This window comes from Leptinotarsa decemlineata, unplaced genomic scaffold (assembly GCF_025532065.1).
Source record: "Leptinotarsa decemlineata unplaced genomic scaffold, Ldec_3_MD MMD2_tig00026282_RagTag_RagTag, whole genome shotgun sequence".
NCBI lineage: Eukaryota > Metazoa > Arthropoda > Insecta > Coleoptera > Chrysomelidae > Leptinotarsa > Leptinotarsa decemlineata.
Window position 1 is genome coordinate 19814253 of NW_027412668.1, and position 130545 is coordinate 19944797.

General features: G+C 33.2%; 6 protein-coding genes and 2 long non-coding RNA genes across 12 annotated transcripts; 3 read left to right on the plus strand and 5 right to left on the minus strand.

Moving 5' to 3' along the window:
- Nucleotides 1–3963: 3963 nt before the first annotated feature.
- LOC141484720 (uncharacterized) lies at nucleotides 3964–13186 on the minus strand. Its single transcript, XR_012466758.1, has 3 exons — nucleotides 12741–13186; nucleotides 12482–12649; nucleotides 3964–4278 (listed from the first exon to the last, which is right to left on the minus strand). It is a non-coding gene; the product is annotated as an uncharacterized lncRNA (long non-coding RNA).
- Nucleotides 13187–13594: 408 nt separating this feature from the next.
- Nucleotides 13595–39189, plus strand: LOC111502295 (SWI/SNF-related, matrix-associated actin-dependent regulator of chromatin, subfamily a, containing DEAD/H box 1). Its single transcript, XM_023156351.2, has 15 exons — nucleotides 13595–14021; nucleotides 14074–14408; nucleotides 14462–14693; nucleotides 14755–14830; nucleotides 15502–15673; nucleotides 23156–23337; nucleotides 24433–24626; nucleotides 25477–25615; nucleotides 25700–25835; nucleotides 30391–30528; nucleotides 30578–30790; nucleotides 30848–31072; nucleotides 31129–31340; nucleotides 38552–38838; nucleotides 38897–39189. The coding sequence occupies exons 1-15, from the start codon at nucleotides 13919–13921 to the stop codon at nucleotides 39004–39006; spliced, it is 2754 nt and encodes a 917-aa protein (XP_023012119.1). The 5' UTR covers nucleotides 13595–13918; the 3' UTR covers nucleotides 39007–39189.
- On the minus strand, nucleotides 34711–35508 carry LOC141484719 (uncharacterized). The gene is made up of 2 exons (XM_074179998.1): nucleotides 35365–35508; nucleotides 34711–35308 (listed from the first exon to the last, which is right to left on the minus strand). Exon 2 carries the CDS (start codon nucleotides 35135–35137, stop codon nucleotides 34805–34807), a length of 333 nt encoding a protein of 110 aa, XP_074036099.1. The 5' UTR covers nucleotides 35138–35308; nucleotides 35365–35508; the 3' UTR covers nucleotides 34711–34804.
- Nucleotides 39190–41020: 1831 nt separating the features above from the next.
- On the minus strand, nucleotides 41021–68794 carry LOC111502294 (SPRY domain-containing SOCS box protein 3). The gene is made up of 4 exons (XM_023156348.2): nucleotides 68305–68794; nucleotides 51959–52187; nucleotides 43775–44002; nucleotides 41021–41434 (listed from the first exon to the last, which is right to left on the minus strand). The coding sequence occupies exons 1-4, from the start codon at nucleotides 68623–68625 to the stop codon at nucleotides 41286–41288; spliced, it is 927 nt and encodes a 308-aa protein (XP_023012116.2). The 5' UTR covers nucleotides 68626–68794; the 3' UTR covers nucleotides 41021–41285.
- On the minus strand, nucleotides 67133–68298 carry LOC141484721 (uncharacterized). The gene is made up of 2 exons (XR_012466759.1): nucleotides 67845–68298; nucleotides 67133–67787 (listed from the first exon to the last, which is right to left on the minus strand). It is a non-coding gene; the product is annotated as an uncharacterized lncRNA (long non-coding RNA).
- Nucleotides 68795–72935: 4141 nt separating the features above from the next.
- Nucleotides 72936–91016, plus strand: LOC111502293 (protein HID1). Its single transcript, XM_023156347.2, has 14 exons — nucleotides 72936–73094; nucleotides 73200–73413; nucleotides 73970–74121; nucleotides 75918–75971; nucleotides 76027–76226; nucleotides 76435–76648; nucleotides 81046–81243; nucleotides 81304–81394; nucleotides 81444–81674; nucleotides 81735–82276; nucleotides 85979–86059; nucleotides 86115–86275; nucleotides 88925–89083; nucleotides 89138–91016. The coding sequence occupies exons 1-14, from the start codon at nucleotides 73029–73031 to the stop codon at nucleotides 89199–89201; spliced, it is 2427 nt and encodes an 808-aa protein (XP_023012115.1). The 5' UTR covers nucleotides 72936–73028; the 3' UTR covers nucleotides 89202–91016.
- Nucleotides 91017–94466: 3450 nt separating this feature from the next.
- Nucleotides 94467–111218, minus strand: LOC111502291 (glycoprotein-N-acetylgalactosamine 3-beta-galactosyltransferase 1). 3 transcript variants are annotated; one of them, XM_023156344.2, is made up of 7 exons: nucleotides 111086–111218; nucleotides 109154–109503; nucleotides 107031–107169; nucleotides 102382–102541; nucleotides 100820–101041; nucleotides 97671–97861; nucleotides 94467–96636 (listed from the first exon to the last, which is right to left on the minus strand). In XM_023156344.2, the coding sequence occupies exons 2-6, from the start codon at nucleotides 109425–109427 to the stop codon at nucleotides 97673–97675; spliced, it is 984 nt and encodes a 327-aa protein (XP_023012112.2). In that variant the 5' UTR covers nucleotides 109428–109503; nucleotides 111086–111218; the 3' UTR covers nucleotides 94467–96636; nucleotides 97671–97672. The 3 variants fall into 3 exon arrangements, with proteins under 3 accessions (XP_023012112.2, XP_023012108.2, XP_023012109.2); XM_023156340.2 differs by lacking the exon at nucleotides 111086–111218 and adding an exon at nucleotides 110704–110928; XM_023156341.2 differs by lacking the exon at nucleotides 111086–111218 and adding an exon at nucleotides 110510–110529.
- A 148-nt stretch (nucleotides 111219–111366) lies between these two features.
- Nucleotides 111367–128380, plus strand: LOC111502292 (uncharacterized). Of its 3 annotated transcripts, none has more exons than XM_023156345.2 (5): nucleotides 111367–111757; nucleotides 112688–112865; nucleotides 119527–119707; nucleotides 125174–125323; nucleotides 125564–128380. In XM_023156345.2, exons 1-5 carry the CDS (start codon nucleotides 111682–111684, stop codon nucleotides 125741–125743), a joined length of 765 nt encoding a protein of 254 aa, XP_023012113.2. In that variant the 5' UTR covers nucleotides 111367–111681; the 3' UTR covers nucleotides 125744–128380. The 3 variants fall into 3 exon arrangements, with proteins under 3 accessions (XP_023012113.2, XP_074036100.1, XP_023012114.2); XM_074179999.1 differs by having other exon boundaries at nucleotides 111386–111546; XM_023156346.2 differs by having other exon boundaries at nucleotides 111387–111553.
- Nucleotides 128381–130545: the final 2165 nt, after the last annotated feature.

Consider the following 130545-nt stretch of genomic DNA (forward strand, 5'->3'; position numbering starts at 1 on the left):
TATTCATAGAAACCGCAGATTTAACATTCAATGCAAAAACATTTTCTGCAAATCACTGATATTCCCTTTCTCCAAATGAGCAGATTATCTTCATAGATCTAATTTGACCATTATTACAAAGTTTTTTTAAGAGAACTTATATAATCACATGATTATTATGACACAATGTAAAATAAAATTCAAAAAGTTCAGAACTGCTGCCTCAGATTAATATTTAGTGTTTGTCGAGAAGACGAAGGATATCTCATAAACTTTTGCTAATCTGATGGCTCAATATGAACAACAGGAGAAAATTCCATTTCATGAAATTATCACTAAAAAATTTCTCCACACGAAAATCAAGTATCAAATGGATATACATAAATTAAATATTAGGCAAATAGGCTTGTTATCATTACCCTCTTTCAAAACGGAATCATTCAGAAGGTCATACAGTTTTAAAATTGACTATCTGCATAACCAGATGCCTCAGAATAATAACACTTTTTCAAATATTTGATAATTCTGAATTAAAATTATTTATAGTTCGAGTGTTACATTTGTAAGTGAACGAACGCCTTCAATTATAACACATAAATTTCATGTAAAAATTGATACTACTTCTTAGTTTTATTAAATTAAAAACTACCTTTTTGAAAAGTATTTTAATTTTACTCATTTCTCTTTTGATTCATTTTCGCCATTAACGGAAATGTTAACGTTATTTTCAAAGCTTTCACATTTTGCATGCACATTCACTTATCATACAAATGATATTTTCAAACATATCGCCTGTTCCTATTCGATATAAAAACGTTATCTGATTTGTGAGAATCACCTTGGCATACTATCAATTCATTCAAAGAGACTTCACTTATTTGACAATACTCATTTTTGGGCACATGTCAAATGAATCCGTAAGATGGGTGGCCTGTCAAATTTTCAATTTTTTTGAAATTTACAAAAAAGTTGACGCCGTTTTCATGTTGGAGATCAAACTTTATTCAGATGAATATAATTTCCATTTTGCTCTGACGGTTAAGACTGTACAAGCCAAGTCACATAACAATTTTTTGAAAGGCTTTTTTGGAATTATTAATAGAAGTTGTTGCTTGAAATTTGCCCTGGAACTATGGCCACAACTATTTTAACTGCACATGTAAGTGTTCTTACAAATTGTCAGGCAAATCAGATTGATTTGTCGTAACGGATTCCTATACTAACACTTTGGGAACGCAAAAAAAACAGACAAAAATCATTTATCCGATCAAAGGAACTTTAGGAAGTTCGATCGAAATTATATGAGGTGCTTCTTCCGAATAAATTACTATAAAACCTTTGTAAGGGTTTTTCAATAAGGACGGGTAGATGTAGAAATGGAATAAAACAAGCTGTGTGTGAGGTATTACCAAAATTATTTTTTTATTTGAAAGGCGCATGTATGCCATCAAGTGTGGAATATGACATCATTCAAATGCCCGCCTCGGCTTCTTACTGTGGCACGGATCCAAGTGGTCCAATTTTCAATGACTCTCCCGCATAGATCCGGCTGAATTTGAGCGATGGCCTCTGTTATGTTCACCTTTAGGGCATCGGTCGATTGTGGTTCATTTGCATAGACCTGCGACTTCAAGAAACCTCACATGAAAAAGTCTAGCGGGGTTAAATCGCATGACCTTGGTGGCCAATTCACATCACCCCTGCGAGAGATAACCTTACCCTCAAGTCGTTCATGCAAAATGTCAATCGTGGCGTTTGCTGTGTGGCACGTAGCGCCGTCCTGCTGGAATCACATATCGTCTAGGTCCATATGGTTCAATTTGGGCCATAAGAGGATGCATTATCACCTGGTGAACCTCGCGTGGTTTGGTGTCGGCCCATATACGGCAATTTTGCTTGTTAACACAGCCATTCATCAAAAAATGCGCCTAGTCACTAAAGATGATTTTTCGGCCAAAATTGGGGTCCTCTTCCAAACGATTCGAAGCCCAGTCAGCGAACAAACCGGCGTTGTCTATGGTCATAAACTTTGAGCTCCTGGGTCAGTTGGATCTTGTACGGGTGTAGGCCCAAGTCCCGACGCAAAATTCGCCAAGTTGAAGTCTGCGAAAGGCCGAGTTCTTGTGCACGGCGAGGAATAGACTGCCTCGGGTTCTGCTGTACACTTTCACGGACCGCGGCGATGATAGATAGATAGATAGATATCCTTTATTAGTTCTTTGTGATAATGTTCTCGGCCGATCTTGCGTTCCTTGAACGTACGGGTGTTGGCTGATTGTTTACTGAACCGGTCGTCTCAAATTTGGCCACCACGTCTACCGTAAAATGGGCGCAATGCGCGCAACGTTTGCGTTAAGGAACACTCATTTTAATAATAAATTTTTATCATTTGAACATACTGTTCAATCGTGTAACTTGCCACTTGCCATGATGATTTGGCATAAGCAACTGAATAATAAACAAAAGATTTGACAGATGTCACCAAAACAAAATGGCCGCCACGGGGCGCCAAAATCTACCTGAGCCAATTGAAAAACCCTTGACTACCTATATACTACCGACCAAGCGTCCAAGCGTGTTCACTCGGATCTTCCAATCGAGGTACCAGCGCTCGAGGTCGTCCAATGCACGTTGCATATGGACGACGCCGAACTCTCGACCCATGGAAGACGAGAGGAGAGCCGTGTTATCGGCGTATAGGGATATCTTCACACGCTCGGGCCTCGGAAGGTCACTGGTGTAAAGTGAATACAACGTCGGAGAGAGCACGGCCCTCTGTGGCACTCCAGCGAGGATCTCTCTGTTGTTAGACAGAGAGCCCTCTACTCTAACCTGAAATATTCTGTCTTTCAGGAAAGACCTAATCTACCGGATCAGGCCCCGAGGCAGGTCGAACGCGATTAACTTGTGCAGAAGGCCTTAGTGCCATACACGGTCGAAGGCCTTCGAGATGTCCAACAGTACAGAGTGCACTTTTTTATTAGTGTTCAACTCGTGGATGGTGTTTTCAACCAGCCTTAGAGCCTGTAACTCAGTGGAGTGTTCTCTCCTGAAGCCAAATTGTTCATCAGGCAGAACATTTCGGTCCTCAACTTCTTCGTTGAGCCTTTGGAGAACGACTCTTTCAGCCAGCTTAGCCGCCGACGAGAGTTGGCTGATTAGGCGATAGTTCTGTGGGAACAGCGGGTTCTGACCCTATTTTGGGATCATGACGACGATCGCATGCTTCCACTTTCCAGCTTCTGGGGAAGTGTCAGAGGACCAACAAACTGTTTATGATGTTCACAAGGTTCTCAACGCAGTTGGACTATATACAAAGATAAAACTGTCCATTATATAGTACCGCTTTCGGTGCTAGATGGCGACAAGTGTTCCAAAAGTAACTACTAACATTGTCTATTAACTACCTACCTACCGACGCTGTTGACGAGCATCACAGAGTTTTAAGATTACCAGTGGAAAAATAAAGGGAAGGGAGATTTGAAATCAATCTGATCTGAAATATAATAAATAATTATTAATTTCTTTATTCTGTGGGTGGAAATTAATGTATTCAAATGAAGCTCCTCATTTGATTTGAAAGGGTCATATTTTTAGGAGCGATTAATTTTTTGAGAAAGAAAGTTTTTGGCTTTCTACTTTGCATGATCTACACATCCATGTATAGAGTTACTTATTTTCAAATTGATTAATCCTTCCTTTCTTTGGAAGATTCTCTCATCCATTTTTTTGTATCAGATGGAGTAGTAGAAAGCCAAAAACTTTCTTTCCCAAAAAAAGCTCCTCATATAATTTCGATAAAACTTCCTAGAGTTCGTTTGATCGATAAGTTATATTTAGGCGCTTCATTCTTCATAGATTACTGTAAAACTATCCACTATGTAGTTGTTCAAAATTTTATATTGTTTTCGCTGAAATAATGAAAGACTTTGGACAAAAAAAAATGCATTTCATTCGTTATGCTATAAATTTTAGTCACAAATAAAGTGTTTTTCTTTACAGTAAAAAAAAATTATAGTATAAATTGAAATACATATGTTGGGGTGCAAATTTTCACCTCTTATTGATTAAAATGTTTGGCAATTCATCCATTTACTTCAACATGGGTCTATTGTTGAACCCGAAAAAGGTATTAGAGTTTATTGTCCAGTATGCAGTTTTACGACTCATATTTAACGGTAGATCTTTTTTGGAATGCTGTGGATGTTGAAGCATGTTTAGTCCGATAAAATCTCTGTATCTATGCCGGCTCTAATCAGTGAACTTCTGACTCACTTGCTCAAAGTCTGGCTTGAAACCCTGTCGAAAGGGAGAGTATTATATACAAATATAATCATTATCTGGTGTTTCGTAGATCTGCTTTGTTGATATACTCTAGTAAGGTTAAAACTAAACAGAAGTTCGGATTTTCTGTAAACGATTCAATTGATTGTAGACACGGTTGCGTCTTATTTGGGCCAGATATTTCAATCTGATCTGGGATAAAAATCAGCGCCCTCCCCTCATTTGTGAAAATTATATTTTTCACTCTAATTAGACTAAATGTCTGAAACTATTAGACAGCAATTATTGTCAAAAGGTGTCATCAGGAAAAAGCTTAATTATTAGGGTAATTGAGTGTGTGTGCCCCAGAATCCTTCAATTAGGGAATGTTTGCCTAATTTATCGGGCAATATTAGGGTCAAAGCAGAGCGAATACTGTTGAAGGACCCATATTTGAGTTGTTTCCTTCAACAAATATTGAAAAAAACACGATTACCTGAATGTGCATTGCATTAAAAAAACATACGTATCTATAACATTTCATATTGATAACAGAAACGAATAAATCAATGGGTGGTTTCCCAAAAGTTTTAACAATTAGTTGAAAGGCAGAATTACATAATTTCCATTTGGCATCTGTACTTGTTATACGAGAGCTTTTATTAGCCAAACTATAATTAGCACGAATCTAGATATGCCTTTGTTCACACCATTTCCAAATCTGGGTTATTCTATTTAATAATCGACTTTTTATATTACTTTGACATTGTCAATTCTAAAAGTAAAACATTACAAAATCTTGTATTAGAAGCAAAACAGACCATATAATAAACTGCAAGTAGCTCTAAGAAGTTGATATGATTCTTTTTCTCATTTTTTCTCAATCACCGTGTCTCTTTTCCTCCACAGAGAGCTCCCCTATCAGAGTTTGAGGAATTAGTATAAATTTCTATAGAATAGGTGTCTCCTCTAATATTTTGCATAGCACTAGGAATATGGTCAGCCACCAATTAAGATCCTCAGAAATAACATTAAGATTAATTTTCATACGTCAATTGTAATCTAGATTTGCTCTTTTAAATGCAATTTTTTTTCTCTTCCTAGGTTTTTTGGATATAACATACCATATTTCAAGGTTGGAAGAGTAGAGACTAATGAGCCAATTAAATGAGCAAAATTACTAAATTACATTACTGTGAACTTCATGAATTTTCTAAGTTTTACTATTTTTTTTGTCTTTTATCTTCAGGTCACTCTATAGAATGTGTGTCTGAATCAAGCACAAAACCTAATAAACGACATCTTGTTTTGTGGTGTTAAACAGGTTTTTTCCATAATTTATCAGGAAACCTAAATACTTTAATAATTTTTAACATTTTTGTGAATCATACTTCATTTTTTCTTTTTTTTCATACAGAATCAATGAATCATCAAAATAAAGTACACAGAAAATATTCTGTTTTGTAGATTTGATATAACAGGTTTCATAATTTTTGGAAATATGTAAGGGGCACTTGACATTCCAAAGGGTTGGCAGTTAAACTGAAAAATGTTTTTATTAAATTGAAATCTTAAATATTTTGTTTCAGTAATATGTATGTACCATATAGAAGTAAACTTCTATAAGGTGACAACAGTGATATTATTTTAGATATTATCTCAGAGTAATAATATGACATAGAGTTGCCATTTCTATACCAATACAATACACGTGTTTTGAAACGGTTATCGTACTATCCTTTTCTGTACAACTTATGGTCGAGGGGGGGTGGCGGATAATGAGGGGTTATACAAGCTGACTAATTTTCGTTGTGCTAATTTCGAAGTGTAGCATCTATCTTTCGAGATAGAACAAGTTATAGAAACGATTTTCAATTTTACGAAAGTTCGTAAAAAGCCAAAAGAAGCAAGTCTGGCTATAATATCAACTATTATAGAATACTATGAAATAAGTAGTACCGAACTAGTGGAAGCATATAAATTCTTTGCAAAGAGAATGCACTTGAATTTGAGAAACAAAAAATCTATAATTCATCGTCTTATCGACTCCGACTCTGACATCAGCGATCTGGACAGCGACGATATTATATCGGGCGAAGAAAGCCAATCGGCAAAGGTCCCAAAAAAGAGGAAAAAAAGAGCCAGAAACGGCTCAACAAATCAAACAGTTAAAACCCGGTTTTTTCCAGACTAAATGGACCAATAAGCCAAAATCAAATAAAACCACACCAGCCTTATCACAAAAGCCGGACGTGGCACTGAAAGATCAAATTCAAAAGCCCACTCAGAAAACTGAGTCGGCAAATACGGAGGAAACAGAAGTCCCGCCACCTGACTCAATGGAAGTAGACGACGAAGAACTATAAGTAACAGACACCCCGAAAAATGACCGGGCAGAAACACACAAAAAAGCTGATAAGCCTCCACCTATAACCATACGCGTAAAAAAAAAGTGGAAAGCTTTCAACAAGATTGCTGCTGCGCAAAACATCTCCATATTGCGGGCGGTGAACACAACAGATGGAATTAAAGTCCATCTTAAAAATACAGATGATTATAGGAGAATTACTCGGATCCTCGATCAAGAGAAAATACCCTACCACACCTCTGCAATGAAAAGCGAAAAACCACTCAGAGTAGTTTTTCGCGGAGTCCCGGAGTCCATAGAGTGTGACGACATCATGACCGAACTCCAGGGCAAAGGATTTGAGATCCTTTCCGTAGTCCGCCTGAGTAAAGCTAACAAGGTACCGATACTGTTCGTGCTTGTTTTGGTCCCAAGGAGCCAAAACAAAATATATGAGATCACCGAAATTCAAAACGTGCGTGTAAGCGCCGAAACACAGAAGCCGAGAAACCGAACACGGCAATGTTACAGATGCCAAAAGTTCGGTCACACGCAACGCAACTGTGAAGCAGTTCCAGCCTGCGTAAGATGTGCCGGACGGCACATGACCAAGTAATGTAAAAGACATAAAAACTCGCCCTTGCGATGCTTTAACTGCAAGGGAGAACACCCAGCGAGCTTCCATGGGTGCCCAGAACGCCCTGAAAATAAAAGGGCTTCAGATAGGCCGAACGAAAACAGACAGACCACAATCCCAAGGCCTGTCGGAAGAAACACAATCAGGAGCGACGTCTCGTACGCGAGGGCCGTCTCATCGTCAGAGAACGCCTGCAGCTCTCCCGAAGGTCTCCCAACGGCCTTAGGGCAGCTGCAGGCGCTTCTGGTGAAGTTTCCGGTACTGCAATCCATGCTTGCCGGAAAATGAAACAAGAAACAGTGCCTAAACGGCCGCAAAGCCAAAGAAGTACGCTGCGACTTCCATACACAGGACCAAAAGCCAAAAGAAGCCGACCGAGAACCATGCAATCCCTTGCCGCCTCGCCACAGGAACCCAAGAGAAACTCAAACACCCGAAAGGATGAGGGGCCATAAGCCCACAAATCTGACTGAAATAAGATAACGAGTATATATGAGGGGTTATGGAGAGATTGTTTACATTTGAACTAAGTTGGACCATAAAACAGTGGCGGTTGGTTTAGTTGATAATCGGAGGGATATTATACCGGGTGTCAACGAATCTATTAGACAAGTCATAACTTCTAGACTATTAGGTGTATCAAAACGAGATTTGGTACAGATAAATGGTATGTGGAGAGGAGATTTTTCACATATTTTTCACTTTCCGGTCACTTCCGGTTTCAGCGGAAATGGCTCCGGTTCTGAATTTTTAAATGGAACACCCTGTATATTGTAACATTTTTGGATTTCTGAGACAATTCTGGATTAGAAACTGACATTTCCGGAAGTTTTTCAGCCTACTTGATTTTTTCAGAGTCACTTTTAAAATTGCATCTAGGTGGCCATGATCGGACGTAAATTAATCTATGGACCTCAGGTGATATCAGAAAATTGCAATAGCGGAGTTTTAGTGACTAGTGTGTTGAATATGAATGAGACAAGTTTACCAAATAACATTTTCGTGTCTAACTATTATTTTTCAAATGGCGACCATTTTTTGACAAGCACTTTCCGAAAAAAGGATTTTTTGACAAATCTAACGATACTAATTTATTTGCGATTGGATTACAAATATTAAATATTACTGAGGAAAATACTCGATACAAATTCATTTACTTTTGTCAAGGGTGCCATGGATAGGAATGATGCATAATATTTTGCGGTTATTTCCATCAAGTCCACTTTGGAGAACTAAACGCTCACCTAGGTTATGACAGTGACATAAGCTTTATGAGCAGAAAGTAGAAGTTTCTCTTGATTTTCGTTAATTTTAGTTTAATTTTTCGTCGAAATAATGGGTGAAAAAGTGGATATGTTGTTATTGTTTGGAGAATGCCACAGAAATTCAAGGAAAGCTGCTGAGTTGTATGCTCAGAGATATCCCAATCGGCAACACCCATCTCATCAGTATTTTCCCTATGTTGAGAGTCGTTTTAGGCAAGAGGGAAATCGAGACGCAGAACAGAGGTTTGTCATAAATGAGGAGACTGAGATTAACGTTCTTGCTATGGTAGAAGTTGACAAAACGGTTTCTTTAAGAGAAATTAGTAGAGAAATGCAGATAAGTCACGAATCAGCAAGAAAAATACTGAAAAAGCACGGATATCAAGCATTTAAATATCAGTTACATCAACATTTGTATGCTGACGACGGCAATAGAAGAGTAGTATTTTGTGATTGGTTGCTTCAAAATCATAGAGTTAACCCAAATTTTATCAACTTCATTCTATTTTCCGACGAATCACGGTTTACAAATAATGGCATGTTTAATAAGCAGAATTGTCGGTACTGGGCCCAACAAAATCAACATGCAATGAGAAAGGGCAATTTTCAAGAAAGGTTTGGCGTCAATGTCTGGGCTGGTATCGTTGGAAACAGAATAATTGGTCCAATATTGTTTCAAGGTCAGTTAACAGGGGTTAGATACTTGGGTTTTCTTCAAAATGAAATCGAGGATCATCTTAATGATATGCCTTTAGAAGTTTTACGGCAAATTTACTTCCAGCAAGATGGAGCACCACCCCATAATAGCAGAGACGTACTTGATTTTTTAATAGAGCATTTTAATAATAGAGTTATTGCAACCAACGGTCCAGTACGGTGGCCTGCCCGCTCACCGGATCTGACTGTGTTAGATTTCTTCATTTGGGGATATGTAAAAGGAAGGGTCTACTATGCAACAGCCCCAGCCACTCTCGAAATCTTAGAAGAAAGGATTCAACAGGCATTTAGAAGTATATCGCCTCAAATGTTACAAAACGTGTTGAGAGAAACAATTGAAAGAGCTGAAATGTGTCTTGAACAAGGAGGGATGCACTTTGAAAATTTTGCAAAAAATCTAAGTGCATCGCTGAAATCATCAGTTAAATTTGTTAAATTTGTTGATCCAATCGCAAATAAATTAGTAACGTTAGATTTGTCAAAAAATCCTTTTTTCGGAAAGTGCTTGTCAAAAAATGGTCGCCATTTGAAAAATAATAGTTAGACACGAAAATGTTATTTGGTAAACTTGTCTCATTCATATTCAACACACTAGTCACTAAAACTCCGCTATTGCAATTTTCTGATATCACCTGAGGTCCATAGATTAGTTTACGTCCGATCATGGCCACCTAGATGCAATTTTAAAAGTGACTCTGAAAAAATCAAGTAGGCTGAAAAACTTCCGTAAATGTCAGTTTCTGATCCAGAATTGTCTCAGAAATCCAAAAATGTTACAATATACAGGGTGTTCCATTTAAAAATTCAGAACCGGAGCCATTTCCGCTGAAACCGGAAGTGACCGGAAAGTGAAAAATATGTGAAAACATTCCTCTCTACATACCATTCAACTATACCAAATCTCATTTCAATTCTCCTAATAGTCTAGAAATCATGACTTGTCTAATAGATTCGTTGACACCCGGTATATTTATAAATACATTTAAATAGAAATACATTTCAGCTGAAAATGTATTTCTATTTAAATAGTTCTTACAGAAAATCTGATTTATTATTAATGATTATGGAAATGAGGCCAATTTTTCTACCATCTACTAGATGTTTATTCATGTATGGCTTTATAATAGAGCGAGTGGCTTACTGGGTTAAAATTAAATTATTGCAAATGAACTAATTCATAACAATGATAAATGTTAATTTTAAAAGTAATGAACTTTGCTTCATTAAATCAGATGAAGAAATTTGTGATTTATTCTCTGATTTGATGAACAAGCGGTACGGTTTGTGAAGTCCGATATAAAGAATTTTCGATTAGAAATCATGAATATTTATAATTACGATTGAGGTTTGATATTTTTATGTGATTTCATTCAAAATTGGTATCTAGGAGTCTCTATGGACCAACACTATGTTTTTTTTCAATAATTCATGCTGACGAATTCTATAATGACGAAAAATCATTAATGTTAATGAAAAAAAACTGTATTCAAAAATGAAATATATATTTTTCATATGTGTGCCATAGGTCATATTCATTCCGTGATCAACAAATTAAAAAGCTTTCTGCTCAATATTCAGTTTGTATACTAAATAGTTATTCTTGTGCAACCGGTGTCAAATCTGTTATTGCTCACTCAACAACTAACTTACATCACACAAAGAATATGATTTCCGTTTTGGTTTTTCTTTCTTCGCACGAGGCTCTTGCGTTGCATACAGATAATATTCAATAGGAAATGACGGTTGTCATTGTTTTAACCTTTTTTTGGTTGGGATATGTCAAATAATGTAATAATATAAACCTAGTTTCAAAAACTTCATTTATAAGAATAAGATCAAAAAATGATCATTAAAAACATCAAAAATATCCCCTTTCATAATTTCGGTCCACAAAGACCCCTAGATACCAATTTTGAATGAAATCATGATTTCTAATCGAACATTCTTTATATCGGACCTCACAAACCGTATCACTTGTTTATCAAATCTGAGAATAAATCACAAATGTCTTCATCTGATTTTATGAAGCAAAGTTCATTACTTTTGAAATTAACATTTATCATTGTTATGAATGAGTTCATATGAAATAATTTAATTTTAACCCAGTAAACCAAGCGCTTTATTATAAAGCCATGCATAAATAAAAATCTAGTAGGTGGTAGAAAAACTGGCCTCATTTCCATAATCATTAATAATAAACCAGATTTTCTGTAGGAATTATTTAAACAGATTACATTTTTACCTGAAATAATTTATTTTATAAATATATACTATCCCACTGATTATCAACTAAACCAACCGCCACTGTTTTATGGTCCAACTTACTTCCCGTAAACAAACAAAGTTATGCTGCCTTCAATGTAAGGATGGAAAAGGCCTCTCTACTGTCTTTTGTTACTCTGAGGATATTATTTAGGAATTTTCTACTTCTTCACTTATTTATGACAAAAGCTTATTGCGCATGCCCAGTTTCATATTCCTATCATCCACAGACATGGTTACCACTTTTATTTATTTCGTAATACCCTTACTAGTTGATATTTTTATTTTGTTATTATGTTGAAGCACGATCTATTACTTTTTCATATTTGGATCATTCTGATTATTTTGTTATCATTCATCGTTGAGAGTGGTACAAATAGAACTTGGGACTCTGAGCAGACACTACTTGAGATGTACATTTTCCTGGAGTAGAGAGGTTTCAGCCATCGATGATGACATCGAACATCGATGTAGCATGCAACATTGTAAAGCATTTTGTTCCATCAAGATCTGTTCATGGTAATCACAATTGGAAATTCTAAAATCTTCAAGAACTTGATGAGTATCAAAACCGGTGCATCAATTAATTTTTATAAACAATAAAGTGTCGTGGCTACATTTAGAATTAAGCATTTTACAAAATATCTCATGCGGTAGGTTCGAATCATAAATTATTACTGGAAAGTGAGTTGGTAAATTATTAACCACAAAACAAACATGAAATATTATATCATTTCATATTTTTAGTGATTAGTTTTCGATTGTTCATTTCGATCATGATTTTTGAAATCAGTTTCCTAATATCACAGGCACAATACGGTCTTGCGTGACAAATTGTGAAATCGTTATTTTTCGTAAATCAAGTGATAGTCTTGCAGACTGTTTTTCCGTAATCAGCTGTCGCCCCTATACGAACGACAACTCTCAGAAGTTGAGAAACTTGTGCGAGCTAAGGACTAATGAAGTCCTACCTTTTAACGTGTGGTTCCTAAACAAATAACAAGCACTTACCTTTTATGCTTTGGCATCATTTTGAGAATTTATATAATTTTGTATAGTTGCATTCATCTGTACTAGATGAATAAGTTTGTGGAGCACTATTGCGACGCATCAACAAATATTCAGTAGCCGTAAAGGACATTTTCATTACATTCAAACTTAATTTATTCGAACACTTTACTGAAATCATATACAAAAAATTAAATTATACTTATTTTCAAATATAAATAATGTTAGCTTGCAATTATTGAAACTTATTGTTAAGGCTTACCTAACCTACCTAAAACTTCTACTTTATTTTTTCAACCTCCTCATTTGTAATGTTTACATGACCACCCAAAACGCTCCATAATCCATTCCACTTGAGTTTACGACAGTTGCGCTCGCAAGCAAGTGGAACGGGAAAATAGTGGATAGTTTTGCAATAATCTATAAAGAATGAAGCGTCAAAATATAATTAACAATGAATAAAATTCGAATTTTTGAATTTATCGATGGATCCACCGATTCATCCGATAGATTCATCTATTTTTCTCTTGATTGAAACATTCCATCAAAAATCTTCTGTCGAATTTGAGAACTCGTCTGAACAAATGCATGACGTTATTGGAGGAACACGGATTTCCCTTTACCACAGGTACCTCCTGTCAAAAATCGGAACTATTTCGTAATCCTCTCTATATACGAACCATGATATAGGTACACCAAAGAAATGCTTCGAAAGAAATATTTCAATTTTTAGTTTTGAAGCTCTCATTTCTCACTAACTCAGCATCATTAATCGTAAAAATTGATCACCCAATATTAGAAACCGCATAATTCAATATCACATATTGAAATTGTTAAACTATTTGGAATCCAGGATTCCTGTCACGAAATATTTTTTGACATAACTTCACCTTCTTTTGTCTGTTTAGAAAATATTGACATTGTCTCTTCATTGTGATACAAAGTTTTTTACCTGGTTTTGATAGTTCTTAGACAAACTCTCGGAAAAAACCGTAAGAATCAAATTTCGTTCTTAATGTACTTTTATCACAATCCAAAAAAGTTTTATTTCCGTTAATATTTGTATGGAACTTTTTTAAACACATGTTATTTTTGATAATGTGAATATTTTTTGAAAAACTTACATTGCAGAAGATAGTTGTAGAGAAAAAGCAAATTATTATTTACATAAAACACATTTATGTAAGCGAGCATTGCCGATTTGTGACGTTTCTTGCTGGAATTATTTCTCAATGTTGGCCATACACCAATGATACAGTATTACCAAGACTAAAAAAAATCCCTAAAGAGGATACTCCATAACCGTATACCGTATTGTATGTATATTATTAAGTGTAAATTGTATTTTCGATCCGAGAGTTAATAAGTGTGGTTTGTGGTTCTTCATCTAGTTGGGAATCTTAATAATCGTTAATGTTCATTTTCCTTTGATGCTTTATAATGGCAGAAGAAGATAGTCCTAATTTGCAAAAACTTCGTGGTTTCAGATATCAGAAGAAATCTCAAATTTCACATCAGGATTCCAGTGATGTTCTCAGCTCTTGTAAGTTATTGAACTAATTTTAGGGTATTTTTATATCTTTTCTGCATTTTAGCTGGAGAAGATATAAAGAGTAGAGAAGTTGTCAGAAAAAGAATAATTGTCATTCCTTCAGACAGTGATTCAGAACTAGAGACAGTTGCAACAGAACAGAAATCATCAAAGTTAATAGCAGCAAAGAATAGTGACGTTCAAACTCAAGAACAATCCTCACAGGAAGTAGTAGGAAATAATAGTAAATCTGAAATACAGGGTGTAGTAGTAAATCATAGTTCATTCAATAGTAAATATAACGGCTTCAGCCAGAGAGCCATGAAAAACCCTTCTATACTCGAAAAAGAGAAGCAAATGAAATTCCTCTTGGAAATATTTCCAAATTTGGAAGCAATGGTAAAATAAAGTTTTATTTTTTTGATAAATATTAATACAACTTGGTATTTTAGAAAATACATGATTGCTTATCGAAGCATAGTTTTAATACAGATGCAGCAGCTGCTGAGTTATCAAGATCTTATAATAAACAATCAGATTATACTGGTTATGATGAATGGAAACAGGATTATGATAGAAAATTTGAGGAGTCTAAACAATTACAACTGACTACTAATGGATTATTTGACAGAACGCAAAGTTTTAAAAGACAGGCAACAGAAGAACCTACAAAAAAGAAAAAAGGTAAACATAAAAAGTATTTATTGAAAATATATGATAACCATGAAAACTCCTTTTGTTGCAGCAAAAAGAAGAAAATCATATGATAGTGATGACAGTACTGGTAGTAATAATTACAAAGATAAACGAGTATTTGATAGGTCAGTATTATAAAATAGCTATAGATCGTCTAAGATATTTCATCATCTTATTAAGCTTTGATACTAAGTTTACATATTGAGTGCTACGAGACTTGGTTGCAGACATTTAAAGTAAAAACATAAACAATAACAAATGAAACTTTTTTTTATTAGAAACATTTACCTCTTCCTCTAACATATGTCTGCCGGAAATTAACTATTTTCATAGCTAATATGATTGACAATGAATTATAGTATGTCAGACATTTGTGGAAGTATCCTCACAAAGGATAGTTTTCACTATTATATTGTAGTGAGCTTCACTTAACATTTGCTGTTTGATATATTTCGGCTTAGAAATACAAAAATTATGTAATTTATAGAATAAATCACACATTAAAAGGTAAGACTTCGTTTATTCTTAGCTTGCACGCTTGGACTTCTGAGGGTTGTCGTTCGTAGGGGTGTGACAGCTGGTTAACGAAAAAAACAGATTTTAAAAAGATTTTTTTTAACAGAATATCTGTTGAGAAATAATTGATGTTTCCTTAATTTCAAAGTCATCATTAATTTAAATTATTCCTAAATATGGAACTAAAAATCTGTTAGTTGATTTAAATTTGTTTACATCCCCTTCATTTGTGAAAGTTTTTGTAGCCATTAATAACATCTGATACTATTTCATATTTCAGTGATGAAGATTCTGATGTGGAAATCAGTAATGAGCTAACTGGTGATAAGAAAAGAGTATTAGAATTTTTTGAAACAGCAACAGTCAATGAATTGCAGCTGATGAACTCTTGTTCGAAAAAGAAAGCAGAAGCTATTATAGAATCTCGTCCATTTGTAGGATGGATAGATTTGGTAAGTACATTTTGTTCAAAAGTATATTTAAAATTGAACTATCAGCAGTTTTAGTTGGTACAGTTTAATTTAACTCATAATCTTAAGAATGACTCTAAATGTAAACAATTAATTATTGCCAAATTTCATATGTTTTGAATTGTACTATAAACTTTACAAAAACTGTTTTCCACAAATATAATAGTGTGAAAATATTAAGTTTCCTTTCAAATATATCAGCTACAAAGTCATAAAGTCACCAAATCAAGAAATATAACAGAATAATGAGGAAACTAACTGATCATTTGACTGCAATATTTTTTAAACTCTGACAGAAAAGACAGTATTCACATTTTTGTTCATCTTCTCTGTACTTAAAATTTTTTTCTTCAGAGTTTGGGATATTCACACATCTTGTTTTGAGGTACTTACTATCTATATCTGTTAATTTCCTGTTTAGTCACATTTTTATCTTTTCACTGGTTGCCTGTAGGTGTAGGTAAATTCGTAGACTTTTTCCAGTTCCTCAAACTGTATGAGTAATCTGTTTTAATTACACTTGAACGAGTACAACTAACTGCTACATTTGTTGATATCATCAGTTAGGAGAATATTTAAGGATATCTACTGAAACTTTTTTGAAGGTGAGATTTTCCTCGCCTATGTTCAATAACTGCAAACTCCATTTTTGAGCTAGCTTTGAACCAACTTTACATCAGTACCTTTTTTCTTACTTCATGTCATCAGTTGGATCCTCCATCTCACAGTTGTGACAGCACATATTGATTTTTTGCTAGTAGTATACCTCTGTTGGTGGCCTCTCAATAGGTAATTGTAGAAATATTCTGAAGATTTCATTATTTTTGAAAGCTTCTTTCTGATGTTACAATTTGTTTTTTGGTTTTAGTTCTTTAGTATCTTACTTCTGGGATAGGAAAGATTCCAATTCTTTATCGGGATGCGTTGCAGTCAGGAATGAAGTCTGCTGTCTCTTGTGGATATTCCAGAATAGAGGTTGGTGATATTCAGGAATCTTGTTAAACTGAATGGTTATTTCTGTCAAAGGAGTTTCTTCTGCAAATTTTTTACGAATTTCCATGGTACTTGCACAATCCAAGAAAGCTTCTGACATCCTCTTTATCTCTTGGTCTAGACCATTTCTTCACTTACCTCGACTTTTGCTGGGATACTCTATATTGCTTACTTACACTTCTTTGTGAATGCCTGTTCATAATTCTTAAGGTGGTCATCAAATATCTCTCCTGCAAGTCGTCCACAAGAGCCTTCTCAGAATCAGTTCCATCAATATCCTGAAAGCGGTCAGGATGGACTTCAATTTGTCAGTAACGGGGGTAATAAACCATTTTCACCTGGAAAGCGAAGTAAGGGTGTTGGCAATTCTAGCCAATGGCTAAAAACTACGAAAAACCAGATTGAAGTTACTGGATTTTTCCATTTCCATCCTTTCTTGAATAACCTTCAAAAATTCCATTCCATCAATTAAATCAAATCAAATCAAAATATACTTTATTGGTCGAAGATTTGCATCTTATTGACAAAGTCCAAGAAATACAATGTTAATATAGAAAAAGTACTAAAAAAGTATAAATGTAGATATAAAAAAGTTTCAAAAATGTATAAATGTAAATATAAAAAAGTTCTAAAAATGTATAGATAAAATACTACCATGTATAAAGTGATAGTACAAAGAGTAAATTGCTGATATATTGTTAAAAGGATTCGGTAAAATACTCTTCCAAAATATAATAGGGTCTATCAACAAGTAGGTTCTTCACCGCCTTTTTGAAATGAATGTTGCTTAAATTTGCAGATCTTATTTCTAATGGTAAATGATTGAACAATTCACCACCATTATAGTATATGGAATCCTTGATTAAATTCGAAGTTGGGATGGGAAGTCTAAAGGTATAATTGCTATTACGAGTAGCAGGAAAATTGAACTTCGATTTATGTTTATAAATAAGGCAGACCGTCTCTAAGGTAAAAAGTGCGATGACTGTTAACATTTTGTTGGCAGTGAACAAATTCCTGCACGATTCTCTGGGTTTGACTTTACAGAGACATCTTAGTGCCCTCTTCTGTAATATCAATACAGAAGAGAGAAGGGATGAGTTGCATGCTCCCCAAGAAGGTATTCCATAACGTAGTCGAGATTCAACAAGTAAGCGAACATTTGAATTATATTATATTCATTTTGGATGCATTGAGAGAGAGTAAATTTGCATCGCACCAGCTCTTCACCTTCTTCAAGCTCCATTGAGTTTTTTCTTTCCACAATAATGTAGTATCATCTGCGAATAGAGTGAAACTACCAGATATATTAATCATAGATGTCATTCATATATAGCAGAAACTGAATAGGGCCTAACACAGAACCCTGTGGTATACCAGATTCGATGGCCCTGTTCTCCGAGAGTTCTGTTGTACTCACCATTTGACTCCGACCTGAAAGGTATTAATCAGTGTCACTATTTTTCGGGTTTGAAGGCAGTCGATTTTTGGAATTTCTTCCAAAAATGGACGGCCGCAAACCCAAAAAATAATGACACTGAAAACAAATTGATGGATGTAGCCGTTACTACGTGGTAGGAGATCATAATGAAAAGAGAAATGAAAATGTCTATTTTTTTACATGTTTTCTATGTTTTATTGTATTAGTTTCAGAATGTCCATATAGGACGAAACTGCAGTAACGTTAGTTACAATTAAAAGTGGTAAAAAACATAGAAATTTTCATTTCTCTTTTCATGACACTGAAAACCTTGACTGCAAAAGCCTTAACCGTATTCTAATAATATCTAGAAACGCAATGGGTAAACAAGCTTCTCATTTTCTATTATAGTTTAAAAATGTAAGTTTTATATGGAATCAAGTTTTGTAGTCATAGTACAGGGGTCTGCAACCTACGAAACGCGTGCCAGACTTGGCACTCCTGGCAGTTCAAAATGGCACGCATAACTTTGTGAAGAAGCAATAAAATAAAGATTTAATTTTGAGAATACTTATTGTTAATTCAAAATAATCTACGAAACGGTACATGGCAACGTATCTTGACCAAACTAAGTGACGGCAGGCCAGACTAGAACGATGCGATAGCGACGGGATGCTTTTAGAAAAGAGAAGACGGTTATACGGGAAACTTCTAGGAGGCGGATTTACTATTATATAAGCGTGTATTCAGTTGAGAGTAGTTTAGTTTAGTAAAGCTATTATAAATATAAGTTCCGAAATAAGTTTAGTGGCAAAAGTTGTACCAGGTGTTGTTATTGGACGGACCTAGGATAGTTAATCGACGATTAAAGTTAGTGTTATGGCGGCTGAAAAGTAGAAATTAGACGTTCAGCCTTTCAAAGTTTTTGGACAAGTAATTATGTTTTTGTCAGCAAAGACCCATATGTGCATTATGTCGGGAAAGTGTAGTATTCTGGACATCTAGTTTTCAACGAAATATTTAAACAAGACATGAATCGGGGTTCAAGGCAAATGCTGATAGAACGGAGACAATACAAAGAGCAGTTGCTCAAAGCAGGCAACATTCTTTACAAAAATTAGTCAAGGGAAAGATCAAGCAACCGAATGCAGTTTTAAAATTGCACAATCTTTGGCAGAAAAGGGAAATCCTTCACTGATGAGGAATTTATGAAACAAACGTTTCTGAGAAGGGCGGACGTATTGTTTGATGATTTTCCTAATAAACAAGCAATACCAGTCCGGATTGAAGATATTCCAGCATCAGCGCGGACTATTGAGAGGCGAGTTACTGAAATGGAAAAAATGTATGGAAACAACAGATCGACGCCATTGAACAGAATATCGTATTTGGTATTTCGTTGGATGAAAGTGTCATCGTTAATGAAATTTCCCGTTTGGCAATCGTTGCGCGGTACTTTGACAATAACTGTGTGTATGAAGAACTAATATGTCTGCTTCCATTGGAAGGAACGACAAGAGGCGAAGATATATTATCAGAATTCGTTAAACATTTTCAGAAACCCGGACTAGACTTACTAAGATTTTTTGCGTTACTACAGATGGAGCACCCGCTATGATCGAGACACATAAGGAATTTGTATCTCATCTTGCTACTCGCATTGGTCGACCACTTTTGAAATTTCAATGCATCATTCATCAAGAAAGTTTATGCGCGCAGATCTCTAGCTTAAAATCCGTGATGGATATCGCTGTTGAAGTTGTCAATTACATTGCTGGTCGTTTTCCATCAACTCACAGAGAATTCAAGTCATTTTCACAAGAAATGGAAAGTGCATATTCAGATATTCCATAGATATTCAGAAAGCATTTTACCGCGGCTTAGCCGCGGTAAAATGCTTTCTAGAATTGTGGAATGTTTGGGAGAAATTCGGTCATTTTTGCTGCAAAAAAGTCAAGTTCATAGTCTTTCCCGGACTAGATGATAAGGAACGGATTTGTAAGTTAATGTTTCTAACTGATATTGCATCTCGGCGAACTAAACTTCAAGTTGCAGGGATCGGGTCAAACTGTTCTAGATTTGTATGATTCCTGGAAGCCTTTTAAAATGAAAATAGATGTATTAATTCGTGACATTACCTCTAATACATATAAATATTCTCCAAATCTAAAAACATACTTACCCAACATTAATAATCATGATAATGCTGCATTTAATGAGGAAATGTTAAACTACATGACTTCGCTTGAAGGAGAATTTGCTGAAAGAGGTCAAGATTTAAATAAACATGGTCCTTCTTGATAAAACCAGACTTAATGGATTTTACTAGCACTCCTTTTAATGATTATCTTTTCGCATGGATGGAAATTCAAGATTTTGAGCTATAGAATATTGAATTTAGGAACTCCGAGGTATGAAAGACAAAATTTGTTTTAGAAGGTCATCCTCAGAATAAATCAAACGAAATACTAAATTGTTGGGCTAGTTTCAAGGCCGTAGCCAGAAAACAATTTCGGGGGGGTTTGGTTTGGTGGAACAGTATAAAAACATGAAATATAAAAATAACGAAATAAAGAAAATTGTCTTTCATGATCATATACATTTATTAGAAAGCCATTACAGAAATATTAACATCTTTTTACAAAGTCAAATTTAGTTTTCTAGTTTTCTTTGCAGCAAACAAATCAATTACCTCCTCGGTGTCGATGTCAATTCCACGGTGGATTGACATTAACGCCAAACCGTTTAGTCGTTCCTGGCTTGTGGAGTTTTGAGGCGTTTCAGAGAAGAGAAAGTCCTTTCAGGGGAACATGTGGGAACAGGTAGTGTCGCCAAGATACTTGAAAGTTTGTACGCACATTGCCGTAAGGTTTTTCCATTGTGTTTCGGGGAAGTTTTTTTCAATATTCTTTTTCAAACACTTGGTTCGTGTTGCCAAGGACTTGATAGAATTTCTAACGGATTTTTCAATTCCAATAGTATCAGTATCCGTAGAGTGGGGAGGGTGAGCACTTAGGCCACATGCGACCCATTATACATCCTCCCAAGGAGTTGTCTTCCTAGGTCATCGTCGATCCTGTCTTTTCCAGGAAGGTGGACAGGTCACTAGGAGACATCTCCTTTATATCGGCAGAAGTAGGCCAAGACTCGCCGAACACACACTCTCTTATTGACGATAACTCCTGACACTCGCATAGGACATGCCTGACGGTTTCATCTTCCTGTTCACACATCCTGCATAGAGGGGTGTCCACTAGCCCCATATTATGGAGGTGTTTTCTTAGTTGACAGTGGCCAGTCAGAAATCCTACTGTTAAGCATTAAGCTTCACGGGGTCGCCCAAGGTGATCCTGGCAAGATTTCATCGCATCTCTTTAGGGCTTGAGCATGGCTATAACATTTGGCTAGTTCCACAATTGTCTAAGTCATCAGGCCGTAGGTGCCACTGGGTCCTAAAATTCTTAGTCTAGCCACTTCCTTAGCTAAAGAGTCGGCAATGCGATTACCTTTACTCCTGTCGTGCCCTTTAATCCACGCCAGAATAATGTTATTATCTACCGAGGCTTTGGCTAAATCTTGGTGGCACTCTAGTACTAGGCCTGAGGTAACACGTCTGTTCTAGGCTAATAGGGCTTGTCTGCTATTAGTACGGATTGTTATTTTTTGTCAGAAATTCTTTTCCTGGTTATTTCTTTTGTGGCAATTGAGATACCAGCCAGTTCTGTTTGAACCACGCTGGTATTTTTTCCCATTGCCCACTTAATCCTTAGGCTTAGTGATTAGGAGTACACTCCATATCCTGAACCTTCTTTCGTTTTTGAGCCATCTGTATATATGCGTATAGCATTTGTAGCATCTGACTCTGTGTTCTGTTTTATTTGTATTTTGTAGGATTTATTAAACACAAACCTGGGTACAATTGCATCACTGGTTGCCTGCAGCAAAGGTTGCGCAGTAAGCGCTTCTCGCCATATGCTCAGCCTCAATTGACCCACCCATTCCTACTTCAAGGTTTACACCAGCCGTGTGCTATCGTAACATGGCCATTAACGCAACCTCCTTAACGTACAGGTCCAGAGGAGACAGACCAGTAATTAATTCCATTGCCTCGGTTGGTGTTATTCTCATGGCTCCTGTAATGTTCAAACAAGCCAATCGTTGTATTTGATATAATTTTTAGATGGCCGTTACTTGTAGAACTTTCGGGGGGATAAATCCCCCTTGATCTCCCCCCTGGCTACGGCCTTGGCTAGTTTGCCAGATAAGCTTATTTGCCTCATAGAAGTGGCATTTGCAATGCTTTTAGCATTCGGATCATCCTAAATGTGTAAGCAAATTTTTTCCCATATGAAAATCATTTTGAATCTATATCGAAGCTGGCTAACAGCAGAAAATTCAGGGGCGTGTGTAATATTGAAAGTAACTAGACATGAATCAGAAATACAAAAGTTTTTGCGAGAAACACAAGGAAACAGATCACACTGAAAACGTTTCATGTGCTGTTTCCTTTTTGATTAAAATTTTTGGAAGGATTGTTGATAATTTTTTTATTTTATTAGTTAACTTCCTCATTACTTTAAATAATTTTTTATAAAAATCATACAGTTTTTTATAGTGACACTTTGACTTTGTTGAAAATTGGACATGAGCACCTCGTTGTTAAAAGGTTGCCGACCCCTGTCATAGTACTTATAAGAAAGCAGAAAGATCTGTTTCAAGACTTTTATAGCTCTCCTTCCAAATCGCTATTGATGATTGCATTCTGGATAACTTTTTGATTAGCCAACTCATCAATAAAACCATATCGATGCCTAGAATATTGAACACATTTTTATGTTGAATTATTGATTACTTTGTTTAAATATTCCATTTCATTGAAAATACAAATATGTTGAATGTTTTCTGATTGATTCGACCTTTACTTGATGATCCATAATAATTTCAAAAACTACATCTTACAATTCGTCATGATATTTTTTTTAAATAAAGTTTGTGGAGATCAAATCGTAAGGTGTAGTTTATGAAATGTTGAATGTTTTAATAATTTCCAGGTTGAAAAACTGCAAACCAATAAATTGAGTACAGACTTGTTGAATGCTGCACAACAAGTGCTTACTACTAGAAATAACATTAAACATTTGATGAAGAAGTGTACCAATTTAGCCCAACAGTTGGAAAGAGCAGTTGCTGCTGGTGCAGGAGTTAAAGAACAACCTCGCACTTTGTCATCTTCGTAAGTATATGTGAAATGCATAACGAAAGTATTTTTTTTAATAGACAACATATTTTTTTCCTATTTTCTTCAAGATAGAATTACCCAAGTTTGCTGCTTGATTACTCATCGATTTTTCAGTATGTAACTTACCATACAAATATTATGTAGTTACAATAAAAAAATGAATTGAAATAAACACGGAATCAACAATTTATATTTCCGGCTTGATTTGTTTGTGTAATAAACACAGTGGCGTTTCTTCTAGTACGTATTTGCATATTTTGTTTTGTAATACAAAAAATTTATTGAGTCAAGTAGAATATCTGTTCATCAAGTCATAAGCTATATTTCAGCGTACCGGAAAAACCTATTACCCCTCACAGGCATTCTTTATTATGAAATTTTTTCCTATATTCATAGAAAAATGTAATTCTCAAAAAAATTGTGACATTCATAACTATTCAGAGAGACAAACCAAACAATTGATACTGAAAAAATCAGACCACTTACAAAAAGTCTTTCAATTATATGGAAGTATAAATTCACGCTTTATCTGTGAAAATAAAAGATACTTCAAAATTGACCAGATTCATCAGCAAATTGAAATCGTTTTTAATTTCAAATGTATTCTATAATGTTGATGAGTTTCTTACGTAGTGTTAGATCAACACATCGATTTTTAGATGTGATGAATTATAAATTGATCTTAATGATAAAAAATTATCTATATATCTATGATTACATAGACAGTATCAAAGTTTTGAACAGTGATATTTATGTTCAACTCTAGTTGAGTAAATGATTGTTTAGAAATATGTGATGGAATTGTTCAGTGAAAATCTCACAAAAAAAATGTTACTTGAACTGTTTAGAAATTTTATAGTATATATGTATTTGAAATGTTTTTCTCAGGTTCAGGGTATTATCAGGAACATATCTTAAAAATTTAATTCCATCAAGTTTATTTTAATGTATTTTTTAGCATATATTCATGATACCAATAAACCAAGTTACAGTTTGAACAGAATCTGATCTTAGTCAACCTGTCATTCATAAGAAAAACTTCACTTTCATTAAACGAATTAAACAATGCAGATGATAAATGATTTTCAGCTTGAAACTAACGGGTTACCAAATGGTTGGCCTGAATTGGTTAGTGGTTTTATATTCTCAAGGAGTGAATGGTATTTTGGCTGACGAAATGGGTCTCGGAAAAACTGTACAAATAATATCTTTTCTTGCCCATTTGAAAGAAATCGGAGCAGCCTCAAGCACTCATCTTGTCATTGTGCCTTCTTCAACCCTTGGTAAGATTTTTTGTATTAGATGTTGACATTAGGGCGGTCCGATAAGTATTTAGGCTATAAAAAAAACAAAAATTTTGGAAAACTGGCGATTCATTTCTCAACACAGTCTCCTTTTATACTTGACCCAGCGATGCTCTAACTTCTTTGACTCGTCTGAAAAATACGTATCCTGGAGGTCAGAAAAGTACCAGTGACCTTTTCAAGTTTCGAAACAAAAAGAAGTCGTACAGGGCCAAATCTGGAGAATACGGTTGATGGGGCAGCAGTTGGTAGACCAATTTTGCCGTGGCGGCGGCGGAAAAGCACTTTTTTCTTCGCCAAATGCGGCCGTATTTTCTGCGTTTCGGTATAGTAGAGCCCTCTGACCGTTTTGCCCTTCTCCAGGTAGTCGATGTAGATCACATCTTGTCAATCCCAGAAAACTGTGGCCATCACCTTTCCAGCGGTTAGGGCAATCTTTGTCTTCTTTGGAGTTCGTTCGTCGGGTGAAGTCCACTGTTTCGACTGTTCCTTGGTGTGTACCAGTAGATATATGTTTCGTAGACAGTCACGAAACGACGCAGCAACTCTTATTGGATTGCACTTAAACAGCGTTAAACACTGCTCTGAAGTTGTTCAACTATGGCGCCAATATAAGATCTTGGTTTTTTGTCACGTTTTTCTCCATTGTAGCCGTTTTCAGAGCGACTGGACGTGGCTCAACAAAAGCCGACATGCGACCACAATGAAACTCGGCTAAGTACTTATTGAACTGCCCTCGTATATTATCTTCAAAATCCAAATAGTTTATAATAAATTGAATTCATTTGTTGTGGTTTATCATTATTAATGAAAATTTATTTATTTACAGACAATTGGAAAAATGAATTTGCTCGTTGGTGTCCTGAACTGAGAATTTTCATGTATTACGGAAGTACAGAGGAAAGACGACAATTCCGAATTGATTTGGCAAAAGGAATGCTTTCTGAATTTGATGTTATTTTGACAACGTAATAATTTTTTTTTATATTCAAATAATTCCATGTAAATCATGGATGACTTTGAAAGCTAACTCACTTCATTATTTTCAACAGATATACAATGGTAGGCAACAGCCCAGAAGAGAGAAAAATGTTTAGAGTCACCAGGATGCATTACGTTATATTTGATGAAGCCCACATGTTGAAGAATATGAACACTCAGCGATATGAAAATTTGATTAGGATAAATGTGAGTACAAACAAAATATTTCCCATAATTGTAGAAAAGTCTGTGTATCATATGAGTGTAATTAGTGTACAAGAGGTATACTTATGATGCACTGTTTGGAACCTTTGGTGGAGTAATAAATATTACTGGAGTTCTTTCCCAACAGCAAATCGTTATTTTTAACACCTCGACACGTGTTTCGATCACCAAGTGATCATCTTCAAGAGGGAGATTAAACGGTTTAATCTTCCTCTTGAAGATGATCACTTGGTGATCGAAACACTTGTCGAGGTGTTAAAAATAACGATTTGGTGTTGGGAAAAAACCTCAGTGATATTCATGCAAAAGGTATGTTTTATCAATATTAGTAATGACTATAATTTACATTACCGGTCTTTGAATGGATGCAGTGTGGTGTGTGTGATATAATAATAATAATACTTCATTTATACTTCAATATTAAATTTTGTATGACTGTCTATACAATAAAATAGATATAATAAAAATAATCAAAATTTGAACTGATTAAGGCAATAGTAAAAGAAGCACAGACCTAAGAATTGTGAAAAAAATCTGCCAGTATATAAAAACAACTTCCTAACAGATATGCTTTCAGTATGTTTTGAAATTACACAAGTGCTTTGAAGCCTTCATGTATGTAAATATGTAAATTTTTGGACCAATGTCTTCTTGAGCATAATGTCTACTTGAGAACCTAATATGGAGCCCTGTAGTACACCCATTGTTCCTAAATTCAGAGTTGAATTTAAAAGTACTATTATTTTTCATCACATGCAATGACATTTGATTCCGGTTCTAGAGAAAATGATTTATCCAACTGAGTGAAACACCTGATATACCATAATATTCCAATTTTGAAGTCAGTAAAAGTAAAGTGAATTGACTATAGTAAAACCAATGATGATTGAGAGTAAAGCGCGTTGTCATATCTAAATTTTACGTTACCAGTTTATAGCAGAATCAAAATATAGTAAGCAGTAGAGTTGTAGGTTGTGGCAAATTATAGATAATACACAATACTAGTACGATTAAAAGGTATTATTTATGACAAAAATCAGTAATGAGCTTGTAATGAATAATACTTATACATTTCCTGATTACTGATCAGTTAAAATTCATTATTTTCTGTATAGGTTTAGATAATTATTACAACTAGTGGCAACGATATTTCTGTCTTTGTCACTTTAACCGTAACTTCCATCTCATCGTTGCAGTCCTCATTAATGTACTTGCAGCCATGAGCGTATCATTGGTTTGTGAATTATACAGCGTGAATTGTACGTTTTACAGTTAAGTTAGTCAGCAATCGACATGTTGTGATAACAATTGGTGAAAATAATAGTGCTAATAAGTGTTTAAGCGTTACATAATTATATTTCTACACCGTTCTCAAACTACTCAAAAAATGGGAGACATGGTCGGGCCTTCCACGTCGAAAAAGGTAAAACGGTCGGAGTCTCGGTCAGTAAGAGAAAAACAAATTGAACTGCGAGTATTTCACTGTCTTGAAAGAGATCATCAGCCACCAAAAGATGACTTTGTGTATATGTGCTGTAATTCTACGTGTGTACCTCCGAATAACCAACCGGGCATTTCTACATCATTAAGTTACACAATTACAAAAGATAAATTAGTTGATATGTGCTCTGATTATACCTGTGTACCAAAATCATCGATTTACAAAATACTAAGAAGCAGAAATTCATGGGGACGTACAGACGCCAAAAACTAGTAGCGAACGGAAAAAAATCACAGTTGATGAAGAAGCCAAAACCAGTATACGCAGAACTATTCACAGTTTCTTTTTCAGAAATGAAGTGCCCACACTACAAACAGTTCTGGAGGCACTTAGCGATCATGAATTGGTCCCAAAAATGGGTAAAGAAACTTTTAGGAAACTTGTACAGGAAATGAAATTTACGTACGGAAAAGTTGACAGGAAAAGCATTCTCATTGAACGTCAAGAAATAATAGCATGGAGAAGAAACTATCTAAGAAAAATTGACGAATTTTGGAACCTCAAAAAAAAATTGTACTTCATGGACGAGACATGGGTTAACCAAGGACATACGGTCAAAAAAGTATGGCAGGATGGTAATATAACAAGTACACGACAAGCCTTTATTGAAGGTTTGTCACTTGGGTTAAAACAGCCATCTGGAAAAGGTAGTCGTCTGATAGTTACGCATATAGGAAGCGACAGTGGATTTTCACCAAATGGTGAATTATTATTTAAATCTAAGAAAACAGGCGACCATCATGAAGAGATGAATACGGAAGTGTTTGAAAAATGGTTTGAAGGCATCATTCAACTTGTGGAACCTAGGTCTGTCATCGTCATGGACAATGCCCCATACCATAGTCGACATTTAGAACCATTACCGAAACAATCATGGAAAAAAGCAGCAATTCAAGAATGGTTAATTAATAAGAACATCCAATATAACAAAGATAGTTTAAAGGCAGAACTACTTCAGCTAACAAAATTACACACAGACAAATATAAAAAATTCGCAGTGGATGAAATGGCGTTAAGTCGTGAAATTACAGTTTTAAGGTTACCACCATACCACTGCGAATTAAACCCAATAGAATTAATCTGGGCGCAAGTAAAAGGATATGTGGCACGAGAAAACAGAACATTTAAATTAGTGGACGTGCAACATCACCTACAAGAAGCTATTCGAACTGTTTCTGCAGAAGACTGGAAGAAATGCATGCAGCATGTTTTAAAAGAGGAGCAAAAAATGTGGGACGTAGACAACCATATTGAACACAATATTGAACCAATCATAATTCACTTTGATGATAGCGGTAGCAACAGTGACGAATCTGAGGTTGAAGAGTAGACGAAAACTTGTACATTTACATTTATATTATATTCTATTATCAAAAATTTGTAATTTGTATTTTCTAGTACCCCTGACGATGAGTTTAAGTTACTCGAAAGCTTGAGAATAGTTATAAGGAGTTCACTTATTAATTGCTGCAACCCAATAGTGAATATATATATATATATATATATATATATATATATATATATATATATATATATATATATATATATATATATATATATATATATATATTGTGTTTTTTATTAATATTGTTAATTTATTTGGTACCTACTATAATTACCACGATTATTACTCTGTTTTCATAAGGCCCACCTAATGACTACAACGATTAGGTAAATTACGATATTGCAAAGTTGCAAATGTGTATGAATATTTTAACTAATTGTACTAAGAATTTTTCTTTCATTCTTAACCCTCTCAAAAATTAAGAAGCACGCCCCCGATTTGCTGTCAACTGGGCTTACTTCTACTCTCAATCATTATTGGTTTTAGTATAAGTAACATACATGTTTGTAGCAAGTCATTTACAATAAAAATGAGTCATAAATATTGGACAACACAAACATAAATAATCACAAAACACACAGAAGCACTGCCAGTCATTCACCTTCATCAATATGTGTGATTATTTGATTTATTGATGAAAACATTGCTGTATTAGTAGATTTTTGTTGACAAAATCCATGTTGCTTTTGGATTAAAATGGGATGTTGATTTAAAGATGATTGAATTCCACCCAGAAAGGCATGTTTAAATAATTTAGAAAGGCCATATAGAACTATAAGACGATAATCTTCATCAAAATCTTGTCCCGTTTTTTTGAATATCGAAATTACTTTTCTGGTTTTTAATTGGTGAGGAAAAACTACTGATGAGAACAACATGTTCATCAAATGTGCTATTGGTTGTATTAATGAAGGAAGACCTCTTTTTAGCATAAAAGTTGGAATCTCATCTCTACCTGACAATTTTTAATTTTTAGTTTGTTATTCAATAAATAGGGTAGTCAACTTTCTGTGAAAAGATTTCGCTTAATATATCAATCAGGTGTTGAGTGAAAAACATTGAGTTTAGATATGATTGGGTTTGGGTCTTCAATTATATGATCATCTATCTTTAGTGTAATATCCCATCACTTTTTTTTGTGATCTCAAATACAACTTTCAATAAAGAGCTACTTGTACTCGGTGAGTTGAATATTATGTTTTGATAATAGGTTTCATTTTTTTTTTCTTCAATTACAATTACAAATCAATACATTTGCCGTGATTTGTAAGCCACTATTCAAGGAACTTGAATGGAGTGAAGGTTAGGTTATGAATCAACGCTTGCAATATAATTGATATGCAAAAGCCAGAAATATTACAGTAAACGTATAAACTTAATACTACTTGAAACTAACCTGAATCAATACAATTGCCGATAGCAAACCTTCATCTACCTCTGTACAATAACATCGATGTTAACAGCTCGAAGTCTTGTTAGATACTGACTCTCGCGCACGAGTCGACAGGCAGCGACAAAGCCAAGCTTGATAACCTACAAGCTTACATATATATGTTTCAGTTCCAATTTTCTCTGGTAGTGTTTTTGTAGGCAATTGATGAATTTACCACAACTTTCTATTCATACTGTTAAGTCACCCTTGATGGATCTGCACTCTCTGTCAGGTTATTGAGCGATTGATTATTTTGTAGGCTAAACATAGAATTCTCTTAACTGGAACACCGCTTCAAAATAATCTTCTGGAACTCATGTCTTTACTGATCTTTGTGATGCCGAAGATCTTTGCAGAGAAAACAGACGATTTGAAAAGCCTTTTCCAGAAAAATTCTGTAAGTATAATTTTTTATTTTAGACAGTCTTTATTCATAATAATTTCAGAAAAAAGATCAAGATGATTCCCTACCGACGTTTGAGAGAGAACAAATTGAGCAAGCAAAAAGGATAATGAAACCGTTTGTACTTCGTAGACTAAAATGTGATGTTCTCAAAGATTTGCCAAAAAAAACGGACTTTATAGTGACGGTTCCGATGGTACCTTCACAAAAGGAGAATTATGAACATCTTGTGGCATCTTATAAAAACATTGATGAGGTTTGTTGTTTTTATTATTCGAAATTTTCTATTTTTAATTAACTATGTCTGCAATAGAATGGAAAAAATACCTACAGTGGCATGAGTATTATGTCGGATTTGAGGAAATTGTGCAATCACCCTTTGTTAATGAGGTATCACTATGATTTGAAACAACTGCAAGACATGGCTAGGTTACTAGCAGCTGATCCCGGATATAAAGATACTGTCGTGCAGTATATTGTGGATGACCTAACCTGGATGTCAGATTTTGAACTTCACACATTGTCGAAAGATTTTCGGGTGAGTAATTGGATCAAAGAATGAAATACATTGATATCATTGAAATATTTTTTTAGTGTTTAAATCGGTTCAAACTTCCTGACACAATGATGTTAACATCGGGGAAATTCTCACAGCTTGACAAAATGCTGCCAGAATTGAAAGAAAACGGTCATAGAGTCTTAATTTTTAGTCAATACGTTATTATGTTGAACATAGTAGAAGAATATTTGAGGATAAGAAATCACAAGTTTTTGAGATTAGACGGCAGTACAGCTGTTCAAATTAGGTAAGTAACATTTACAGTATATATCTTGACAATTTTTGTAAGGTTCATCATAAAAGGATAGTTTTATTGCATAAAGTACCCATTTCTTCGTCTCCCAAAGTTATCCAAAAAAGGTGGTTATGTGGAGATGAAAACATATGGAAACAAGTGGCTTTCTGTAACTCAATATTTATATCCTTGAAAACAGTTGTTTGCGATGGCCTTTTTCCTCAGCTTTTATCTGAAAGAAACTTTTCTTCATGATATATACAACTTCTTAAAGAGTTTTCATTGTAGTATCACTCATGGAATGGTGTTCCTTGAACTACTAATCATCAAATATCCAGCAATGCAAATTTGTAACTGTTCAAAAATCTGTCAGATATACATGCTTTCTTGCAAAATAATGTCGAACACATTTTAATGTTTGTACCCTGCAAAATTCAGAAACCTTCTCTGCTTTCAAAAAGGGTAAAGCATACTCCAACAGTTGTGATATATTACATACAAATTTCAATAAGAATATTTGGTGGTCACTCCATCATGATTTCTTTTCCTACTACTTGTCCACCCATCAAATTTTTCGTTGCCTGCCATACCTGAGAGACCTGGTTCCCAGACCAGTCTGATGTAACTTTTAAATTCATCAATGCTCAAATTATTGTTTCTTGTTACAAATTTGCATACACTTCAGCCAGAAAGATTGATGTGTACCGAAGTAGCACCCAGTAAAAGGTGTGCTGCTAACTCTAGGTATGTAGTCTTATTACAAAACCCATCTAGTCTAAACAAGTTTTCAAGTGTGCCTTATAGGCATCCCAGTTTGTTGATGAGTTGCTTCAAGAGTCTTTCTTTCGTTTGTAGTTATGGTCTATGAAATTCCCATGAGTTTGGTAGAAAGGGTTGTCCACATCCATGGAATCCCCTGTATGGATGTAAGGCTAATCATTCTGAGAGGTCGCCTGGTATCTCAGAGGCTTCATTTGTACTACAGGTGTGTACAGGTGCTGTTCATCCTTCGTTCACGGGTAGCATAACACCAGGGGCAGATTACCAAATACTTATTCTTAACTTCCCGTTGCCGCATGGGGAGGTACTTTTATCCTTTGATGTAATAGTAATCTTTATTATAGGATACATCCTAATCTTACAAGACATAATAACTAATTAACAATTTAAATTTCCACAGTGCCAAAAATATTAATAAAATTCAAATCTATATATAGATTATAACAATAATGAAGGTAAACTAAATAAAAAGATAATAATAAAAAATATACAATTTATAAGACCCAATGTTGAAAACCAATATTGATATAGTAATATACATATAATATACATATTTTCCAACTAACTAACGCTCTAGGTATTCCAATAATTTACTTTTACCCTCTTACAGTATTTTCCTCTTTAATGGCATTTAGTAAATTGTTAAATTCCCGTAGTCCCTCGAAGAATAAGTTTTTTGTTCCGCCACCAGTGTGAGTTCTATATATATGAAAATCATTATAAGATCTTGTCTCATGTTCACGTATTTGATTATTGAAAACCAAAAATTCATTAAAATATGTTGATTGAAGACTGTTGGTTATTTTAAATATAAAAACCATTGTTAAAAAGAATAATCGATTTGAAATCGAGAGCCATTGTAGTATATTTAACATGTGATCAATGGAAGTATAACGACTGCATCTTAAGAGGAATGAACACCTGCACTCGGGTTGTGAAAATGCATTAACCTCAAAATTTCGAGCGGATCGGTGGGCGTGTTCCAAAATATGCAAGTGAGATGATCAAAGACAACTTTTCAAATGGCACATCTCCCAATTTACTGACGATTTCACTACGGAAACGGGCGAGCACGTCGTCGCGCAATCTCCGCCTTTATGTTGCATATTACAATAAACGCACATAGTCGGAGGTCAGGGTTTTATCTAGGTACTTGCCTTATTCACGGATAAATACCTAGGTAACCATATTTCTATCGATAAATACATGTTCGATTGTTTGGAAACTGTATTGTTATGGCAGACAGTCGAGAAGTAGATATGCTGTTTTTTGTCTAAAGACGAAAAAAATTGAAAGCAATTTGAAATGTATTTATTTAGGTATCAAAAATATGATGTCGAATGTATTTTGTGAGAATTAATACGCAGCTAACGTTTTTTCTCATTAGTATGTCTTATTGAACGAAATTCATTTCTGTATGTTTACTGTCTTGGTGGATTGCTAATTTCCAATTTCCTCAGGTATCTAGGATCTATCAGTTCGGGCAAGAGGCAAGCCATGTAAAAAATCTCTAATTTTGGTTTCATATCATTCGTCCAAAATAAATCGTCCTTAACAATAAAAAAAAATGCCTAATAATTTTGTTATTTTTTATGCAGCATGAAATAAAAATTATTCACAATTTGCTTAACCTAAAACTTCAATATTCATGATCACAAAGTTTTTTAAAAAATAAGGTTAAATTGTTGAAGGCAGATAAAATATGAATAAAAACCAATTTTTTCGTTTCGATATCACATATTGTGAGATTGTTGAGATCAGTAGGTAAATCTGGATCAGGATTAGCATCCGGGCCATAATCCTCATCTGGTAGAGCATGCTCCTTCTTAGTTCTGGAAAGTTTTTATTCTTGCGTCTCCTGATTTTCTGAAGTTCACGTCTCCTTTTGATCTTTTCTACATATCTTTCAGTATAAAACAGATCTTTGCGTTTTCCAAGAACATTATAATAGTTCCCGGTAGAATTGAATGATATAGCAGCAGCTTTACAACATATCGCATAGGATCTTCTATGGGAATAGTCAATTCCTTTTCCTCCAACAAATTTGCAGATGATGCCATTGTATTGTTCAGCGATATTGGTATCCAGATCCGCTATCAATGGTTGCATTTAAAACTAAGCGGTTGATACAAACTTCAATATCGTCCAATAGACCACACGCTCTCATGCTGAGGATATGATCAACTTCATTTAACCTTACAGAACACTTGAAATATGCTATCTCCTGACATTTTTCATGCTGTCCGAATACATGTGATGGAATATTCTTTAGGCCTCTGCATAAGTTTGCAACTTTTTGGACCAAAGAAGTTTTTTCTCTAATCCTGGACATCGTAGCAGATTTTATTGAGGTGCGTGGTCTTCTTCGACTAGTGCCTACGGCTAGTTTCCTTAGGCCTGGAGGTACTGGCAAATTTTTTTAAATACTTTGCTTTCTATCTGTTAATTGAATTTTGATTATTATCTTCATTTCATTGCACAAATGAAAATGAAGTTGCACGGAAAAAAACACTTCTCCATCTGAGATGGGCGGGCTTACTTTACCTAATTTTAAAGGTATATTTTCAGATTATTTACCCAACATAAAATTGCAGATTTTTTATTTACCTGACACTAAAATCAGAAAAGTAACACTTCATTCCACATTTCAATTTCCTAATTGAATTCGTTCAAAAAATAAGAGGGAAGAAGACAGATTAAAGAAAAGCACTGTAATAGGTCAAAATATAATCTGTACTTTCTAGGAGAAAATCACCCACCTCTCCTAAATCCTGAGCTATTCGAGCCTCTTCTTGACCTGCTTCCTCCATGACCTTCCAAGCAGTCTCTTCAATGATATTAGCTACATTTTCGTGGTGTTGCTGATAAGTAGAGTTACTCATGAACGATACATTTAAAACAGAGAGCATCTCATTTACTGTAGAGTAGCCATTTCCGGTTGAAACTGTGGCCAACATTAAAACGCTATTTATGTCCATTACTCCGTCGGTTTCTTCTATAAGATGAATGGTTTTTTTGATATTGCACATTTTGCATACTAACTTTGGTTTTCAAACCCATTTTATATTCATGAATTGGATACATATCACTCAATGTACAATCGAATGGTGGGTGCTTAGATATTTCTGCTAATTGCAGAAATAAATAAATATCCGATATCTGTCAAACGTCTCCCCTGCAGAGATATGCCTATACAAGACCTGAAAAAATAACATATAAGTTCATACCAGATAGATCAGAACGAATATATTTCTACCTTTGGGTAATCTTATCAGTCGTTTCCACATTTTGAACGGGTGAGGCTACGGCAGAGAGATATTTGCTACACATTGACTGAACATCATCACTGATATTATCACTGAAAAATAAATGTTTGATTAATCTGCTGATGTATTCACAAGGAAGTACTATTTACTTCACTCTTCACTCTTTTTAGAATTGTCAGTAGTTGACTTTGTCCTACAAAAAACGAAATAGTGATCTTTCTACAACCTACGACGAAAAGTAACTAATATAAAAATGATAATCTACGAATTGACAGGTTTCGAATACCACATACTCGATGAGGCCAAGACCAACATGGGGATATCTGAAATGGTATATGTTCGATCTCAAAAGCTTGCTATCGAAATTATTATGTTTTTAGAAGTGAATCTTAATTTTTTAGTATTTAGCCTAGAGTTGCCAGCTCTAAAATTTGTACAACAAAACAGACTGTTTTATGGCATTATTTTTATTTTATGTATTGCTAACTAATCTTGTTTAAGTCATTTAATTTTTCATTATTCATAATCGGGGTTTTCCCCCGGGTCTTTCTAATCCACTTATGCTAATAAAATTCAATATTCCCAAATATATTTTCTCAAGCAACCCGTACATTTTTAATTTTTTAATTGTTCCTTGTATCCCTTATCTTGGGAATTACCCGCTATTATAATCTCTCCTACCTATGTTAATATAAACCTTTGTTTATACCTACAATCTGAAATCCCTTCTCTAACTGCCGATGTGGAACATGGCCATTTTGTAAAATTCATTCATTACGTTTCAAACCTTTTAACAGTACAGTTAGAATTAAATCTTGTCTTGTCTACAGTACATCTAGCTAATTATTTTTATTATCCTATCTTTTCACAAGAGTTATTGTAATTCTTGTGTGCATTGAGCATTCATACTCACGATAAAACAATCGTGGGTCAAAACAGTATAAGACAGAGTTTTGGTTAAGTGAGCAATAAAAATGGCGTAACACAAGGGCTATTCATTGGAAAGTATCGTATTGGATACGTCCGTTCAGTCATACCTCTTAATAACCAATTATTTAAGGACATATTTTTTCAGAAATTTTATACAGAAACTAAAAAGGTATTACAATTCCATTCAAAAGGTTTTCAAAAAATTTCTCTGGGAATACCTGAAAAACGTTAAGTTATAAATTGTTTCCCGGAAATCCTATGAACGAAAGGAAATTATAAATTTAAAGGAAATATATACCAAAATGAAAATAATAGCATTATCAAAACGTTTCCTTTCCTACAATTCCATATTAATACTTCAATTATATGTGCTTGGTCGTAGGATAAATGAATAGTGAACATTCATACAATATGTATGATTCTTTATAATAAAAACTGTTTTTGAGAGATAACCGAAAAGTTCAAATATAATTTATCAATAAATGAAACTTCGACAACGTGTATCCCAATAAACCATGGATCTAGAGACGTTCATATGAAAAGAACGCGATTTTTTTTCTTCTATGAATGGAGAATCGGGCATGATTACTCGTTATGTCATATAAAAAAAAATGCATGCGAAGTTGAATTCCAATAAATTTGCCTTAATCATCGTTGCTCAGTTATAATGATATCGTTCAAATTTTCAAAATGGTGTGATGAAACTAATTATTTGAATAGTCAGAAACACTTACCTTGTCATCAATGATTTCTTTCCGACATTTCTACGACTACGTCTTTTCTCACTTGCGAACAATCGTTTTCCCTCCGCAACGCCTAGCCTGTCTTTTATCTTTCCCATGATCACAAAAGAACCAAAAAGTATATATTTACCGAAACGTAATAACATAATTCGTATAAATACAAACTCACACTGATACAGTGAACTTAATATGTCTGCGCAAGATTTCGTACGCCTGTGGGTTTGGGGTGGTTTGCAATTGCAATCTCGGAAAACGAATTCTCGGATGATTAGAGGGCGCCATGAACTGGATGCCGAAAATGCATTTTCTATTTTACTTCTCAATGGTTTAATTTGAAAATGTAATGATTTGGAAATGTACCGAATTTTCAAAACATATATTCACTGGAGGGAAACTCCCATTTTCCATTATTTATAAACAATCAAGTATAGATTTTTTTTTATTGAAAAAAATCGAGAAACAATAGTTACCCATCTCAAGAATATTTTTTCCAAGCGATCGGTGTAAGCTGCATGAAAATCAAATAGCTTTTGTTTTATCTGCATTTAATTTTAATTTATTCATATGTAAATTAATGTATCGTTTGCAAACAGATTAAGTTCATGTAGCCCAGGAACATAATAAATATCATTTAGGTATATAATAAATAAAAGTGGGTCAAGTACACTTCCCTGGGGAACACCAATGTTGATATCTATCTCATCAGATATTTTTGAACCAATTTTTGTTTTCTGTTTTCTTTCACTAAGGTAACTAAGAAACCAGAGCCTGTTAACCTATAAATAATTTAATTTTTTTATCAAAATGTTTCTGTCAATTGTTTCAAATGCGCGCTTGCAGTTAAGAAAGACAGCTACAGTGTATTTATTTTCATCATACGCATTTTCCATCTAGAGAAAGTATACTGAATAGCTGATTTCTGAATCCTGACTGTTTACCTAAGAATAATTCATTATCATCAAAGTATGCAACTAATTGTTCGTAAACTGCTAGTTCAAGGACTTTCTCTAAAGTTGGTAGAGTATTAATTGGGCGAAAATCGCTTGCTTCAATTGTATTACTAACCTTAGCTACTAGTAGAGCCAGAGGCCGTAGCTAAGCTACAGCCGACATGGCTTTCAGGATTATAAGAGTATAAAAGCCCTTCTCCTGCTACAAGGTGAGGGCACCGTTGATGAGGCTTTGTCATGATTCAAGAATATAGACTTTCGCGGCCTGAGTCACGATTGAAGAGAACTAAATCCGGGCTACCAACCGTTGCTGAATATGCCTATAATAGTTATGAGCGAAACGTTTGTAGGTAACCTCTCCATTGGAACACGGCAACCCATACCGGAAAACAAAATTCAGAATTTTATATTTGGCCATGAAAATTTAAAACGTCTTTATTAGGTCTCTCTAATCCGTGGAGCACTTTACATATAAGCAAGCTTCACCCATACAGATAATAATATAGTAGCTGGCCTTCAAAAATGTTTGTAATTATGATTAATTAAATTTTCAGGCAGGATCTAATAAATGAATTCACAGAAGATACAAGCTACTTTGTTTTTCTTCTATCAACCAGAGCCGGTGGTTTGGGGATAAATTTGACTTCTGCTGACACTGTGATAATCCACGATATTGACTTTAATCCATATAATGATAAACAAGCCGAAGATAGATGTCATCGAATGGGGCAGAGTAAACCGGTTACTGTATACCGATTCATCTCACAGGGATCCATTGAAGAAGGAATGCTGGAAATGAACAAAGAGAAGCTCAAGTTGGAACGAGACATTACCACAGAAGGTAAACTAGGTTTAAAACCTAGTCAGATAAGTATTCATTTTTTTTTTCATTTTTGCAGAATCTGATAATCCTGACGTGAAAAGTGTAGTACGATTGCTGTCTTCTGCCCTAGGAATCGATTCGATGAAGGCTACAAGTCTTGTAACACCACCAAAGAAAAAACCTTGAATGTTGTGAAATTGATTTTTATATACTTATATTTAAATCAGTTTTGTTAAATTGTCAAATCTGTTGTATTAGAATATTTATTCTTCTTTTTATCCGTATTGACACTTAGGCACTCAGTGAGACCAATTTTTTTTAAGCTAATTTAATTCCGATTCTATTTTGAATAAAACTATTTTTTGATAATTGGTTTACATGTATTTTTATGATAATCGTTATTATCTCCCATGAAACCATTATAGTTCATGTTAGGTTACGTACATTATATAAAACCGAATTTAAAAGAAACAATAATAATTTGGAAAAAATTATGTTATTTTTTAAAATATAATTTGAAAACTAAGTACAGATATTTTTGAATAAATTTTTAAATAATAGTAATAGTACTTATGATACTGTTTGGAACCTATGGTGTAGTAATGAATATTACTGGAGTTCTATCCCAACACAAAACCGTTATTTTTGCCTCAACAACAGATTTGCAAGTATAAAATTCACATATGAAATTGAAAATAAGGAAAAACAACTATTCCTAGATGTACCACAAAAAATATGGCGGGACTGCAATTTCTTGTCCATAGACTGCTCACATTTCCCTTGAGCAAAAAAAGGTATGAGATTGAGAAAAAAGTTGTTAAGGAGGTGGCTGAAAACGAGTATCCATCAAACATAGTTGATAAATTAATTATAAAACAGAGATTTTGGGAGTTTCTTCGTAATGCCTCGACTTTTCGAAAAGAGGAAGATTCAAAATTCATACTGCTTACAGTATGGGTTGGTCCCACCAATGGGTTGGTCCGAACATTCAAAAAATTGAATATAAGAGTGGCTTTCAAAACTGCACGTACACTTCTAAGCTGCGACTATTGTGATAAAAATATGTTGGCCAAACCAAACAGACTATATTAGCTCTCTACAAGGAACATATTTTGCATGTTCGGTTTCATATATCGGAGAAATCTAGTGTCGCTCAACATAGAATAAGTGAGAAATGTTTAAAATTGCTGAGACCGGTACATGACAACAGGTTTCTGGATGTCTTTTTCGAAAGCTTGGAAATAAGAAAGTGCGGAATGGGTTCTATGAATAGCGATCAGTATGATCTGAAGACGCCAACTTGACCGTAATTTTTGTTCTGGTGTTGGGAAAGTGTTTTCAATAGATTCACTACATGGTATAAACAAAATCGCTTCCCGCTGTCTGTCCATATGTATGGTTACATCTTTAAAACTATGCAACGGATGTTATAACATTCATAATATCGTAGAGAAATACTGATAATTTTAGAGGTTTCTAATGTGATGTCGTAAATAAACACATTTTATTGCGCTTGCAAACGCTGGTTGAACCCTACGAGGTAGATTAAAATAATGTACTATAGTATTGTACACCTTCAAAAGGTCTTCAAAAAAGTCCGCGATGGTATATGTCTATCTCTTAAGGATAACCCACAATAACCATTTTTTATCCATTACTTCTTTACAATACAGCAGCAGCAATACAGCATTAATTCTTATCCAATTAAGTACCTTAAATACATTGTGCATTTGATATAGATCAATATAGCCCTTCACAGCATGTAATTTAAATGAATATTTTCGAAGATATTACAGGTTTAAAATTTTGGGACACAGCGGTTGCGGCAGTACCGGCCGGGGGGCCGGTACTGCCTATAAATAGCGCTTCGCCCTTTAGCACTTTATGATTAGCAGCGATCGCACGCGTTTATATGTATATTTAGTATCAGCATTGCACCCGTGTGGAGCCGTGGCGAGTCGCTAGTTGATAATAATATATCATGACCTACTTGATACAAAGCTTTTTGGAAATCTGATAGACGGTATTGAGTTGCGCCTTTTTTTTTTCGTATTCTTTGCGATCTTTAGATCTATTTCTCACAAAACCATTTTGCTCAGTAGTGATGTACTTTTCAACAAACTGTTGTATACAATATGTTCAAATAACTACTTAGGTGAAGCACATATAGGTATTTAGTAGGTCCTGATTAGTTGATAGCTATTGAAAACAGTGTCTTTATTTATTCATATAAAAATATAAACAAAAATGAATTCTCACAGAAATAGTGTAACACTATTTTCACAATTGAGGGATTTGAATTATTTTTAACTTTACAGTTTTATATATCACGTCTGAAATATAGTATGTCACATTCATAAGAATTACGCTCTATTTCACGTAATATTTATAAAAATTCCAGACAAGCATTTTCTACATAAAATTGTACTCCAACATCACTATCCTTTATATTAGATGACTCTGCTTCACTTGCTGCCACTACTAGTTTCTGGAGTGACAGAGGCACAGTGACTTGAGGTATACCTATTTTTTCTTCTTTTTACAATTCTATCTAAACCTGAACAATGCACATCATCTTCCAGTTTAGCGAGGCGTTCCTTTTCTTCTTTTTCTTCTACAAATAATAAATTCAGAAATTAAAAACTTCAATTGATGAAAAAATAAACTAATTTTCTTAATTTCCACTCTGAACAAAATATGAAGTGAAAAAGTAGAATTTTTTTCTCACGAGAATTATACAGTTGAAAGTTTATGGATTGATTCTGCTATGTGTTACATAGCTGACAAGGATACGATATTTCTGACTATCTCCGGTGCCATCAGCACTACACCATCTTTCTCTCCAAATCTTTCTGAAGAGAAAGGCTAGATGGCTAACATAAAGAGTTCTGCATATTATCAATAGCACAAACCAGGCTTTTGCGGAGCATAGCAGACTAATGGCTGGGAATAACCTCAACTAAGTTCTTTCAACTGTCACCTACAACGAGTACAGAGGATTGGATCATACAATAGGGATGAATTCCAAGAGCAAATAGTTTCAAAATAACACTTTTCAGGTTCTGGTGCAGGTATATAAGTTGCAGAGCCTCAGTATAGAGGTATCAATCTGTCTAGCAACCTAATGACCTTATTAGAAGCAGAAATGATTTGTGTGTGAGAAGATTGGCAGAAACCAAGCAAACACATAAATGTTTTCACTGAGCAACGTCCAAGTTGATAGTAAGCTGCAAAAATACTTCCAACAGGAAGACTCAATTTACTGTTTCTGGTCTGGATTCCTGGCTATATTGGCCTGGAAGGTAATGAAGCTACTGAAAGTGTTGAAAGGGAGGGCACTGCAAGCAGTAATGATAATTAGCGAGTTATTGTGTGTCTGTGAATTTGGAACACAGTATTGTGCGCCTACAAACCTTTGGCAAGAAGTAGCAGGTAACTTATTTTGTATAAATTGGAAGAATAAATAATAAATAACGAACATGTATTACTATAATAAAGTAATACTAATACTATCCATTAGCAATGAATGTTGGAAGATTTCAATTCACTGAAGTATGAAAATCATAATATTAAGGTCATTTACGATTCATTTTGTTTTATGAAAGAGAGGACAGATCAAGATCTTCAGATGATGTGGTGCTGCAGGGTTTTCCTGCAGCTGAAGTCGCCCCAGAGCGCTAATAAATTTTTGTTGTTTCATAATTTGTATTACTTTCTTCTTTAATATATTCCAAAATATTTTCATAGAATGATGCTCAATTTTGTAATGTGGGACAAATATATCATAGTAGTTCTAACCACAAACAAACAACTATATGTAGATAACCTCATATCAAAAAAGCCAATAAGTTTATTAATAGATGTGTTCTTGTTCACAAATGACAAACTATTGTTAAGATGTTCTATACACTGGTGAATGCTGGGATGTGCTTTTGTTTCAGAAATTGTAGACTCAGTGGGGTAGTTCTGACGTTGCCGCAAGATGGTGTCAATGATCAACATTTCTATTGATACAATATTATTATTTTTTTTCAACACAAATTTGTGAGGTATTCACAAATAAACTGGGGAAGCTGACGTCCCTTGAAATATCAGGGACGTCCCTGATGATAGCTTTGTTTTTTTGTTCGCTATTTGGAGTACTGCCTAAGGACAATATTCAAAAAAGCAAACTAGGCATAAAAAATATGCATTTCAATGTTGATAAAACGGCAATTTGAGTTTGTGAATCAAAATATAAGAACAAAAAGTAAAGATGAGTTCTCAAAAAATGGAACATATGTCCTGTATCACTACTGGCCGATCTATATATGATATTGATAGGTGATTTTGCTCTCACTGTCTCTTCTAGACATATTGATTAGGAAGAAAAAGTAGACAACTTTAGGCAGAACGGACAAATCTGGAATAGACTAATGTGAACGAAACATACCTAATATCACCAGAGAAGATCCACCGATGTAATATTACTAGTAAAATATTTCGATTTCTATATCCAATAGGCCAACAATGAAGCAAACTGTTCACACTCACCGTAATATAAATATTTTCATTCCAATGTTTGCATAAAAATAAAATTTGTTCTCAAGGCACACAATCTGACACTGTTAATCATTCTAATTTATTATAGATTCACAAAAGTAATTGAAAAAAATCGGTGAACATTCATGTGTTTCCATACATAGTCAATGTGATTTACCTCTTGATTTACATCAAAACATTGTAGAATATGCAACACTATACTACTGCACGAACACCTGTATTAACGGTATTCAGTGTTCTTTTTGAAAAGCCGCCCACATAAATGAAATCGAGTGAGTCATATTGGTTTACAGATTTGCATGTGTATAGGTATCTTACACCGTGCCAACTTCAACATGAATTTGAGGTTCATAAATCCGGTGTATATTAATGAAAGTAATCTAGCAAGGAAAACAGTTTTTTAAAAGTTTACCATCAGTTGGAACAATCCAACAATATTTTCTTCCATATATACTCATTAATCCTGGTATTTCTTTATATTTATTGTAAAGAGATGGATGTTTACAGACAATCTGGACGCATAGCATTTGGAGAGTTGATTCTTCAGACACTGAGCAGATAATCCTCATTGATGATTGAGCAGCCGTGGAACTAATCATTGGATAGAGTTCTTTGTCTTTCAACTGAGTGAAAGCAATACCTGAAATATTCAATAAAATTAATACAAAAGTTATACAATAAAATAATTAGAAAATGTATTTCATTCACATTATCATTTCAGTTGATCAAATTCTCATTGTTGGAATACTTTCTTTGTATGACTAAGCTTTCTTCCAAAAGACGTTACATGTTTGATGCATACTTTGTAGCGATTATATAAAAAAAAAACCTCATCAATACAGTTAATTGTATGATTTTCACAGTACCCGGCAGGCGAGGACCGCCACAATTTGTCTTCAATTGAGGACCGCCTGCCCGGTACTGACGATGCCCAACAGGCTGAAACAGCTGTCTACCAGTGGCTCTTAAATTGGAATCAATATGGAAATGATCAGAATAGTACCAATCTATTTATATTTTGATTTTCATGGAATTATTTTCCAGCAGCTTGGCTGTATATATATATATATATATATATATATATATATATATATATATATATATATATATATGTGTGTGTGTGTGTGTGTGTGTACTGTGTATATATATACACAGTGCATTCCATTAAAACGAGCCACCCTGAATAACTTTTGGTACAATGATTTACAAGAAAAATTCAAAAAGACGTCAACCATATGCAGGGAGACACATTTTGACATATTTACATTTGATGTTACTTGTTTTGCATTATCAGATGCTCCATGATGAGCAGATTTCAACAAAGTATAAAACATATGGTCTGAAGCTTATGGTTCGGGAGCTACAAATTATTTGAATTAAAAACGAGCCACCCTGAATAACTTTTGGACCAATGAGTTTCAGAAAATTTAAAAACACCTCAACAATAGTATACAGCGGGACACGTTTTGACATATTCACATTTGATCTTTGAACTTTCCCTGTCGCACCCCCAGAGCATGTCACCATTTTTTTTAATGGATCAATTGTTTTGCTTATCAGATGTTCCATGATGAACAGATTTCAACAAAGTAGAATACATTATGGTCTGAAGCTCATAGTTTGGAAGCTAAAATTTATTTGAGTTGAAAATGAGCCACCCTGAATGAACTTTTTTACAATCTGTTACCTATGTTTCATAGGTGTTTTTGTGAAGTATACTTCAAAAAAAAGTTTTATTTTGCCTAGTTAAGTTTGAATTTGATATACTCTTCATTTTGTATTTGTCTCATTCTACAATAACGAAAACCTACCAGTTAGAAATTGGTGTTTCTGTTTTTGTGAATTCTTGAGAACGGATTGAAATAGCGAGTTTGTACTTCCTGAATAGAAATAGTGCTAGAGCTGCTGCTCGTATGTTCAATGATGATCATCCAGGAAGATATATATATATATATATATATATATATATATATATATATATATATATATATATATATATATAAACGTGTATATAAAGTCCTTAGTAAAAATATGGAACAGGCGTCGAAGATAAGACTAAATAATAGTAAGAGGAAAAAATAAGTAAAACCAGTGCTCATCGGAAATCACCTTCCAGGAATTCATCACAACTATAGTAACATTTTTGCAGCAGCAATTGCTTTACTCTACCATGAAACACTTTATCAGAGGAAATTTGTTTGATCTGCTCTGGTAATTTATTATACAGATTTATGGCATTATACAAAGGGGATTTTTTATATTTCGTTGACTTATGACTTGGAAAACGCAAAACATCACCATGACGTGTGTTGTAATTGTGCACCGTTGCGTTTGTTTCTAGTTCATGGATGTTAGATCTAGCAAATCCTATACATTTAAGAATGTATATGGAGAGAGCCGATAATAATTTTTCCCTAACGAATACTGGTTTACAGCTGTCTCGGTGTTCAATGCTGAAAATTAGTCTAACTATGCACTTTTGCTACGAATACTCTGATGAATTCATTACTGCAACCCCATGCTATGATATTGAGCGATATGAGTGAATATGACATAGCAAAATAGATTTCTAGTAGACCTGCTGTGTCCATGCATGATTTCATTTGCCTTAAAGCAAAGAATGTCTTGTTTAGTTTGTTGCAGACATCTTTTATTTGCAGATCCTATGATAAGCTTTCATCCAAATAAGTTCCTAAAAATTTTACTTCGCTACTAATCTTTATTTCGTCAATAATTTGTAGGTCATCTGGAACATTATTTTTCCTATTATAGAAATTTACTATTACAGTTTTTGTGAAGTTTGATATTAATCTGTTTCGCTGACACCAGGAGCTAAAACCATCGATTATGCATTTTACCTTACTAAGCAGTACATCAATATTTCCCCCTGTAACTGTGATAGTGGTATCATCTGCAAACATGGTAAGATGGCAATCTTTCAGATATTCTGACAAATCATTTGCATACAACAAAAAAAACAATGTCCAAGCACTGACCCCTGTGGCACTCCAAGCTTAACGTCGTTGCACCTTGATCTAACATTTTCACATTCTACAGGTATGGTACACCGTTTGAGGTAAGATTCAATCCATTGTAACAAGTTATTCGGGAAACTAAGTTGGATCAGTTTTGCAATTAGAAATTCAGGAGACACTGTGTCAAACGCTTTTGTTAGACCAAAAAATAAAGACATTACAAAATTAATTCGAATCCACTTCTTTGTAGATATAATTCAGTAAGTGACATGTTGCAGTTTCAATTGATTTACTCTTTCTGAATCCATGTTGATCTTTGCACAGTATATTATTTTCCGCCAAATAATGCGTAATCCTGTTTGGGACTATTTTTTCAAATAATTTAGACAGTGAGTAGAGCAAAGAAATTTGCCTATAATTTTCTACTACCGAGCGATCACCTTTTTTGAAAAGAGGTATAACTAATGCCTTTTTGAATTCTTCGGGAAAGTATCCTTGCAAAAAAGACTGATTAAATAAATAAGTCAAAGGGGTAATCACTACATCGATTTTATTTTATTGTTTCTATTGACAACTCATCCAATCCAGTAGACTTTTTATTTTTTAATATTTTTAGTGTGCTTAGCACCTCCGATTCACTTACAGGATCATTTTGGAAAGGATGAATTATATGGTGATTCCTTGAGACTGTACAAGGCAGTGACATATTTTGACCAAAGTTTTTTTCATCTGCAAATTTGGTAGCATTTGAGAAATTGTAAGCAAACAATTCTGTTATTTCATTTAGGTCTGTAATTTCTTGATCATTTTTTAATATACTGATAATTTTCGATGATCTACTCTTCCTTCCTAGTTCATTATTTATAATGTGTCATGTTGGTTTGGTCTTATTGTCTGCGTTCAGAATTTTGTTGTTGAAATAATTGATTTTAGCCTCTTTCAAGTTTTTTTTATGTTCTTTTAAACTGTTTTGATATAAAGTTAAACTTCTGGCATCTGCTTCCTTAGAAGCTTTGATATTTCTAAACATTTCTCTCAAACTTTTTCCCTTCTGGATAATATCATTTGTATCCCAGGATTTTTCACAGTGAGACATATTTCTGGGCATGAGACATTAAAGCACTAGGAAACAGATTCCAAGAAATATGAAAAGCTGACATCAATCTTCATATCATATAATTGTGGAAACCAAATGTTTTCAAGATCCTTCATAAGTACAAACTTCATCCATATATGATAAGAGTAGTTCATGAATTGAACGAAGATGAGTTCAATAGACGTATCGAGTTTTGTGAAAGACTCACTGAACGGATCAACTTACATCAGAATTTCTTGTATAAAATTTGTTATTCGGATGAATGTAAGTTTAGTTTGAATGGTGAATCGGCAAAATTGTCGATATTGGAGTGATACAAATCCTCATTTATACCGTCAAGTTCATACCCAACGACCTCAAAAACTGAATGTTTGGGCAGGAATTTTAGGTTACCACATCATAGGACCTTTTTTATCGATGATAATTTGACTAGTGATAAATATTTGCATATGTTGTAGAATCGAATAATACCGTGCATCAATAGGGCAATTGAGGAGGATATAAATTTATTCGAAAACGAAATTTGTGCGACAATTTTTGGATGATCATTTTTCTGGTCGCTGGGTTGGCAGAAGAGATCCTACTGAATTGCCACTAAGGTCTCCGAGTCTCACTCCTGTAGATTTCTTTCTATGGGGTCATTTGAAGTCTGAAGTATATGAGACAGAATCAATCACATTGAAAGATTTGAGAGAGAATATCATGAGGCATTACAGAGAAATAACTCCAGAGATTCTCAACGATGTGAGGGCGGCAATGGAAGCTCGTTTGTACCATTGTATGGAAGTTGGTGGAAACGTTTTTGAACATATACTATAGAAAATTTTTTTCGTCTCATTGTCCAGTCATCAGATTTTGATTCAAGAATTAATAAAAAAACTCTTTTCTTGATTTATTGCTTCCATATTTGTCTCTAGAACTAATATGTCAAAATGTGTCCCCCTGTATACTATTGTTGACGTGTTTTTTTTATTTTTTCCTGAAAATCATTGTTCCAAAAGTTATTCAGAATGGCTCATTTGTAGCTCCCGAACCATAAGCTTCAGACCATTATGTTTTATACTTAGTTGAAATCTGCTCATCATGGAGCATCTGATAATGCGAAACAATATAGGGTGATCCATTTAAAAAAAATTGGTGACATGCTCTGCATGTTAAGCTAATTTTTTTATGGTCTTCCTTAAGACTTAAGAAGGAAATCTGTATTGAGATACCAGATTTCTGTTGGTGTGTAATAAGAAAAGAATCAAAGAAACTATGGATTCCTAAGAAACTTCAGTGTTGATAAAGGTATTTAAGAACATGTACATAAACAAAACAAAAACTATCAACAAAATCACACACTCAAAGTTTATCTTTCATGACAACTGAAGTTCAAAATTTGGAAAAGGTGTCCTGCTGATCCTTGCTTGCAGAAACTGTAGTGATAGTGGCTCAAGATATTGCAATATAGTTATATAGAAGATTCTTCTCACATGTTTTAGATATGGAAATTTTACACCATGGGAAAAGGGTGTCAGTTCACTACTTCATGTTATGATGATGGTCAGTAATATCACTACTGCTCATCATAACAGCTCTCACAATGTTGAACCAACATTGACGCTTTTGACTTTTTAAGAGAATTACTTACTCTTTAATTCAACTCAATGTAGTGGAAATTTATATCACATTATGAATGATAATATCATTTGAATTTGTAGGAAAAAATATATTGTTACGTTTTCCTCGTGGGTTCGAGAATAATTGTCCCCACTGTAGAATTAAACTCAACTTTATTTCACTACTACACTGTAAATACAACACAAAAGCTTTACCTGATCCTCAGGATAATACTCAAATGTCTATCGCTTTATTAGCACACTTCTACCGCACTTTCAACTAGACTCCACTGCCTGTTGTTAGTGCTTATATATCCCAATGGAAATCCTCCGAAGTAGATACCAATATTCTCAAAGCGACGCGACACCTAGAACGATCAAGAGCCACAAGTAGGGTTGAGCGCGACCTTGGCCAAGTCACAATCGATCGACGAAGACCAGTGGCGGCTGGCTTTATTTTTGTTTCAAGAAATAATTTACAACACTATCCACTTCGGTGAGGTTGTTCACCTCAAACAACATTCCAAGTAGGAACATGGATTATGTACACTAGATCGTTAATCTTTTTGATTACCAATTAAGGTCCTTGCCATGGTCTCAGCAATTTGAGACACAAACCTTTCCTCCGTTGGTGTTGGTAAAGCCACACTGCATCGCCCTCCTTAAACCTCACCTGCATCGACTTATCATCAAATCTTATCTTCATCCTGTCGCTGTAAAGCTGTATCTGGCAAATTTGTGGACAATTTCCAGTCTATCTATCCCTCAGGTCATTCACATACCCTGAAAGGAGTAACTCTTGAGATTCATCGAATGGGCTACCACAAATTACATCTATCAGAAGCTTCATATCTCGAATGGTTAACAATATAGATGGTGTGTAACCTGTCACGTCATGTTGGGATTTCCGGTATGCCAATGGAGAGGGAGGAACCAATTTATCCCAGTCTCTTTGGATACAAACATCGAGAGGTAGTTATTTATGGTACGATTATGCCTCTCGACCATTCCATCAGACTGTGGCTGAAGACCGGTTGTTCTTGTCTTCTTCATTCCCAACAAAGTCATCATTTCCTTCCATACATCCGACTCAAAGTTGCGTCCCTGATCCGAGCGTAACTCCTGGGGTACTTCTTGCCTGGTAATTACGTTCATCACAACCATCAAGTACTTGTTACCGGATGTGGTCACAGGAAGTGGTCCCAGAATGTCAACTGCGATTCTCTAGAAAAGGCACTCACTGAAAACTTCCAGTGGATGCAAAGGAAACTTCTCACGTCGTGCTTGCTCTTTGGTGTTGGCCATTCTTGCACTGCCTTGATTTTATCTGGATCTGTTTCAACTCCTTTTGAGGACATAATGTGTCCCAATGAATTTAACCTTTTCCTGGAAGAGGTAACACTTCTTGAGATTGATCCGCAAATAAGCATTCCACAGTCTCGTAAAAACACCCCTCAAGTTTGACAGATGTTCATCAAAACTTTTTCCGGTCACTATAATGTCATCAAGATAAACCAAGCATGTTTTCCAAGTAAGTCCTCTTAGCACCGACTCCATAAAGCGTTAAAATTTTGTGAGTGCATTGCTCAATCCAAGCGGCATAAATTCGAACTAATATAATTCATTGCCAGTGGAAAAGGCAGTCTTCTCTTTATCCTCGGGGCGATCTGCCACCTACCAATATGCGCTTTTTTTATCTAATGTTGAAACCATTTGCATTCAGCTAAGATCATTTGCATTCAGCTAAGATGTTCATGGTGTCATCTATTCTGGGGAGAGGGTAACTGTCCTCTCTGGTGACATCATTGAACCTTCTGTAATTCACGCAGAATCTCGTCGATCCATCCAGGGGCTGCTCGATTCTTTGATTATTCCTTTCTCCAACATGGCCTCAACGATGGATGAAACTTCGTCTTGCTTTGCGAAGGAAAGTCGTTTTCATGGTTGGCGATCCGATGTTGAACTAAATCTGTGTGGCCAATGATTTTGCACTTCACAAACTTCTTGTTTTCTTTCTTCTACAAATCGCGTGGCTTTGCATAGTTCTTCAGACAGATGGCTCCACGTCTTCCTGAAGGAGTCGATGAGTTCCTTCGCGGGTTGTTGAGCACGCTGCAGAGGGACTTCTTCCTAGATTCGAGAAATTTTCTTGAGCCATCCTGTTATTATTAAAGTTGATTATTCTTACTGAAATGGTCTAGTTGTTACCATTTACGAGAGATATAGCCACGAAAATGACTACTTCAGAGCCGTTGGATGGCAGTGCCCAAGCCACCATGTCCAGTAATTTTTTCTCGATTGATTCTCTTGGTGTTGCGAGAGATTCTGGAGCAGAATCAACAGTTTTTTTATATCCAAAATAAATCCATAAGGGGACATGATAACAGTCCCAAAATGAATTCGTCGACGTTGTTGGCCACTAATACCTTAGTTTTTATTTCTCAATTTCCAAATCAAAGTCTCATTTCAACTTCTCCATAAACCGTCAGTATATCTCCAGTGGCTGTTTGCAAAACGGGTACACTGCTTCTGTTGAAAATGTCAGCTCTCATTACTGACCTCTCGTGGGTTCGACAATACTTGACCACAGTGTACAATTAAACTCAACTTTATTTCACTATTATACTGACAGTACAACAAAACTTTTACTGAAGTTCAAACTAATACTCAAATGTCCATCGCCTTATTGGCTTACTTCGTACCGCATTTTCAACTATACTTGCCTCCTCTGCCTATTGGCAGTGCTTATATATCCCAATGGAAATCTTCGGAAGCCGATAGGAATATTATCGAAGCGACGAAACACTTAGAACGACCGAGAGTTGAGCGCAACCTTGGCCAAGTCAGTCGATCGACGAAGACCAGCGGTGGCCGGCGTCATTTTTTTCAGGGGATAATTTACAACAATATGAAAAAAGACTTACCGACAGGTTTCCTATTGATGTGATATTCCAAAGTTCCTTTATACATATTCAAATGTACACCAATTAAGGTTCCTTGACCATATCTTAGTCCATATTCTCTTAGTAAATTATCATGTTGTATTCTACCACGATATGAATATCCCCACGATTGCGAGTCGATTCCTAACATACTGCCGAATCTCATTGTCCATTCAGATAAATGAGTATGTTTTGTGCCAACGCCAATCATCTAAAAAAAATAACACCAATTAAACAAATACTATTTGGAACAGTATTGGTTTTGTGTGATAATAAAATAAATGTTGGTTGCCTATTGTACAGGCACCACTAGTATTTAAATATTTGGCAGCCACCTTCGTTCATTTTTATATACCTCATAAAACGCAACGAGTTTCTTTTCACATACCATACCAAGCTATCAATGAATATACATGAATTGTATTCTCTGTGCATTTTGAATTTACCGATTCAAATATTTATTTTCAGCCAGGTACAGCTAAGCAGTAAAATATTCAACACACCGAATCTCATAACTGAAAAAATTAATTACAGTTCGTTATCATATTTCACCGAATAAACATTGTCAAAAGCATCTCTGACATTCAATGTGTGTGATAAAGGTTTCAATAAGTGCTTGAATTTTATGGTCCACAGTATCAAATGCTTTTTTCGGGTCTTTTTTTTTAAACTGTATTCATATAATTCAATCATGATTACAATAAACATTTTAAATAGTATTTCAAATAGCAGTACTATCAAAAAAAGTTATCCAAAGCAGCACCAACATGCTGGTCTCGGAAAACTAGCTAAAAACAATAATATAATAATATAATAATAATACAGTACAACAAAATAATACTATCAAGAATCACTTGAGAATCCATAATACAAATGTAAATAAAATAAAAATCTAATAGTAATTCATACAGAGAAACAAAAATATTTAAGCCATTCCTTCGTTCAGTATGCTATTATAAAAACTCTTTATTTTATTCTTGAAGATACTGATATTAGGGCTTTTTGTTATTTCTTTGGGAAGAGTATTAAAGGTTTTCATGCAGCGTGTAATGGGATTATTTAAGTCGATATTGGTACGTACAGGTCCTAAAAAGACATTATTATGGGTACGAGTATTGTATTCGTGGAGCTGATTAACGAATCTGAAGTTGGTATTAAATTGAACTTGTTTATGTATAACCTTGTATGCAAATTTACCTTGTTCGATTTCAAGAATATCCTGAATAGGCAATATCTTGGTTACACTGTTTAAAGTATCAGTCGAGGTTCTGTAGCTAAGACTTTGTTTTGAAGTGTTTTTATTTTATTGAATAATGTCTATGATGGAATTGGCTGATACTTGATGAAAATCCATAACTATAACGTATTCAAAAAACACTTCATTCTAAGTGTTCTTTGAATACGTCAATAATGCCTGTCCACATGTACCCCATATAGAAATTAAATAGCTAAATATTGATAAGAAATATGCACTGTATATTTGATGGATGAAGATGGACGTAAGTAGGTTCTAAAATAATACAGGGCACTAACTATTGGAATTATTATTTTTTTCTATATGGGTGATATGGTTATTCCAGCATAGGTTTTCATCAACTATTAGTCCCAGATATTTGGTATTATGGACTCTCCTTATTTTTTTGCCTACTATGTCTACTTTGATGTCCTGTAGTTTCATGTTTTACTGAGATAAGATTATGAAAGAGATTATAAGATAAAAAGAATAGTTTGAAATTCGGGCCATTGAAGAAGCCCATAAGAAACCTCGTGCCTGGTTGAGATACGTTGACGACACCTTCATAATATGGAATCATGGGAATACTGAACTAGACGCCTTCCTGAAACACATCAACAGCGTAAGACCTTTCATCAGTTTCACAATGGAGAAGAAAGTCCACAACGAATTGCCATTCTTAGACACTTTGGTGAAGAGGACCGACACTAAGTGGGAAACATCTGTATACCGAAAACTCACTCAACAGTATCTGAACCAGAAATCCAACCACCATCAATCGACTAAAAGAGGAATCATCAAGACTCTACTACACCGTGCTTTCAGGCTCTGCAATACGAAGGAAGGTCTCGAGAAGAAACTGGATATCATCAAAAACGATCTTCAACGGAATGGCTACTCCAAAGCGATGGTGGAACAGATTTTGGCTAAAAGACAGCAGGAGCCTCGCAAGGAAGAGAAGCCGTCACAACCGGTGCTTGCACTTCCCTACATCAGAGGATTATCGGAGAGGATAAGAAGAATTGGTTCCAAGTACAACATTAGAACCTGTTTCAGATCCGGTAACACTATCCGTAGCAGCCTCACGAAAACCAGGCGATTCCAAGAATTACATTTATGGATACCCTGTGAGTGCGGAAAATCCTATATCGGTGAATCTAAGAGGCCATTGAATGTTCGCATTGCCGAGCACAAGAAACACACTCAGCGAGGGGAAACCAGCAAATTAGGAATAACAGAGCATGTTTGGACCCATCAACATAACATCGAGTGGTCTCAAGCTGAGATCATACACAAGGAGGAACATTGGTTTAGGAGGAAATTGTCCAACAATGTATTCAGCCAAGCTAGCGTAGAGATACGCAACATATGGAAACCCATAATCAAGCAAAAAATGGTCAACTCCCGACAAACGGTCATCTCCCACTAAACTGGTGAAGCGGAAAAAGGAAAGCAGATATAAGTGAAAGAACTCGGATGACCCATAAATAGTCATATCTCGGAGAAATTAGTCCAGTCATCACCCGAAGATGATTGTGGATACTAACAATCGAAACGTCGTGAAGTAACTTAGCTTGGAATCTCAACTTTTTATTTTTAATTTTTGTTCAATTGTTCTATTTTTACTTGTATTTTATTTCACTGTTATTTCATTTTAGGGTTTTTTTGCTTAATATAATTGTTATTTTCAGCTATTCTTTTTTAATTCTCCTTTTTTTATTAGTTCTTTCGGGGATTTCAAATCATTCTATATAATATCAGACAATGGAAGTTCGAACTAATGAAATTCATCATGAAACATTTTCAATCACATTCAAACAAACCTACTTGATTGAACCTGAGGTTATTCAAAAATACTTTCTAAAAATAATCTATAACAAAAATATGATTTTTCAAACGAACATCTTTTCAAAATGAGTAAAAAAATGGATATATGTCAATTATATTTTTATAATCTTTTGATTTATATGTAGGGGAGATGTAGGTAAGGGGGTCACCTAAGCAAGAATAAAAAAAAGCACATCTATTAATCAACTATTTATTGCTCTGTTCTTATTATAAACTTTACTTTCTTAACTATCAATTGTATCAACTTTCATAACTTTGGTTTATTAATATTGACACAATAAAAAAATTAAGATCACCATTGTCAACATTTGTTGGTGATCAACACATATCGTACACATAATTGTGTGCAGAATCCCTACCAGTACAGTTGGTATGAGCCTCAAGCCCACAAGAAGTGCACCGATACCATGTTTCATTGTCTCGTCCGAATTCACAGCTTTTGCCCTCCTTTCATTTTTTTTTTCAATTAGGGCGTCTTTGCTTGGTGGAGATGTTGAAATCATTGCTTGTTGTTTTTTTTTCAGATTATTAGACGTTGATGGTATTTCAAATTGAGACAAAGATTCAGTTGCTGGTTCAGAAGTAGAGGGATCAATGGCACCAGCAGAAGTCGATTTTGAAATAGAATCAGCAATATCTTGAACAACAATAGGCTCTAATTGAAGGACTTCAGCTGCCATAAAGTCTTCATCTGAAAAAACATTGGGCAACACTGGAGAATGGGAGTTCTGTGATGGACTTCGTACATGTTGGAAGTGTTTCTCAGAGTATCTTATTAAAACAAATTCATTTATATCAGCTCGATTATTTCAAATCTTATAATTGGATAATATAGTGTGTATTGAGTTCTTTGAAACTACAAAGTGATGTCTAGTGTAAATGGGAGTAAACCCCCCGAACCACCTCCTAGTTCAACTCCTCCTCAGTATCACCAGGATTAGAACCTCTCGACGAAAACCAAAAAATAGGTAATGAAAACATACCAAAACAATTGATTGATAGGTACAGTATGTCGAATACAGGACCATATCAAATTTATGTGGAAAATAATAGCAATGATTTTCCTGGAAGAAAGTATATTATTTGGAAAGAAATAATATAAATTGTGAGGGAGAGTTTTCAGAAATAATCAAGAGGCTATGGCCAAATGCAGATTATATCTACACAGATGGATCAAAAATATCCGAGAAAACAGGTTTCGCATTCTATCATTCAAACACCAAGTATTTTGAACAGTATATACTTTCTAATGAAGCATCCATCTACACTGCAGAATTGAAAGCCATACTTCTGGCAATGCAATATATTCTGACACAAAACTGCATTCAGTCAATAATTTTCCGAAATCCTAATCAGTTTTCTGAATTTGAAATAGAAATCGCCAGAGCTCACAATTTAATTCTCTTACAAAATGAGAAGGTATCTATAATTTGGATAAAAGGACATTCTGGAATAAAAGGAAATGAGGTAGTAGATAGATTAACAAGCCACTGAAATAGGAGAGGAGTCCATTCACACCTTTATTCCACATACCGATTTGAATCGAATTTACAAGAAAGATTTGAATGAAATTTGGCAAAATCAATTCAGTGAATCTCAGACAGGCAAAAACTTTAAACAACTCTTCCCAAAGATAATTGGAAATAGTATTAGTAGTACTATAGTTATAGTACTACTAATAATATACTCAAATGTAAACGGAAATTGAATCATATTATGTACAAATGGATTGAAAAGAGAAAATATCTATATAAAACCATTTTAAAAAAATTACCAAAAAAAAATAAGGAAAAGAATATGCATAAAACAAAAATATAAAACAAATTAATAAAAACACTTATTTAAAAAGAAAAAAAAACAAAATGAATAGAAGTGAAAATGCAAAAACAAAAGAAAAAAAAAGAAAAAAGAAATTAAAATTCAGAAAGCAAAAAACGAGGGAAAAAAATCTATGTTTGAGCTACGATTCAATGTTACTTTCAAATAGTTTTTTATTAAAACAGTCTGGCTAATTGGTTCTCCCAAAGCCAAAAAATTCAAACCAATGAAGCAACATCATAGGGTGTTATTCTTCGTGAAAGTTGGCTCTTCATGAATAAACTGCATTCTCTTGTATATGCAGTTTTGAATGGACCAACAAAGGACTGCATACGATGAGATGTGTGGGGTGTTAGAAATAGCATATGGACATAGTTTTTCTTACGAAGGACACTTTTCTCTGGTCAAAGATAGCCAAAGAAATGTGGCTCGCATGATTGTCCAATACTAATAGAATCGGCAGAAGGTTGGGCATACCGGGTGAAATGCTGGAGCTATTCAAGAAAAATTTCTTCATTTATCCATCCGCTATCCGAACATTTAGATATTGCTTCGGTTGGCCCATCCTTTTCAAGAGTTCGAATCATTTTCTTTCGGAAGAAAATAAACAGTGGCGGGGCATATCCACCTGCAGCAGTCATGGCACAGAGCAGAGTGATATTCTTACCCCTTTCCCAACTTGTTATGGACCATTCTCTCTTTTGCTTCGTTACGGTTAATATTTTTCCAGGATTTTGGACGGTAGAAATGCGGATGATCGTAATCGTCAAACAAAATGGTTAAATGCATGCAGAAGGAATAAAAACGATATTTCACATAACAGCAAAGCTCTTCATGTATGTGAAGACCATTTTATCGTAAGTATTAACATATTATTATTGATCTAATTTGTGAGATAACTGCGTTCAGGATAGGGATTTTGACTTAATTAAATATTATAAAATAATATAATAATATTAATTGTAAAGATAATCAAGACTAACCAAACTGACACAATTTATACATAGTGATTAAACTTACAACAAATGATAATGGTACTTACTTATCTATTTTAAACTCTGCGTACTTCACCAAGAGAAAAATTTTCAGCTCCCTTAATGAATTTCGTTACCATAAAAATATCAACAAATGGCCGATTATCGGATTGGCCTTTTGTAAATCTGTTGTCCGTCGTGTTTGTTCAAATTTACACACCTAACGGTAAATAATACTGAGTAAAATCAAGTAAACAAAAACCACATATTTTGACAAAAATATCACAATAAACAACAGAAACTTCGAACTAGCAAACGCAAACAGTTCAATATAAATGGAATGGCGACTGGAAAAAATACAGTATGACGTCACATCCAATGGCTTGGCGTTTTCGGTCACGTGATAAAATTAAAATTTTAAGTAAACTTCAATTGTTTCTATAGAACGAATAGCATTAAAAAAATAGTTTTTTTGGTGATGAAGGCTTTATTATAATGAAATTTTTTGATTCTCAATGTAATTTTCGTGATTAAATTTTTATGCAAGTTCCCTATTGTATATTTTTTTTTTTGGAAAAATTTGTATTTTTCATTATTTCTTCTAGCAGCTTGTAGAATCGTTGAACAGAAATATTATTCCTGGTAACAAATCCATCAAACCGAGCTCGGCCAGCCAATCTTGAACTCGTATTAATATTGTGTTTCAGCATCAAGGCTTCAGCGTATTCAAATACCGCTCTTTTTATTTGGTTCAGGGTGCACCCGTAGAATATGTTAGCCATTTTCTTGATGTCCGCTAATTCTTTCTCCATCTCAGGAGTGAAGACAGTATTACGGCCGAAACGAGGTGCCTTAATTGTATTTTTTTTGTACCTCTAGCAAATGGAATGTTCATGGTCTTTGCGGATTTCCTTATTGAATAATTCTGTTCATCAATGAGCTTTAAAGCCTTATCCAGGTGGTCTACAGTACAGTTGGCTTTATTAGTCTTTCTAGAACGAACTTTCGGCATCTACAAACAAACAATAATATTACTTTATTGAGATAAGGTAATGTGAGCAATGGTAATCACTATGTAGGTAATTGAGATCACCCGACTCCAATTACCTACATGGGCAAGGAGACGGAAAAAAATTCCTGACAAGAAATTTCAGGTTAGAATAACAATATGGCTGTTGAATTGCAAGCTACAATGCTAAGCTTATTATGTATTACAAGTACAGAAACAAATTTTACTTTGTGACTCACCTTCAGATTTATCAACTCGAATAATTAGATGAAAATGGCGCGAAAGTTTCACACACCTGTTACTCTCAAGCGCGTCGCGCGAACTGATCCTCTCTCAGGTCGCGCACGGAAACGACGTAATGCTACCGTGTAGTTATAGCACAGTATTTTGTATACAGTAATTTCATAAAGGCTGATTTGTGGTTTGAATTTTCCTACGCGCAGACCCACGCGTCGATGTCTTAGGTCTGCGCAAACGACGAGTTTAAGACAGGCATGCAATCAAAGCGTTTAAACACTGCTCAACATAACAAATATTCATATAAACTGCTCAAAAAAATACAGTCGATGAAAACCATGTTGGGCACCTAAGAAAATTGTACAAATGATAATTTTGCATTTGTGTAATATTCAAGTAGCCCAGATCATTTCGACAATGATGAACTATGTTTCAAGTAGATTTTAAAAATTCATGGGATCGGATGTGACAAAATATACTTTAATTTCAACAAGAAAAAAGACAAGATGAAGAACGAGTTTTGTTATTCATGAACCATGGTACTGTGCAAGAGCTCTCTAGGAGGAATAACGAGTCCCTGTGTGTATACAACCGTGATAGCATGGTCTGCACTGATGAGGAACACTTCAAAACGGTTCGCAGTTGGTTCTTTGTTCGAATCAGGCGAAGTCCCACTATTTGTCCTAGAGAGCTCTTGCAAAGTTGTTTCTTCAAAGTGAGAATCTTTGCAATTATGTCTGAGGCGACTTGGATTCCGAAAGGTTAACAGTCGTAAGGTATTTTTGATAGTCAAATTTACATTATATAAGAAGTTGCTGACTAATAGGACATGTTTCATTTAGAATAACTGTTTTTAATCTACGCAGCAACTTTTCGGGGTTGATTAGACATCTAGACTTGTATAGATTCAAATATCAACATTTGTCAATATATGTCGAGTTATTAGCTAAAGAAGTAGTTGTTTTCTGTCGGAAAACATATATAATGGTATAGTCAAAATGCATTTGGACTTGTCAGTGATTTTATTATCAATTTTTACTTGGATAAAAGCTGGAAGCAGCAAAACAACCTATTATCTTACAGTGTAAATAATTCATAACTTCCGACTCCGAAAACTCTCACATACATTTATAGTTAGTACATACATACAAAAAAATTATTTTTGTATGATTGAACACTACATACTTAATTACTTTTTTACTTCTTCAAGTCCTGAATAGTAACTACATAATTCAGAAAGAATAGGCTCTACAGATTCCTTAATCTTGAGTGATGAATTCGATTAGGAATATTTTTAATAATTGGTCCTTAATGTAATCGAATCGGCAAACTCGTCCGCCATCTTGAATTCTCCAATCAATAAATGAATATGCTATATTTGGCCCCAAAAATCACTACAAAGAATTTCGCATGGATTCGTACCATGGTTCATGAATAACAAAACACGTTCTTTATCTTGTCTTTTTTCTTGTTGAAATGAAAATATATTTTGTCACATTCGAATATGAACATCTGCCGATTCCATGAATTTTTAAAATCTACTTGAAACTTAGTTCATCATTGCCCAAATGATCTGGGTTACTTCAATATTACACAAATGCAAAATTATCATTTGTACAATTTTCTCAGGTGCCCAACATGGTTTTCATAGACTGTTTTTTTTTTGAGCAGTTTATATGAATAGTTGTTATGTTGAGCAGTGTATACACGCTTTGGTTGAGATTGTAGTAGGGAGAAATGTCATTAGTGTCAAATACGTCATTATAAAAAATGAAACTCCTGGACACCGACATCAAAGGGACCGACGCTGAGTGAAACTACTGTATACAGAAATACTGTGGTTATAGTAGCATCGCTTAGTCGCGTTCGGTTTTTGTTATTTGAGGTGATCACCATTGCCAACTGACTCTCATTGCCTACATCTTCCCTATAAAAATAAATCAAATGTTCAATATAATAATCATGTGTATGATACAAAAAATAAATTAACAAAAAATCACCTGTATGTAATTCCTTATATATTTGATAAGCAGCCTCATGAAAAATTCCAGTTTTTTTCATATAAAAATAAAATTAAAGAATGGATAATAGGGGTTTCACAAAAATTTTTCCATGATATAATGAATTTCAATAAATCATAATATACATTTCATCAACTACATTTCTGAATAATTTTAATTAATTCATATATTTGTATTCAGCACTTATTTGAAATTTATGTATTCATTTGTTATTTTCTTTTTTTTTCACATTTGTTCATATACTTTGTATATGAACAAGATGTATCCTTTTTTATAACTTATCTTGGCACAAGTTTCACTTTTCAAGGTTATTATCAGTTTATTTAGAAGCTTGATTAAGTATCTGAATTTACAGTTTACAATGCGGATGTGCCAATTTGAAAACCGGCGAGTAAACTAAATCGATTTGATCATTCAACAGGTTGCACTCTCAATATTTCTGCTTGTGAATTTCCAAAGATTCTAAATAATTTAGTTTGTAACCCTTCCTTGCATAGTGCAAAAGTTCCGTTTCGTTTAGATTCGGAAACTTATGGTTACATGTCAAGGAATGGTTTGAAAAAGTCGAATCATTTTTTCCTAGTCTGAAGGACTACCGAAATTTCGACCACATTGTCCCACATAAACACTATTACACTTTAGACACTTAAGCTTATAAACTCCAGATTTCCCCAACTTGTCCGCCTTATTTTTGGCATTGAAAAGGAAATCAGGTAACCTGGCATGTGGTCTGAAAGCCACTTCCACGTTGTTTTTTCTGAAGAAACCCGCAATTATCTCTGATCTTTTTCCAAAATATGTTACAGTTACCCATTTCTTGATTTCTGGTTGTTTGACCTGGAGGTATATTAATTTGTAAGTGAATTTACGGCTTTGTTTTCTGACTAACTTCTGGATAGATTCTGCGTTGAAACCATTATTATGACCTATCTGTGTAATTACATCAATTTCCCTAGCTAGATTGTTAGCAGACAAAGGCAGTGAGAATGCTGCGCAACATTGAATTGTAGGCTGCTAATTTATGACTGTCTGGATGGAAAGAATCACCTGGGATGGTAATGTCTGTATAGCTAGGTTTTCTGAAAACACTAAACTCAAATTTATTCTAATTGTGTGTAATGGTCAGGTCTAAGAAATGTATCTGTTTCTCTATCTGTTTCGAGTGTGAATTGAATATTGCTATTGAGATTATTCATGAATGTCATAAATTGGTTCAGCTGTCGTGTAGTACCTCTGGAACAGGCGAGAATATCTTCTACATTTCTTTACCAAAAATGAATAGGGGTGAGCCCATTGGTAAACCTGAATCCTGCCTGTTGGATTGGCCGTCGAGGTCCTACAGAATGGCCAGCCCGCTCGCCAGATTTGACACCTTTGGCCTTTTTTTATGGCGCTATTTGAAGCAAATCGTGTACAAAACTGAACCTGCTTCAATATTGAATAAACGGCAGACAATAATGAATATTTGTAGAGATATTGACGTTACTGTGTTCGAAAATGTTCGTCGAGAAATATCGGATAGGCCGTTCATATGTCAACGTTCATAAGGCAACCATTTCGAGCTTCTTCTGAATGGACCTCAAGCTTATGACCTAATATTATGTAGTTAAATGTCAATGTATTCAGGCAATTATTAAAAGTTTCGCCATTTTGTAGTAGTTGAATTATATTCTAGGGTTGTGAAGCATTTATCAGGAGCTTCAAAATGATAATGTTACAGAACCCCCCCTTTCCATTTAATTTTTTTTTCTCAGATGGCGCCCAGTCGCCATCTTGAAAGTTTCATCTGTCAATTTCACTTCAAAATAAAGTATTCATGCATTAATTTCATAATCCCAAATATCATTTTTTTGAGTTGACCCGTTCAAAAAATAAAAGGGGGGGACATTAAAGAAATGCACTTTTTTGCACATGTCCTACATGTACCTATTCAGCAAGTGCTTTGGCTTTTTCCATTAAAATTCTCTGAATTTATTCAGCTTAGCTATTGAGCTGTAGTGAGTATGGTATAGAGTAGTCCAAAAATATACCTGTACTTCTACACTAAATTGTTGTTTATGTACTCGCCTCCACAATCACAACGTTTGGCTTCCACTACATTGGTAAACTCTTTCACAGCTTCTAAAATTTGAAATTTATTTTCAACTATCTGCTGTCTGTGATTTCGTTTTTTTACCAGAAAAAAACAGTGTTTTTACAGCTTTTTTGATTGATGTGATTCTTTTAAGTTAACATACCTTTTCTATTTATGACCTGACTGAAATTAATTCAAAAATGTTATGTGAAGATTACCACTATACATTAGATAGATAATTTATTGGTGTTTTATACATTCATCAGTATTTACACAAGTCAATACATACATATTAATAAAATAAGCATATGTCAGGCATCTATTAATATTTACATAAACAATAGATGCTTACAATTCATAGAACAAGTTTTTTTTTAAATATTTATATCTCATAAGTACACCTGAGTTATGTCGACGAGCACATTTAAAAACAAAGCAGTAAAATTTAAAATTGGGTATTATAAAACAGCGTCAAATGCCTATATGGTTAAGGAACTTATATCACAGTGCAGGAATTCTTCGGTGCTGAAGAAGGAGTTTTTCATTGAAAAATGTTTTATCCTTATTTTGAATATGTTAATAGATAGAGATTTTTTTTTGTGGTAATTTATTGTTAAATTTCACAGCCCAAAAATTTGGTCCATTTTGAAATCTTTTCAAGAGACAGTAGTTTGTACTCAAATCATTTTTATGCCTAGTGTTGTGGTCGTGCACATTTTCAAAACTTACATATTGAGACAGATTATTTTTAATGTATATTAAATTTTCCATGATATACAGAGAAGGAAGGTTAGTATTTTTAATGTAATAAATGAATTTCGACATTCATCTCTGTAGTCGAATTGTCTAATATTCTAATTGCTTTCTTTTGGTGTCTATCACAATCTGTTGCATGTCCCCAGGCGACAATACCATAAGAAATAATGGATTCATACAAGGAAAAATGTGCCGTTCAAAGAGTTGCCTTTGAAACTTGTCTGGAAAGGTTTCTTAGTAAAAATAGATTTCTCATGAGCTTTTTTGATAGTTCATTTATGTGATGATCCCATTTTAACTCACTGTCAAAATGAATTCCTAAAAATTTCACACTACTTTGCGAATCTGAGTAATTTTCCATATTTCTTAGAGTGAATACCATGTTTTGGGTTTTGTTGTTATTCAGATATAATTCGTTTCTTTGAACCACCTTTCAGTTTGTGACTGTGCTTCAGAGGATAATATAAGAACCTCATCTAGAGTTGTAGCATTTGTATGGATTTTAGTATCGTCTGCATATAAAATATATGATAACGAATTCTTCCGATATGGTAGGTCATTAATGAAAATTATGAATATTAGAGGTCCCAAAATAGATCCTTGCGACAACTGGTGTTGTAATTTTTTTCTTGTTGATAGAGAATTGCCCACTTTCACAGTTTGAAAACGATTTTCTAAGTATGAGTTGACCAACTTTATAGTGTTGTCAGAAAAATTATATAGTTTTAATTTATTCAAGAAAATTTCATGTGATACACAATCAAATACTTTGCTTAGATCACAACAAGTTATTACTGTGTACTCTAGTTTTTCAAAAGTTGTTATTTTGTTGCTAAGATCAAGTATCACCATTTAAGTGTTTCTACCTTTTTGGAATCCATACTGCCAGTTTGTGAATATGTTATAATTCTCAAAATGATGTACAATTTTTAGAGCTATATATTTTTCAAATATTTTTGATATTATTGGTAGCAGAGATATTGGTCTGTATTTTGTAGGATCATTTGGATTTCCACTTTTGAAGAAAGGTATTACTAATGCTTCTTTCAAAACGAAGGGGAAAATGCACTCTTTTGTACACTGGTTCAGCAGTTTAGTTAGAGGGATTAGGATTAAATTCAATATGCATTTGATCACTTAAACATTCAGGACATATATATCTCTGCTGGGTTTATTTTTTAATGATTTTATTACATCTCTAACTTCATTGTAGGTAAATTCTATTAGAGTAAAATTTTCAATATTCAAATTGTTTGGTTTTTTGAGAGGGTCCAAGTTTGAACTATCTATTTCTTGGATTAGGTTTTTTGCATTATTTACAAAGTAGGCATTGAAGGTGTTTGGCGAGACTGGTGGATCTTTAATTCGTTGATATGATATTCCACATGTATTTATTTTGATTTTTCGATTTTTTTATATGATTATCATTACATTCCCTTTTAGCACATGCAATAGTTTTTTTGTATATTTTTTTCAAACTGTTTAGTTGTTGTTTGAAATTATCAGAAGGATGCTCTATATATATTTCGTTCAAGAGGTGTAGCTAGTCTGGCATGTTTCTTATTTCGCCATTAAACCATGTATTATTTGCTTTTTTGTTTCTAATATCATATTTTTTTTCAGGAAATGAGTTCACGAATGCTTTTTCTAATACACCGATGAGAATTTTCATTTTATCGTCAGTTTTTATGTTGTTGTCAATAAATGACCAATCTGTGTTTTCAATGCTGTTGTAGAATAGAAATTTATCTGAATTTATTATAGGTCGGCTTATCTTTTTATTTATTTTCAATTTGTTCAGATGTATTTCCAATTTCAAGATTTGTCCGTGGTGGTCAGATAGATCTGTTTCTATTGTTGTTGGTTCGTAGGGATAACATGTAAAATTTATGTATATATTATCAATACAATTTTTTTCCCTAGTAGGACAGATAATCATTTTCTGAAAACCGAAAGACTCAAGCAGATCACATAGGGCTCTATTTTCCTTTTGTTTTGTGCCAAAGAATACATTGAAATCTCCAGCCAATATGATATGTTTTGTGCAATCTGATTTTTTGAAAATATTTTCTAGTGAGATCAAAAAGATGTCAAAATCTCCATTTGGGGATTTGTAAATGGGAATAATAAATATATTATAGTTTTCTATGAGAGCACCACAAATTTTAAAACTTTTTTCGGTACAAAAAGGGCTCAAATAATCCAGAGATATTACATTCAAGTTTGGCTTACAGAGAATAGCTGTTCCACCATGTATGATTTTTTTCCTGCAAAAAGAAGATACTACAACATAACTCCATCTCTTCATAATTTAGAAAGTTCTTCGAGAAGCAGCATTTATCGTGGATTAGTGGAAGAAGCACCAAAAATGGTTAAGTTGTTTTTGTGATTAGCGTCCACAGCGCACAGACAAAAATTCTGAAAATCATTTTTTTTAAATTCTATTGCGTCAATAAAGACCTCCCATAATAGTTTTCTCAAATATCTTCCATATACAGACAACAATCAGTTACACTTCCATTATATTATAATAAAGATTGGATTTTTTATATGCATGGATTGGATATACGACTTTGAAATGGCTGGTCATCCAAAGCAGTAACAAAATACTTTTCATCATTCCAATTATTTGTATAAATTGGCAACAAATGTCGCTATGGAGAATTTTAAGAGACTCTCTGCAGGAGCTCTCAAGAATTCCTGGTCATGCTTTCATGCACATTTCACAGTCATATTTTTTATGTTATTATCAACAATATTCATTCCAAAAGAAATTCTGAAAACCAAGTTGGGCTAATTTAGATTGCCATTGATATATAAATATTTTTATCCCTTCAAGGACCAAGGCTTTTTGTTTCATTAGTTGAAATTTGCCAATGTTCAGTACTCTATCCTTCAAGAACAATTTTTCCATCAACGCTCATTATGGTATTATCACATTTGAATTCCACTGATGCATTATTATCAGTAACGACTTTCACTGACAATATAAATTTTCGATAGTTGTGAAACATAATGGATGTTTATGATAATTACACAATTCTAGAATTCACTAGTTTCAATTTCTTCTGATACTATTGACTCAGCTTCTTTTGCAAGAGCAATAATCGATTTCTCATTCTTAAATTTGATAAAGACAGTTTTATTTTACTCCAGCTATCCAAATATTCGCAAATGGAGTTGAATTGAAATTGAATAATTTTATTTGACTCCAGCTATTTCAGTACATTAAACATTAAAAAAGATCACATACTTAGTCTATATGAAATAACATTGGTAAACTAATAAAAAAATATCTAAAATAATAATGAAAATGATTTATATACAGAAACATGAACAAAAATTAATTAATGCACATATAAAATAACCAAAAGGATAGTAGAATACATACATATATACACATTTACTTGCATACATAAACATACAAACATACCTATACATATATCTTCATGTACCTGGAAGATAGATTCAAATTGAACATTCATCTATAATAGTTTTCTCACAGATTTTAAAAGATATTCAGTTTTTGAAACTTTGTTTTCACAGAATAGTGTAAGATGTTTACCCTGGCAGTTCATACATCATACTTATGTTGATCTAAGGTTACTTTATTCTTCTTTTTTCCTGTGCCAATAGCCTTGCTGTGCTTGTAGATTTTTCAGCACAGACAAAAATTTATACTTAATTTTCAGGTAAAGTGACAAGGATTTTAGACATCAACATTGAATCTTCAATATTGATGTCTCTTAATCAACATTGAATCTTCAATGTTGTTCAAATCCTTCATTGAAGAAGACTGTTTTGAAAATTGCTTATATGAGATGCCATATCAGTTCAAACCTGTAATTGATGAATTAAATACTGGGAAGTTTACACTAATTACTTTAGAAGGTTTACTCTTATGGTCCTTATGATAAATATCTGAGATTTAACATTTCTTCTCATGCACTGAATCCATGGGTGAAGATTTTCCTCGACTTTCACTGAATCTTTTAGTCTCCCACAATAATACTGAATGTCTTGCGTCTTCAACCCAATATTCAATTTTAAATTCCACAGTTGGATTGTTGGAGTTTCATAGTTGAATTTCATCTTCAAATCAATCAAGTTCACAGCAGCAGCAGGTTTTACTTAATCACCGTATCACTTCATGAATTTCAAAATATGCAGTTTTTACTTTGGCAGTCGGATAGTACAGGGTCTTAAATATTTTTCATAAACATATAGAGATTGAAATGTAAATTTGAACCAAAACCTTTCAATTATTATTCATTGAATAACTGTAATCATGGTAATATACATGAAAAACAACATCAACAGCCCTTCGAAAAATATTACAAATCATTTTCTAACTTACCATATCAGTACCATATATAATTGACACCATTTTGACTTCCCAAAAATGATGCTTATTCTGTTCAAAATGTGTTCTACCCCTCACTACTGCTGTGCCACAGCTATAAGTAGGATGAAATAGAATTTCTCTACTATCTTCTGAAATTGATAAATTATCACTAGCATCTGCATTTGACCAACACCACTGAACTTCTCTGTCTTCACCACAGTGACACTTTAATAATCCAGCAGTTTTTTCACAACCTTCACAAAAAGATGGTGCCTCCTTATTTTGCTCAGTGGATCGGGAAATCAGAGATCGTTTCATCCCGACCCAATACATAATCAAATGCGATGGGAAGTCTATACAAGTATACACACACGATTCTTATTTTTCTATTATTCAGACAGATAGATAGATATACTTCAAAATATGAATATCAATTGAACATTCATCTATAATAGTCAAAAAAAAAGAACTAAAACAGTAATAACTGATATAACAGCAAATAACTCACAGTCAACAGATAAAAACGTTGTTGTTGTGACCTGTGGCACAGTCGCTAACTAAAAACATTTAACAACAAAAGAACAAAAACAAACAACCTACATCAGCCCTCAAATGTAGCTCGTTTTAGTGAGGTTAGGAAAGGAGGGAAATTTGAATTGCAATCCATCGCCTGTTAAATTTAGATGGATATACTATAATTCCAAAATAGTAGGCACTGAATTCTCAAAAATAACTGCCTTAATCTCTCTTGCAGTGGCATACGGAAATTATACTAAACCGATGGGGGAAAAATGGTGATGATATAGAATCCCAACCTTGACAACAATGTTTTCGTTTCAATGCAATAATAAATTGATGTATGTAGTATGTAGCCGTTACTACGTGGTAGGAGATCATGAAACGTTACTAACGTTACTGCAGTTTCGTCCTATAAGGACATTTTCAAACGTATACATTGAAGACATGAAATATTTTTGTTATAATATTGGATATTGATTTAAAAGTTTGGATGAATAATTGTGTTATCTGATCACTTCAAAGTACCGATGAAAAATTATTTTTATCCAGATTTTTCGAATTATAAAATATGGGGTATGGTTATAGTTATGATCCAAAAGTAACTAAAAATCTTGGTTATGTAATCCAGAACTGCTATCTGTGCATGCAATGGAGAACGTTATATTTTAAATAAACGATAAAATACCGCAGTGGTTTGCTTTTTATTTTTTAAATGTACGTCACTACGACTACATAACAAAAATGAATATGACAAAGGCCGTGGTCCGAGGTCCGAATTGTGCTCACAGCACTTACGACCAGTGCTGCTCCAAAGCAAAAATATTTTGTACGGAAATGACAGATGAAAATGTATGCTTTTCACTATAATTGTATAGCATCAATGGTCGCCAACCCTGTTATCAGAATAATTGACAAGTGACAGTTTCCCGCATGATGCAAATATGGAATGAAGCGATTCGCGCATGCGCAGACACTTCATCGTATGTGAAATGTGAACATTTTGAAGTGGTTATTGCAAATATATTGATTTGATTACTATTTGTCTTAATATTTATTGAAAATTTTGCATTCACAAATCTAGCTTTAGCTTATATTACGTATCAAATCAAATGACAACACAAAGTCTCTTAAGACAAAAATCAAGAGAGGTGAGGTGAACTACCAACTACTATTCATAAATATCTATTCAAAATTCGTCTTTTCTCACTGTGGATTTATTTTTCTTTTAGCGTCAGCGCTTTTCGATAGATTTGACATTTGACTGATCTGAAAATAAAGTGCTTTGTGATCGTGATCTACGAGTTCTATGACAAACGGACATGCGGAATACGCCTATCATAATCAGACGGAAGACAGAGATAGACAGATTACTCGATTATCGAAGACTAAAGTGATTGGAATTTGTAAATATATAACCGTGGTGTCGTCCGAATCAATGCAAAACCAAATGAAGTTAAAATGTATGCTTTTCGTCAATGTGGTATGCATGTACGAAAAAATATTGAATTGTATAGCAATTCGTACAATTGTACAGCCAGGAGCAGCCCTGCTTACGACGTTTACACCACAGACCATATACCCGTTTACACTGCTAACGTCGGGTCCGATTTACGTGAGCTCGCCAACGTCTTTTTGCAGTGTTAATAATTCGGACTTCTTGTGAGTGTGCTTACGAATTCCACAAGTTAAACATAACCTAACAATGCATTTCTTGAAATGAACATGAGTGGAGTATGTGGTGTAGCTGATGAAAATCGGAAAATGCTTGTATTTATAGCATTTCCTGCAATCGGGGAAAGTGACGAGAGTGATATTGATGGGGAAGATATATTAGATATTTCGTCATCATCGAGTAGCTCCGAAGATGAACACAATTCTCGTGTTAAACAAGAAGCGAGGAAAATTGGAGCTTAGACCTCGTATTCAACGTTACGTCGAAGAAACGATTCCCAGATTTTCTATCTCGCTAGTTTCTTCAATTGACACGGAAAAACTCACTGACATTTTAATAAATTTTATTTCGGGCGCTTGAATTCACAGAAATAAAACACTCGATAGTTCAAATAAATGGCGCAAAATAACGTTAATGTTCACAGTGCTATGATCCGTGAGTACTGTGAGTACTACGGTGTGACGTCACATGTGACGTCATAGCGTTCACAACACTAACGGTGGGCGTGAAAAGCACGAATCGGACCGAGCCTTGGTACGCTATGAGCGCAGTGAGCGTGATTCGGACCACGGCCTAAGGCCGGCCGCAAGTTGAGACGCAGGTCCGTGAGGTGACGCAGGGTGAGTCACGTTGAATTTCTGCGAACCATACAAATGATAGAAACCCCGCAAGTTCCGATGCAGGGTGACGTGACGCAGTTTTCGCGGTGAGTCACGGAGTGTCAAGTGAAATGGAGGAAAAATTAATAGAGGCAGTTAGAAATTGTCGCGTTTTGTACGACACTAGCCATGAGGGCTATTTGCGAACAAAATTAATAAGTTCAATATGGAAGGAAATGGCAAAGGAAAGCGATATGAAGCTAGCAGAAATAATCGATTCAACCTCCTCATTATTTTCTGACTCAGATTCGGAGCTGATATCAATTGAAAGTTCATAAACCAAATCCATTTGAAAATCTAAAGGCAAGAGACACGTCACCTAAGAACTGTAGGCTCAAACTGCGTTTCAACTTGCGGGGGTACACCTACCCGCAGTTTTTTCTCACCGTGACTCACCATGCGTCACCTCAAGACCTGCGTCCAACTTGCGGCCGGCTTAAGTGAGCACGGAACCACCATAAGATGAAACATAAACCCAAAGAAAAACCGTACAACCTCAGAGTAATAATAAGACATAGAGTTGCCATGCCTATACCAGTACAATACATGTATTTTGGCTCAGTCTCAATTGACCCATTCCTACTTCGAGGTTTACACCAGCCGTGTGCAATCGTTACGTGGTCATTAACACAACCTTCTTAACGTACAGGTCCAGAGGGGACAGAACAGTAATTAATTCCATTGCCGCGGTTGGTGTTATTCTCATGACTCCTGTGATGTTTAAACAAGCCAATCATTGTATTTGATATAACTTTTGGACTGCCGTTGCTTGAAGAACTTTCGGGGGGGATCAATCCCCCTTGATCCTCTCCTGGCTACGGCCTTGCTTGTAAGGAAGTTTCGGTTTCGGCCGAAACTGAGACCGTTGCCGAAATTCGGTTTCGGTCGTAAAAACCAGTTTCGGTCGGACACTTATTTCAAGTATTTTTAAGGTGAAATTAATATATTTTTTAATAAGGGGTTGTTATGTTGATTATCAATAAGTAAAAAGGTCGAAGACTGCATAACATTGTGATTTAAAGATTAAAAAACTAAAGAATGACTGATTATAATAACGTTTTCTTTATTTTTTCCTCAAAACATAATCCTTGTAAGGAAGTTTCGGTTTCGGCCGAAACTGAGACCGTTGACGAGATTCGTTTTCGGTCGTAAAAACCAGTTTCGGTCGAACATTACATAAAATAGGTGAGTCGTTTATTTGAGTAGGTGTAGATTCTGCTTTTGAATATTATTGTTTTTTTTTTTAAATATCAAACATAAAATTACTTATTTAAGTTGTTACCTAAAATCACAATAGGTACCTAATATTTGTGTAATAAACGAGGTAAATCACGAGTCACGACGTGATTAGACACGTGGACGCGACAAAATGTTTTCGTCGCTTGTATGAAATTTGACACGCCGAACATGACCGATCACAGCGCGAGAACTCCCGAATGCAGTTTCGGTTTCGGCAGGTTTGCCGCCGAAACTAAACTGAAACCCGTTTTTTTTTGCTGAAACTCGACCGAAACCGAACTTTCGGTCGGACACTACGCAATAGTTGTAAAAAATAAAACTGTGAGCCACAAACATCAGAGGTTCCGACGACAGTAAAACTACTGCTTGTTTTAGCATCATTCTGTGACAATAACATCAGTTAGTATTTTGGTTCACCAGTTTTCAGAAAACCGTGTTTCATATTTGATCGGTTTTTCAGTAAAACCACAATAGCGATTATTTCAGAAACACCAAACCACATTTCTAGTAACTTTTGGAACATATTTTAATTCTACTATCTGGTTTTATTCTGTGTCATTGTCACGTCACACTGTCAAATTTGTTTTGTTACTTGTTTCTGTGAGAATCAAATAAAATAATTTTCAAACAAATCTGATTTTCGAAATATGGGGAATGTTGACACCAAATTAAATTTCAGGAAGGCTGTAGTGCAACTTACCTCAAAGTCAGAAGTAATTATTTCAATTCAGTCCCCTTTAAAAAAAATGTTATTGATTATAAATACAATTTATTTGAATGTAGCCTCTGCTGTAACATTAATATGTTCTGATTTCTAGCCTATAGATGCAAATGACGATTCCTTCTGGGAACAATTCTGGTCTGAGAATGTGACACATGTACAGGATATTTTCACTTTGGTTCCAGCTGCTGAAATTAGACAGTTACGAGAAGACGCTCCTTCAAATTTAGCAACATTATGTTACAAAGCTGTTGAAAAACTTGTAAAAGCTGTGGATAACAGTTGTAGAACACATTATGAACAACAAACTGGTAATTATTTGTTTTTATATTCAACTATTACTAAACCAAATCTAGAGATTCATACACCAGTTTTAAGTAATAAGTCATATTTTGTTGTACATTTTAAATAATTACTCCCGAAGAACTTGGATTACTAGTTTTCAGTGAAAATGTTGTTTGACATGTTATTAATTTCTAATCATAAGAAATTGACATTAGTTTTTAAAGGTACAACCTTTCTACTTCATATAAATATTTTTTTAATGGAGTTCAGTTTTGAATAATTCAACATTGAATACATAAAGTATCTATTCCTGTAAAATACAATTATTATTCAGTTTTTTTTTAATAAACTAGACATTAGTAATTCTTTTTCAATTGGAAGAAATCTTCCACAACTATTATTATTTTTTCACAGAAATTTTACACATAAATGAAGGAAATATGTACCTATAAATACATTTTTCAATAAAATCAAAACTTGTAGTTTAGCACAAAACATAATAATACTATTATCCCTTCAAGTAATTCTATTTGTGTAGCAAGCTAACAGGAAAGTTCCTTTCATTAATTGATTCTATTTCAGTTTTGAATTGTGTGCGATTACTTACAAGAATTTTACCGTACATTTTTGAGGATTCAGAGTGGAAAGGATTTTTTTGGTCCTCATTACCTAACCATGGTGAGGATGATGAAGAATCTATTCCCTTAGCCCACTCTCTTTTGAATTCTGTATGTGTAAGTATTAGGATATTGGACACTATTTTATTTTGAATTCTCCTATTTACCTATTTACAAAATACCTGATAGGTACTTCTCTTTGGACAAAAAATTTTATAATATTGTGACACAATTTCTAAATGACTAGACATATAATAAAATTATACAAATTTACAATTATTGCAAACCACACTTTTGTTCATTTGGACTCTATATCAACTCAAATTGTACTTCTTAATGAAAAACCACAGTAATTTCATTTCATCACTTAACCATTGCTATTTCTTTTAATTTGATCAGTTGTCTGAAAAACACAAATTCCTGCTGACAAAATTGAGTTGTGAAGCCCAAGTGAGAGGCAAAAAATATAATTTAATACCGACATTTTTTTAAATTTAAATATTAACTGAAACTTTGAAGATATACCTGAAGAACATGTCCAACAAAAGTTCTTATTACATCACAACTGGCTGTGAATTCAGAATGATGTTCAAATTAAAAGGGGTATATTTTTAGGTGAGATTAATTTTTGGGAAAGAAAGGTTTCTGGGTTTCTACCTCTCCATCTTTATACAAAAATTAAAGAAAGCAATTAATTTCACTCTTTAGATCATGCAAAGAAGTAACTTTCAGACTTAAACTGAAAGAAAAGCTGTCTCGAAACATATAAACATTGAATTATATAGAAAATACTTTTTCCTATTCAGTTTGTACTCCAAACATTTGTTAGGAAATTGAATCAGATATTATTCACAGGATTGCTATACAATATATTATATGAAAAATAATGAATTTCACTTACATGGAACACTGTCATCCTCAATGGCGGACATCTGATGTTCATCTTACTTTATAGGTAGAATTGGCACCTCTGACTTGAAATTAATGTCATGAAAATCAGGAGATGACTATCATCATCTCTTGTAAACTTAGCAAACACTTAGCCCCAACACACACTCCATACTCCAACCTATAATCCAATAGGAAAAAATAAACAATGAAGTATTACAATATAAACGGTAAATATACAAATGGTAAAAATATGCGATTAATAAAGCATATGAAAGTGAGGGTCTTTGTATGAGTACAGAATTGCTAACATTAACAGTATAGGCACTTTCACTTGTATAATACATTTTTCCACCAACTTTAGTAAATGAAAAATTAGACTCCTAATTATCATTTTTTTAAATTTTGCTCAACTAAAATTGGTAATTTTTTTTTTCGTGAGTACTATAAGTACTATTTGTAATTTAATTTATCCATGAAATATCATGGATAAATGAATGAAATGAAATATCATATGATACATGTCGTACTCGGACTTATGAAGTAAAATACTGTGGTATCACATCATCATAGACATTTGCGCCCAATATAAAGTGTTTAGAAGAAATCAAATATAAAGAAACAATTTTTGGTGAGGTGTGGATTGACTTGTCAGATATAAATATATATAGCTGTCAAAACTTTGTAAATACTATTTCAACAAAATCATCATTTGGTCTTTTCAAAATGTCAGCTTCGACCTCATAGTAAAAATACATTCTATACCTTCTTTGTGGCATCAATGTTTTCTTCAACGAATTCAGTATTATGATTGAAAATACTTTCAAATACATAGGGAAATTCCAATAGGTCTGTTGAAGGTGGCTTCATGAAAAAATATGTTAATTTATGATTTTGAACAACATTTCCCATAACATTTGTGCAGGATCTTTCAAGTCAAGAATTAGTATGGTTCTTAAATAATTGATTCTTTGTTATAATCCACATATAACCTGTTGCTGACTCACAACATAACTATTTTTCAGGATTTACTATTTTGCCCTGATTTCACGGTATTGGCTGGCAGGAAGAGTGGGCCAGTGAGTATAACTAGAAAATAAGTTGAACCTTTCAATTCACCTTCATCTTCCCCAGGATAAAGCAGAAGAGTTATCGGCAATTGACAGCTGTGAATATATCTGGGAAGCCGGAGTTGGCTTTGCACATTCTCCTCCAAGACACCCAAATTTTGATTCAAATCGTACTGAGTTACTAAAACTCCTTTTGACTTGCTTTAGTGAAACCATGTACCAACCGCCAGCCGACATAAGTGAAAATCCCAATAAATGGATTCTGTGAGCTTTTCATGGATTAGGACATTATTACCTGACATTTATTCAAAGCTTCCTAGATGAATAAGCTTACAAATATGTCTAAATACAGCTATATATATTTAGAAAGGTTATATGAATGTCAGAAACTAATGGCCCAATTCACTCTATTTTTTTCTTGCCATTATTCCTATGAGATATATTGTTGTGCTCATTGTTATAATTTTTTCAGGCACTTGACATCAGCAGAAAATAGACATGCCCTCCCGATGTTTACATCCTTATTGAACACAGTATGTGCATATGATCCAGTAGGTCTTGGTGTTCCTTATAATCATTTGTTGTTCAATGATTCTCTCGAACCTTTGGTGGAGTCTGCTCTTCAGATTCTTATTGTTACATTAGATCATGACACAAGTTCTTCTACTCCCGCCGAAAGTGAAGATGTAGGTAGAAATTATAAACAAGTTGATTTATGTGTATTCTTATGACACTTATTGAATAATGTTCATAATTCATGAGAAATAGTGTTACATGTAGTTACGTTTCTGATTTCATAAACAAGTGATATGCTCTTTGGTTAATTCCCTTGGTTTGAAATAACCCATGAAAACAAGCCTGTGACTGACAACTGACACTCTAAACTTTAATACAAACTTTTCAAAAACTGTCCCCTGTGCAACCGCTTATAATTAATGATAATATTAACAAACCTTTCTTGGAGGAGAACTGTGCAGTATATAGAAGTTCTGAACAACTATTCTTTTACTATACTCCATAGTAGAAGGTTCCAATGTTATACTTAGTTTCAACTCAATTTTTTATAATAGTTTTTTTTAATTATAATGTGAATAATATGACTACTGCCAAATTGACAAAATTGATTGATGTTTTAGCATATTTATATATAGATATAGCCTATATATCTATATATAAATATGCTAAAACCTAGAAAATATCTCATAGTAATAAGAATCAGTAGAAAATAATCCGAAAGTAACTTGTACAAAAAATTTCAAATGGAGTTCTTTATTCAATACACCTCCTGATGATACTAATTAATTTTCTGGCATGTATTATATACTGACAATGAGTAAATAACAGAACTTTTCAAATTGCTCAACTCGTCTAACATCAACATACTATCCTTACTAGAACAAGAAATTATAACAAGTTGTTATTATGAGTTATGAATTATTTTTTAAATTATTCTTAATATTCATTCACCTGCAAAACTCCCAATAATATTTTTCAATTTTCTGATGCATTTCTTTGAGAATCGTTTCTTCATATGATTTCTCACTGTGATTTTGAATTCAACACGATTTCTGTAAATTTGTTGGTACATCTCATTATTTCAAATCTTGCATCAATCTGTTCACTCATATCCTAATCCCTATGATTAAATTTGCATCTACTTCCATTTTAACATTATACTTCTTGAAACGTTTTAAAGTTCAAACATTTTCTTTCCACAAATGAATGTATTGTTCACTGATAAGAGAGTTCGAACTGAGTTTGTTCTTGAAACTGGTTCTTAAAAAAATTAATGGATGTAGCCATTACTACATGGTAAGAGAGCATCATGAAAAATGAGAAATAAAACTTATGTTTATTCACCACTTGTGGTAAAAGTGGTGAAAAAATATAAAAAGTTTCATTTCTCATTGTTCATGATGCTTCAAACTCTTTCAGTGGTAGTTGAAAATTCCGTATATAAAATCTCGACTCATCTTTCTAAATGACTTTCAGTGGGCAACCTTTTGAAACAAGGAAAATTTCACAAAAACCTACATTTTGTGTTCTAATAAAAAAGTTTTGAGATGAAATATGGAATAACATGACAATCCCACAAAACATAAAATATAACACTTCATCCATCCATGAAGATTCAGGCATGATACACTGAATAATAACAAACCTTTCCAGAACAATTATTTTATAAAATATATATTGTACAGTGAGTTTGGTAAATGAAACACTCAAAAAGTACTGTTATATAAAACACTGGTTATGGTGATAGCCCTTATTGCACTAATCACCTGCTGAGTTCAGAGATACTAGCATGTGAGGTAATCCTGAAAAAAAGCATACTTGAAACTTGAAGGGAGAAAAACAAACTTTGATGCAAGATTTTACTTGAAGGTTTACAAAACCGCGATACGTGTGTCACGATACTATTTGTACAAATTCTGTGTCATAGTTTTATAGTAATTCAAATCATCATGATTATTACTACCTGTGAAGTTTCTACATGATAAATCCATTACATAAACCATCTGGGAACAACTCATAAGACTAGAGAATAATGAATAACAATTTTCACCTGAGCTATCATTTTACCTACTTTTAGGATATGTCCTAATTATTAATTTTCTCATTGCAAACTGAATTCAGTGGAGGGGAACAATTCAAATCTATTTTATCATTTAGCAATAATCGCGAATTTTCACATCTATTGATTTCTAAACATTCCAAAAGGTCGAGTTTTAAACCTTTCTCTTTCTAATGCAATATGTCATATTCGTCTGTCAAAAGATGATTCGCAAATATTGAATTGGTCTTTACATTAAAAAAACTACTATGTTTTTCTATGTATACATCCATGAACTTGTGATACACTGTTTGGAGCCTTTGGTGTAGTACACCACCAAACCGTTATTTCAACAACTCGATACGTGTTTCGATCACCAAGTGATCATCTTCAAGAGAAAGATCAAACACGTGTTGAGGTGTTGAAATAATGGTTTGGTTTTGGGGAAAAAAACTCCAGTAATATACATCCATATCAACATAAAGTAGCAGCTTTCAATTGTATGATTGCAGACTATTGAATATTCCACTTTCAGAAAGTAATTTTCAAAGAGAACTGATTTTCATGAAAAATATTGCTGTGAACAATGGTTACGAGGTGGATATCATTTACTCAATTATTTCTAAAAAAATTGCAGAAACAAATTCTGAACCACGTATGTCCAGTTTCAAAGAATGATATTGAACATGATATAACTTTTACTTACTTTGTTGATCCTACTAATAATATTGCTTGTTTTTCAAAAGGCAAAAAATTGGACGTAGCCTACAGAGCAAATTCATTGAAAACAATAAAGATAAAACTTCAGTATTGGATAGATCAGGTTTGTACAAGTTGACTTGTGGTTCTTGTCCAAAATTTATATTGGATAAACCGGAAGACCTTTTTTCAAAAGAATTAAAGATCATATAAGTAATTTTTTGAATGGAAAGACAAATTCAACATTCGCGAATCATCTTTTGATAGATGGGCATGAGTTCAATTACGATTATGACAAATTGCATTTGGAAGAGACAGGTTCAAAACTCTTCTTCTGGAATGTTTAGAAATCAATAGATGTAAAAATTCGGGATTATTACTCAATGATCAAATAGGTTTGAATTGTTCCCCTTCATTGAATTTAGTTTGCAAGGAGGAAATTGATAAATCAGGACAGATCTTAAAAGTAGGTAAAATGATAGCTCAGATGAAACTTGTTATTCATTATTCTCTAGTCTTATGAGTTGTTTCTAGATATGTAAATAGTTTAGGTAATGAACATATCATGTAGAAATTTGGCAGGTAGTAATATTTATAATGATTCATATTTTTATAAAAGTTTGACACAAAATTTGTACAAATAGTATTGTGACGCCCAAAGATGCTATTGTATAGCGAAACACGTGTCGCCGTTTTGTACATTTTCAAAAACAAACCCTCATTAAAGCGTGTTTTTTGAATACGTTATAATGGATTTTCATCAAGTATCGGTCAGTTCTATCATATATACCTTGGGTTTTTTTGTCACAAAATTTTGATACTGGTGTGCAAGACTACTTGAATTCAAAACCACGTCCTGAAATAAATTTTTTGTTTTGATAATTTAATACAATAATAACATATTTTCTACACTTGATAAATATAATTTGGAACTTCTGACGTGAAATGAATGTATTGAGAACATTTCTCCCTCACCAGAATAGAAATGCTGTCTCTCCACATGCGTTTTGCTAACGGAGTTAGCACAATCAGAAGACTGTTATGTTAGTCATGTCCTGATGATAATAATTTGGTTAGCGAAATGCACGTCAAGAAACTGCCTTTTTAGGGGATGACTGAAATTCGAGAAAATTTATTTTTTTGTCTGAGATACCTCAGCTCAAAAATATTTTTACAATTTGAATGACATAAATCATAAGGTTAGAGAACTCGTGTCGTATCTTCACGAGTTTGACTATTTAAAATATGTTTATGCAATTTACTTTTAAACAACATCACTAACTGAATACGGAAATAAATTTGGATATTTGCGGCTCGAATAATCTAACAGACGGATAAAAGATTTCTACACATCTACTGCACTTCTTGAGGGAGGGGCTTCTCACCAGTCATGACTCAGTCCGGCAGCTGTAATTTAAATGAAAAATTCCAATTCTTTCATCATATGAAAAATGTATCAGATTTGTTAGGCAGTCAAATTGATGATGTTTGAGACAGATATTATATTCGTTCTTATTTTTTCTTAATTTATTTTGTTATATGTGTGATTGATGACTTGTTTATTTTGTGGTAATTGACGATCACTTTAATGAAATGAATAAAAATACTTTTGTATAATTACCACTAGTTGATTTCATTTATACGACCGGTTTCGGGTTTAACCCAAGTGTAAAACTACACTTGTAGTGTAGTTTTACACTTGATAATGAGGTGTTTTTATTCATTTCATTACAGTTATTTTGTTATAATGGATTCATGTTCTATGTATAGACTTGTTGTGTGGTTTTGAACTTTTTACAGATTTGAATCAATAGTTGATTGTTTTTTAAGGTTTCTGTTCCTGACAATCTCTTTATAAATTACCTGTCTCGAATTCATAGGGATGAAGATTTCAACTTCATATTGACTGGAGTAACTAGATTATTGAATAATCCATTAGTTCAGACTTATTTACCCAATTCTACCAAAAAAGTTCATTTTCATCAAGAGCTTTTAGTTTTTTTTTGGAAAATGTGTGATTATAATAAGGTATGTCTTGAATTGCGGTTTAAAAATTACTTATTGACTAATAGCAAATTGATATTTCAGAAATTTTTATACTATGTTTTGAAAAGTAGTGACGTTTTGGAAGTACTTGTACCCATTCTGTACCATTTGAATGATTCTAGAGCTGATCAATGTAAGTTATTTGGTATGGAAGGTCCAATGATTAATATTTCATTTTTTAGCTCGTGTTGGTCTAATGCATATAGGAGTCTTTATCTTGCTTCTGCTTTCTGGTGAAAGAAATTTTGGTGTACGGCTCAACAAACCCTATACAGCTACAATTCCGATGGATATTCCTGTATTCACAGGAACTCACGCGGATCTTCTTATAATAGTTTTTCACAAAATTATTACCACAGGTCACCAACGCTTGCAACCACTCTTTGATTGCTTACTCACAATTCTAGTCAATGGTAATGAAAATATTTGGTCTGAATAATTTTTATAAACTCATCTTTTTTTATATATTCCAGTTTCTCCCTATTTGAAAACGCTTTCGATGGTTGCTAGTACAAAACTTCTCCACCTTTTAGAGGCTTTTAGCACACCCTGGTTCCTCTTCTCTGCATCTTCAAACCATCATTTGGTGTTTTTTCTATTAGAAATTTTCAATAACATCATCCAGTATCAATTTGATGGTAATTCAAATCTTGTGTATACTATCATCAGGAAGAGACAAGTATTTCACAGTTTAGCAAATTTGCCAAGTGATTATGGTGCCATTGTAAAATCGATGAACAGAAAAGCTAAGACTCGACTGTCTAGTTCTACCAGTAATGATAATGTAGCAGAATTAGCGATGGAAGGATCACATCCAGCTTTGCCTGCAGAACCAGGAACTTTGAAGGCAACTTTGCCAGATACACCACAAATTGGCCAAATTACTGAAAGCGAATCGGCACATCCTGCAGCACAACAAGTAGAAACTTTATCAATAACAAATGGTATGGCTGCAGTAACTTTGAATACTCCTTCGAAAACGACAGTTACTATTGGAAATGACAATGAAGAGCAGGTGGGTATGTTTGTCTGAAAGGAAATTTTTGTTAATATTTATTCATACAGTCAACTTCAGAAACAGACATTCATATTTTTTGTTGAAAAATATTATCAAAATGAATTACAAATCTAACTAGCAAGTTGTTCATATTTAAAAAAAGTAAATAAGTGATAAGTAGAGTACTAGAGTACACACAAGAAGTAATATAAACTAATTTAAATACCGATACGCACATATCTAGCGAACGATCTGCCTCTGACAGAAATGACAATGTACAAGAAGTGCGATAATTACAAAGTATCACTAAAATATGGTATTGAGTTGTAATTGGGTTATTGAATAAATTTGGGAGCAGATTGTTTAATAATATTTCTTATTCTGAGTAGATGCACAGAATTCACTTATTGTGCAACAATTTTTATCTAACAGAAATGACTTTAAATGTATTTTGAGCATGTGTATACTCTAATTCCACATGAAAGAGACCTGTTTGCCTACAAAAAAAGTGTCGGACTGAATAGACAAGTTGCGATTGTTTGTCCTATTTTATATGAATGCTGCGTAGTTGCCTTATTGAACAAATCTCCAATTTCGAACACCTCAGATTATCTCTCATGTCATTTCGTTCGTAGGATAACACATAGATGGCGCTACTAGTACTTAATCCATATTATTTTTAGTTAACCCTAACCTTAAGAAGACACGTGTACAAATTTGACAGTTCACAGGAAAGGGAAAAATCATCAAAAGCGACTATTACATAGCGTTTGAAGGACGAAATCGCGGAAAAACGGCCCCATTTGTAGAAAAGTGCTTTTTCATCAAGGCAATGTACCGCGTAACAAGTCAATTGAATCAATGTCAAAGTTGTATGAATTGGGCTTCGAATTGCTTTCACATCCTCCGTATTCTCCAGATCTGGCCCCTAGCGACTTTTTGGTGTTCTCAAACGTCAAGAGAATGCTCGCTGGAAAGAAATTTAGTGCCGATGGAGAGGTAATCGTCGAAACTGAGGCCTATTTTGAGGTCAAAGAGAAATCATACTATGGAAAAGGTATCGAAAAAAATTGTATTACCGCTATAATTGTTATATCGCCTTCTAAGGCAACTGAATTGAATAATCAAATCAAATTTCAACAAATTGTTTTTCTGTGTTAGCCGTGATGAAGATACTGGAACATTTTCAAACATAACATTTATATTTTCCATGAAGAGTGAAAGGCCTAGATTCGATGCTTGTAAATTTTTCAGTGCCATTTTTCTTGCTAGAGGTAACATTCCTTATTGTAACTTGCTGTGAGTGAGCAAATGAAGGATCTAAGTAAGATTATTCTCATTTAATATTTTTACACATTTGTCAGAAAAATTTTGTAGTTAACACAGTTGAAGGCTTTGGCGAGGTTTTAATTAACTCTGATGCAACCAGTGACATCAAGTATATTGAGTCTTTTCTGTTTGGTAAATCTATGCTGTACATGTGCATATGCAAGCGTAAACACATCATGAATGAGCTCCGAGATATTTACTGGTTTATAGAGGTATTATGTTGAAAAAAATCTGTGCAAACCGTGAATGTTAGCGAAGTAATGAGAAGTAACAACCCTGAGTTTAAACGGCATTGCCAAAGTATTCAGAAGAGGTGAATTTGATATGAGAAAGAAACTTCCCACTGAACCATATACAAGATTGCCAATTCACCTGATCAAGTAATGATGACTGAAACAGGAAGTAATAGTAATAAATAACCGAAAATAACAATTTTATTAAACAAAAAACTGAAATTACAAAGAAATAACATACAAGCAACAACCAAACAAATAAAAATTGAAATATTAATAAAAGTTGAAAAAATTGAAAAATTAAAAATATTATCAACCGAAAAACGTAAAAATTAAAATATTTCAAACCAAGTTATGGCACAACGTTTCGATTGTTAGTATCCACAATCGTCTTCGGGTGATAACTGGACTTATTCCTCCGAGATCTGACTATAGGTCATTCGAGTGCTTTCACCTATCCCCTCTTTCCGCTTCATTGGTTTTGGCGGGAGATGACCGTTTGGCGGGAGTTGGTCGTTTTTCGCTTGATTAGACGTTTCCATATGTTACGTATCTCTACGCTAGCTTGACTAAATGCGTTGTTGGACAACATATACGCGGCTTCTTTGAATTTTCAATTTTCTCCTAAATCAGTGTTCCTCTTTGTGGATGATTTCAGCTTGAGCCCGCTTGATGTTGTGTTGATGAGTCCAAACATGCTCTGCTATTTCGGATTTGCTGGTTTCTCCTCGCTGTGTGTGTTTCTTGTGCTCAGCAATGCAAACTTTCAATGGCCTCTTAGTTTCACCAATGTATGATTCTCCGCACTCGCAGGGTATCTGGTAAATGAAATTCTTGGAATCGCAGTCCGCGATTGGTGGCCTGGTTTTCGTGATGCTGCTACGGATAGTGTTCCCAGATCTGAAGCAGGTCCTGATGTTATACTTGGACCCAATCCGTCTTTCCGATAATCCTCTGATGTAGGGAAGTACAAGTACTTGTTGTGGCGGCTTCTCTTCCTTGTGGAGTTCTTGCTGTCTTCTAGCTAAGGCCTGTTCTATCATCACTTCGGAGTAAACATTCCGTTGAAGGTCATTTTTGATGATGCCTAGTTCCTTTTCGAGACCTTCCTTTGTATTATATATATATATATATATATATATATATATATATATATATATATATATATATATATATATATATATATATATATATATATATATATATATATATGATGTGTTGTTTTTCCGGGTGTTCATCCGTTGTGTACTATTCGATAGTCGACGTTTCGCCATCATCTCAGATGGCATTATCAAGACGAGTTACTGCTTCGCTTTGAGAGGTGTAACTCGACGTCGACTATCGAATAGTACACAACGGATGAACACCCGGAAAAACAACACATCATATTCTACCATCCGTGAAAACATACATTGTAATATATATATATATATATATATATATATATATATATATATATATATATATATATATATATATTTATTTATTTAAAAAATATAATACTAGAGCAGGTTATAGTACAGTATGAACAACTAATTTAAGAAATGAATTATAAATTTTATCTTTAGAAAATGGGTTAATCCTTTGCATGTTGGTTTTCCTCTCCGAAACTATCAAAAATATAATAAATTCCCCTGAACTGTTAGCTTCGATCAAATTTAATGTACCTCCTCTGTTTCAACTAGCCAACAACTTCAATTTGGATTGGACACAAAGTAAATTTAGGTGCATTTCCTTAGATTTTTTTTATATATGAGTGTATAATGATATTATGTGTGCTATAACTGCATTATGTGTATTGTTATCATTAAGCCTTGAATTAGATTTAATTTATCCATGTAATGAGACCGATTCGGTCTGTTTGGATATGAATAAAAAAAGCCACCAATTTGTATCACTATTAAAATAAAATGGAAATTGTAGACTGAAAAATTGAAGTACTTTGAGTGTGAAATATCTTTTTTTGTGGATTATTAAAAAAAACGGTTTTAAAACATTTTCAATGTAGTATTATGGGTTTTTCATAACCGCTTATACAAGAACTCACTATTCAAAATCTATCCTTTCAGCTGTTCATATTTTTAATTCATTTTTAAAATATTCATTGTTATTATCTTACCATTGGAATATATTCTTTACTGAAAAACTTTTTTTTCAGACATCAAGTCAAGAAATTGTGCCTAAGCCAACCAGAAGTCCCACTATATCGGAATCATCTTTCACAAGGACAGTAAACACTGTAAGTTTGATTTGAATGTACATTCTTCAAAAAACTTACTTGAAATTTTTTCCAGAGAAATAGTCTTAGGGTCACAGGACCAAATGTTAGTCAGAATGGGCAATGGGTACCAACTGGCGAGTGGGTACATTCATGGAAAAGTAAATTACCTCTACAGACAATAATGCGCTTGTTGCAAGTTCTTGTACCCCAGGTTGAGAAAATTTGTATAGATAAGTAAGTTCATTATTCATTTGGTGTTTGTATGGCCGCATCCGTTATTAACACAGTTGGGAGTAGAAGACTCACGTTTTTTCATCCAATTTATAGTCTTTTTCAAACTGTATAATTCCAGCCGTTTGCTTTGGGAAAGAGACAATATAGAAAGTATTGTTTATTGAATGGATTTAACTACACATCTGTCATTATAATTTTTTTTTTAATATTTCATCAGTATCTTGGATCAAGTTCTAAAATTTTTGAAAAGAAACCAATAATAGAGGTTGGCCTTTAATTATCGATCAGAGTTACTTTATTTATACAAAGGAAATACTTTAGCATACTTGAAAATGTCAGGAAATTCGCAAGAAATGAATATAAAATGTATCAAATTGGTTAACGGAACTAGAATTATGTCTAGAGTTTCATTAACAATTCTGCTGTTTATTTCATTGATATCAAATAGGCTGAATTTGATGATTTCATCGCAAGTACAAAGTTCTCAACATTTTCGTATTACCATTACAAAATATATAGGTTGTAAACATGCTAAGTTTCAATTGTGGAAGAAAAGTCCACATAATTCAGATTTACCCTATACAATGTATTTGTCACGAATTTGATTTTTTTAATATTTGTTTTTAGAAAACAGCAATTCCAATATTAGAACTATGTCAAAAGAATCCTGGTAAATTTATTTGTTTTATATTCTGCTCACTTTGCTAATGTTCAGAGACAAAAAATAAGTTAAAACGAAACTTATTTCAAAAACAAACAAACATGGAAAATGCTCACCGAAAAACTACTCTCCAATAAAAGCTTTCCTTACAGCGCTTACAGAATTGGTTGAATCTAATCACAGCTGCTCCTTTTTGCCAAATTGTCGGGTTATAAAACTTGCTCCAGATATTCAGAAGTGAACAAAACTTCGAATGAGGAAGCTTCTGTATCTGTAGAGTAGGGAGGGTGAGTGTAGACCCACAGCATTTAGGTCACATGTGACCCATTGTACATCCTCCAGAGGAGTTGTCCTCCTTGGTCATCGTCCATTCTGTCCTTTCCAGGACGGTGGACACTAGGAGACATCTCCTTTATATCGGCAGGTAAAGGCCAAGACTCGCCGAACACACACTCTCTTTGGCAACCTGGAGGTGTCTCACGGCAGCCTTCGTGAAGGTTTTGGAAGGTGTAGCGACATTACTGTTGTTCCACGGCTTCTTCGACCTTCTTGGGGGTTCCCTCCGTAAGGGCGCTTTCCTGCAGGGGTAGCCGGTTCCTTGCTTTTATTCGAGGCGGAGCTCTTGGCGCCCGCCGCAGGAAGTGCTCTTGCTGTTGGAGGTGAAGTGGGGAAGGAGGAGTGTGCACTTATAGTTGCTGCCACTCCTACCTCTTTCGCTCTTTTTCTCCTTTTGGCCTCGGCGCCGCAAATGCGCTTACGCCTTGGCCTTTATATTATATCACGAGGTGATCTGCCATGTCCAGCCTCGTTCCGAACGGTATATTGAGGTGGACATTTCTGTTCATCTCCAGCCACCGCCATAGATTGAGGTGAGCATTTCTGTCCAGCCTTGGGATTGGTTTTTTGTTTTTTCTGAGTCTGTTTTTGTATTTGTTTCATTCATGTGTGTTCTCACGAGTAGCAGGGTAAGAGTTGGTCACTCTGGTAGAGCCCCGCAATACCAGAGGAAGGCTGATTACAATGAGGTTTCGCCCGATTCCTCAAGGGGATCGTTCGTAACCACATATCACCCTTCGGCCATTCAGCTGTCGGCACGATTCCTTACACCTTAGCTTGGGTAGGCTGGACCATGGTGGCACGTTTCGCAAAGGCTTTTGGGGAGGTTTGGTTCCCCTCACCCTACTTATTTCTGACCAGGTATCCAGCGACCCCGTCCGTAAGGCCACATTGGCTTCCTGGACAGGGCTCCCAGTCCCCTGGCCGTTACCCTATCCGCCATCTGGGGACGCGCCCGATAGGTAGCCCAACCTACGGGAATGAGGAAGCTTGTAAAACTATATTTGGCGTCGTATTTTTCAACACTCCATGCAAGTGTTCAGCACTCATACAAGAAAAAAGTCAGTTCTTGAAACGTGAACATAAACCATTTTGGGTAGGGTTTTGAAGTACCCTATTGCCTTATAAATTTTGTTTCCGCAGTTTTGTAGGTTCATCTAAGCACGAAATTGAAGGTTTCACATTTAAACTAGTAGATGGCATATGCCGTTTATTATTTGCATCATTAGAAGGGTTTTTTTTAAATGAAAACAATTTACCCAAAGCCTAAAAATTATTTTCAGCTAATTCAAAATTCGATTTATTTTGACTGGTTATGTTCTCATTATAGATTCTGTAACCACAATTCATACACTTTCTCAATATGAGAATGACTAATGAATTTCTTTGAACATCATGGTACGCGGTTGATGAAGTTTAAAAGTGTGATTTTGTGACATGCTTGAATGTCTACATTTTATATTTTTGTCTGTTTCATTTATAATATAATATTAATATGAAATCTATGAAATTTTCAGATATATCTTTTGTAAATTCACGGATAAAGGGTTCTGATTGTTCTCAAAATCCTCTCAACTAAAAGTTTAGTTTGTTTCATTTTCTTTTTACTCATTTCATTGTATTGAATGATCTATTGAATAAATATATTTCAGAGGACTGACCGATGAGAGTGAAATTCTGAAGTTTCTGCAGCATGGAACTTTAGTTGGACTATTACCTGTGCCCCATCCTATTCTTATAAGGAAATATCAGGCAAATTCAGGTACCACAACTTGGTTCCGAACATACATGTGGGGTGTGATCTACTTGAGGTAATTTCAGGTCGACTTTTATTAATACAAAATTCATCGTTTTGTTTTTTTCAGGAATGTTGATCCACCAATTTGGTATGATACTGATGTAAAATTATTTGAAATTCAGCGTATTTAAAGAGTAAGACATAGTTTTTTGAAGATCTTTACTAGTTTCACAGATAAAGTAAGTTTAAAAAATTGAAATATCTTTATTTATTCAGTGTTAGGAAAATAATGAAAATGTTGTTTTCATTTCAATGTGGTTCCCAAATTGTTGTACCTGCATCTGATTAAAATCAACAATTATTGAACCAGCAAAAAAATTGTTCTACAAAAACTTTAAAATCATTATAATTTTGTCTAGTCTGTTTTCCTTTGATGATAGGAAGATCTTTCAAAAATAAGGCATTAATTTTCATTGCTCATTTAGAATCACAAGAGAAGGTATAGGGAAGAATGATTTGATTATATCTATTATAATGTAATGAAATAAACGTATCTGAGGACTGTATCGAGGAGAGACAGATACGTTTAAAAAAAACCTACAGTGAAAGGTAGAACTGGAACTTCTCACATAGAATAAATCTATCACAAACACTTCTCTCGCACACCAGGACTGCAACACTCATGAAGAGAGAACTCACGCAGTTGTGATGTGTGGGGGTTGTGTTTTTGTTGTTGAGCAGAATGAAACTTATAATAATCTTGCAATATTCCATGAATAATCAGTCATGAGTGGCAATTTTCATCCTGCTGAGATGGTCAAATGTTATTAAAATCGAAGTAAAACTGTTGAATTCTGCTACTCAATATACAATCACCAATCTCTGTTGAACCTTGCTATTGAGTCAAGGGTGCTCTATATTGAGAAATTTCTTTTAATCAGGGTTTGAGGACCTTTCAGTTTAGACTGAATATATCTGGGAACTTCATTTGTCAACAATCAAAACATTACTGAGCTTTCAGTTTTCTAATTTTTATTAAGTCATTCCAATTTCTAAATGAAAATAGAATAATAATTACCAGTTTTTTATATCTGGTATATTTTATATATAGTATGTTCTGTATTGTGTAACATTGTGATATAGCCGTACTTAATGCATTGAGATTTTTTCAAGCTTCATTATGCCCTCTGTTTTGGTTTCAAACTACAATTTCTAACACAAAATTGAATAATCTAATAAAAATGCTAAAAATAATAGTTTTCAGTTATGAAACCAAAACATATAAATAGCAGTACTATACTTTTTTTTTAAATATCTGTAGGGTACGCCAAAAGTTTGGGAAATATCCAATATTTCTGTGTGCAAAACGTGTTTCTTTCAAATTCGGTAAGTATTCCCATTAATGCTTTACTCTGAATTGTCACCTAACCTAGATTTCTAATAATAAAACACTACTTTTTATTGTGTATTTAAAAAATACGCTGTTTCCCATGAAAAATTTTTTTTAACTATTCCTCTATTGATCCTATGAAACAAAATTATTTATATGAGGGATTTCAAGAGAATTAGGAAATACTTATGGCTGAACCAGCAGTAACAAAAAAAAGTTTTATAATTAATTAATGTTTTGTTCATTACTGTAGAGACATACCAAATTTGAATGAAATATGAAAACAGATATATTTGATTGTTCTGGGTCCCTTTGTATATATAGTAATATAATTTATATGGTATGAATCATTTGTTAATGGAAAGTAATGTATACCAAAGACAATGTATTCATTTTTTCTATAGAAAATGGTTTCAGAATAAATTTGAAAATCTCAAAAATTTCCATTTTATTAAAAATCTAAGTGTCTTATTCATATGAAATATTTTAATTGAGCATTTATTGTAATCATAAGACTGTAATACATGCTTTACTAGAACAATTATGTAGTTTTGTAATATAGTTACCAAGAGTTAGTGTTACTGTATATGTACCATTAAATGTTTTTTTAATGTGATTGTTTAATTGATTTCACCAGGCCCAACAATCTCTTCCGGGATGATTCTCCCGTAGCTTGACAATTCTAGAATGTTTCGTTTTTGACGCTCTTTTATTTCTGGGCAGGCACACAGAGTAGATTTCCCAGCCTTTGAGAGTTTGACTTTCATATCCATAACGAATCCATGAGCAAACATAATATCGTGTCACAAAATGAAGTCATTGACAAAGTGAAAGAATGAATATTACTGGAGTTTTTTCCCAACACCAAATCGTTATTTTTAACACCTCGACACTTGTTTCGATCACCAAGTGATCATCTTGAAAGAGGAAGACTAAAACTAGAAACTAATGCGAAGTTAACCCTATTTATGCTATATAGGTATCCCATACAGGTAAACCATCCAGGTGTACCATCCATACAGGTATACCAACTTGAATTAATTTTACAATTTTGCTTTATCTATTAATTTACAATATATGTTTATATAAAACAATTTTCTGCTATATAAAAATTGATTTCACAATATTGCCTATCTAAATTTATTTTTGCAATGTGTCCTTATGTAGTAATCAGTAAACCCAAATTCTATATCGGCCAAACCAAGAAAAAACTGATCCAAAGGTACAATGAGCACAAAAAGGCATACATAAATCCAACAGTATATAAATCAAACCTTGCAACACATGCCATACAAAACAAACATAATTTCCCCCCCACCAGAGAACATAAAACTAATAAAACAAATCAACAAGGGAAACCGCATGGACATTTGGGAAAACTTGAACATCCATAAATTCAACAGTCATAAATCACTTATCGAGGAACAAGTACAAATCAAAACACAAGATCTCACATTCAATATATTAAACAAAACCATACACATTCCTAGAGAAGATCTAACACGAAGAAGAGTACCTGATGCAGGACAAATACAGGCAAATTTACCTAAAGTTCCTGAAATACCTGAGTTAAGACGCTCTGACCGTATAAAGAGACAGACAATAGGATGACCAGTTCAGTTTGAGGAGTGCCAGATGATGACAGTACTACCAACTGTCGAAAGCGCTCGCAAATAATTAATAGAAGATATAAAGCTTCCAATCCTTTTTGTAGAATTTATTATTGAAATACTCAAAATAAAGGAAAATTAGTTCAAGTATTTCAATAATAAATTCTACAAAAAGGATTGGAAGCTTTATATCTTCTATTAATTATTTGCGAGCGCTTTCGACAGTTGGTAGTACTGTCATCATCTGGCACTCCTCAAACTGAACTGGTCATCCTATTGTCTGTCTCTTTATACGGTCAGAGCGTCTTAACTCAGGTATTTCAGGAACTTTAGGTAAATTTGCCTGTATTTGTCCTGCATCAGGTACTCTTCTTCGTGTTAGATCTTCTCTAGGAATGTGTATGGTTTTGTTTAATATATTGAATGTGAGATCTTGTGTTTTGATTTGTACTTGTTCCTCGATAAGTGATTTATGACTGTTGAATTTATGGATGTTCAAGTTTTCCCAAATGTCCATGCGGTTTCCCTTGTTGATTTGTTTTATTAGTTTTATGTTCTCTGGTGGGGGGGAAATTATGTTTGTTTTGTATGGCATGTGTTGCAAGGTTTGATTTATATACTGTTGGATTTATGTATGCCTTTTTGTGCTCATTGTACCTTTGGATCAGTTTTTTCTTGGTTTGGCCGATATAGAATTTTTTGCAGTCCGAGCATTGTATACTGTATATCCCGTTTTGGTCTTTGTCTTCTTCTTTTTCATAGTTGTTTATTTTTTGTGTTATCTTCGTGTTCGGCTTGTATGTGATGTTGATGTTCAGTGGTTTGAAGATGTTTGTTAGTTTCTTGGTTTGGTGTCCTACGTACGTAAATGTTGTCCATCATTGTGTTGTTTTGTCTGTTGGGGTAGCTTGATCCTTGTTCTGTATTTTTCGTTTGATTCTGTTTTCTAGTTTATCTATTGTCTTTTGGGTGTATTCCTTTTCGTTTGCTATTTGGTATATGATTTTCCATTCTTTGTTTCGGGCTTCATTGCTGAGTGGTATCCTTAACATTCTATATATGAATGCGTTATAGGCAGCCATTTTGTGTGATGGTGGATGGTTTGAACTTGCGGGTATGGTGGAGCTTGTTTTAGGTTTCCTGTATATTGCCACTTGAAATTGTGTTTTGTTGTGGTTATATCTTATGGTAATGTCCAGGTAGTTAAGTTTTGAGTTGCGTTCTTCCTCAATGCTGAAACATAGTTTTTGATTTATTCCGTTAATTTCTTTTATTTGTTCTATTCTTATTCCATTGTTTTGTGATATGTACAGTCCATCGTCAACGTATCTGAACCATTCTCCTTTTTCATCATGTGTTCTTATTATTGTTAAGATTTTCTCATCTAAGGTTTGCAGGTATATTTCGGATATAATGCTAGATAGTGGGGATCCCATTCCCTTCAGATTCGAAATAATTTTGATTAAGTATTGTATTTAGACTGTGTTCCATTTGGTTAATGTAGGTTTTGTCTATGTTTTGTTGTTTTAGGTTCTCAGATATGATGTTTATACTTTCGTTGACTGGTATGTTGGAGTACATGTTTTTTATGTCGAACGAGTACAGTTTAGTGTATATATATATATATATATATATATATATATATATATATATATATATATATATATATATATATCAAACTTATACAAACAATTGTTACTATTTCAATAAAAAACTAGCAATATTCAATATTACGGAAACATTACCAATATTTTTTCATAAACTACACCTCACGATTTGATCTCCACAAAGTTATTTGAAAAATATATCACGACATTTCACTAACACAGTAGCTTTATCAAAGGAAGCTTAAAAAAAAATTCAGAAAATTACCAATATTTGAATAGTAAATTTTTTGAGTTACGGCACTGACAGCTATAGTTATTAGACTTGTGTGCTGCTTAAGCCTAGACTGTGTTAATATCTCTCCGACTTATCTATGAGGCTTTTAGCAGTTCTGTCAGCAATGTAGTACAGCAAAATTAATCTAAAAAGCAACATAATACTGTTTTATACTCTTCGAAATTATTAAATATTATTATTATTTAATGTTTTCTGCAGAGCATGTGTTTCAACTTAAACATAAAACTTGATGATCCAAAACGAAGTGAAAAAGGTCGGTATGTCATTTTTGTAAGCACCAGAGTAGTTAACAATTGGTATAATTTTTTCATGTATAGAAATGTATATGTGCTATTTTTCAGTGTAGAATAAACTGTTATCTGATGATTATAGTTTCCACCCTGAATTCTCATTTTATCATTTATAGCAGCATAACATATTTTCATTAGACTTCATGGTTATTGTACTTGCCACGGTTTTAATTAGCACTTCAACATTTTCTCTCTTTGAATACTTGAATAAGAGAATGGGTAGAAAGTCAAGGTGATATTTTGAGAGTATGAAAATAAAAAACATTTTTATTCTAAGTATTTATTGAGATGACTAGTATTGTTTTTATTAAATACAAATGTTTTCTATTTACAATTCTCATTCAATTTTTGAGCTCTGAAGAAGCAACCCTATGTGCTTGTACAAAGCTTTAGTGTGCCATTAATTACATAACAGGTATTCAAATGACGCACCAGTGGTTCGTGTGTATATGTCCACAATTTATCAGCTAATCTATACAATATTCACCTGGTATCAACTGCTCGAGAATAAACATTCTGGATTTTTATGGGCGAACACTATTGTATTCTCAATAAGTGTGAAAGATGTAAGATTCATAAATGATAAGTTTCATATTGTGAATAACTATTTTCCAGAATTGAAAAAAATAGTTGTTTATGAAATGAAGAAGCACATATATTTTGAAATAAATTGTGGTGGTATCCAGTGATTCATCTGAATGAAATCAAGTTTGTAAACTGTACAAGATATTAAATTTTGAATAATTTTCACCTCATATATTATAGTTTTTAGTTACGAAGTAAAGAGTTTGCAAACCTGTTGAGATATTTATAATTCTTTAAAACAAACTTAATTATCAATTTTCAGAAGAGACATAAAAACCATTTTCTACTTACAATATCACATTTATCTTAACCTTTCAGAATAACAATAGCGTTGAAAAACACAATCTATGAAATACCTAATAAATATGCCATATTCGTATTGATAAACTTGAATATTTAAGAAAAGATTGTGAATTCACGTAAATATTTGTACCTGCAGTCTGAAAGAAAGCAATGAAATCATAAAAATGTGCCAAAAAAACCTTTGTAAACCAAAATATTACTAGTTTTTTACAAAATGAGATAATTATTTTAAAGATTACTGAGAAATGAAGTTTCTCAAACAAGTCAATTGAGATTTCCATCTATAAGTTGGTTGAAAGCTTAGAATTTAAAGATACTTCTTCGAAAAATAATTTGGTTAGTATTGTCATTGACCTTTAACCAATATAATAATTTTTCAAATTTCACAATTACTTTAAAAATCAAATTATAATCATGGATAAACAAATGTGGCCTAGAAAAATTGTCTAATTCATCGAGAAAAAAAAGTGTAATATACTTGGTGATAAGATTAATGATACAGTTCAGGATAAAGCATATAGGCACAGTTATTAATCATAGAAAAGAAAACAATATTCTGTGTTATCAAAATCAACACAATGTATTGAAATCACTGTTCATCATGAAATAATCATAAAAACCCTGAACTCAAGTTGTTTCATGTAAAAGAATTGCATCCTCAGCAATGGAATAAACGTTTGGCAACAATACTAAAATATGATTAAACTATAAGAAATAACTTCCATGAAAATAACAAATACTTTGTTGCAATGGCGCAATGGAAAAAAAAACTTATATCTTATTTGATCCTAACCTAGCTAATTCAAAGGTACCTCGGGACAAGGGCGAAAATGGGGCAAGTGCATAAGTTGGTGATGAATTTTGTTCTTGAAGTAAAGAGCTGGATGAAATGTAGTGGCCGAGTTTAGAACTATATACCAACTCACACCTGAAAAACCTTTTTCATAATGCGATTTTTTCAAAGTTAAGAAACAGCTATACAGTTGAAAATAAGGGATTCAGAGGTATCTTGAACATAAATGAATATTAACCAAGTATTAGGACTGTTTTTGAAGTCTGGTTGAAGTTTGCAAACTATAACATACACTTGCCCCAACTTGTCTTATATTATTGAACATAAAATTTACAATATCTGAATACTGATTATTTATGAAATCCCTTAGATGTTTTCATTGTATGGTACACCTAACAGGACAAATACTTCGATGATTCAAAATTGAATCAACTATTTCAATTCTAATGCCACATACATAATTTTCAATCTAAATTATGTATTTGATCATGAGAAAACTTCCCTAATTTCTTGTACTTGACAAGTTCTATGGACAATAATTAAATCAATATCACAAAAATAACAATTATCAGATATTTGAATATCTGCATTTCAAAAAATTATCAGAGAATACACAAGACAGTCTTTGAATACTAACTAGACAGGAAATTTTTTGCCAAAAGATCATTTCTTGTGTTTATATTGTAATATGGACTAGATTTGTTCATTCTGGTTGCTCCAACAGCTGGCACAACTTTCATTCTATGGATTGATCTGTAAATAAAAACAAACTTGAAAGCGTGAAAAAGACCCAATACTAACTGTAAGGCATCAGTGAAATGGATTTAAGTTTTTGAGTACCTCTAGATTTTTCAACAACAAATAGTTCTCATGTATTTGCCTCTTTGATTTATAAAATAAAATGTTTCACAAAGTATATAGTCAAATTAACTGCACATTATTTTTTTCCGAGAAATTTGATGTGATTCTTTAAATTGAATAACTTTTTTATTTATGAACTGATTGAAATTAATTAGACACTCAATATTAAGTGAAGCTTACGACAATACATTAGTGAAAACAGTACCAAAATTAGCTGAGCAGTTTTTGAGATCAGCACATATGGTCGCCGCTCAACCGCTCACCGATCAACTGACTTATGCAATCTTAATTACATCAGCTTCGAAAGGGGAATATAAGCACTACCAACAGGCAGAGGAGCTAATAAGGCGATAGACATTTGAGTATTGATCTGAAGTTCAGTTAGAGTATTTGTGTTGTATTTTCAGTGTAGTAGTTGAATAAAGTTGAGTTTAAATATTGGTCAATTATTGTCAAACCCACGGGAAAAAACATAAAAATGTGTATCTTCGATACAGTATCTACAGGTTATTAGCAGAAGGGAAGCAAAAAACTTACATAATTTAAACGTTTATAGATTTTCATAGTGAATAAATGCTTTGGACCTATTCAACCACTGAAATCACTCAAAGTGTGCAATTCCTTAAAGTTTGCTTTTATGCAAATGCTTCCAGGTATACTAATCGAAGAGCAAAGCCTTCGCCCTAAGGTATCAGAATTTGCTTACCAAAAGTTCGAAAGTTATGGATTTGTGAACATTTGATAGAAATGTGAATCAAAACTGCTCTAATTTGTTATGGCTAATATCACTTATCTGTTATATAAAGAGAAAATTGTAATTCGTGAACCATTAGCTACCTGCTAATGAGGTAGCTGGTACTGCTTACTGAAGCTGGCAACATGGTAGACTGCTTCATATCAAAAGAAGACAACAACTGAAGACTCACCTCTATGTAGTAGTACTGACTTGTTTTTCATATTTGACTGAAGGAGGTTCATCTGTCAGTTCAGGTGGCATTTCAACATGGAACGAAATACCATATGGTCTTAGATGATATATAAGATACTCCAAAACATACATTTGATTTGGACTGACATAATGAAATGAAACAGCATTATCAGAACAGCAACCCATTCCCTGAAAAAAAGTCATTTGTGATGTACTCTTAGGTTTGGTTAGATATATTTTAGATGTGTTCTAGTGTCAATACTCAATCATGTAACTAATAAATGATACATTGGCGAACTTGAGTTTACTATGGAATTATTTATCATTTTATAAGAACTGACGTAAAAATGAATTTAAGCTAAATGATGTCAGTTGAAAGTGGTGCACGTGAAAATATTGGAAAAATGAAAACACAACTCAGAGGGATAAATTTGTCAGACAGTCTTGTACAACGGTTATAAATGTACTAATTATGACTGGGATCTTCCCTAAAAAAATTCTGTACAAAAAAACTGTGGCAGGAAAATAGAAAAAATTACAATTTTTTGGAAATTTCACCTCTATATGCGCAAAAATCATAAATTCTTATATGGCCTTCGTAAAATTTGTTCTTTATACCAAAATCTTTGTTTTTTCATCAATATGTATTTATAATTAGCTCTAAAAAAGCTTAACATGTAATTGTTTTTGGGATAAGGTTATTTGATACCTTACTGTCGGTGTTCGCTTCATTTGAAACACCATGTATTTTCCATGAAACTTCATATGAGGGATTTAACGTTACTCCATGAGAAGATATGTTCAGTTCTGTTTAACACCCACCATATTGACATATATCTACATTTCCGCATGAATAGTGCAAAAACCAGTGTAGGATTCCTCTTTCAATTTTCAAAGATTACAAATGGCAAATAATCCCAATAGGAATCAATAAAATCTCTGGCAGCTAGCCTGGCCGGGTTTAGGTCAATCTCTCATAATGTCATAACATCAACACTTATGGCAATGTGATTTTTTAATTATTATTATTATTTATTATTTGTTCAATTACAATGAAGTAAAATGCCCAGATGAGCGTAGAACATGTCAGTGTAATAAATATACAGTTAAAAACATTTAAAAATTAAAATCAATTAAATGTGAGACATTTTAGCAGGTAAAATCTGAAGGGATGGTATCTTTAAAATATTCATCAGTTGAGTAGTATGCTCTATTTAGAAGAAAGTTTTTAAGTTTATTTTTGAGTGTTGTTTTAGAGAGGCTTTTTAGTGCATTTGGAAGTTTGTTATAGATTTTTATTAGAGTATACGGTATATTTTTCTGAATAAAAGTAAAATTAGGAATATTAGTAACCAAATCTGCTTTATTTCTTGTTGGGTAGATGTGTGCTTTATCAAAGTCGTTAAAAAGCTTTGAATTGCTTTTAATAAACATTATGCTGTCAAGAATATACTGACTGTATAGGGTCAGTACTTTCTTTTCTATGAATAAAGGTTTACAGCTATCAGTTTGTTTGGATTTATAAATAATTCTAAGGCAACTTTTTTGAAGTGAAAAAATTTTTTTAACGTTCACAGATGCACCCCAAAAAATTAAGCCGTATTTAAGTCTTGAGTGGACTTGTGCATAATAGACAGACATTGACGTTTGAACATTTATTGTTTTAGTGATGACTCTTAGGGCATAGCAATGCCTTGCAACATTTTCTGACAAAGTATCCAGATGAGATTTCCAATCTAGTCAAGATTGAGAATTACTGTTCGTTTGCCACGCAAAAATGTTGGTCAATATATGAAATTATGAAGTTTAAAGGAACTTCAAATGTTTTCAAATACACTGACTAACGTAGGCCATACATTTTTGTATTAGGGAATTCAAACAGTAGTTTTATTACTTCTCATGTGGTTTGGATCAGTGTTGGAATAGAGCCTTGCTAACAGAGGCAGAAGTGCAAAGGTTGACCTCCATGTAATATAAACCTTCAGTAAATTGTTTTATTCGTGAATTACCCCTATAAATAAATGATTGCATTTTTTTGTCTATACAGATAATTCCTTTCCACAAAAATATAAAAATCAATTTAATACCACCTCAACTTATAGTACATATCAGTCTTACTTCATTTCACTTCCAACACTTACTCTAGCTCTTACACAAAAAAAATCTATTATTTTCAATAGCAAGAAGTTATTTAATCACCTTCCCATTAATTTAAGGCGAATATATAATGAAAAGAAATTCAGAAAGTAAAAGAATTCCTTATTGGGAGGCCCTATTATAGTGTGGACGAATTCTATTAAGGTTCTATCAAGTAATTGCCATGTAGCTTTGTGTAAACAAGTTTTGAAATCAACACGAAATGGCTATCAATGTTCATTACGTAGCATTATATTTTTAGATTTACTCAATATTCATATATTCATGTACTTATATTTGTATATGTTCAGCTGGACTTAATATTGTTCTGTCCATATACTCTGCTCTTGTCTCTAAGCATTATTTTATAGTTTATATTTGTTAATTTGATGTCCCATATATACGTTTTACTTTACTACACTATGCCAATAAGATGTTCAGATCTTGGGTAATAAAGTATATTTTTATTTGATTTGATTGATTTGACCCTCAAAGGTCACTTAAAACTATATGTTTTCAAATTATCTTTGATATCAAAAAAAGATAAAAACTCATGAGACAGTATATTTTAGATTGCACATTCATTGAATACCGGAAATAAATATATGTCAGAAATGTTTCCAATATGATTTTTCCCGTCAAATATGTGTGAATAAAATGGAAAGTTACAAAGTAACAAATGTCACTGTTTTATGAATAAGTAATAAAATCACCACTCCTATGTAGATCTAGGGTAAGGAGGATGATCTTATGTTTACCACTCCATGCACCAACTAATTTGTACAGCATTGATATCAAGAACGAATTTTGTGAAAGCTGTGAATCAGCTCCTCCTGTGTTTACTTTTCCAAGATTTTCATGAGCATCACTTTCAACTGATAATATTAGGTTGAAACTTATTTTTTACTCCCCTACAATGAAAATCATACATTTTTGAGAGGTATCAAATGTCCCCCTAGAAATTCAACATGGGCTTGCAGTTGCATATTATAGTAAAAAATGTCACTGTACCTCCTTGCTCTCATAATAAATATACTGCCAGTACCAAAAATTTTTTGAAACATGTCCTGGTATCAAGTGGTGTTCTGGTACGAATGGAAAAAATCTTCCTCTACCCAAGGAATCTCGTGTATCACCAGCTGCCACATGCAAAGCTTCCATGCATTTACCCATCTCAACATCTTCGGAATCATGGCTATCTTTTGAACAGACTGTTGAATTTACCAAACCAATCTAAAATGTGAAACCTTATATATTGCCAACAACTCCTTCAGTTATGGTACATTTGTGAAATAACTCTTTCTTAAAAGTTCATAAGTTTTAAGAGAAAGACATTTACTTATGATGTTTTACAAACATTTAGCAAATCCATAGTCTAGACCTCATCATCAAAATCAGAAGAGTAAAAAAAAATTATTACTTCAAATTTATCTTAGAACTAAATTTCAAAAATTTATTTTTAGGAAACGTGAAAAATAATTATAGTTATTAGTTTAACTAGGCAGAGAAGTAACAGATTTACAGACACGGTTAGCATTTGAGGTAATAAAACTAATCAAGGCAGTAAATCTGTTGTGTGAAACATATAATTTTTTTCGATTGCTTGTATAGTGTATTAAAAAAATGGAAATGAAATTTAAATTCTTTAAACAACGAATATGAATCATCATTTTTTAAATTAATTCTAATCGTATGTTATAATTTTTGAATTTGAATCATTAAATCGTATTTTCTAAAGATTATTATTATCACCAAACACACAAAAGTTTACTGGTCATGGTTTCCGCAGAAGTTTTGTTACATTATTAGTGGGCCCTAGGGCAGATATAACCACTTTAAAAAGGTATGGGGATTGGAGATCAACAATAACCGAAGGTTATATTTCATATGATGAAAGTAGCAGTACTTCAAAAATAAATAAAAATAATTATACTACCATTACAAAGGACAGAACGGATTATCAAGTCAGTAGAGAATTGTTCACATATTACTATAAATATCCACACCAATCATTAATATTATAGAAGTTCTGTGTTTTGACTTCATTGTAAAAATATACTTACAGTAACTTTATTTTGTAGTTAATTTATTAGAGTATTTTTTTAGTCGGGTGCTTATGCAATGCAAGATTAAAAAAAAATAAAAAATTCAACGTCCAGTCATTGAAAATATCAATTCTAGGATCGATAAATATCACGAAAAGAAATGTTTAATGCCAATCGGAGATAACATATTTTTCATACCACAAAGCGTCTAATTCAGTTACTGCCATGTAAATATTTCAACATGAAGTATTACCTTTTTTTAATACACTGATTCGTTACTGGACAATAATTTATAACTCTATAAATGGTAATGATAAAACAATGTTCACATTATAATTTGTTCTAGTTCAATTGAAGAAGTTACTGTATAGTGAAACACGTATTGAATAAAGTTCGTAATGTGAAAATTGTTCATTATGGATGAACTATACCTATACTATTTGGGATTTTATGAGTATGAAGTATATAATCTTTATATCACAGCAGATGAATGATTTTTCACTAAGTGAAGTCGATTCCAAATATTACCTCAGCAAATCTTCTTAAAGCCTCCGTACTCAAAACATATCCTGCTCCACCACTCATGTATCCTTGTTTCACATAAGGTTTGAATTTACACCCAAAATATACGGGTTCACTGGGTTTGTGAGGTAATAACATATACCTTAGGTTTTCCAATATCATATAACTGAAAATGAAAGCATATGAAAGTTTTCAGTTCCCTCTTGGATTTGATAACTAAGTTCACATATTTATTTTTATTCTGCTTTGGTGGAACACATACACACATACACAAACACGCACGTACGCGCGCGATGTCATTACTAGAAATATTAAAAATATTATCGACAAACATAATAATACTAAAAATAAAACTAAAATAGAAGATAAATCATACTGCCAGATAAATTACTATTCTTATTTATACATGATATGCTAGGTAGACTGAATAAAAAACAAAAACATTTATCTAACTCTCTAAGAGTAACCCTCAGTAGACTTCAGCAAATCTTTCAACTGAAAACTGTCCAAACATCAGTTACCTACCACCTGTATTTTACGGAACCCAAAGTACTATGAAATTGGCAACCTAAGTAAATCATTGTGATGATTGTCAGACCAATGATTACTTATGGTGCAATTGCCTGGTGGCCGAAGGCTTTACAGAAAATGACCCAAGCAAAGCTCTCTGGCTTACAGAGACAGGCTTGTCTGGCTATCAGTGGTGCCATCAGTACCACACCGTCAGCGGCAATGAAGATCCTTCTAGATATACCTCCTCTCCACATTTTTCTGGAGAGAGAGGCTAGATGGACTGCATACACACTTGTGCACATTTCCAATTGCATGAATCAATTCAATGAAGAGTTCAACATACTGTTGGTTGACACAGAAAGTCGCAGCATTCTGGAAATTACCTCTGACTATATGCCTCCAACTGTCAACTATGAACTGCCTTATAGAGTACTTTTCCCAAGTAGAGAGGACTGGATCCTCCGGGAGAAGGAAATATCAAGAGTAGATAGTTGTTGGTTCACAGATGGATCAAAAACACCTTCCGGTTGTGGTGCAGGTGTTTTTAGTCGCAGACCAAGGACAGAGATATCTACCTGCCTAGGAACTTATGCGATTGTATTTCAAGCGGAAATTTACGGAAATTGTGTACGGTAATGTGTGACAGCTCTTGGTTCCTACCGAGCAACGTCTAATATGGTAGCAAATTGCCAAAAACGACTCTCCGCGATAGGAAGACTTAACAGATTGTCAATGGTCTGGATTCCTGACCATACTGGCCTGGAAGGCAATGAAGCTGCTGACTCCCTTGCAAAGGAAGGTGCTGCAAGCAGCTTCATCGGACCAGAACCTGTCATTGGCATCGATATAGGCTTTGCCAAGCAAACATTGAACACCTGGATGACAAGAAGATTTATGAACTTCTGACAGAATCTTCCAGGATTGGTTCACTCCAAGGCGTTTATTAACCCTTGAAGCTTGATACCTAACAGTTGTTGGACTACAGTAGGGATGAACTACGATATCTAACAGGCCTTCTTACAGGTCAGTCATTTGAATCATCATATGCAGAGACTTGGACTGTCGGAACATAGTGTATGTCACCTCTGTTTGGAAAATGATGAAACAGCAGAGCATATACTTTGTGCCTGTCCCGCTGGGGACCGATTCAGGTTCTTAGAGTTCGACAGAGCAGTACTCTTACCATCTGACCTGAAAGACCACTCACCATTCAACTAATTGGCTTCGTTAAGAAGCTGGGTTTATTTGGCCGAGTGTGAATAGGTGTGAGCCTCAATAAACCCTTACGGGTTGCGAAGGAGGGTCGAATAGACCTACTCACTTTAGACCTAACCTAACCTAAAACAAAATAAAGATATTGCTACAAAAAAGAGTTTCACAGCTAAGAGTGTAGAATTTCTTTAGGAATTTCTATAGAGTTTTCCAAATCAACTGCAATTTGTCCAGTGGTGTAATAAACGATTCAATTGTTCGTTACTGAGACTTTGGACCTAACAGGAAACATTCATACCACTGATGATGTCTACCGGAGTAGCAGATGAAACACTTGGTACTTCAGGCTCTATTAGTCCACGACCTACTAGCCCGGATTTTGTCCTCTTTAATAAAGTTTTTCAGGAAATATTGGCCAAATTATCAAAAAATAAAAGACTTTTGAAAGTGTATTTTCGGACCTCCTATAAACAGGGCTATTAAAACAGATAAACTATGTACAATTTTTTTTAATACTAATAAAGATTTCTCATTATATTATAAATATTCCGGGCTAGTTAAATGCTTTTTATCCTTCAATACATTTTTTTATAGTCAATAAAAAAATCAAACACGTCTTAGGTCTATCCATTCCCAATTGGAACGGCAATAAAAATAAGAGCACTACGAGGGGTGTTCATAATCACTGCCCGCAAATGGGAAATGTATATACTACCAGTGCTTTTATGTTCAAAGCGTCCCTGGTATAGTCATAAACATTTCTGGCCTGTGGCCCCTAGTCATCCAAATAGTTAGTAAACGTTCTATCAAATGTAGTTGAAGAATAAAGGCTCGGCTAGCTGGACTGGTTGAATACTAATTATTTGGCCGTTTCACAATATTTCTCCATCAGTGCCGTGTGTTCGTGGGGTTAGGTGAGGTATTGAGTGGTTTTGCAAACCGATTTTTGAAAACTTTTTCTAGAGATCAATTACCCTAACACCAAACTGATATTTTTGCACTCGACGCGCGTTTCGCTAAAAAGGTTAGCATCTTCAGGAGAAGCAAATTGATACTGAATCTAAAGACAAGGGTTAGCTGTTTATATACCTAAAGTTTTTTGGTCCGATGTGGACTTTGTTTGTTAATTGTTGTTAATTTGCAGGTAGTGGAACCACTACCTGCAAATTAATTTGTTCACTTTTCAATCTATTGTTGACAAAATTAATTTGCAAGTAATGGTTCCACTAGTTATTATCGGAAAGTCAATTAGGATAATCATCATTTAACAAACAAAATCCACATCGGACCAAAAAACTTTAGGTATATAAACAGCTAACCCTTGTCTTTAGATTCAGTATCAATTTTCTTCTCCTGAAGATGCTAACCTTGTTAGCGAAACACGCGTCGAGTGCAAAAATATCAGTTTGGTGTTAGGGTAATTGATCTCTAGAAAAAGTTTTCAACTTTTACACCAAAGGTTCCAATCTCATCGTTTAAACCGATTTTTGTGAAAATCTTAGCGTTTTTGGGTACTTTCATCAATATGGCTTTGAAACAAATGATAACATTACGTGTGAGGAATCTGTGTCAATCGACAGGGATCCGAAATTTGAAAATAAGGATTTACATGTTCAAGTTCAGCGAGTAATTTTAAATATTCATGGATGCTTGAAGAAGGAAAACTGTCACACTTCACAGAATGCCATTGTGAATAGAATATGCGAGTTAACGAAACTATCTCGTTCGACAGTTCTTCGACTCATTAAAATAGGGGATGTCATTGACCATACAATGAAACGAAAACAAAGGAATAAAAAATTCGCAAACGTTGATGGTGCTACAAAAGATGTGATTCGGCGAACAATTCATGGTATATACCAAAAAAATGAAGTACCAACCTTGGAAATTATTTGGTATAAATTACTCAACTATCCCGATTACAATTACAAATCTTTAGAAACTCTACGCGGTGTCTTAGTGTCTTGTGGTTTCAAATATAAAAAAGTGAACAGTCAGATGGTCATAATGGAATCGACACGCATTGTTCAACTCCGACAAGAATATTTGAGCCGAATGAAAAGCTACCGAGAATCCAGCAGACATATAATCTACTTCAACGAAACTTGGTTTGACACCCATGATGTTGTCAAATATAGCTGGGTAGACGAAAACAAGTATTATGCTTTGAACACACCTTCTTCAAGAGAAAAACGTGTTATAATTTTGCAAGCTGGGAATGAAAGTGGTTTCGTACCTAACGATTTGCTTCTGTCGGACAAAAATATAAAAGATTTGTCTGCTGATTACCACGAAGATATGACTGCGGCTTTATTCGAAACCTGGTTCAGTGAGCAGCTTCTCCCAAATATTCCTCCAAACTCGGTTATTGTTATGGATAACGCTTCGTATTATTCTCGGTTATTGACTAAAATACCAAACAATAATACAAAAAAGCAGATATTGTTGATTTCATGTAAAATCATGATATGGAAATACCCGAAAAGATTGCAACGAAAAAGGTATTACTGGCGACCATAAAACAACGTAATTTCAAAAAAGTGTATATTATTGATTAGATGTGTGAAACACGTTTTACGTTTGCCTCCATACTATTGTGTGTTCAATCCAATTGAAATAGTTTGGGCCACAATGAAAGAAAGCTTGCGAAAATGTAATCAGTCATTGACTTTAAATGCTGTGGTGCTTGACAATATAAGGCGAGTGGTGAATGAAGTAGGTAATAGTGATGTGTGGAAGAACTGTGTGGCCCACATTATAAAAGAAGAGAATAGAATAGAATAGAATAATATGCCAACACCTATGTCGAGGTGGGAATTCCTTCTCTGTGCTGTTCTAATTGGTATTGGAAATACTATACATCTTTTGTGTTATCTGGGAGAAAAAACAGTAATTTTTTTTATTTCACATCTCAAATTTCAAATACTCACGTATCATCATCTGCCTTCAAAAACCAGTCAGCTTTATCATAGTAGTGTTTGTAAACGTATTTGAATGCCTCTTTTGTTTTCAGCCACAGGTTATTACGGCCTTCACCTACTGGTAATGCCACTGATGGTAGAGAATCATCTGGAAATTAAAATGTAGTATATATTTTCAAAACAGTTTGTAAAAACTGGATAGTAGAATCCGCAAAATGATCTTATTTGGATACAAGTATTAATTAATTTTTTTTGACCTCACAACTGTTGGACCAGTTCTGAGAAATCATTATCTGATATTTCATTACCGTTTTCAGTTTCATGCCTGCCAGCTTCTCATGACAACAATAATAATTATATTGCCAGGAAAAACACGGATACGAAAAAAAAAAACAAGTAAAGATACAAGAAAACAAGAAATAAAAAGAGTAGGGAATATAGCTGATACAAATTTTAGTAAAGAAGTGATGGCTCAATGAATTTTCCAGAATGAAATAACTGAAAAATAAAACAATGGTGTTCGATTTATGATGGAATTAGCTGATACTTGATGAAAACCCATAAGTAACTTTGTGAGACTTTCACTGAACAGTTTACAAAACCGTAACAAGCATTTCACTATACAATACCTTAATCAGGCGTGTTCAAACTAACTAATTTCTACCTAATTAGTTATGTTACATTGTCCCTACTATAAACATGTAATGTTTCTTGAGATTAATAAATTTATTATTATACATATTGAGTAATATAACAATTTGATTGTAAATGAGTTGTCCAACAACGCATTTAGCCAAGCTAGTGTAGAGATAAGCAACCAACATATGAAAACCTATAATCAAGCGAAACACGACCAACTCACGCCAAACGGTCAACTCCCGCTAAAACCGATAAAGCGAAAAGAGAGGGGATAGGTGAAAGCACTCGAATGACCTATAAATAGTCAGATCTCGGAGGAATAAGTCTAGTTATCATCCGAAGACGATTGTAGATACTAACAATCGAAACGTCGTGAAGTAACTTGGCTTGGAATCTATTAATTTTTCATTTCTTGTTGATAATTTTTAATTTCCATCACGTGTTAATAGCTAAATTTTTTATTTTTTGATTGTTTGATTTATTTCATTGTAATTTCAGTTTTTTTTCCCTTAATATAATTGTTATTTTATTCAGCTAATTTTTTCAATTTTTTTTTAGATTCTTTCAGGGATTTCAAATCAATTTATATCATATTAAACAATGGAAGTCCAAACTAATGAAATGATATGATATCCAACATGTTATCATTATTGACAACAATTTGATAAAATTCAATTCTTTCTGACATTGAAATATTCAATACTCTGTGAAGAATACCATTGAATGCTGCTACTTTATGGTGATAGGGATGTGTCAGGGAATTATGAATGACAATATCTGTATAACATATTGCGGAAAATTGCAAAAATAATAGTCTAGAATAACCAAGAAACAATGATTTTCAATATTTCTGAAATAGTGCTACAGCAAGTAAGGCCATGAATGTAAACTGATATCCTAACTAGGATTATTTCTCACTGTTAGATTTTCAATATCAACTTGTATTAATTGAAGGAAAAAACTGAAACTACCACAGATATTTATTTGTTTTTTCCTAAGATGCTGCACATATATATTATCACTTGTAAAACACTTAAATAACTTAATAAATTAATCTACCTAGCCAATTTCTCTGTATCATCGATGCCTAATCCATTCAATGTGAAATTATCTGATCGTTATCCTTTAGTTCATATTAAAATTTCAAACATTAAATTAGAATTATATTTATTTTTAAAATGTCCATAATTAGATATAAATGCCAAATTCGATTCCAAAGACCACTTTCTTTTATATAAAAATTACTCTACCAGTACCACTTGCGTTAAAAAAAAATACAAAATTCAAATCATTAATATAATATATATTCACATTGTCTTTATCAACATTAAATTTTTATAATTATAAGCTCCAAACCACATTAATTGGTAGGTAGATTAAAAATCACAATGAACATCTATTCTTAAAATTTTGATCTGTTCAATTTATGATAGTATTGCAAAATTCCATTGCAATTTCCCAGTTTAAAGATTTAAACCATGAAATGAACTCACCCTTGACAGAACTCATAAATAATAATATGTTGCATCGTTTTCCCCATGTTTTCTTCACATGCTTTGCTCGTTTCTCATGATTTTTTGGCCCCGTCATAATCCAGCACAAAATTTTAACTTCTTCATATAATTTATTAGCTACAGTGGCATCTTCCATCATATGAAATTCTTCATTATCTGAGTGAGTGCCAGGATCTATAGTCGGTCCAAACATAAATTCCATTTCACTGCTTGTGTGAGGATCAGTAAGAGTGGTTAAAATCTTAGGTGTCATAACAAGGTAAGCTGTTAAAAATCCTGCAATTAAGCCCGTAAAAAGGGCTATCAAAAACTGTTTGTTTAACGCCGGCCTAAAAATAATAATCGATGATTAACATAAGGAAAACATTATTCCATTACATAGTAATATTCAGCTCCAATTCAAGAAACATGAAACTGTGTGCTAAGTCAGAGGTTGTCTACCTAATTGTGAACTGAAATTCAAAGGTAATAATATAATCTTCACATTTAGACTAGAAAGTAAATTTTAATATCTTTCAACCCTTTAATTGACCCAAATTAACTCATTATATTTGTATCAAATCTCTAGATATTAATTATACCTTCCAAATACTAGCAAAAGTTTTCCAAATATATACATGTGTATTTGTAAACTGATAAATAATTAAAATCACTAGAAAGATTAAAATTCCATTCTACTGTAAATTTCAAGTGTATATGTACAGAGTGGGTAAAATGGATACTTTGAAAGGGAAACTCCTGTTTTCAAACTAGATAGATGAAAACTGAGGGCTGTGTCTGATGGTCAAATTTTATGACAAACTTAATGGTGAAAACCGCATATGGATATCTATCAGCGCTTCTGCGCATTTTTGAAAAACATGCTGTAACTCAGAAACAATGATAGATATTGATATGCGGTTTTCACCATCAAGTTTGTCATAAAATTTGACCCTCAGACACAGGTATCAGTTTTCATCTCTGCACACAGACACATAACCTGAAACTCATTTTTCAAGTATTTCAGATTCATAAAAATCATACATTTTTGAAAGGTGTCATATGATCCATTAAAAGTTTAGCATGGGCTTGCAGTTAGAAGTCGGATGTTCTTGATCACATTGTTGGAAATGATGTGATGTTATTATGAATGTTGTATAATATATCATTGTGTGGTAGTAAAATTAAGAAACTACAAGTCAGCTAGAGAACCACTCTATAAATATTTACACTGTATAAATATAATTATTGAATCTATTTTCTTTTCTGTTTTCTACGATAATAAAATAATAAAAATATTCAAATAATTGTACAAACATAGCCCTGAATTTATGCAATAATAAATAGATCACTCACATCTTTAGATTATCAATATCAAGTTGTATTGCAAGAATGAAACTGAAATATATTCATATCCTGGAGATGCTTTACCATACATATTACATATGTTTATTCTATTAAGGACGCCTACATGGCTTCAATCAAAATATATTTTTTAATACATCTATCATATGAATAGATGATGTGAAAGAAAACAAATATCTCCTTACCATTTGTGCATTCTGAAAGCCATCTTATTTAATCTTTCAAATTATGAAGAACTGTACATGATATATGAGATATCGCAGTTCTATGTATTTCATTTGTGTTGTGAAAAAATAATGTTAAATTCAATTCATTAATACATCTATTCGGTTTTCCCAAATCAACTCAACTACTTCATATCAAAAAAGATTACACTGAGCCACAAAACACAAAAAAACAATCTTTCAGTTTCAAGTTCAAATTTTATGTAAGGTTAGGTTAGGTTAGGTAATGGTTCTTTTTGGCATAGCTTATAAGACATTACCCATCATTCATTCATTTTGTTTGTAAATGAAGTTATAGACATTTATTACTATTATGTGATATGAAAACGACTTTCCTACTCACCAGAACTAGATTTCTTTTTTTCTCGAACCGCGTTTAACTAACCACGTTAGCATTAGCATCATCAGGAGATGCCTAAAATAGTTTTTATCGCCATAAGAAATCGTAGTCGCAAACATTCAAATATTTTGTTTTTCATCAGTTAAGTTCAGTGGGTTTTTTATTCATTTATTCAAATGTTCGTTTACACAAAAATATTGTCTAGAGGATGAAAATTACATTACAACTATGTTCCAAAAAATGAACAGCTTCCCCTAAAATGGCAACGAAACGGCCCCCTTCAGGCTTCGTACCAAATTTTGGGCACAGTCTGTATTCGGGGCCCCCTTCAATAAAAATAAGAAGAAGATAATTTTGACATTGGGTCTGCAAATTTGTCATTGGTCATACGAAGGGTGAGAGACTGAGAGAAGAGGCAAATAAAAAATAAACAATCGAGAAACAAGTATACATTTTGTATTTCGGTAATTGGTTAGTTAAACGTTGGAAAGTATACTAACTCTTTAGGATAATAATAATAATATTCTATAATATTTTAAAACAAAAATGACAAATAATTTTTATGTCAGGGAATCATAATTTTTTTTGAAAAATTACACATGCATTTTTGGATTGATAAAAGGAGTCAAGGATGTGGATTTAATGCTCGTCGGCAGGTACCACCATCAATATCTGGTACGTTGGCTATTGTGCGTGCATTCACAATAGATGTATATTCCTAGTGGCAAGTCTATAGGTTTTTTTTAAATAACTGACACATTTATTAAATAGTGATCTGATTATTATAAGTAACTCTGGCATAACTTGTATAACTGGGAGGAAGCTACTAATTTATTTTCCATCTTTGCCATTTCTAACTAATTTTTATTCTTCTAATAATTTCTAGAATAAATTCTCTTGATGTGTCAGTAACAATTATATACTACTATACCAAATTGCTGAAATGAATACTGGATTAAGACTGGCCAAAGAACTTTGGCAACAAAATAGTTTATTGTTGGAAGTCTTGATACTAGATGTGTACTCCTTATTAGTGTTTTCTTTCAAAGTTTCTTTCAAAAATATTGGTGAGATAATTTCAATAAAGCTAACTAATAATGTTACATTAATTCGTCAGTTGCTCATTACATTTATTGCATATCCATATCCATTACATATCCAATTATAATTTAACATTTTTGTCCATCATATTTGTAAACTACAGTTTTAATTTTTTTCTGACAAAATATATACTGTTTTCCTAAGTCAGCATTTTACTGACCTGCATTATACAGTTTACTCTAGGAAATCTCGAATAACATACCTACTTGGAAATTTAACTCTGTCATCCAATTTTTCCAATTTTGAGGTACTAGGAATAAAGCGAAAACTTTATCATTAATAAGATCTTGAGAGTAAAGTTAAATATATATTTCCAAAAATATTTGAAACTGCCAATTCAGAATGTTCAGCCTAATTTTGATTTCTATATTAGACATTACTCTGATCAGATGGTCTTATTCACTGAAATGACTATTATAAAACCAATCAGTTATATATTGTTTTTTAAATGGAAATTACAGCTGTGAAGGGTCCTAAGGGTTATTTCAGGATTTTCATTTTTAGGGTACGGGCGAAATCAACGAAATTTATGTGGTAGTTTCTATCCTAAACCGATGGTAACTCCGGTACACAGATTTCAGTCCATTGAAAGTGTGGCCAACAATGGATTACGAAATAATAGGTCTCCAGGATATCATGAGAGATTGCCAGCACAATCACCGTCTTCATCTGTACATTATAAGTAAGGATTAAATTTCAAACATATCACTGATTCTAATTATTCAGTAATAATTTCTTTGGTATCGAATAAAAGTAATGTTTTGTGTAGGATATCAAGAGTTTTTTATCCACCTTCTTTAGGTATTTAAACTTTCCACAATTTTAACGTTTCGGAGGCTAAAATCTTACATTTTTTCAATTCTGAAGACGGAGGCAGATTTTAGTCTTCGAAACATAAAAATTATGGAAGGTGAAAATACCTAAAGAAGGCAGATGAAAAATATCTTTGGAACATAGAAAGTACAACCATACAAATATAAAACTACACCCACACTGTTAGAAAGCCACATGTTTTATGTAATGTGTCAAGAAACTCCTTCATTTCACATCACGAGAATAATTAGAAAAATTCAGTATTAGCAAAAAGAAGTCTCAGTAGAGAGAAAGAGAGTGGGAGAGATATAATATGCTTTATTGTCCAAGAAATTACATTTTTCTAAACAAAGCCTGTAAAATATGAAATATTAATGTAATATATCATACATGAAAGGTCCTTCAGACTAGGTAAAAATGACGTTCTCAAACCATTCCTTGGAATGCAACCACAATCTGAACAATGCGGAAATTTTGCACTATGCAAGCAAGGGTTCAAATTAGCTTACCCATATTATCACAGGTAAACAAAATTCAGGTACTCAAATTAAGTCAAGTACCTCTGTAATTACTTACAGTGATTACATATATAAGGGCTAACATTATTAATTATTTCCAGTTTAATGTATTCATTTGAAAATATCCTTATAGGACGAAACTGCAGTAACGTTAGTTACAAATACAAGCGGTAAAAAAAACAGAAAATTTTGTTTCTCATTTTATATAAAAATAAAAAAAAATTAATAGGTCTTCAAACAGCTATGTTGAGAAAGAACTTTAAGTGAACTTGTGTTTGTTGCAAGGATAATTTTTAATTTAAATAAATCACACTTATTTCAAAGTGATAATAACAAATTCATTTATATCTATTAATGAACAGGATAGACAAAATTTTATCTATTACATATCAATACACTCAACTATAACTCGTGACGTCAAATTAGTTTTGGACAAACATGCAGTTTCAGTATCGCGTATCTTGATACTGCTAAATGCTATCGATTTGAAATTTTTTTGCCATTGTATTCTGGATGAAAAGCACTATCAAAGAGTAAACCTGTTTATTGGCAACAGTATTGAATGTATTCACTTCTATTTCCAAGTTTTTGCCGATACTATCAAAGTTGTATCATCTGTGTGTGCATCTTTACATGTTAATTTGATATTGTTCAGTAAAATTACGAACAAATCTGGGCTTGATATCGATCCCGGTGCTACTCCCTCCCATTTTTATATCTCAGATTTGTTGTTCTCCAATACTAATTATTTTCAAATCTCAAGATATGAGAATGAACAGTTTAACGGTGTTTCTCAAACAGTAGTAACTAGAATCAAATGCCTTACTAAGGTCTTGGTCTTGACTACTCATAAACGTAAGTGTATAGTGTAACTTTGCCACTGACACATTGATGGTGTTTTTATCAATAAGAACTCAATTTCAAGTGATAACATAAGAATGAGAAATAAAGTTTCCTCAAGCATTAATCACATTTTCATCCTATTTTGGCCTGGCTTATGGCGGGGTATACTAACAACTGGGTTCTGCAAGGTATATGAGCAAATTCATTAAAAGCCTTTTGAAGTTATATTGATTGAGACCATTAATCAATGAGCCATAGTTGGGTCCAGAATTAAAATTTATTTTTTATTTATTTATTTTACGGGATCACCCCCCATTTGAGAATAAAATTAACAATTATATAATAAAGTAATATACTACATTACATTAACTTAAGTTATTATAAAATACATATCATAATACTACCATGCAGTTAAAGATTTTTTTTGAATTTGTCATAAAATGGAGACCATATCATTGAGCCATAATCTAATATTGATACTACCAGAGACAAGTAAACTATCCTTAAGACTTGAAGGGACAGATATTTACCATGTCGTAGAATAAATCCAAGATATTTTGCCGCCTTCACCACAATATAGTTCAAGTGGTCTAAAAATTGAAGTTGTTCATAAAAAAAACACCCAGATCCTTCACAGACGAAACATAAGATAATCCATGGCCATTAATTACATAAGAAGTATCAAATTTTTTATTTCTTTTGTAAAAACTTATAAAACAGCATTTTGCGATATTCAACTGTAAATTATGTAACCAATCTATCTAGGTCATCTTGCATTAGTGTTGAATCATATAGTGAACTTATTGGCATGAAAACTTTGAGATCATCTGCAAACATAAAAAGATCAGTATGATGGAAACATTCAACAATGTCGTTAATAAAAATATTGAATAACAGTGAGAACCCTGAGGTACCCCTGATGGCACCTGAATTATAACCGATGTAACGCCTCCAACTTTAACTTGTTGGGTTCGATTACATAAGAAACTTCTGAGCCATGTTACAGCTGAGTCAGAAAATCCAAATATCTTTAATTTTTTCAATAAGATATTGTGGTCTACTCGATCAAAAGCTTTGAAAAATCCGTATACACTGTATCCATTTGCCCTTTACTTTCCAAAACATCCAATATTTTGTGTTCAAAAAACATCAAGTTGGTAATAGTAGATTTATATTGTGAGAATCCATGTTGATTATTTATTAAACGTTCCTTACAATAAAATTTTAACTGATCACTAACTAATGAATCAAAAATTTTTGCAAGTGAAGACGGACTACAGATACTTCGATAATTTTCCACATTTTGTTTATCACCAGATTTGAAAATAGCCCGGATAAAGCTATGTTTCCACAGATCAGGAAATGAACTAGAATCTGATGAGCACTTGAAAATAAGAAATATGGGATATGTTAAGGTACAGATACATTTTTTGAAAAAATACTCGGGAAAGCCATCAGGTCCACAATTCAGTTTGTCTTTGAGATTGAAAATTTTGTTGAAAATGTCTTCCACTGACACGTAGAAATCTGGTATATCATACTCAACTAATTGTGAAAAATTATTAACATCTATATAATAATAATAATAAACGTCTTTATTGTATTAAATGACATATGATATACAAATGAAATGAAAGTGTTGGCGAAGTCTAGCTCAGAGCTATTCTACTCAACCAACAGGGGTTTGAACCCCGATTTGAAAAAGAAAGTTCACAAGTTAGGTAAACAATAATTTTAGTAAATGGCTGTACTTAGTGGATTACAAAAATAATTGAGTGGTGCAGTAAACATTAATAAGTTATACAGGTTAATCACCATCACATATACATTATTGAAAACTTACTAGCCTGAATAATTGCAGTCAATTAAAAGGTAAAATGTAAATTATCAGAATTTGCTATATTACATCATTGTGTGAGTAATAAATAGTTCTTCAATTTATATTTGAATTTATTTATGTTATATAACTTGAATTGTTCAGGAAGAAGATTGTACATTCGAATGGAGTTAAAAATAAAAGATCGTTGAAATATCGCAGTTTTGTGCTGGGGCATGGTCAGGGCAGATCTGTTTCTGACATTTTTTGAATGTATTCTAGAACGTGGAATGAATTTATGCAATAGAGCTGGTGGGTTGGACTTGTTTAGGAGTCCATGTGTGAATGAACCCAAGTGGAGTTGCCGTCGATTCTCCATGTTCAGCCAGTTGCACTCTTTGAGTTTATGGGAGATGGAGTCATATTTTCGTATTCCATAAATTAGTCTGCAACAACTATTCTGCACTTTTTGTATCCGATTTCTATCATCTTTAGTTAAACAGGGACCATAAATGAAATCGTAATAGTTGAAATGACTCAAAACTAGACACTCACACAAGGTTCTTTTCATTTTAATACTTGAAACGTGTCGATTACTATAGATCAGTTTGAGGGATAAAAACGCTTTACTGACGAGATTATTTATATGTTGAGAGAAACGTAAGTCTGTATCCATAACTAAACCAAGATTCCTAGCGAAATCACTAGCTTTGAGTATATTATTATCAATTTTCAGTGTCATATTATTTCTTAAAAGAATTTTATCATCAATTTTCCAAAATATAGTACTTTAGATTTGTCAGGATTGATCTTTAAGTTGTGCTCATTGGATATTTCAGAAGAAGAATACACAGTAACAAAAAAGTTTGCAAAACAGTCTGCAATCTGCTTGCTGTTGGTTCCAATCTCAGCCCCATATTTTACTGTGTCCGGTATTTAATTTGTAGCCCTTTTATTATTAAAATAATTCCAGAAAGATTACGGATTGGTATATATAGATTGATTGAGCTGATTCACATAATTTCTGAAGCAAGTCTCAGATAAGTTCTTGCATATCCTTCTAAGGTCTGAAAAAATTATATAGTCTCTATCATCACGAAAATTCAAGTAAGTTTTATGGGCCATTTTTTTCTCTTTTATAAGATATCTTAGATCTGCATTAAACCATTTAGGATATGTAGAAGTTTTAAACTTTTTTCGTGGAACAAACAACGACAAAGACATATTCAAAATATGGTAGAAAGATTCTAATGCTTCATTTACATTCGAGAAATTTAAACAGCTTTCCCAATCTATTCCTGCAAAATAATTATTTAAATCTATGTATTCAGCATTTCTGAAATCATTATGAAATTCACTGTATTCTAGAGATTTTGAAGAAATTGGTACAGTAACATTAAATGTGTAACCAATATGATGGTAGCTGTTAGCTAAAATATTATCTGTAGCCGAGTATATTTCCAGATCATTTAAATTAGTGAAACATAAATCCAAAAACACGTTTCTATTATTAGGAATACCGTTTTTTTTTTGAAAAAAATTTAAATAACCATATGATTCTGCTAGTAACAAAGCATTAGATCTGACAGGACACTTTACTGTTACCCCCGAAGCATTGTTATTCCACAATGCTTCCGGTAGATTGAAGTCACCAAAAACAAGAATATTATGCCCTCGATGAGTATTAACAACATTTTCTATTGTTATACAATGCTCTTCATAAATATTTTCCGGTGATTGAGGGGGGAATGTAGACCCCCCCTATAACAAATTTTAAAATTTTACATTTCCAACATTGCATAAGATGTATAGCTGTTCAACAGACTCATATAGTGGAACAATCTGTGAACTATTAATAGAGTTTTTAATAAAAATTAATATTCCCCCTCCTCTGGATTTACCACTAGTTACTCTATTTCTGTCATATCTAAAACTATTATATGATGGAATTTTTATCTCTGAATCTAAAATATCACTGGTTAACCAGCTCTCCACTAATATTAAAATATCATAATCAGAACTCAACACTGCATTTGAAAGTTCCTGGATTTTAGTACGTATTCCACCAACGTTTTGATAGTAGACTCGTAATGGAGGTGTATTTAGTTTTTTCTACCTTTGTTTTCCTCTATAACTGCCATGCCGTTTCTATATCTTATGAAGATATCTTCCCCACTGTCTTTCCTTTGTTTGAATTCATTCCACGTATCGGTATTTACTTTTCTTTGCATTTTTGTAAGATCATTATTTATCTTGATCATCGGAGAGTTATGCAACTTTTTCTTGTGGTTCAGTAAGTCTTTGACCGCATTATTATTAGAGAACACTAATTTGATGGGACATGGCTTATTACCACCTGCTCTTCCAATATGTATTACCTTCACAATGTCATTTGTCAACTCTTCCGTCTCTATGATGGTGAAAACCTTTTGGATTTCAGTTTTATCATTTTCAATCCTTTCAGTTAAACTCGCTGATGTAGACTCAGGAACATTGTAAACCATTACATTGTTCACCTGATTCATCGTCTCATTCATTTCATCCAGTATTTCCTTCCACGAACAATTTGGATCTTTCTCTTGCTTCAACTGTTCTATCTCTTCATTCAAGATTTCAATTTGTTTATCTCTTTCTTTTAAATTTTGCTTGTTTGTCTCCTTCAGTTTATCAACTTCTACTCGTAGGTAGGGATAAGTGAGAAACCTTTTTCACATTCATTACAAAAGAATTTCAATTTTCTGGTTTCAGTAACCAGTTGAAGACATCTTAATTCCGTGGAGGTGACATTGGCACAGGATAGATGTAAAAGCCTTTTACATCCGTCACATCTAAATGAAGTTTTATCTTCCTCCACATCTTTTTTACAACGAAAACATTTATTTATATTTTTATATATATTTGATCCAGATATAATAATATGAGGCACGCCACTGGAGAATTGATATCTGAAATCACTTTCTTTTTATTGTGACCTGTTTTTTATTACCCAGCAAAAAGAGCACTTCCTTGTACTTGGAACAACAGTATTATTAATTCATTCGATTATTACTCAATAATGAGAGATTGTTTTCGATTACTTTTCAAACGTAACTGTTCACGACACTTCGACGATTTTTCAGTACCAAATGTAACTATGTTATTAAAAGAATAAATGCTATAATAAACAGTAAAAGTGAGAGCACAATATGCTAGTATAAAAAGTAATTCTTATGATTCAAAATGAGTTTTTTTTTAACAAGTAGAAAATGTGGATATGTTAAAATGATTACTAAATTTGAGAAATTTTTGACATGAATAGAATATTTGATTGCAGATCATCAGAGGTGTTTAAAATTTAATTTTTTCATTTTTAGTGGGTCTAGCGGTAACATTCGTATACCTCATGTTGGCAGATCCTTGGAAATGATTGCACCAGGACACACTGCTACAATTAGAAACAATGTTTCACCTACATCCAGAATGAAATGCGGAGTGTGGATTTTTTTTGCATTGGTTACTTTCTTTCTAGCTGTAGCTAAATATTACTTCCATGGGGTAAGCCTGCAGATTAGTAGTTTTTTGTGTTTTGAGGTACTTTTATCACTTTTTTTACTTCTTCCTCTCAGCGAGATGTGAGTTTTGGCCCGACTCAATCCCTCTCCCAAATCTCGCGTGAGATTTTTCAAAATGCCCATTTTTAAAATACATAGATTAATGTGTGCTTTATTGAATTGTTTTCATTGAAAAAAATTAAATTTGCTTCATTTTTTTCATTTAAAAATAGTTGAGACTAGGATTTGAGCTATTTTGTTGCTATGTGGCATAATCTCAATAATAGTCTGTTCATAAGTTGAAATGTGTGTTGAATAGACATGAAACTTCTGAAAATACAACTCATTGGATTCAAAATGACGTGTAGAAAAAAGGGTCTGGTGATACTATACAGGGCGTTTCAAATTCGATCCTCATCATTAGGATCACGGAAACTGTGAGAGATACGAAGATGGTTAAATTGTGGCAAAGTTGCGCATTTATCTGACTAACAATATGCCGTTGAGAAAGTTCTGAAATTCTGAGTATATCCGGAAAAAACAGAAATTCCAGAAAATGGTTTATATTTTTTCTGGCTTTATTTTTCGAAGGATTCAAAAATAAATTGCACTTTCACATTGCCATTTTTCCCCTGCTACATAATGGTGTTTTCAGATGTTCTATCTGACGTTTCGTCTTTCGGCCACCATCATCACTTTATTTTTTCTTATTTGCGCTATATTGGAATCTTTCTATTTTGAAAAGAAACAGATGTTACCTTTTCAATGATGTATCATAAGTTATCATTCTTTTTAGAAAAATTGGAGATATTGAAAAAAAATTATTTCTTGTCATAATAGGCTTTGACTTTGATGTTTCTAAATTTGACTTTCAATTTGTTACACTCAATGACATTTTGTTATTGTACAAGTCATTGCATTTTTGGCGAAAATTGACTTCACGAATAAAGAAAAAATATATATGATTTATTACAAATACGATAGAAACAGTATTAGGACATCTGAAATGTATTTAAACTTGTATCCTGAAAGACGACAACCAAATTGAACTATGTTCAAGTTATTAGATCAAAATTTCTCGTTTGGTTCGTTTGAAAAGCCAATGAAAAAAAACGGAGACAGAATCAACAATCAAAATTTGATAAATGAGGTGTGTATGAAGTAAATTAGACATTGTGTCCTTTTCAATGAAAATAGAAAAGTAAATCACAGCAAATACTCAAAATGCTGGCCTTGTTCATGATAACACAACTGTGCCCTTTTTCGAATATTATTCACTGCACGATTAATTTCTAATTTCCCTCCTCCTCAATCTTCCAAACTCTCTGACAATGCTGTGTTGAAGGTCCTCCATATTTTGATATTCCCTCTGACCATAAACTCTATTTTTCAGTGTATCCCATAAGAAAGTATCCATAACACTTAAGTCTGGAGACCTTGCTGGCCACTACACTGGCCCATTATTCCCTAACTATTTATCACGTAAAAGTGCTTTCATCTGTCCAAATAACATTTTCCAGGAAAACTGGATAATCAGGTCTTCTTATTAGCCAATTACAAAATTCTAATCACCTTTCGGGATCACCTGGATGCAATTTTTGAGATTAGTAAGTAAGTAGTCTTTATTGAATAGGAATAATCCTAATATTCACAATACAAAGTTATAATTCTACAATAAATGATTATTGAGTAAATACTATATCAAAACATAATACAATGAATGAATCCATGTATAAATTTATAACAAAATACATTATTAACAATAAACAAAGTAAGATTGAGATAATGCAAATATCAAAACTATACAATAACTGACTTAATTCAGCTGAAAATCTATAATACAATATAACTACATTCATAACAATCACAGATATTTTGAGAGGTTTTTCTTGAACGATACAAGTGTATCACATTTTTTAATTTCATTTGGAAGGGAATTATATTCAACTAAACCTCGAATCTATAGTGAGTTCATACCTTTTCTGGTATTAGCTCTATCTACATGAAAATTGTTTGCACTTCTAGTACAGTATTCATGGACCTCATGATTAAACTTGATGAATTGTTTGAAATAAGTTGGCATTAAACCTTTGAAAATTTTAAAAATGAAGATCATTGTTGAGATAGTCTACCTTTTGGTTACTGATTGCCACTGTAAAGTCTCTAACATATGGGTTATCGGAGTATATCTATTACATTTTAGGATTAATCTCATCCCACGATTTTGAAGTTTTTGTAGAGAAGCTTTCCTGTTATTGTCTAATAGAAATAGTATTGTAGAACAATAGTCAAAATGTGGTTTAATGATACTACTAAAAACTGTCAATCTTGCTTTCAACGATATGTGAGCAGCTATTCTTGAGAAGAAAAAGAGTTTTTTAGAATTTTTTTTCTGTATTGATATAAAGTGTTCCTTATATGTTAAATTTTCATCCAATACAACCCCTAGGTATTTGAATTGTTTTACAATTTCAATTTTTGTATTTTCTATAATTAAAGTTATGTTATCTTCATCTATATTTTTTGTCCAATTGTAATCAGAAATGATCATAGCTTTTGTTTTTTGTATATTGTTTCAACTTATTTCCCTCCAAGTATTTTTCAAGTTTAATTAATTCTTCATTCATTTTTTGAACAGAGGTCTCCACACAATCACCACTAACTGCCAACAGAGTATCATCTGCATAAAGAATAATAAATTCACAATTAACAGAGCAGTTGATGTTATTCATGTATAGTATAAATAGTATAGGTCCAATTACACTACCTTATGGGACACCTATATTTATCTGCCTTGTAGTAGAAAAATGGTTATTTATTTTCACAATCTGTTTTCTATCACTCAGGTAACTTTCCAACCATTTCAAAGCAGTTGATTTAATTCCATATGTTTTTAATTTCTGCACTAGAATACCTCTATCTATTGTTTCAAATGCTCGTTCCAGATCAATGAATACTGCCACGATATACTTTCCTTTATCCATCAATTGGTTCCAACTAGTAATTGTCAGTTGTAAGGCTGTTTCACAAGAACATTTACTACGGAAACCTGACTGGTTCCCTAAGAAAATATTGTTAATATTTATGTGTTCAATGAGTTGGTTATATGCTGCTCTTTCAATTACTTTCTCAACATCTAGTAACGTAATGATTGGTCTGAAATTCATTGCATCATTTGAATTTTTGACTTTTGGAATTGGTATTATAATGGATGTTTTCAGCTCATTTGGAAATATTCCTGTTGAAAAGGATGCGTTAATAAGATTTAATAGGTGAAAACCACAAGTGTCAATGGTATTTTTTATTATTTGACCATTCATAACATCATGTATATTACCTTTATTTTCCAGGGTAGCAATTATATTTTTAAGTTCCTTAATACTTATTTTACAAAAGTTTTCAAGGTTAGTTTTTATTTCTGGGAGATGTTTGGCGGACCATTCCTTATGATAATTTATGGTATCATTTATATCACCTACACTCGATATGAAATATTCATTGAAACAGTTTGCAAATCATTTTCTGTTTTCGCAATCACTACTCTATCTCTAAATTCAAATTTCATGACTGTATTTGTAAATGCAAGATTTTCATTTCGAATGAACTGTTTTAGAGTTTTCCACATTTGTTTACAATCTGCATAATGGGAATCAATCGCATTTTCGTAATAACGTTTTCTCTTCAATCTAAGACTGTTATTAACTTCATTTATACATATTTTGTAGGTATTCCAAAGATTTTGTTTTCCCTCCATGTTTCTACTACACTGACTAAATTTTTTATAACCATTATCACGATTTTTTGCCTTTAAATGTATTTCTTCATCGTACCCAAGGTAAGATATTTCTAGTATTTTCAAATGTTTTTACTGAGCAAATTTCATTAACAACTTTTTTGTAATTTTTGACATTTTATCAAAAGTAGTGTTTACATCTAAGCATTTTGTTGGCCAACTGCAATCAATCAATCTCAAATTTATCATGTGAAAATTATCTATATTAAGTTTTCTGTACATTTTTGAAACTAAATTTACTGATCTGTTGTTACTTCTAATGTTAATAGTTATTGTATCATGCCACACCAATATTTATACTCCTCAATAGTTATTTTAGTGTTCGTTACGATAATACCTTGTCTTACATACATTAGCACTACACCTGTATGACGGCTTTTTGAATCACATCTTATTAAGTTGTAATTTTTTATATTCAATTCTACTTCCTCAAAGTCTTCCGTTGTCTGGGTTTCACTTAGGAGTAGTATTTTTGGATTATAACAAATAAGTTCTTCAATAATTTGATCCTTATGGGCGATAAAACTCTGTGCATTAATGTATATTATGTCTGTATGGTACTGAATATTAGGATAAGCTGCTGAAATTTTCTGGTTTGTTGGACAATTGTTGGTATATTGTTTATGTACTTTATTGTTTTGTTGATGTGTCCTGCTTGTTTCAGTTCCTCTAATTTACCTTTAATCTGGATAAAATATTCCCTTTGTTTTTTGTTTGATCTGCATATATGTGTATTTTGTAACATTTTAAACCGCTTTTTTTTTAGATGTCTCCAAGCACTTGTATGATAAATATTCATTTCAGAGGAAACTTGACGTGTAGATTTCCCCGGGTTTATGTTGATCTGCAAATTTATACTTTTATTAAAAAGGACACAATGTCTAACTTACCTCATACATACCTCATTTATCAAATTTTCTTTAGTTTCTTGGTCCATTCTGTCTCCGTATTTTTTCCTCGGTTTTTCAAATGAACCTAACTCGGTGAGATTTTGATCCAATAACTTGAACATAGATCGATGTAGTTGTCATCTTTCGTGATACAATTTTGAATACATTTCCGATGTCTTAACACTGTTTCTATCGTATTTGTAATAAATTTGTATCATATCTTTTTTTTCTTCATTCGTGAAAGCCATTTTTTGCCAAAAATTCAATGATTTGTACAATAACAAAATGTTCATGAGTGTAACAAATTGAAAGTCAAATTCAAAAACATCAAAGTCAAAGCCTATTATGATAAGAATTATTTTTTTTCAATATGTCCAATTTTTCGAAAAAGGATGATACATCATTGAAAAGGTAAAATCTGGTTCTATTCAAAACAGAAAGAATCCATAAGAAAAAATAAAGTTTATGATGGTGGCCCGAAGACGAAACGTCCGATAGCAAATCTGAACCTGCAACATAATGTAGCAGGGAAAAAGTAGCAATATGGAAGTGCAATTTATTTTCAAATGTTTCGAAAACTAAAGCCAGAAAAAAAATGAAAACCATTTTCCGAAATTTCTGTTTTTTTTTTCGGTCAGGTAAATGCGCAACTTTGCAGTAGTGTAACCATCTTTGTATCTCTCATAGTTTCCGAGATCCCAATGGTGAGGATCGAATTTGAAACACCCTGTAGAATAAATAATTGAATCACATATAATAAGAAATTTCATTTGCTTTATAATTTCAGATCAATATCGGTGTAGAGGTTTTGGCATTTTGCTCACTTCTCGTAGTGGTTCTCATAATAGGTGGTTTGATATCTTTGTGTGAAGCAGTTATCTCCTACTCACCAACCAATACAAATGTTGAGGCTCCTGTATTGCAGGTAGCTGAACGGGTAAGTTTTAAAATTATTATATAATTTTTAAGTGGTTCTAATAGAAAATAACAATGACAAATCTAAAAGTTTTCAATATTTTCTCTATCATAAACGCGTCTGGAAATGAAAATGTTTGTGAAAATTGTGTAATTATTATCACGGATAGTGTTATTTTTATCAAGTAATGGGCCATTCATAATAATGTATCTGTTTTGTCTGTTCAGGTATTGACATTTAGTGCTTTATTTACTATTGTAGCAAACAGAAAGTGAAGAAAATCGGCATCGGCAGGTTTCTACTTCCTTGTCCCAAAATTCTGCAGAATTGCCACCACCTCCATATCACATAGCAGTGATGTTAAGTCCCCAGAATGATCTGGATTCCATACAGGTCATAAGAGATTCCCCCCCGCCTTCATATGACAAAGCTGTTACTTGATTGTTTTGATAAAAAAATAACTAAGATTGCCAAAAATATGATGCTTTATTCATTTTTGTAAGGAGGATCTTGCATGAGAAGTTGTATAAAAAGGATGTTGGAATCCAGCATTGCGTCTTCTGATGTAAATGTTGTGGGGATATCAATTTCTACTTTCAGTAACAAGACAAGAACTAATAAGTCTATTGAAATGAATAGAAGTGGGTTAACTATGTTTATTAAGGAATATTTTTCTCAAGCATGTTCAGTAATTCTTGTTTTGTTTGTGAGTATCGTTTATGAAAAAATATAACTACTTCATATTAACTTGTAATCACAGTCAGCTGAAAAGTTTACATTCTAAAGGTAATGAAGAAATATCTATATTGAAGTGGGTTTCGAAATATCAGAAATGACATCTACTCGTTAAAATCCCCTGATAAATTATTCAACAAAACTTTTTAACATTTTCACATGTCATATTACAAAACCACGACAAGATGGCATACATCAAACTTTGTATAGGTGCCAAAACTTTTTTGTGTGGGCATATAATACTAACTGCATTATTATATTATCTTAACCCAGCAAAAAGATTTTCAAATTTTCTATCAATTTCTTCTGTAATGCAGCTTGAATATATTATCAATATATACTCTAATATAATCTTTATCCCATATATACTCTTATATAATCTTTATTCCATATCCTACATTATCATCTTTGTTACCTCTCTGGTTACAATTTAACATTTCATACTTCATTATATTCAGTACAACAAAGACGTGGTAAAAAAAATCTAGTGAATAATTTTTGTATGAATTAAGTCATATTTTTTCAAGTAACTGTATTCTAAATTTTATATAAGAAATTTTCGTGTTACTTTAAAGTGTGATATAATATGCAGGGTATTTCATGTACACGAATGTCAGTTTGAATTTTTTCAATAACATACTTGTGAATTACTCCTTATCACGTGTAAAAAAAAATTTTTCAAAATTTATACGTCAGCTCTTATGCAACTATTTTTTACCCATTTCCAAAGCCCAAGTTCCCCTGAAATAATCCAAAGAAAGTATCTAATGTTGGTCATTCACACATTCATAAACCTACTCTTACCAGATTCTAGTCACAACTTCGTTTTCAAGATCTTCAGTTAATTTATGACATAGAGTACTTGAGTAAGTTAATGGTGACCCAGATTTGGGTTTTTAAATAATGCAGTTGGCTTCTTATACTACGAGTACAGTAATTGTGCATTTTGAATCTCAAATCCAAATTTACTTTTATAATAGTGACATGATCTGAATTAGTCAGTTTCCTTTATTTACAGTATAAATAAGTGGAGCTGTTGCCAAACTTTACAATTTCCTTATTCCATTTATCATATTTAAATGTATTTTTAATATGATGTAAGAAATAACACCTAGTGGTTCCAAATTTATAATGATAATACTGATTTTATATTAAAATCATATACATACATGATATATACTTTTTCTATATCTCTTACTGTAAGTTTACATTATACAATTCATAAGACAAGTTGATACAGCATGATTCAGTGTTAATTTATCAAATTCAAACTTCATAAAATGAATACCTTAATGAGTTTTATATATCGAAGCAAGGGCTTTGGTTTTTCTTCTACTCTAATTATTCTAATAAAATGTATTGAAATTATCCAACTGAATCAGGCTGTAATTCAGTTCATTAAAAGACCAGTCACATTTTTTATCAATAATTTCAATAAACTTTTGGAATATATTACATGAATTGTCTTTATGAAAAAAAAATTTATAATGAACTGTACTTGTTATTTTAATTCATTTTGTAAGTAACTTTATTGTATAAAAGACTGTGTGCCACAAAATATGTTTGCACTTATTTTTGTAATTTTTGTTGGGTTTTACGGAAGATAAATACACATAACTTTTTATCGTTCTGTTTATTATGACATATCTATAGGTTTTTCTATGTGATTTTTTTCTAGTTATTTTTTTATTTGAAAACCAGACTTTTACATATATATATATATATTTTATAATTTTGAGACAATCAATATACTTAGTTTTGTACAATTCTTATGTAAATCTATTCTTGATTTTTCTAATTGAAGTGTGTATTCTGTATGGGGATATCAAAAACAGTTGTGATCAGTTTCATATGTCTAAACTTTCTTGGTTTGTAATAAAAATTAGGGCTATCATCCCATCTCCAGTTGCAAAAAATGATGAAGTGTCACATAATATTGACGATATATTTAGAATATTCAGAAGTAAACAGTAATTAATTTTGATTGGCTAATGTTTTGCCATGTAACATTTTTATAAAAATAATATTGAGGGACTTTTTGTGCTTTTAAAAACAATGAAGAAAAATATTTTAATTGGATATACTTTAACTAGCTTCTATCTCTCGTTTTTGAGAACTCCAACATTATACACACTAATTAGAATTATCAGGTATTTCGAACTATTTACTCACAACTATTGAAAGTATATGTAGGTGCGTATATTTTTATATTTGATGTTTGAAGTCGATACATATTTTCAATCAAAAACAATAAAAATTTTTGTTTGGCATCAAATATATCAATAAAAATATTTCCATATTTATATGTTACATATACATGTTGAATAAAGATATACCTAAATACATTTTATTTTATTTCTGCTGATACATCCACAAATTGGATAAAAAAAACTCAGGAATGAACAGACACAAGTTCACTGCTGTATTAACAAGACGTCCATTGTCATGACTATTTTGAAATACATTTGGAATGGCTTCTCAAATTAGTATTCTTTTTGATGAACAAAGGAGGGAAAATCAATCAATTACTGAAGTGAATCAATTTCCTTATCATACTAATAAACATATCTGAATATTGGAAGGACGGTAGCCTTGTAGGTTGACGTGGGTGGTCGGCTCCACTAAGTCAATCGACCGATGGTTCGGACCGCAAGGCCAGACATTCGATTTTCACTTCTTATCATCCAACCCGTGTTAAGAATCACACGTTAAAAAGTAAGACCTCATTAGTCCTTAGCTCGCACAAGTTTCGGCTTTTGAGAGTTGTCGTTCATAGGAGAGCGACAGCTGGTAAACGGAACAACAGACTTTAACAAATTGACAGATTTTTCACAGATTCATAAATACACACAGGAAACGTATATATTTATAAAATATACATTAATGACAAAACGTCTTTCTCACTCTCACTCGTAGCTGGAGCTAAATTAGTAATAATAAGTTGATGTTTTCACAAATTAAGTTTGAACTATTTTTGTAGAAGTTTTTTATTAGAAAATTATCGATAGAAAAGGAATTCGACTCTTCATTGAGTAAACTACTTGTAAAAATATCATCTTTCCAGTTTCATTCAAAAGTTGAATCTTAGCGGCTATCTGCTTTGTAGTATTTTTTTAATTTGCTGGTCTTTTAGGTAAGAAAAATACATACATATTACATCTTCAAATATTTATTAAACTGCCTGAAATTTCCAAATTGACACTAACGTCATTATGTATTAGGAATGGGTCTCTATAAAACACCTTAAACATCTTTTAGATGTGACTATTGTGAAGTCATTGTTTTTAGAATCAATAATATATATTTATTTTCAAATAGGTATCCTAATATACAAAAACATTTTAAAATTGAATAGACAAAGTCGCAGTCCAACTTCATAACACTAAAATATGTATGCTCGGAATTATCCAAGCATTCAATAAATAGACAAAATAACAATGTAAATTACAAATACTAGATATATATGTTATTATAATATCAATGTTAATGTGGATGTTGTATCTTCAAATGACTAGTAAGTCCTTTTTTGAATGTCATAATAGATTCACTTTGATTTGAAAGGGTTATATTTTTAGGAGTGATTAATTTTTTGGGAAAGAAAGTTTTTGGCTTTCTACTACTCCATCTGATACAAAAAAATGGATGAGAGAATCTTCCAAAGAAAGGAAGGATTAATCAATTTGAAAATCAAATTGATTAATCCTTCCTTTCTTTGGAATCAATTTGATTTTCAAATTGATTAATCCTTCCTTTCTTTGGAAGATTCTCTCAATTTGATTTTCAAATTGATTAATCCTTCCTTTCTTTGGAAGATTCTCTCATCCATTTTTTTGTATCAGATGGAGTAGTAGAAAGCCAAAAACTTTCTTTCCCAAAAGATTCACTTTGTTTTATCTCAAGCAGGAGGTTATTGTAATAAGGAATTCATGGATCTCTCGACCAGAGAGGTAGCTTAGCGTGGGTTGGCACGAGTGGTTTGTTCCACTCATTCAATTGACCGTCAGCTGGAACGCTGGTTCAAGCTGCGATACCGGACAATCGACATCTTCCAACCTGTGCTAGAAAACTCCACATTAAAAGGTAAGATCTCGTTAAATCATAGCTTGCACAAGTTTCGACTTTTGAGGATTGTTGTTCATCTGGGACGACAGCTGGATAATGGAAGAACAGATTTTAAACATATACACAGAACATGGTGATATACATAAAAGAGAATATCAACATATCACTGAGAAATATACAAAATACAAATCATCTCTCAACATTGCAATGCGGAAAGGAAGCCAAAAGAGGCGGAACCAATTCTGACCTTGAAGTACCTAGAATATAGCGCCCGGCTGCTAAACATAAGTAATAATTTATTGATAAAATGAAGCTGCCCTTTAAATTGAAACTCGAATATTTTTAAAGAGATCAATTTAAAAAAAAATCTGTATAAATTAAGTACCTTATGAATGTGTATATGTATTGTCATTGTGATATGAGCAGTGTTGTCTCTTCCACTGACA

Excerpts from the sequence above, each read along its gene's own strand:
- LOC111502295 (XM_023156351.2), top strand. The coding sequence starts at position 13,919 with ATGGCAGAAGAAGATAGTCCTAATTTGCAAAAACTTCGTGGTTTCAGA. Across the intron at positions 14,022-14,073 it reads CAGTGATGTTCTCAGCTCTT|CTGGAGAAGATATAAAGAGT; the intron begins GTAAGTTATTGA and ends TCTGCATTTTAG. Across the intron at positions 25,616-25,699 it reads TTTGATGTTATTTTGACAAC|ATATACAATGGTAGGCAACA; the intron begins GTAATAATTTTT and ends TATTTTCAACAG.
- LOC141484719 (XM_074179998.1), bottom strand. The coding sequence starts at position 35,137 with ATGTGCAATATCAAAAAAACCATTCATCTTATAGAAGAAACCGACGGA.
- LOC111502293 (XM_023156347.2), top strand. The coding sequence starts at position 73,029 with ATGGGGAATGTTGACACCAAATTAAATTTCAGGAAGGCTGTAGTGCAA. Across the intron at positions 73,414-73,969 it reads ACATTATGAACAACAAACTG|TTTTGAATTGTGTGCGATTA; the intron begins GTAATTATTTGT and ends ATTCTATTTCAG. Across the intron at positions 86,276-88,924 it reads GAGAAAATTTGTATAGATAA|AGGACTGACCGATGAGAGTG; the intron begins GTAAGTTCATTA and ends AATATATTTCAG.
- LOC111502294 (XM_023156348.2), bottom strand. The coding sequence starts at position 68,625 with ATGTATTGGGTCGGGATGAAACGATCTCTGATTTCCCGATCCACTGAG. Across the intron at positions 52,188-68,304 it reads TTATATATGGTACTGATATG|ATGATTGGCGTTGGCACAAA; the intron begins GTAAGTTAGAAA and ends TATTTTTTTTAG. Across the intron at positions 44,003-51,958 it reads CATCAATAGGAAACCTGTCG|GTATTGCTTTCACTCAGTTG; the intron begins GTAAGTCTTTTT and ends TGAATATTTCAG.
- LOC111502291 (XM_023156340.2), bottom strand. The coding sequence starts at position 110,726 with ATGGCTTTCAGAATGCACAAATG. Across the intron at positions 102,542-107,030 it reads TTGAAGGCAGATGATGATAC|TTATATGATATTGGAAAACC; the intron begins GTGAGTATTTGA and ends TTTCATTTTCAG. Across the intron at positions 97,862-100,819 it reads TTTATTATGAGAGCAAGGAG|GGAATGGGTTGCTGTTCTGA; the intron begins GTACAGTGACAT and ends ACTTTTTTTCAG.
- LOC111502292 (XM_023156345.2), top strand. The coding sequence starts at position 111,682 with ATGCATTTTTGGATTGATAAAAGGAGTCAAGGATGTGGATTTAATGCT. Across the intron at positions 111,758-112,687 it reads GGTACCACCATCAATATCTG|GGTACGGGCGAAATCAACGA; the intron begins GTACGTTGGCTA and ends TTTCATTTTTAG. Across the intron at positions 125,324-125,563 it reads TATTGCAGGTAGCTGAACGG|CAAACAGAAAGTGAAGAAAA; the intron begins GTAAGTTTTAAA and ends TTACTATTGTAG.